Source organism: Monodelphis domestica, chromosome 2 (assembly GCF_027887165.1).
Source record: "Monodelphis domestica isolate mMonDom1 chromosome 2, mMonDom1.pri, whole genome shotgun sequence".
In the NCBI taxonomy this organism is placed as follows: domain Eukaryota; kingdom Metazoa; phylum Chordata; class Mammalia; order Didelphimorphia; family Didelphidae; genus Monodelphis; species Monodelphis domestica.
The window spans coordinates 481,600,629-481,711,296 of NC_077228.1; the positions used below are offsets into that span (position 1 = coordinate 481,600,629).

General features: G+C 36.5%; 1 protein-coding gene across 1 annotated transcript; it reads left to right on the forward strand.

The window, feature by feature from the left end:
• The first annotated feature begins 3,268 nt into the window (after positions 1-3,268).
• RAP1A (RAP1A, member of RAS oncogene family) lies at positions 3,269-100,957 on the forward strand. Its single transcript, XM_056819207.1, has 8 exons — positions 3,269-3,494; positions 59,556-59,639; positions 84,604-84,672; positions 86,183-86,239; positions 89,679-89,819; positions 91,830-91,973; positions 96,280-96,394; positions 100,241-100,957. The coding sequence occupies exons 2-7, from the start codon at positions 59,583-59,585 to the stop codon at positions 96,364-96,366; spliced, it is 555 nt and encodes a 184-aa protein (XP_056675185.1). The 5' UTR covers positions 3,269-3,494; positions 59,556-59,582; the 3' UTR covers positions 96,367-96,394; positions 100,241-100,957.
• The last annotated feature ends 9,711 nt before the right edge of the window (positions 100,958-110,668 follow it).

The window sequence follows — 110,668 nt, forward strand, 5'->3', positions numbered from 1 at the left end:
ATTATTTTTCTCCCCTAATCCATCTCTTTTCCTTATATCCCTTCTTCTCTTGGGATCATTCTAATCACTCAGATTCACATCCTTAGGAATATTGTTAACTCTTTTTACTCTTACTCCTAATACCCAGTCATTTACTGAATACCGTCAATTGCATTTTTAGAACATATCTCATCTCTCCATTTCTCTCCACTCACATGGTCACCATCCTAGGCAAGCTGTCCAAACCATTCATCTGGATTAACATAGTAGCTTCCTAATTGGTCGCTCCCAGTTTCTCTTTCCCTTCCAGGTCATCCTCTACTCACGTACCAATATTATAGTCCTAGAGCATAGGTCTGATCATGATATTTCCTTCCTTTATGGTGTGTGGCATTTAAAGCCTGTCACAGTCAACCTCCACCCTTCTTCCTGTCAGATTTCCCATTATTCTTTTGGGGAAGTGTAGAAAGAGCTCCAATAACTTACTATTCCGTGTTTCGTCCAAACTTTTTATACATGAAAGCCAACAACTTCACTGTCCAAGGGTCATGTCCATGGAAGGAAGAGTCACATGAGCTTTATCACTGCCTTACACAAGGATTATGGCTCATGAGTATTATAGGTCACGAGGTCTAACTGGTATATTTTCCCACCTTCCTGTGTACTAATTGTTATCATAAGCTCATAGATTTGGGGTTAGAAAAATTGCCAGGACCTTGTTGCTATTGTGAGAGAAGTTTCTGAATTCATCTATGGCATGGGAAGTCTTTTATACCATCTCCAGGGCATACTGGTTCACTTTTACCTTCGATTGCACACACAGGTGACTTTTCTGTGAAGCACTCAAAAGCCAGATGCAGTTGTACTGAGGATAGGGGAAGCCTGTTGCCTGAGAGAGTCTGGCTGCACTTGTTTAGCCCAGCTAATGACTTCTGATTCACTCCAAAGACCCCACAACACCCAGGAGGAGGTGGAAGCCACAAGGCTGGTGGAAGAAGGTAGAGTGGCTTCCTCTTCAATTCTGGGATGCAATCGAGAATGATGCAGTATTCTGAAACAGAGGACTGGGAAAAGACTTTGAGGCATTGAAATGGTGGGTGAGCCAGAAGACCACCAAAGGAGGAAGTATGCCCTTTAAAATTTCAGCATCCTGGATAAAACTCCATCACTCTACACACTAGCTCTGCCAGACACTTATAGTCTAGTGTACTAAGGACTGTGGGTTCCAGCTTGGCACTGAAAAGTAATTTTACTCTTGTTGTACAGCAGAAAATTGAGCTACTATACTAACTTTGAAAATATTTTTTAAACTCTCATTATGGCCTCAGGCAAGTCACTTACCCCTGTTTGCCTCAGTCTTTTCATCTGTAAAATGAGTCTCAGAAGGAAATGGCAAACCATTCCAGGATCTTTGCCCCAAAAAAACCCAAAAGAGGTCATAAAGACTCAGACATGACTGGAAAACAACTAAACAGCAACAACAAAACAAAATAACACAGAACTCTTTAAAAAAAATATTGATTTGTATCACAACCTTAATGCTTTAAAAATGACGTCCATAAATTGACGCCAGGGGCCCTGCCAGTTTTACTCTAGTCAGCTTCATCTAAGATTAAAAAAAAAAATACCAGGTTAGACAAGTCTTCTAAGAATATGGGAAACATTTGGTAGAAATTCTCAAAAAAACTGCCAGAAGTAAAGTAATAATACTAAATGTCTGTTCTCTCTAGTAGCTCAAGTTTTATGGCAAAGGAAAATTTCTCCAAAGTCAGGTAGAGACTTCCTCAGAATCATGGAATATGAGAATTGGAAGGGTCCTTTAAGGAGTTATCTAGTTCAATAGATAAAAGGAATTCCCACTAAATTATAGCCAACTAATGGCAGTCCAGCCAACCAGTTGGTTGGCAGACTTTGGAGGAAAAGAACCTATCATTTCTCAAGGCAAGCCATTCTACTTTTTGGGTCAGTTCTAAGTTTTCCAACATTGTTCCTGAGGTCAAGACTAAATTTGTCACTGCTGGTTTTTTCTCTTTTTGCTTCTCAATGCTATTGGAGTCAGTGTTAAGACAGTAAAAATTGGGACCTCCTCAGTCCTTGGGAAGAAACTATGGTTGTTTGCAGATGTGCCAGACACCACAGTGGGAATAAGGATGGAGTCCCTCATATTTAGGGTAGCTGGGAGAGGCATGAGGGGGTCCTAGTGTGAAAGGAACCAAGGGCACAAGGCTCTGGGAAGGATCATGAAGGTTCTCCCCAAACTTCAAGGGAGCATTCTAGTTTGCTCTTTGGATGAATTCTTTCACTGAGGGAGTCAAGGAAGGTTTTAAAGAGAAGATGGCATCTGAATTGGACCTTGAAAGAAGAGAAGGACTGGGTGCAGTCAGGTGGCTCATTGGATTGAGAGCCAGGCTTAGAGACTGGAGATCCTAGGTTCAAATGCTTGGCACATAGATGTTCTGCTGAGCCCTACTCTTTAGGAGCTGTGGACCACATTGGCCACAAGAGGTTGGAGTGGTTTTCCATTTCCTTTTCCAGTGGATTGACAGAGGTTAAGTGACTTGCCTAGGGCTATACGGCTTTTGCCTGAATCAGGATTTGAACCCAGGTCTTCCAGAGTCCAAGCTAAGGGCTTTATCCACTTAGCCACCTAGATGCCTCTTTGGCACATAGTGGGTGCCATATAAACATTAGCGATATAGAATGAGCCTGGGGAGGTATACTGGCTCCAGATTATGGAGAGCCTTGAATTCCAGGGTCAGTGGTTTGTAATTATTTCAGTAGGCACTGTGGATGTAACTGAAGGTTGTTCAAGGCTGATCTAACAGTGCTTTTATCAGGAAGGCTATCCAGGGCTGTATGTGGAGGAAGTCTTGGGGCGGATCCGAACTGGCAGGGGAGGAGAGTCAGGAGATTTTATGAACAATTACGATGCAAGAAGAACCGAGGTCCCGGATTAGTTTATGTGTAGTCAGGAGACCTACACAAGGGTCCCTACAGGGGCAGAACTGACTAATTGCATGTGGGGCGAGAGGAGGAGGAAGACACTGAGACTCAGCCTTGGGATGACTGGAACGGCGGCACTGTCATGCCCCAAAATGGGGAAGTCAGGGGAGGGGTGGGTTTGGGGTGGGGAAGTAGAGTTCAATTCGGGGCACTCCAGCTGTCAGCCTGCAGTTCTCACGCCTCTCCTGGTGCCCCAACGCGGCTCTTTTAAAGGAGGCCTCCAGAACGAGGCTCGGAGGCGGGGCAAAGCGCGGGCTCTCGCAGGTGGGGCGGGGCTAGGCGAAGTAAAGCGAAGGAAGGAGGAGGGGCGTGCGTCTGGGCGTGCGTGCGCAGTCCCGAGGGCGCCGCCGCCGCTGCCGTCGCCGCTCCCGAGGCCGCCGCTGCCGCTGCTGCCGCCGCCGTCGTCGTCGCCGCGCAGAACTAGAGCCGGACCCGCGGCCGAGGGGGAGGAGGAGGAGGAGGAGGAGGAGGAGGAGGCGGAGGCGGAGGAGGAGGAGGCTCCCGACCTGGGGGTGAGTGAGGGACAGGGGTCGCGGGGTCGGCTGCGGCTGATGCTGTCTGTCCCTCTGTCTTTCCGTCCGTCCCCTGTTCCCTCCCCATCCCCCCATTACTCTTTTCCTTCAGCGTCCGGGGCGGTGTTGGCGGCGGCGGGGCCCAGGCGGGAGGGAGAGGCCACGGCTCGGGGAGGCCCCACCGCCACCGCCAACGCCGCGGCCACAGGCAGCCACGCCCGGGACGAGCCGGCGGGGTGGCCCGGGCTGGCGGGAGGGGCCCGGAAAGGGGGGACATTGCTCCCCCCCAAGGTGGCAGTCTCCCATTCCTGTTCACACTCACACCTGGCCTGGCAGAGTCCCCCCGCCCCAGGGCTCCAGCCCTCTTGGGGTGGGGGCCCGAGGATGGCCCACCGTAGAGAAGCACACCTTTCCCAGAAAGAGGAGGGGACGGCGAAGGGCTCCTGCCTCTGCCATCTCTCCCTGCTCTGAGCCTCCGCATCTGTAAGGATCCCACTCCCTTCCTAGTCCCCCCTACCTAGGAGGCAAAGCTGGGGGCTTAATGCATCCCTTTCTATGGCTCCTGTTTTCTTACAGTCACACACTTCATTGCGTTCTGTCCCCCATTACGCCTTCTTTTAGGCACTACCTTTTGGAAGAGGGGAAAAAAAAACCTCCTTGGGTATATAGTTAGGAAAGAGGGTGCATTGAAATCCCTGTCTTGCCTCAAAACTGAGGAGGGTATAACTGTTGAATACCATTAACCTCTCTTAGGCAATATTGTTTAAAAAAAAGCCAAATTTCTTGGCTTTATAGCTAGGAAAGAAGCTGCAAGGAGATCATACCTGTCTTTCCTAAAACCCGAGGAGGGTATCACTGTCAAATACTATTATCCTCTTTTTAGACACTACTCTTCCCCTCCCTCCCCCAACTCTTCCGGTATATAGTTCAGAAAGAGGGTGAAATGAGATCCCTGTCTTGCCTCCAAACTGAGGAGAGTGTAACTGTTGAACACTATTAGCTTTTCTCTTAGGCATTACCTTTAAAATCAAACAAACAAAACTCCCTGGGTGATACTTAGGCGGGAAGATGCAGTGGGATTCCTGGCCTGAAAACTTAGGATTGGAGGATGGAATACCCTCTTCTTTCTAGAAATTTGTGATTGAGGACACCATACTGGCCTTGAAATTATATAATATACTGCTATTAGAAAGGTTATTTTTTGTTGGGGTATTGGGGTCTGCACACCTGTGGGAAACTATTTCGGAACATTTTACTCTCCTATGGGAAGGAGTTGCTGTTGAAGTGACACGGAAGAAGACCTTTTCAGGTTTGATCTACAGAGGTTAGAAAGTAAGGCCATTTCTTGGGAGGGAGAGAAGATAATAAAGGGGAAGAAATCAACAAGGTACAACTCTATAGAAAGTTTTGCCTTCCTAGATAATGTATGACTATAATTTTTCCTTTTATTTGTTGTTCTGATAATACTCTAAATATGTAGTACAAGCCTGTAGTTCTAAATGTAAGGCCTGTGATTTCATAGTGTTGAGAAGTTGTACTCTAGAGAGGAGTTGTTGGAAACAGGATTTGGAAACTTTCCTTGAGTTTCCTGTTCAGAAATTATGAGGGTGGGTATATGTATGTAGGTCTTCTTTTTATGTAATTGCTACTTGAGTTATCTTCATAGAATAACTACCAAGTTAGGCCTCAAGCTCCTTTTTATCTATATCATGTCTTCCTTATTTTTCAAATATCTTAATGCATTAATTTAATTTAATTATTAAAAAAAAACCTTACCTTCCACCTTAGAATCAATACTGTGTAATGGTTCTAAGGCAGAAGAATGGTAAGGATTAGGCAATGGGGGTTAATTGACTTGCCCAGGGTCACACAGATAGGAAGTGTCTGATGCTAGATTTGAATTTAGGACCTTCTGTCTCTAGACCTGGCTCAATCCACTAAGCCAAGCAGCTGCCCTGATACATTTATTTTAACTTGGCTATTGTTATGGGAGGGTTTGGTGTGTATCAAATTGTTGATTCAGAATTTTGATCCATGTTCTAATTTAAAATATGATTAGAATCATAGTATTTTGGAGATGGCCATGACTGTAACAGTGATATAGTTCACCCTCCTCATTTTACAGATAAGGAGACTGAAGCTCAGAATTTGCTACTTTCCCAGGGTCACCCCAGCTCTGAGGACCAAGAAGGGAATGGCCATTACTATTTGGGGATCTCTGGGAAGATCTAAAAGAGGTAGCAGTTGAGTTAGGCATAAAGGAATGTATTGAGGCTGTGTGACCCTGGGCAACTCACTTAACCCCAATTGCCTACCCCTTGCCATTCTTCTATTTTAAAACTGATATTAAGACAGAAGCTGAGTTTTAAAAAAATGTATGGTGGGTAGCTGGATGACCAGTAGATAGAAAACCAAGCTCTTGAGGTCCTGAATTCAAATTTAGCTTCTGATACTTCCTTAGCTGTGTGACCTTGGACAAGTTACTTAGTCCCCCATTGGGTTGCCATTACTAATCTTCTGCCTTGGAACTGTTATTTAATATTTATTTTAAGACAAGACATGGGTATAAAAGAGAAAGAATGTATAGGAATTCTACCAAGAGAAAAAGGTGAATTGGACATTCTAGGCCTAAGGAGCAATTAAAGCAAAATCTGGAGGGGAGAAGTGCAGATCATATAGAATTAATAGTAAGTAGTCATGCATAGAGTAGGCAGAGGGGAGTACTATAAGAGGAAGGTTGAAAAGAGAAGATAGTTCCAGGTCATGAATGGCTTGGAGTGCTAATCTTGAAGTTTGAACTGAATTCAAGAGTTAATTGGGAGCCATTGCAACATAATTTCTGTTCTGTTGTGGACAGTACTAACTATAGGAAATTTAAAATTCTAAGCAAGACCTCTGTATGAGAAAATTATGTACTTAGTTTTTCCTGTTTGTAGTATTTTCTTTGAATAAGGAAAATTTTAATGTCATTTGTATTTTGTATAATTTCTTATTTCTTGTATTGTATCTTTATAGTCTTATGATTATGACAAGTCTTATATTAATTATATAGCTATTGAGGAAGCACATTGAATTGTAAGTTTTTGTAATTCCCTTCAGTTTTTCAAACACTTAAGAGGCACCCTGGTAATAGTAAATAAATAGGGCCAGCTTTGGGAATCTTGTTTATAGACCTGCCTCTGACACTTAGTATCTGTTAGGAAATTGGCTAAGTCACTTCACTTCTCAGTACCCCAGGCAACTCAAAAGATTAAAGGCACCAATTGCTGCCTAATTTGTATTTAGTGGAGAGAATTTTCACACAAGATATTTTTTCCATACGGGTGGTGTCAAACTCAAATAGAAAGTGGGAATAGTAGAAAACTATACCTAAGGATCCCTATTGGCTGCTGATTGACTTAGTTTTAAAATGTAATATTACATCTGTTTTATTGTATTTTTATTTACTTTGATAAATATTTCCGAATTATATTTTAATCTGTTTGGGCTCAGTGGGGAGTGTAGCAGCAGCATGTTTGACACCTGCTCTATGCCAGCAAAATCTCAGAATGGATGAAAAAAAAAATCAAAGTTATCGTTCATATTATCAAATATAACTGCTTCTTTGAAATTTTAGTTTATAAGAGTCTTATAGGTTTTATCTAAAAAGTCATATTGTTATAGTTCTGAAAACTTGAGTTAAGAATCAAAAATCACAGAAGTATAGTATTCCAAAGTTCTAAGGGACCTCAGAGTCACATAGTCTAAACTCTCTCCTAAAGTACCCTTTACAACATTCCCAATAAACAGTCATCCAGATTCCCACTTGTTAAGAGAAACATGTAATCATAATCAGAAATGTATCTAAATGTGCTATAGTGCATTTAAATTGAAATTTAACAGGCATTGCTTTAACAAACCTTTTAAAATCCAATTCTTAAAAAAGTTTCATCTTTTTTTTTAAGTTAATGTGACATTTCTAGGAATTGAATACTTCTATAATAATTCTTATGTCATCTTGCTTTATTGATAACTACATTGAGAATGCCAAATTTCACAACCTGTTATAAACAAAAATTTCATGTTATAAACCATATATTTCTATGTATATACATCTGTATTGTAATGCTTTGTGAGTTTTTACAAAGATAGGATTTTAAAAATTTTGTTGTGATGGATTTGCACTGAATCATCTCTACATTCTCATTTTGGCATACAATTTTGAGATACTAGGTCAGGGGTAGAAATTCACTTTGTGCCTGAGGAATGTTTTTTTCCCTTTTTATGTAGGTCTAACTGGCCCAAATGTTGAATTTGAGTTTATCAGTAACCATGCCCTAATCAGCCCAAAATTATGCTTTTATTCTGATCCATTCCACTTGAAAACGGAGTAGAAGCTAAGAAAATCAAAATAAAAAAATGTGTTGTTAAGGTGCAGTTAAAACAGGAAATATTTTGCTTTTTATAAGCATTCTAAAAATAATCCATTTTCATATAATTTTCAGAGGTATGTGTCATGCACACATGGGATTGAAGATGTTCTGTGATACTAAGATTTCCCAACAGTAAATTAATGTTTTAGAGTCTTTCTTTTTGTTTCACTATATGGTCAGGTAGTGGAGACCTAAAAAGTTAAATAAATAGTTAAAATCACTCCAGCTTTCCAACACTAGTCACCAACAAAGTATTAGCTTAGTATAAAACTTAATATGGATGCGTGGTGGTAATATATTGGTAAGGTAAGCCATAAATTTAACATGTAATTTTATATTTATTTTCTTGTACTTGTAATATTTTATATGACCCATATGAGGCCTTATAAATGTATCTAATTTAATTTATATAATAAGATTGTTACAGGTTGTACAGTTTTGTCATTATCAAAGACACTTTGAATACATAAATGTGACTGGTATGTACTCACACAATCTAGTGGTTTTTCAGGTGGAGCTAAAACAGGAAATGTTATGCTGTACATGCTGGTCGTAAAAATAATCTATTACTTATGATAGAACTCAACTTTAATTTAAACAGGCAAGACTTTATAAAATGAATAGGTTCAAAAAATTGGGCACAACTATTAAGGCTTTCAACAAAACCCAAAATACAGTTTGTAAGACTGTAGCTTAGTAGTAGCAATTACTACTTTTGAAAAAGAATGTTTTTTCAGATTTTTTTGAAAGTGTAATCTGGAAAGTAAGTCCATTCATTGTAATTTCTGTAATATTTAAAATGTCATCTGAAAATTGAACTGCTATTTTCCAGACAAGTTTCCTTGATATAGAACATTAAACAATCAAACACTAATTATTTTAACAGTTGAAATTTAAAAATACTGTTTCAATTCTCTCTAGCATGCGTTGTTAATATTGAACCTTTTTGCTATGAATTACGCTTTTTAAGTTTTAAGATGTGCTTATTAGAGGCAGCCAGAAATATTATAGATAAGATAATATATTGGTTATGATAATTAGTTAACTGGAAAGATAGTGATGACCTTGACAAAAGTGCTAGCTTGGAGTCAGTAAGTTTAAATCCTGCCTCCCATGTTAAATTTCAATTTAAATGCACTATAGCACATGTCATTAGCTTTATCATCCTGAATTAAGCTTTGTATTTCAAATTCTTAGGAATTAGATCAGCAACCTGAGTTGGTGGAGAGACTTGCCACACTAGGAGTCCCCCAGGCTGGAGAAATAACAGAGGCTTTGTTTATCCCATGATATCCTTTCTAAAGGCTTCATATTCATTTGTTCAACAGATAGACTGCCGCTGATTGGAGAGAAGCGATACAAAGATATGTCTGCACTAACAGAGCTTACAAGTTAATAATTTGTTATAGTAGTATCAGAGCCTGAATTTGCTTTTGGTAAATGATCCATTTTCAACTTAAAATAATCATCTTAGTGGTAATTGAATTTTTCTAGAACTATTTACAAAGTGCTTATATGTATTCGAGATGCAATATGGTCACATAGCTAGTTATGTGTCTAAGACCATATAATATATATTGGCTCTTCCTCTACTCATGTGTTCCCTATCAAATCCTCTTCACTCTTCATTCAGCAAGCATGTTAAGTGTTCATATTATGTGTAAGGCACTGTGCTTAAATCCAAGAGATAAAGGAAAGGCAGAAACATGGTCCTTTCTTTCACATCCTACTAAGCACAAACAGGAGACGAACAACCATTTACATATAAAATAGGCTTTATAGGCTTCTTTCGGGGGTTGGAGCTGAAGGAAGCCAAAAGGCTGAGGTTTGGGGACCACAAGTTGCACAGGCCCAGAGTAGAGAAATGGAATGTTGTGGGGGAGAAATGGCAGGCCAGCATGGCTTCATGGGAGGGCAGAATGAGGAAAGGAAGGGTGAGAACTGGAAAGGTAGAAAGGCACCAAGTTTGAAAGGGTTTAAAAGCCTCAGGATTTCATATTTGATCCTAGAGGTGATGGGGAAACAGTGGAAATTTATTGAGCAGAGGTCTAATATGGTCAGACCTGTGCTACAGAAAATCACTTTGCATTTGAGTAGAGGATATCCAGGAAGTGCAGAGGGGCTTGAAGCAGAGAGATGCACTGGTGGCTACTGCTGAAGTTCTAGGATAAGATGACAAGGACCTCTACCAAGAGGTGATTGAGTTGAGAGGACTGATGATATGATATATACAAGAAATGTGTCGAAGGTAGAAATGGCAAGATATGGCAACAGATTGAATATGTGTGGTGAATATAAATTAGGTTCAAGGGATTATAGCATAGTTGTGATGCTGATTGATTATAAAGATGGTAAAGATTTTGAACATAATTGGGAAACTGGAAAAAGGGAAGAGCTTCAGAGGAAAAATAATTCTGTTTTGGACATATTGAATTTGAGATGTGCATGGGACATCAAGTTTGAGATGTTCAAAGAGGCAGTTGATAGCATGAGACCCCAGATCAGGAGAGAGGTTAGGGCTCAATAGATTTGAGAATACTCTGCATGGAGTTGACAATTGAATCCACAGGGGATGATGAGATCACCAAATATAGTATAGAATGAACAGAGAAGCAGGCCTATGACAGTGCCTTGGGGGACACCCACACTGTTTGGCAGTTATTGTGGACTCATTTTCTAATGTTTTATCTTAGAACAAACTTTTTCCAATTGTTTAGAAATACTATAAAAATTAATTTTGCTTAATCATGAATGTAAGCTTTTCTGCATATGCCACTTTTTGGAGAAGGGATTTTCTCTTTTCGATTTGTCATTGTAATCATGTTTAACATGAGTAAATTTTTGTGTGGAATTTCTCATTTCTAAACTTTTTTCTACATTGATTCAAATTCTTCCTATGTAACTATTCTTTAATAAGAGAAAAGTGTGTATGTAACGTAATGTAATAAAGGCATGCATTTTTAGTGAACATGGGTAGCTTGCCAACACTGGTTTCATACTTGGGTTTTTTACCCCCAAAGATCTGACTATGGTGTACCTATAAGGTAATAACAGAATTTACAAAATAGTTGGCTTCTGGTTTTCCCTTTATGTGGTTTCAATTTAGGTTTATATGAACTTTTATTATTCTGTAAGAACATGAAAAAACAGTGAAATAATTCTCTTGAATGTGATGCCTTCTGTTAGAGTAGTGTTGACTACATTTTGTGGTGCTTTTTTTTGTCTTAGTGGATGCTTCTGATTTTAGAACATAGCATTTTTTTCTTGACAACTTGAAGGTAAATAACAGACATTAAAATCTAGGCCTGATTTTTGCTTTCTTTAGTCTTTCTACAAAGGATGGTCTCACACCTTGAAAGCAGAGGCTACGTATAGTATGCTGGAGTGGAAAGTAAATTGACTTGGAGTCAGAAAATATGGTCTTCAGCAATTAATCATTTTTGTATCATTTTGTATTAGTCAATCTGATCCAAATTTTCCCTTGTGAAATGAACATAACAGTACTTAGGTTATCCATTCAAAAGGTTGTTATGGGGAGGCAATTTATGAAATGCAAATTGCTATGTAAATGTGAACTATCCTTAGGGATAGTCAGAATTCAGAAGTAACAATGATTGAACTTTTATATTAATGAGTTATCACCAGATCTGCTTTATTAATAATTGTAAAACTATCATGTGAATGTGTTGGTGTCTTGAAAAACAGCTTTAATTGAAATGGACTTCTTGGCAAATATTTTTAGTAAAAATCTGTTTACTTACGATTATAAATTAGTGAACTTTTTTGTTATTAGAGATGATTGGAAATTTAATGTGTTGACTTGTAGTAAATATACTGCAATTAATATTCTAGTAAGTAAAAAAGATTAACATTAGCTAATATGGAAAATAATTTTTAAGATCTGAAAAGTTCCTTTAAGACTTTTAATACCATCTTCAATTGTTAAGACTTTACTGATCCCTTTACTTGTTAGAACTTAATGCTTTCTCTACAAACCATTTCACATATGCTTATCTGGAGACATGATGTATCCCTCTCCTACAATGTATGTTTTTTGAGGGTAGAACTTTGTTGGTTTTGCCTTTGTATCCTTCCTAGAATATATGTGTGTGTGTGTATATATATTTATATATTTTTTTATGACCCACCATTTCCTTTATTTGTACAAAAAAGTGAATAATCATAGCCTGGCTGAGAAAAAGTGGTGGTTTAGGGTTTAAACAAGTCCTTATGACCTGAAACATCTATTTTGAAGGCTTGGGACAAGAAACTTTAGTCCCAGCATCTTTTGGTTTGGTGCCCTTAGGATTGGTGGACCGAGTAGGCTTAGCAACCTTGCCATCACTGGGTATTGTAACCTTAGAATCAGATTTGATGGCCTTGGCTGCTTTGGGATTGGACTTGGTGACCTTGGTGTTGGACTTGGTGATCTTAGTGACCTTGATATCAGATTTGGTGACATTGATATGCTGGATTTGGTGGCCTTCTGGTCAGATTTGGTGATCTTGGAGTTAGACTTGGTGACCTTGGGGGCAGTGGGCTTGGCAGCCTTGGGGTCAGTGGTTCTGGTAACCTTGAAGTTAAGCTTTGTGATCCTGGAGCTTGGATGCTTGGCAGCCATCTTATGGCCAGCATTGGCCTTAGATCTTGGTCCTGAGGAGCTTGGTCTTGGAGGCTTTGGTGCTCAGAACCTTAATTTAATGGCCTTTGCTTGGGTCTTGATGGCTTTGGTGTTGTTGACCTGTATCTTCTTCAGCCTCTTCTTGTTGTGTTTCTTGGCAAAGCACATGTTTCTCAGAAACTTGAGGTCAACTCCTTTCAGAGACTCATCTCTGTGATCTTGTTTTCTTTTTCTTTTTTTTCTTTTGTTTTTTTGTTTTTCTTTTTTTTTTAATATTTTTTAATTTTTATTTGGTCATTTCCAAACATTATTCATTGGAAACAAAGATCATTTTCTTTTCTCCCCCTCCCACCACCTCTCCCATAGCCCACGCGCAATTCCACTGGGTATCACATGTGTTCTTGATTCAAACCCATTTCCATGTTGTTGGTATTTGCATTAGAGTGTTCATTTAGAGTCTATCCTCAATCATATCCCCTTCCCCCCTGTAGTCAAGCAGTTGCTTTTCGTGATCTTGTTTTCTTGATGCCATTTCTGTACCATTTTCGTGATTGGTTGTGATCATGTGGTTCTTAAACTTAGCCATCTTTACACTGAAGCCTGTGCTAACAGGCACTCCACAGACCAGAAGAGAGAGAGGGAGAGAAAGAGCCACATAGTAGGTATTTAATAAATAATAATATATTAAATTAGAAATGCCCTAAACATAATATTTATGGATTTCTGCAAGATAATTGACAGTCTTTTATAAAACTTTGAATGATACTCAAATGGCCCTATGATCTCAGTGGTTTGGATGTTCCTTTATGCAGTTAAGATTGCAAACCACTCAATTCTGCCCATCCTGTGCAATTCTTATTCATGCATCTCCATAACCTCTTATAGGAAGCCTTCACCAGTTTCTCCAGAAATTGCAAAGAATATCACTTAAACATTGCCCATTATTCCTTACCAAGCAACCAGTTCATCTTTTTTGATCATATCTTCACATCATTTGCTTCTTTCTATTCTTTGACATTCCTTTTGTTGCCATTGTTAAATATTGTGTGCTTGTACTAGTTACATGCTATTTCTTCCCTATTTCTCTGAGAGCAATACTTATTTTCAGTTAGTAAGAGAAGTTTCATGGCAATATTAAGGAACAACACCAATAGAAAATTTGTATTTTTTTTAAACCCTTACCTTCCATCTTAGAATCAATATTGTGTATTGGTTCCAAGGCAGAAGAGCAGAAAGGGCTAGGCAATGGGGGTTAAGTGACCTGCCCAGGGTCACATAGCTCAGAAGGCTCAGATGTCATATTTGAACCTAGGACCTCCTGTCTCTAGGCCTGGCTCTCAATCCACTGAGCTACCCACCTGCCCCCAGAAAATTACTATTAAAAAGATGTGCCTTTACCCCTAAGAGGTTTGTGGTCATTAAAATAGATTTGCAGTTTCCAAAAGACAATCCATCCCATTCTCCTTTTGTTAGGTCCAGGCCCAACTAATTGTCCTCTTGTATTATCTCACACATGCATGCACACACATGGTTGGTATATATTAATGGGCAGCCTCTATATCTTCATGTTGTAATCTGGGCAATAGACATATTTCATCCATCATTTTTTTCCGTATAAATGGTTAAGCCAAATCTGTTCAGTAGGCACGGATCTTTTCCAAGAAGCTCTGCAATATTCCAAGTGTACCTAGCAAGATAATAAGCTAGTAGGAACATCTGGAAGGTCTCACTACCCATAGAGAAGAAATGTCTTTTAACTTGGATTCTTCTGGCACAATGGTGAATACTTTTGGCAAGCATACATATCCTTGCCTCTTGCCTCACCTGATGTTTATGATCAGCTGCTTTTTAAACAAGATTCTCTTATATCCTTCAAAGAATAAGAAATGATTTTGATGTGTAATTGGGAAAGACATTGTTGGAAGACAGTCTTGAAGACAATATTATGTTCTATTAAATCTTATAGTTTAAAAAAGTTAATCAACTGACAAGTCCAGCGAAAGTTTATATTTGCTGTTTTTCATCATCTTTTACAGAATAGCACTTATAAAGGAATGCCTGTTTGGTACTAATATGTAAATGAGTTATAAAAATTTTATATTGATAGCAAAGAAAGCATATATATTCACAAGTTAATGTTTTTACAATCTTATCTTCTCTTTTTTATATCAATAAATAAGGATTCTTCTGTGCCTTTGATATCTTCCCTCTTTCAGATGTTTTCCAAATTGTTTAGCCTCTAGTATAGATCTCTATAATGTGTATTTGATCAAGTTTGGTTGCTTTTTCCATCTTTATTATCTTTAGTGCCATTTCTCTCTGCTTCCAGGTTGTTTCACTGACCTTTGTTTATAAAAATCTTTACCATTTTTTTTCCTGTTTGTTGCCCTTTAAGTTTCATCCATTAATACTTACAGGATGACTTTGCTTATCTGGGCCTTTTGCATTGTTTTCTTCAAACAGATTTTTTACTCTGCTTTGATGTAGTACTACCCACAATCTCTTCCACTCAATGGGGTATAAGTTTCTTGAGGTCAAGCAATGTTTTGATTTTTTTTACTAATACCTGCTGAACTGAATTTAATTCCAGTACCATCTTTGTTATATTTTATAAATGTAATATGGTACCTTTGATTGCCATCTCTCATTGATTGTCAAGTAATTCAGGAATTTGTTGATTAAGGTGCTTTAGGTTATTTTGGTCTTCTTGTGGCAGTTTATAGAAATCAAACTCATGAAATTATTATGATGGTGTCAATATTCTTTCTACTTTTGTCACATAGTTATTATTATTATTAATAATTATAGTAACTTCTCTTTTTGGGTCAAGGTTGAGTTATTTTAATTGCATAGATGTCCTTTTTTCCTGCTAATTTTTATTATCTAATAAGTCAGTGGTCAAACTGTAAACAGCTGATTTAGAAATGACACCTACATTAGTAATATTATTTCCTGTCCATTAAAATATAATCAATTTCATTTTTTGTCATGTTATTTGGTATTCACTATATTTAGTGCCTGACAATCTTTTCTTAGTGAAAATGTTCATATTGTAAAAGGAGACATATGCAGTTTATAAAACCTTGTTTTCTCTCATTCTTTATTCTTGATCATGTTTTCCAATATATTCTTTGATATTCCATCTATTTCCACTTGGGCATTGAATTAAAAGCATATGTTGTATAAATTTGGAGGGTCTTACAAGTTATGGAATTTTTTATCTTATTTTTTATTAATAGATATTGGTGGTCTTTCTGCAAAAAAAACCCATAAGAATTGCAATACAAAATGACCAAACATCCCTTGAAATGCTTCTTATTTCCCACGAACCTTCAATAAAACCAGTATTTCCAATTACTGTTCCATCCTCTTATTTATATGCTTTCATTTAGATGTAACTGCATTCTTCTGGTTTTAGAGTAAGGATATCAGAATTTATATGATTGAGATCCTCCAGTCATATATCCATCTGTTAAAAGCTCTAGGCAGGTACCTCAGATGGAATACAAATACCAAGTTAAAAGTTTTTAAATGGGTTAAAAACTTCTACTTCTCTAAAAACTACTACCCTATACTTCCATTTCTGCCACCCTGCTATCATTACTGTGGAAGTCTAAGGGATCTGTACAGGACTTATTTCATAAGTTGCAATGGCTAAAACATTCTTTGCCAGGGATCTAGATCGTTGGTGATAAAGCTTTTTTATTCTTAGCTAGACTGGTCTCAAAAACAGGAACTTTGGAGAAGCCTTTTTTTCCAGCATGGTTAAATACCAGAACTTCATTGGTATAATCTTTGAGAATCTAGAGCCACTTCCACATGATGAGGCATTCTATTAATATCTTGCATTTATTTAGTGCTCTATAGTTAACAAGATGCTTTCTGTATGTTTTTAATTCTTTTTTTAAAACTCACCTGTTTTATTGATGCTTTATGCTTTTCACCAGCCCTTTCTTGATAACTACTCTTTTTTTAAAACTCTTACTTTCACTCTCAGAATCAATACTAAGAATTGGTTTTAAGGCAAAAAATAGTAAAGTGTCAGACCAGATTTGTCTGCTTTCCCTTTTAACAAAAGTAACAAATAACCCAGGTAAAATCAATTGACACAGTAAAACAGGTTTTATAGAGCAATGGTGCCAAACTGAAATAGAAACAAGGGCCATTAAACCATATGTAAAGATACTTGTAGACCATTATTGACTTAGTTTTAAAGTGTAGTGTTATCTTTGTCTTAATCTTTTTAGTAATTTTGTTAACTGTTTAACTGTTTAATCAGTTTTACCTGATTCTGCCTCACCTGGGAGTGTTGTGGGCCCCATGCAATGGGCTCTTGTATTTGACCTTTCAGAGTAAAGCATTCTACACCTTTCATCTTGCACTTCTGTACTTAGAGGAGTGAAGTATTTTTTTATGATTTGTTCTGTTTGGAGGGGGAAATGATAGAAATCTTCAAGTACTTAAAAGGTTATAGTATAGAAGTGAGTTTAGACTTGTTTTGATGAGCCTCAGAAGTCAGAGCTAGGAGTAGTGGGTGGAAATTACAAAAAGGCAAATTTAGTCTTGATGTCAGGAAAAAATTATCAATTAGAGCTATCCCAAAGTGGAAGGGGCTGTCCTCAGAGGTAATGGATCTTCCCTTAAATTCAATAGGGATTGGATGACCAGATGGATTGTCAAAGAAGGGATTCTTTTTGCGGTTTAGGTTGGACTGAATGGCTGCTGAGGCCCCTTCTAACTCAGGTATTCTATAACTATTAAAGGCCAAGATTGGTCATTATAGTTAATCAAAGTTAAGATGCCTTTTTTAAAAAAAAAATTATAAGCTCCTTTAATTAATTAGTTTAGAAATTTTTTCTATGGTTACATGATTCATGTTCTTTCCCAACCCTCCTCCCATCTCCCTCCTGTAGCCAATTCCACTGGGTTTTATATGTGTAAGATGCTTTTTAGTGTTTTCATTTATAGAATCATAGTTACTGTGTATATTATTCTCTTGGTCCTATTCTGCATCAATTCATATATATCTTCTCATCCTTCTGCAAAGCCTCATATTTCCATTTTCTTGTGCCATTGCAACATTCTGTTTATATACCATGAATTTGATTAGCCTTTCCTTAATCTATGGGCAATTACTTTGTTTCTTTTTTTTTTTGCTACTACAAAAATTACTGCTATGAATATTTTTGTATGTCAAGTCTGTGCTCTCAAGAAGCTTATATTCATTTAATCATCAGTGAATCAACAAGTATTTACCAAGTGACTACTATTCCATCTCTTTCTCTGCAGACACAAAATGCTACCTGGTATATAGCTTGGACTATTGTAATAGTATTCTAATTAGACTCTGTACCTGAAGTCTCTCCTGAAGTTAAGGTGCTTCCTTATGCTTAAATTAGAAAAGATGATTTGCTCTCCACAGAAATTTAGTCAATTTCTACATCTCAATAGCCCCAACTCCATTGTGGATTTATTAAATATGCCTCTAATCAGTGTGTCTTAAAAACCTATTTCCCAATTTGTAAATATGACATTTAGTTGTTCATCTACTTATTTTTAGTGATATGTATTTCTAGTGTAAAACATTTGAAATCCACACCTGGTTAATTGAATGCTGTGGGTTTTTTCTTTCTGAAAGAACCTAAGATATTCTAAGTATATAAGATTTAATGTTAGAGAAATTATGATGACTTTTGAATTTCTTTATTAGTATTAGCCTAGAGAGGCCAGAATAAAAGTCAATTCATATTTTTAAAAATTCAATGAGGCTATGTTAATAGATAGACATTGGCATAGATAGCTACCATTTTGAGACTATAGTTACCTAGTCCAACTGGTATTTAAACTGGAATCTCTAAACATCCAATCCCTGCTTGAAAAGTTCTGTTACAAAGGAAAAGAACCATTTTCTTGTCTTTGTAGCTAGCTGGTGCAGAGGATAGAGGACTGTGCCCGAAGTTCTTCAGGAAGAGTTCAAATCCAGACTCAGACATTTACTAATCTATGTAACCTTATATGTCACAGTCCACTTCAGTTGAAAAATGGAAATAATAGCATCTACCTCCTAGGGTTGTTGGGAGGATCAAATGAGATCATATTTGTAAAGTGCTTAACACAGTGCCTGGCATGTAATAGTTACTTATTCCCTTCAATTTTCCTTTCCTCTCACTTGGGTCCAAGCACAAGTCTAATTCTTTATATATCAGCTCTTCAAATGCTTTAAAACAGTTATTGTGGCAACTGCCATGCTCTTCCCAAATGAAGTTGTTTCTTTATGCTCAACTTCTCTATCCTTCATCTTATCATTGTTTGACATGATTTTGCATCCTCATATATATGACATTCCATGTTTTGCCTCATTTTGTGCACAGCTTGTCCTCTATGTCTGAAATGTATTCCTCCTTATTACCACCACTTCATAAAATCTCTAGTTTCCCCTAGAATTTGGCAAAGTGCTACCTCCTACTCAAGATTCTAGCCTTTCTCCCCTCCTGTAATTACAGGAAATTACTTTATATATATTTTGTACTTATATATGAATGTATTGTTCTTCCCAACAGAATGGGTAAGCTTCTTGGTAGTCTGGATTTATTTGTTAATCTTTCTATCTTTAGTGCCCTAGCACAGTGTTGCCTTATAGGTGTTTTGTAAATACTTGTCTGGTCAGGGCAGAGTACAATGGGACGGACCATCATGTTTTATAAATCTGACATAGCTTTCTTAATGAAACCTAAGATTTCATTAGCTTTGAAAATTGTCATCTTAAACTTCTGGTTCACATCATATATATATATATATTTTTTTTTTTCCCATACAGACTTATGTAGCTCTGTATCCTCTTAACCCATTTTGAAGCTGATTTTTAAAAAAAATCCATGTAAAGGACTTAAGCATACGGTCCATCTCTATCCATATCATTGGAATGTCAAACAGCATAATGCCAAGACAAAATAACTAGAGCACTCCGCTAGAGTATACTAGAACTAGAGTTCACTATACTAGTGAACTAGAGTTCACTATAAGCTGATATCAAGCTGTTAATGACAATTCTTTAGGTCCAGTCAATCAGCTCATTCAAAATTCCTTTAATTGTATTATGACCTAACAAATATCTCTCCATCTTGTCTACAGTATTTTGGTGGCATTCTTCTAATTATAGGCCCAAAGATTTTGAGCTGTATGGGACCTTATTGGATACCCCATGAAAACCCGACCTTTAACAGGCAATGGAACTGAGGTCCAGAGAGGTTAATTGACTTACACATGGTTACAAATGTGGTAATAAATGACAGGAGGAATTTAAACTCATTTTTTCTTGCTCTAGAATTATAAGGGGGTAAATTTAGGGGTTATTGACTGAATATATTATATTAGTGGTTGCCAGGGATTAATTCAAATCCCAATAAAAATACTCAAGTCAGTTTGGGAATTTTATGGTGGTTTAATTAATATAGAGGGAAGGAATTAAGAAGAAGAAGAGAGAGAATGGGGTAAGATTTCTCTGGCGTAGCCTAAGCCAAGGGAAGTTCAGAAAACTCAGCCACGAGGCCTCCTCAGAAGATTAGTGGCGTCCTAAGAGGATAGTGTTTTGGAAGGTAAAGGAAAAAGGAATCAGCCTAAACTCATTCACCTAGCATGCTCACGCCAAGACTCAAGACGCCAAATGCCGTCCAGCACTCCCCATGTTGCTGACAGAGATCAATGTCTTCACGAGCGAGAGACAGAGTGAGAGCCAAGTCTCCATGAGAGAGCCAGAGCCACCTCTCTGCGAAAAGAGGCCGGAGAGAGGAAGAGGTGCAAAATACATACTCTTTTTTTTTTTTACATCACTTCCTGCGTCTCACATGTACCAATGGTAGTTTAAGCTTGACTTAGGACAGCCCAGGGGGGCCTGTCAGTTGTTTATTTGTCACTTGCTAGCACATGTCAGTCATAGGCCATCCTCCTCAACACTTAATCCTTAAGTAGGGGTGTATACATTCCTGTTTGTTAGGATTTTAAAGATTTAATCAGGGTGGAGAAAATCTAAAATTCACAATCCCCCTGATGATGATTGGGGAGCTAGTCTCCCCAATTGATCACTAAACATAATCATCCTGTACCTCTAAATTTTCTAACTGCAGGTGCATACAAAATTTTCCCTTCTAGGAGGAAACTACAATAGTTAGAGAGAAGAGGGGAATAAAAGAAAGACAGCAAAACCAATGTCTGCTGGGCGCATAATTGCTAATGGGCATCCCAATACTAAATCCACAGTTTTTGTCACTAGTAAGGCTGTGGCAGCTACTCCTCTTAAGATATGGTTGTGCTCCTGAAGCTACTGGGTCTAGTTGCGCTGAATAATAAGTAATTGGACGCTGAGAAGATCCCAAAGTCTGAGTTAAAACACCTGAAGCTACCCCTCTTCGCTCATGTACATACAAAGTAAATGTCTTATAATCTGGGATGCCTAGAGCAGGGGCAGACAAAATAGACTGTTTTAGATCTGACAGAGCTGACAGGTGTTCTGGCTCTAATTTGAGGGGTTCAGGTATTGAATCCCTTGTTAGTGCTATAAGGGGTTTAGTAGTTTCCCCATAGCAAGGAATCCATTGTCTACAAATCCCTGTTGCTCCTAAAATTGCTTTTAACTGTTTCTTAGTGGTAGGAGCGCTTAATTTTTGAATATTTTCAATCCGTTTGGGAGAAATAGAATGGGCACCTGCAGTCAGTATGAACCCCAAATATTCTACTTTGGGGGAGACACCACTGAATTTTATTCTTGATAATATCTTGAGATATTATGCCCTCTTTTGTGTAGTTAAAAAAGGTGTTTACTATCTTCCTGACATGCTTCTGTATCTGTTGAAGCCAAGAGTAGATCATCTATGTATTTTATTTATTGCTTTTAAATGGTATATTATCTGTGATGGCAACCACTAGTCGGAGAAGAATCTCTCAAATTTTTAAGATAGCCTAGATAAATTTTTTTAAAGCCACATTTCTTCTGCCAAGGCTTTTTGCCCACCCCACCCACAAATGTCACCAGTATTGAGATTTTCTTTAACTTTTTTGATTTTGCAGTAATATACTTTTAAAATATATTTCTGTAATGTCAATGCATGATCCAAAAGCTTGAGACTATAAAATGATGCCACTGATTGTTTAAAAAAAATTATGGGACTTTGCTTAATGATTCTGTCTGATTCCAGGAGAAGAGAATACAAAAAGAGCCATTGCACAGTGCCACAGAAGCATAAAGCTAAACTGCACATAGTGCCAATCGAGCACAAGGTCAAAGAGACCAACCAATCCCAATGGGATTGAAAATTTTGAGCCAAGACAAGAGGACTTGAACTTTTTTGGGGGTTTGAAGTTGTGGCTGTTTAACATGTGTTAAAGGCAGGTCTTCCTTGTCCCACATTCTACCAAGTATCTTAAATTTGGCTCCTACCTGGCTCCTATAATCTAGTCCCTTTTCTGTCTTTCATGGTGTGGCAAACTTTATAGTCCTGGCTGATTGGGTAAATGCATAATTGCTTAAATCATTTTAATTGGGCCCTGATTCAAGGACTTGTTATGGAATTATTTTTCCTTTTCTTAGAATTTTTACACATAAGACTTTGATAGTCTATATTTCATCCAGAACTTATTTTTTTAATTTGGATTTTTAAAAATATTTTTTATTTCTCTTGCCAATTGATTCATATATCTCATAACTCAGCCATGTATCCCTAAGTGATCCCTGTGTTTTTCAACACCCATTTTATAGTTATATATATTGTTCACCTTGTTCTGCTTGATTCATTTTGCATCACTTTATACAAATCCTCATGTTTCTCCGAGTTCCTCATCACTCTTAAGAAATAGCAAATACCATTCCATTACACATTTATGCTGTAGTTCACTTAGAAATGCCTTAGTTGATGGACACTGACTTCTATTTCCATATTTTTGGTACTACAAATTTTGTATTTTGGCATATATGAAGCTTTTCTGATTGCCCCCTTTGGTGGTATATGCCTGTAAAGGGTATGTATACTTAACTCTAACAACAAAGGTGCATTTAGAATTGGGGAATCTTTCTATAATTCCTCTGACATCAGTTATTTCTGTCTTTTGTCATCTTTGCTGCTTTGGATGTGAAGTAAAAACCTTAGTGTGACTTTACTGCATTATTTTCCATATGCTTGCTGGAAGTTTGAGATTCTTTTGCTGTCATCAGTTTTTAATCGCTAATCTACCATAAGCAGAGGTCCTATTTCTCCTTTGATCATTATCTTGTTCCCAACATTGTTTTAAAAGCTCTTTTTTATTGTTCTTGACATTCATTTCCAGTTTTAGTTCAGTGGTTGCTGGGATGTAGCCTTTCAGGGTGAAGGAGATTCTCCAAGTAAAAAAGTTTCATAATATTAAGACATTTAAATTTCTAAAACAGTAACTATAAATAGATACAATCCACATAAATAAAAAGTCTTTGATTCTGAGACCACAGATTTTGAGAATTGTTTCCTTAATTCAGGCAATTTGAGGCTTGAGCACTTCAGATATTCTTAAAACATTGTTATTCTTTTGTAATCTGCCTTTTCTACCATGCCCCATATTCTTTCCCAAAAATAATAGTAAACAAAGAGAAGGCTCCTATATGTCCTTATAGACCAGTACATCTCATGTTTTTTAATACTATCTTGTTAGTGTTAATCATAATTTTAAAGTTAACTGAAAAAGCAATAACTTGATAACCAACAGTTTCTCTAAGGGTTGATAATGCATTAAAGTTTGGTTGTACCATCATCCCTTAGCATACTCACAGTTGTAAAACTTGAAAGATAATAAAGATGGCCCAAGACTAATGATAGGTGTCTTCATTCGGGTGGTTGTATCATTAGTTAATAATGATTTGGATTTGATTAGTGATAGTCTTTCCTGACATTGACAAAAGAGCTGATTATGTGGCATTTAAATTTTTTTCCAAGCCCTTACCTTCCTTTCTGAAATCAATATTAAGTATTGGTTCCAAGACAAAAGAGCTGTAAGGAACCAGACAATTGGGGTTAAGTGACTTGCCCAGAGTCATCACATAACTAGGAAGTTTCTGAGGCTACATTTGAACCCAGGACTTCTCATCTCTAGGCCTTACTTGCAAACTGCTGAACCACCTAGCTGTCCCACCTAGCTGTCCCAAGTGGCATTTAATTTAACATATGATAGAGGACCTGTTTGACATCTTCAAATGACATCACACACAAGGACAGAATGACAGTTATCAGATGCTGATATGGGTAAATTCAGTGGCTTGTTATTAAGTATGTAGGTAAGCCTGTGAATTATAAGTTCAGGATTCTGCTAAGTGAATTTCTGTTAAGCAGAGGATATGTTATCTCAGCAAGTTCAGTACTCCCCTAAATTATGTAGATCAAATCCAGGTTTTTTTAGTCTTTTGATTTTTATCTTTCTAAAATCCTCCACAAAGGATCCATTCAGCATTCTTAGGACCTTCCTCAGGATCACTTGGATTTCAGGGGATCATACAGGTTGTTCTTTGCTCTTACAAGACCAGGCCACCTACTTTTCCTGATATATTTCTCTGATAGTATCCTTTAAGCAAGTTTTCTTCCTTAATTACAGCTTATGCATACCCACTCTATATTTCTGTTACCATTTGAATAGTATTTCAATTTGGTGATAGTGTACTATGACATGTAGCCATAGAGTATTAGCAGAAGTTTTTTTTTTTTAAATGAGATTGTTTCACAAGGAATTTGGGGATTATAAAAATATTGATTTCAATCCTTGCCCATCTCCTTTTTATTTCTGAGCTAGTTCAGTTTTGCATTTGCAGGGATCACCCAAGATACATATACCAATGGACCAGTTTTTGGGTGAGTTGCCTACCTAACTATATTAAAGTTTGAAAAATACGGATTCTCCCCCCCCCCCCCCCCCCCCCATTTGCTTTTTTTCTGTATGGGTAATAGGACCAGATTCTTAAGGGATTTGTAATATCATTGTTAGAAGTATTCTTTCCAGTTCTGAAGATCATAATCCAGTATTCTTGTCCATCTTGTGTTATTCCTGTTCATGCCCTTATATAAATTTACCTCTGAGGGGAGTGGAGTGAGGTTCCTTCCCTTTTAAAGAATATTTTTTTAAATTTATTTTGTTAAACATTTCCCCATGATGTGTGGAATATTTAAAATCATTTTTAAAAATTCTCTCCCTCCCATTCCTTGAGAAGGCAAGCAATATATCACTTATACATGTGAAGTAATACAAAACAGATTTCCATGTTAGCCATGTTGCAAAACACACCAAGAAGAACCCCCCCACCCCCCAAAAAAAGTTCTAAAAAATGTGCTTCATTTTGCATTCAGAGTTCATCAGTTCTCTGGAAGTGGATAGCATTTTTTAGTAGGGAAGCCTTTTACAGTTGTTCATCATTACAATAATGCTGATACTGTGTTCAGTATTCTGGAAGTTCCTTACTTTGTCTTGGAATAATGAAGATACCAGTGGAAATATGTAAAGTTATATCTTGTTTATTACCAAGTGGCCAACCCAGCTTCTTTTTTGACTATACTTGGCTTTGACATCCTTTACTCTGCTTCTCTTTCATAATTCCTCGTTTGAAATGTATTGCATCCTGTGCATACCCATCATACTCTTCTCCATTGCCCTTTGTAGGGTATTCCTTTTAAATTCTTCAGACATAGTAATTTCATGACACAAGCAGTAGAATTTTTTTTTTTAATTGGGAACATGGTGAAGGCAGAGTGTTTTCATTGGCACAAGGAAAAATCATTGTAAGGTAAAACCTCTCAATTATTAGACTTTGAAAATTGCCTCCTGTTACCAAGAGTTTAGTACCCTCTTCCAGGGACACAGTCAGTATTTGTCAAAAATAGAACTTGAACTCACTTCTTCCTGATCTCAAAGCTCGCTTTTTCCTCTCTGCTCTGCCAGATTGCTTTGTTGCCCAAAAAAAAAAATTGATATTTCTTAAATGGGCCTTTACTTTGGATAAAAGTCATTAAAAGAAATTTACGTTTCCCAAAGACTCAGTCTCTTGTTTAGTTCTGCCTGAGTTCATTTCCATTTTCTTTTTTTTTAAACCCATACCTTCTGTCTTGGAGTCAATACTGTGTATTGTTTCCAAGGCAGAAGAATGGTAAGGGCTAGGCAATGGGGGTCAAGTGACTTGCCCAGGGTCACACAGCTGGGAAGTGTCTGAGGCCAGATTTGAACCTAGGACCTCCCATCTGTAGGCCTGGCTCTCAATCCACTGAGCTACCCAGCTGCCCCCTTCATTTCCATTTTCAAGAAGAAGCAGAGCTGACTAGAATGGCATGGGATCCTTCTAGCTAGAGCTGAAGCCTGATCCTAACTGGCCTAGATCCCATTAGAATCTCCCCTTGATTCCCTGTCTCTAGGACACACCTAGCCACTGTTCTGTAGTTTATATATCTAGCTGCTTATTGTGATTGCAATAGGCATTTTTCATCCTCTGCCTAGACCATTGAGTGATGACATCTCTCATCAAGTTAGCTCTGCAGGCTTTTGTAGAGATTGATACAAACAGCACAATGTCATCTACCAGCACTATAAAGAATCTTTCTTCAACTGAGACCTTGTGCTAGATTTCCTACTACTACTCTCCTCCCTCCTCCTTCCCTCAATCCCTTTTTATTCTTTTTGTTTTTTTGAATTTTTTCTCTTTTTAAATATCATTTAATAGCATTACATAATAATTAAAGAACAGATCTTTTTCTCCCTCAAATTATGTCAGTACAATTTTTAATAATTGTTTACTGACATTTTGAAATCTATGATCTCCCACCCCCTGAAGGCAGATACTATGAAACATAGTTTTCATACAATGCATATTTCCATGTTTGCATTTTGTAAAATAAGATACATAGTGTTTACACTAGAGAAAAATTCATGGAAGAAATAAAGTGAAGAATAGTTTCTTCTATGGTGGTAGGTAGCCTTTTTTTCCCCTTATTGAGTCCCTTGAAGTTATCTTGAATCCTTGCCTTATTGATAATAATTAAGTCATTCACAGTTGATCATCACACACAATATTCTCTTGGTTCTGCTCACTTCACTTTGCATCACTTCATATGTCTTCAGGTTTTTTTGGTGTGTGATCATCTTGTTTGCCATTTCTTATGGCATAGTAATATTCCATTACAATCATATACTTCAGTTTGTTTTAACTATTCCCCAATTGATGATCATCCTTTCAGTTTCCTGTTCTTTGCCACCACAAAAAAAACAGCTGCTATAAATATTTTGGTACATTCATTTTATTTCTCTTTTGGATTCAGACCTAATACAGGTGTTGCTGGGTCAAAGTATTGCTGGGTGCATATACATGTTATATGTACAGTTTGATAGCCCTTTGAGCATGATTCCACATTACACTCCAGGATGGTTTTATCAGTTCACAGTTCAACAGTGTATTAGTGTCCCAATTTTTCCACATCTCCTCCAACATTATCATTTTCCGTTTTTGTTGTTACCCGGTCTGATAGTTATGAGATCATATCTGAGAGTTATTTTAAATTGCATTTCTTTTTTTTTTTAAACCCTTACCTTCCGTCTTGGAGTTAATACTGTGTATTGGCTCCAAGGCAGAAGAGTGGTAAGGGCTAGGCAAAGTGACTTGCCCAGGGTCACACAGCTAGGAAGTGTCTGAGGCCAGATTTGAACCTAGGACCTCCCATCCGTAGGCCTGGTTCTCAATCTACTGAGCTACCCAGCTGCCCCCTAATTTGCATTTCTCTAATTGGGATTGGAGCATTTTTTCATATGATTAAAGATAGTTTTAATTTTAAAGAATAGTTCTTGATATATGATATTCTTTTCACTTGATAGTTTTATCTCTGATATAATACTAGTTAATGATTGTGTGACCCTGGGCAAATCAAGTAATAACTCAGTTTTGTAGTCAGTTCTCTGAAACATTGCATATAGAATCAGCATAATGATAAAGGATCACTGATCCAACCTAAAAGAATGGTTCTGTGTACCTTTTATACTATTATGTCATTTTTGAATACTTGCTCTTCCCTCCTTCCCATCTTTTCTTATAGCAAAACCAATACTTTCTTTTTTCAATCATAGCATTCACATATTAACATTCTATTTTTACCTAAAGAAGTGTTTTCACCAGATACCCTCTGAACCAAAGGTAGTCATCACATTTAATATGAATTCTGATACTTCCATGTTATTATTATTATATTATTATTTTTAATTAATTTATTATTTTTATAATTTTATATTATTATTATATTATATTATTGATTATATTATTATTATTATTATTATATTGTAACCATATGTATAATTATCTTGGTTCTGTTCATTCATTACAAGTCTTCCCATGGTTTTCTGAAGAGTGTATTTTATTTATGTCTTTTGATTTTATATTATATTCAGTTATGAATATATTCTTTCCATCTCTCCTACTCAGTGAACCATCCCTTTAACAAAGGTTAAAAATGAGTCAGAAAAAACAGTTCAGAAAAACTATTATAAATACATTAACCATGTCTAACACTATCAGCTATGTTCCACTTCTATAGTGCCTTTCCCCAAACCTGTCTTCCAGTGTCATTATAATTACATAATGAACTATTTTTGTGGGTATGTGTTTCCTTTGTATTTATTGTGCTTGTTGTTTTCCTTGTTCTGCTTACTTCATTCTGCAACAGTACATTTGTCTTCCCTTATTTTTCAGAATTCTTCATTTTCATAATTTCTGATGGCACAGCATTCATGTACCAGTTTTAACAATTCCCCAGTCTGTGGGCACCTACTTTACTACTACAAATAAATGCTGCTATAAATATTTGTATAAGTATGTAACCTTGCTATTTTTGACCTAGGAGGATAGGGGTTGGGTAGAAAAGCCCTACCAATGAGACTTCTAGGTTAAAGGGTATGAACTGTTTGTTCATATCCTCTGACCTCCCATTGAGGTACAGCTCTTCTTGATTTTATATATTTGTGTTAATTTCCTATCTATTTTGCATATCATAACCTTGCCCAAGATTAGTTTTTCTTTCAAAAGTTTTTCTCTTAATTTTGGTCCTGCAAACAGTTTTCCATATCATGTAATAAAAATGATCTGTTTTGGTTTTTTATATCTCTTGTTTGATTAAGAAATCTCTCCTTTGGTCAGATGATTATTTTATTTTATTTTTATTTTTATTTTTTTTTAAACCCTTACCTTCTGTCTTGGAGTCAATACTGTGTAGGCAGTATTGTGGTAAGGGCTAGGCAATGGGGGTCAAGTGACTTGCCCAGGGTCACACAGCTAGGAAGTGGCTGAGGCCGGATTTGAACCTAGGACCTCCCATCTTAGGCCTGGTTCTCAATCCACTGAGCTACCCAGCTGCCCCCAGATGATTGTTTTATAATCAACAAGCAGTAAGGACAAAGGGATCTTTTGTATTCTCTGTTATGGTAGAGATGTGGTCCATTATGGGATATTGCTTGTGTTTTCCTCTTCCCAGCTAATATATTATTTAAAGATGTTCTTGGTGCATGTAAAATTTTGTACAGATGTGAAAAAAGATAGGTATTTGTTAGCCTCTTCCTCTTCTTCAGATATTTTGAGAACCAAACCCTTAATACCATTACTTTTGCCACTTGCCTGCTTTATTCCCCCCCCCCCCCCCCATATCTTTTGTCTTATCAGTTTTAAGAGAGAAGAGCAATAAGGGCTAGGTAATGGGGGTTAAGTGACTTGCCCAGGGTCACACAGGTAAGCAATGTCAGAGGTCAAATTTGAACCCAAGGCCATCCATCTCTATGCCTGATTCTTAATCTACTGAGCAACCTAACAGCCCCCTACCATCTTTTTTTATGTAAGATTTTATAATTTTTAAATCCCAAACTGGAATTTCCTTCCTTGTCATCTCTCTCTGCTTGACAAGTAGGTCAAGGATTTCTTAAGGTGCTTTTTAAGCTTTTTTGTCTTCTTATTATGGCAAATGATTGGCTAAACTTGTATATAGGATTAAATGTAATCATTGTCTATGTCTTTTCATATCCTACTTGTTGCTATTATTAAAATAAGGTTAGAGGTAATACATAATATAGATTTGGTTGTTATCTGCAGAGAGATAATTGAACCCATGAGATTAAAGAAAAGTTATATAGAGAAAATAACTCCCAGGACAGAGCTTTGGGGAACTCCCATGTTAGGAGACATCCAGTTTCTGAAGATTTCCAGTGATTACTACCTCTCAAGGAAACACATTGCACTTTTGGACAACCCTTGCTCACATTCATGTTAGGAAATTTTTCTTTATTCAGCTAATATCTGCCTCCCTAAGTTCTACCCATGGCTTCTAATTTTGCCAACAAGGGTTAAATAAAGCAAATTGAATTTCTTTTCTGTGTTACACTTGAAATACTTGACTAAAACCCGATCTAAACAGCCTTCCTTTGATATTTAAATATTTGATATTTTGGAATTGAGTACCCTAAGTTTCTTGGTTGCCTTCCTCTGTACTTGCTTTTGTCAGATTTCCAAAGCAAGGTGCCCCATTTTTATAATTACAGGTATCCCTTTCACATCTTTGGGGTTAGGGGCATGTAAAATTTTTTGGCCCTCTCTTTGTACCAGAGAAGTCTGAATTTTTTCTTTTTCTTTCAAGGGATGTTTATAGTACTTTATAACATTTGGGCTAATTATTTGGTCACAGACTATATAGTTCATAAACTTTTTCTGTGTCTTCTGATGGCCATGGTATGTTGTCTGCAACTTCCACAGAGCACCCAAAAAATTCCATATGATTTCTTATGCCAACCCATTTATTATACATTGAAACCAAAATGGGAAAGTTGTGAAGCAGAAAAGATTTATTGTTATTACTGTAGAGCATTTATATGCTATTTAAGGTTTTCAAAACATTTCACAAATATTAATCCTCACAATCACCTTGGGAGGTAGGTACTATTATCTCCATGTTATAGATAAGAAAAAAGGTAGATAAGAGTTTGTGACTTGGCCAGTTACATTGCTAGTAAATATCTAATACAGATGTTGAATTCTTGTTGTTCTGACAACCCTGTGAAGTAAATGCTGTTTTTATCCCCATTTTACAGATAAGGAAACTGAGGCAAAGAGAAGTTAAGTGACTTACTTGCTCAAGCTGGTTACACAGTTAGTATATTTCTGAAGCTGCATTTGACTTCCGAGAGGAAAGTTGTTTTGACAGTTGAACACATTTTCAGATGTGTTATTTTTCTGATAATTTTTCAAATATAACTGTATACACAGGGTTTTGTTTTTTATTATGTGTAACTTTCAAATTGTCTCTCCCTCAAGGTTTGTATTTAAAACCAGTTTCATTGTGCCTCTACCATTATGTCCTGATAGCTTCCATTCTGATCACACGATCAATTGAATAATGACAGATATGACTGACTGAGGAATTTGTATGCTTTAAGACCCATGTACAGGTGTTGTTTTACCCAAGAGATGTGTACCAAATAAATGAGAACTTTTGTAAATTGAATCATTTAAATCTTTTGGGAGAGCTGATCCCTTTAGAGACCTTTTTTCTAATGCGGATAATCAGTCCCTAATTAGTTGATGCTTTTTTGGCCATTTGTGGTTTGTGCCTCTTTTACTAGATATGTTAGTCTTATAATCACCACTTCCTACTCTAATCTCATCCCTATGCTACATCTTTAAATTCTAACCATGTGCTTTCTGAATTCTGGAGTATTGGGTTAACAGTTGTGAATAAACTGTAGTTATAAAACATAATTTTGCATACATAATAATTGTGCAGTTTTCTTTTGCTGTTTTAGTTTTCTGAGCTAGTGTGAAGTTGAAACTGGGAGAGAGGTTTTTAGTTAAATAATATGATCATCATTCCTTCTAGTTATTTCCTTGTCCTTTATCTGTGGACTATTGCCTTCAGTAGAACAAGCTTTAGACTGTTAACACTGCAGCCAGTTGCTTGAATGTATAAGAATGTATAAACTTGAATATGTAAGTGTGGAGATACTGGGTATGGAGAAGCTGTCTCTGCTTAGATTCAAGTCCTTGCTCCTAGGTTCACTGTTTATTAATCACAGTTTTGTCCTTTTAAAACTGGAGTATTTCCATAACCATGTTTCTAAAGTCTTCTGGGATTTGACCTATTAAAAAGGAGACTTTTAGGTCCGTGATACCTAGAAATTTTAATAATGAAAAATTATGGAATTTATTCATGATATTTAAGAAAAGCCTTCTAATGATTCAAGTTTTAAAAAATCTTATCCTACTCCTTTGCTTGTTCCTCTAAACTAAAGCAAGCTATAAACTACACAGACATTCACAAAGAAAACAAAAGTTCAGTTATAAATCTCTTTCAGGTCTTAAGTTCTCCTTAAGACCTCAAATTTCATTTCATCTATTATAGTAGTACAGTTTCATCACTTTAAAAAAACAATTAGACATGATATATGCAGTATCAAAAGTGAATTTCATTTTTAATTGCAATTGCTGTTTCTGGATAATTACTTTTAGTATGCTCTTAAACTCAATTTTGATGTCCTATATGAGCCTTTTCAAAAAAATTTATATTTAATTTTTTTAAAAAGCCAGACACTGTTTAGCCAGAGATATAGTGATAGGCAAAAAGATAGTCCTTTGCCCTATTATATTCTGATGGAAAGACTATATTTTTCACTAGGTGGTTATAAAATATACACAGTGATGGAAGTCATTCTGAGAGGCAAAAGCCTTAGTAGCTGAGGTGACTGGGCAGCATTCCTGGAGTAATTGAGATGTGAGTTGTCATCAGAGATGTTAGGGAAACTAAAAGGCACAAGTGAAGGGGAGGATCATTTTAGGAATGAGGGACACCATGTTCAAATCAAATTACAAGCAGGCCAGTGCTGTTGGAATGAGGACTGTGTCTAAGCATTAGGTGTGAGCACCTAAACTAGGGTTGTGAGTTGAGAGAAAAGAACAGAGGAGAGATATGGTGATGATAGAAATGACAAGAACTGGCCACTGATTGGACATGTAGACTGAATGAGAGTGAGCACTTGAGGATAATATGAAACTTGCCAGTTTGGGTAGTTGGGAACATAGTAGCACTACTTCTGGCTCCTGTGGAACTTAAGAGCTAATTGCTAATTACACTTGATGTGCTATTTTAAAGACAAACATCTGGTAAAGAATATAGAATTGCTTTTGCAAAGCCTCACCAACAGTGCTAAATTTGTTTCAAGAAGCCCTTCCTGAACTGCATTTCACATTTTATGACTTTTATGAGAATAATACCTGTTCTATCTACTTAGTAAGGTTTCTATGACAATCAGATGAGATATTTATAAAGCATTTGGTAAACTTCAAAATGTTATATTAAAGTTAATTATTAACTACAATAAATCCCAACTTCTTTAGGAAGCCATCCCTGACCCCTTTTAATTTTAGTGTCTCCCCCCTCCCCTCATTAATTATCTCCAATTTATATGTCTGTAGCTTAATATATGTGTTTGCATTTTGTGCCCTCCACTAGATTATAAACTTCTTGAGAGCAGGGACTATCTTTTGTCTCTTTTGTATTCCTCAGCATTTAGCACAATGTGTGTAGCATATGGTAGGTGCTTTGTAAATTTTGCTTGATTGAAATAACTGTAACATAGATTGGGTTATGATAACAAACAGAAGAACAAAGTGCTCTGAAAGTTCAAAGAAGTAGATTAAAAGGTGGATAGATGGAGAGTCAGTCACTTCAGCTGGGTCTTGAAGAATTGTTAGAATTTCAATTTTGAGAGGGCCATTTCATTTATAGCTTGAACAAAAGCTAAATGGGAAAAGGAAACACAGAGTAGTCCAGTTTATCATGAGATAAAATTGTAAAAGTTGAGCCATAGAGATAAGTGAGACCTAGATTATGGAAGACTTCAACTGGGGAGCTAAGAATTATGGGCTTTATTCAGTGGTAATAGGGAGCCACTGACAACTGAGTTGAGGAAGAAGGATGTTCAGAGTTGCACCTTTGAGAATATTGATCTGGCAACAATATATACAATGGATTGGAAAATAGATCCATAACATTTACTTGTTACTTTAAAATTCCCAGGTATCTCCCACCCTCCCTCTCTTCACTAAAGAAGGTATCATTTAACAAAAAGATAAATGAATATATAAAACTTCTATCATACTTGTCTCTAACAATTCTTTTTTTTTTTAAATCCCTTACCTTCTGTCTTGGACTCAATACTGTGTATTATAGTTCCTAGGCAGAAGAGTGATAAGGGTTATTAAGTAGGCAATGGGGGTCAAGTGACTTGCCCAGGGTCACACAGCTGGGAAGTGTCTGAGGCTACATTTGAAATGGGACCTTCTGTCTCTAGGCCTGGCCCTCAATCCACTGAGCCACCCAGCTGCCCCCTAACAATTTTTATTAAGTATATAACAGTAAACCTACATGTATGTATTAAAATGCTAAATACAATTTGAATGGAACCTTTATTTCTAAGAATCTTAGATAATGTTTTGGCATATTTTAACAGTACTTTTTTCAAGTTCCACATTATGCCAACATTATAATTAGATTGGAAAGAGCTTTCTTTATCTTTTACAAGAATCTTCCTGGCTTTTTTGAGGGAATAGTACACTATCCCTAGAAAGTCACTTTTTAGTTACCCATCGTCACTCATGTCTTTTTCTTGCCCAAAATACATTTCTTAGTTCTATACCTCCCTCTCCCTCTCTCTCTCTCTTCCAAATTCTTCTTACTTTAAGGGATACTACCATTCCCCCAGTTATCCAAGCTTACAACCTTGCTACTGTCCTTGACTCTTCACTTGCTCTCTCACCAAATGTTGTCAGATATTGTCACAGCACTTCTCCTACCTTTACTCACATAGTTACTGCTCTATGATGGCAGTGTTCTCATCTCCTCTTATCTGGACAGTGATAGTAGCTTTCTGTTGACCTCCCTCAAGTCTCTTTACCCAAATTCATCTAGCACTCAGCTGTGGAAATGACTTTACTAAAGTTCCAGTCTGATCATGTTACCCTACTGTAGTAAACTCTAGTAGTTCCTGACTACCTCCTGTATCAAATTGAAAGCCCATTACAACCTATACCTCTTTCCTACTTTTCTGCTTTTCTTAATATGTTACCTCCCTTTACATGCCCTGCAATTTAGAAAGTTGATCTTATTTCTTCCTCTCACACAACACTTTTTCCTGAACTTTGTGCCTTTTCACTGCTTTCCAGCTGGAATTCTTTCCCTCTTCATCTATCCCTCCTGGCTTCCCTGACTTCTTTCAAAGTTCAGGGCAAATCTCATCTATTCCCTGTAACTCTCTGAGATTAATATTCCATTTATTTTTACGTGTGTATATATATGTGTATATATGTGTATATGTGTGTGTGTGTGTGTGTATATATATATATATATATATATAATTTTTCAAAGTTTCTTTCCCTATCAGAATACAAGTTCTATGAAGGCAGGAACCATGTTTTTGTCTTTTTATATATCCCCAGTGATTAGCATAGTAGCCATCATACTGCCTCCTGGTATATAGTAAATGTTCACTAAAAGTTTGTTGATTGAGTCAGGCATATATATGTGCAGACAAATAAATACAAAGGGAAGGTGCCCTCCACAAAAAAGGGAGCTAGGAGTTGTTATATCTGAAATGTTTATATAATGTCTATCTGAATAAGTCTAGTAAGCACCTGGTAATGTGGGTCTTGAATCTAAGATGTAAGATAAAGGTTTAAAGGACAAGAGTCAAAGCAAGACAAGTGAGAGGCAGCTGGGTAGCTCAGTGGATTGATAGCCAGGCCTAGAGATATGGGAGGTTCTAGGTTTAAATCTGGCCTCTGACAATTCCCAGCTGTGTGACTCTGGGTAAGTCACTTTACCCCCACTACCTAGCCCTTACCACTCTTCTGTCTTAGAACCAATACTCATTATTGATTCTAAGGTAGAAGGTAAGGTTTTGTTTTTTTTTTTTAAAGCAAGACAAATGAGAAGGTTCTCTCACTGAACACAATGTGAAAGGTAGAGAGTTGGTTTTCACAAAATAAGGGGGATCTGGAAACAACTACTGGGCCAAACAACAATGTGGCTAACCATCCTCCTCCCCTCCCCCACCTATTGCACCAGAGTCAGAACCAGGATGTAAGCAACTCTGGGGTCCCAGGTTGTGGCCTACACCAACACCTCAGACCCACCCCTGGAAACCCCAGGCCTTGGCAGTTAAGTCTGGAGGTCCATAGCACTGGGAACCAGCAAACCCTGTGAGCCAGAAGCTAAGACAGAATTAGCCAACAGCTTGCAGATTTCCCAGGTGGGAAATTAAGTAAACAGTAGCAAAAAATCTCTTGAATTCAAAAATTGCTGCATGGAAAAAGAGCAGAACCAATAGGAGATGATGAGATCCAAGGAAATACATGCAAAATTTCCCCCCAAAATGAGAATTGGTCATAAGCTCTGGAAGAACTCAAAAAGGAATTTAAAAATCAAATAAGATAGGTTGAAGAAAAATGGGAAAAAAAGAAATGAAAGTAGTACAAACAGAAAATAACAGCTTAAAAAGCAAAATTGGTTAACTGGAAAAAGAGTTACAAAAATCCAATGAAAACAGAATTGATCTATTGGGAAAAGAGGCACAAAAATCCAATGAAGAAAAGAGTGCCATGAAAAGGAGGATCAAAACATCATAGAAGAAATTAATTAAATCTTTAAACATTTTATTTGGGCAAATAGAAGCTAATGATTTCAAAATACATCAAGGATCAATAAAGTAAAAATCAAAAGAATGAAAAAATATATAATATGGAATATCTTGTTGGAAAAAAAAAAGACTGACCTGGAAAATAGACCCAGGAAAGACAATTTAAGAATTATTGGACTATCTGAAAGTCATGACAAAAAAAAAAGCCCAGACATCATATGACAAGAAATTATCCTAGAAAACTGCCCTGATATTCTTGAACAAAAGGGTAAAATAGAGATCTAAAGAATCCACAGATCACCTCCTGAAATAAATAAATCACTCAATGACACCTTCCAGGAATGGTATAGCCAAGTTCAAGAACACCCAGGCCAAGGAGCAAAAGCTGCAAGCAGCCATAAAGGAATAATTCAGATATCATGGAATCCTAGTCAGTATTACACAGGATCTGGCAACTTCCACAGTGAAGGACCAATAGACTTGGAATATGATATTCTGGAAGGCAAGAGAACTGGGTTTACAACCAAGAATCACGTACCCATTCTGACTATATTCTTTTAGAGGAAGGTATGGTCATTTAATAAAATAGAAGATTTTCAAGCATTCCTGAAGAAAAGGCCAGATAATAGAAAATTTAATGTCTAAATGAAAAATTTAAGAGAAGTATAAAAAGGTAAATAAGAAAGAGGAAAACATTTAAGGGCTTCAATAAGGTCAGATTGTTTATATTCCTATATGAAAAGATGATATCTATAACTCTTAAAAATTGTTATCATTATCATAGTAGTTAGAAGTTACAGAAGTAAACTGTTTAGGATGATATGTTTACAAAACTAGGGGTGAAAAAGATTGTACTAAGAAATGGGAAGAGGGAAGTAAAATGGGGTAAATTATATCCTTTAAAGAGGTGGTAGGGGGATACTATTACAGTGGAGAGGAAAGGGTGGTGATGGTTAATACTGAAACCTTGCTTTCATTGGAATTGGTTCAGAGAGGGAAGAACATCCAGGTTCTTTGGGGGTATAGACTATTATCTTACCCTAGAGAGAAGTAGAAGGAGGTAATAAGGTTGGTAGGGAGAAAGTAATATAATGGATATAGCAGTTGAAAGCATTGGTAAATGTCAAAAGAATACTTTCTTTTGAGTAATAGAGTCAGAAATTAGACTGCAATTGACTGAGATATGGGTGGGAGATGCAGAAATAGAGGCAGAAATAGAACAAAGATATGAGAGGATTGTTTAGGAAAAGGGGAGTGTTAAACTTTAGATTTTTAAAGATAGAGAAGACCTGAATATGTTGGTTAATAGTAAGGAAAATGTTTAGAGGTGAGTTTAGAGGTGAGACAAAGGAAATAAAGGACTACTCATGGAAGAATGTTTCCAAAATGTGGAACTTCAAGTTATACATTGAGAATATTCAGCTCTTGTTCTGGTGAGAAGGGCTAACTGGAGAAAAGGAAAAGAAGAGATAACAAAAAGCACGTAGAGATTTTCCCCAAAGAGGTGAAGAATAAAAGGTGAGGCCATGGAAACTCTCTTAACAAAACTTTGTTCTTGGCACAAAACTTTTCATTCACAGCCCTGTTAGGTAGCCACTAACAGGTAGCAAGTCTTTTTTCAAGTAGGCTAATGTGCAGTTAGTAAAGATACCAAATAGTAGATTATTAATTCAGTCCTCCTGCAGGTCTCTTAATCTTTCTGAGTTCAGGCAACTCTTTATGACTTTTAAGTTGCAGAAGTTTCAATAGTATAATAGAGGGAAATGTTTAACTCATCCCCAAATTAAAGCATAGATCTGGGCCAAAATAAAGAAACCCAGTTCTTGGTCTATTGAATACTCTAACCTTCCTTTCCCAGAAAGGACATTACTCCCTCAAGTTTCTAGAGGTACACCTGAGAGGTTGTTGGTTTTCTCTAATGCTCTTAACTTGAGCCCAATTTTCTGTACTTTGCCACTAATAACTCCTAGCCTCTCAGTATTTTTTTTTTACATCAGTAATATAGCAAGAAGAGAAGTACAAATATTCCCTCCTCAACATTTTGGGAGCACACTCTTCTTTTTCTCCTCAAGGCTTTGAGAAGAGACTGGGTTCAAACTTAATGCAATTTCTACATAGCATTAGTCTTAACCAACTTCATATCCAAATTGTGACATGATTGCTGGATGAACCCATTCTCATCTACTGATAGACTTGCTTCAAGCTTTAAACATTGTCATGGACTCTACTTTGAGACCTCATGGTATCTCTTCACTTTTTGAAACTCACAAATTGTAGCCTTCATTCTCTTATGCCTAAACTGAACAAACAACTAAGGCAAAGACCCAAAAAGCCCATGTTCTTCAGGAGCAATATGTCAGTCTTGGATGGAGAGAGTCCAAGACCTCTCCTCTTACATCATTTCTCTTCTCTGACCAGAATACCACTAGACAGGAAGGAGTTACACCAAGAGAAGGGTGAAGTTCTACGACTTTCAAATGTACTTTTATTTTTAATACTTTAAAATATAGAGAACTTGTCAAAAGATCATAAGATTATAGACCTTGCCATTTTAATTTTGCAAATAAAGAAACTGAGACAGGTACACTAGATAAAGTACTGGGCCTAGAATCAGAAAGACCTGAATTCAAATGTGGTCTCAAGACATTTACTAGATGTACAAACCCAGGCAAGTTACTTAATTGCTTTTTTTTTTTGTCTCAGTTTCCTAAACTGTCAAGTGGATAATGCAACAAGATTGTTGTGAAGATCAAATGAGATAATATTTGTATAGTGCTTAGAACAGTGTCTGATACACATGAACCTAATAAAGCATGCTTCCTTTCTTTTAAATTCACCTAATAACAGACACATAAGTGGATAAAGGAGAAAGGATTTGAACTCAGGTTCTCTTACTCCAAATGGCATATTTTTTCCTCTGTGCCATTCTTTTAGCAATTTTCTCATCTCTGAGCTTGATTTGTGTGTCAAGGAAGTAAAGTAAATTTTCTGTTGACCTTTAAGAAAGCAGGACCTTTTAAAAAATTAAACTAATGTAACATTTAATTTATTCTAATCATAATGACTTCTATTTTTTTACTGGTAAGTTTTCTTCACAATTTCTTGCAACAAATTTTGCAGCCTAGTTCAGGGCCACTAGGTGGCACAGTGAATAGAGCATTGGGCTTGGGGTCAGACCTGAGTTCGAATTCAGTTGTACATGTTTATTAGCTGTGTGACCCTGAGTAAGTCACTTAACTCTGCCTCAATTTCCTTATGTATGAAATGAGTTGGAGAAGGAAATGGCAAACTATGTTAGTATCTTTGCCAAGAAAACCCCAAATGGGATCATGAAGAGTCAAATACAAACAAACAGTTGAACAAGTGTATACTATAGACAGTTCTGCAATATAGCTAAAAGGTGTTCATATTTTAAAGTTGTTAATAAATCTCTCACATATTCTAAAAATACCTTTTGAGTCAAAATACACAATATTCCATATTCTTCAGGACAATAAGTTTTTCCTTTAATGATTTTCAAAATTAAAGTCAGTGAACTGTCAGGAAATAGTAATGGTGATACCATTGATAACTTGTTATTAATACAGAAAATGAAGAGGCAAGTTTAAATAGCTGATGGAGATTTGGAAATTGTTAAAACTTGGTTTTGAAAAGTTTAGAAATTAAAAAGTAAAAAATGGATACTTTTAGTAAAAAGTAGATACTTACTGAAGGGAACCTAACCTATGTGATGTTTGAGGACCTTTCCTTCTGTTTCCCAACCCCCCCCCCCCCCCAATTTGTTTTTGTTCCCTAGCAAAGATTGCAACTTCACTTGATATAGCTTTACTTTTCACATATTTTCAAACTATCTAATCATAGATACAGAGTTGTCATCTTTTGTCCCAGAGAATAATCATTTACAATGTAAATCTTAGCACCCAACTAAAAAAAGATTCAAGTATCATGAAAAACGTGGCCTTTCTCTTTCTCTGTGTTTCTCTAAACTCTCTTAAAACCATGTAATTTCAAATGGTAGTTTCATGTTTAGTTCCATATTCAAACGAGAACTTAGGCTCCCAGGACCTTGGAGAAACCTATTGGAAACTGTAGGGGAAACAAACTTAATGTTCAACATGGCCTTTTTCTAGTAAAATTTTTAATGTAGCAGTACTCCAATTTTGTTATGTTTCTAACAACAAAAAGTATAGATATATGATGCTCATTTTTCATGATTATCATTATATTTTTGTTACCTTTTGCTGTTATACATTTTTTTCTATAATACCCTTTACTTCTATTTCTTCTATATTCTTTTTCATAACCCTTACTTTATGTCTTAGAATATAATACTAAATAGGCAGAAAAGTGGGAAGGACTAGGTAGAGATTAAATGACTTGCCTAGGATTACACAGCTCGGAAGTATCTGAGTCTAGATTTGAACCCAGGATCTCCTGTCTCCAGGACTGACTTTTTCTACTGAGCTATCTAGCTTCCCCCAACAGATTTTTATTTTTTGAACTTCTACCTTCTGATTTAGAGTCAACACTGAGTTTCAATTACAAGGCAGAAAAGTGGGTAAGAGCTGGGCAATTGAGGTTAATTGACTTGGCCAGGGTCACAAATATAGGAAATGTCTGTGGTCTTCTTTGAACCCAGGACCTTTTATCTTTAGGTCTGACTCTCTCCTCTGAGCTACATAGCCATTCTTAAGTCATATATATGTTCTTTTGAAAGCAAAATAAAACCCAGCATTGGTTAACTGTTCCTTTTTTATTTTTTCCAGCAGCTGGATATTATGTATTTTATAGTGTTACTAGCAGTTACAGTAATTTGTCTTTTGCTACATGTATGTGTCATCCAGGTTTCCTGATCTTGGTTTTGAAATACTTATTACTCTATTTGTGTTATAAATGGTTATGCTATTAATTTTTTTTTCAGTTATTTGCTGCTTGCTAGCAGCTTTTCTCTGAATCAGTATAAATACAGTTTTAATGTGTCAAGATTGTAAGTCTGCTCTAACAATGCAGTTAGGTGTAGTATATCTTCTTGCACTCTGCACTTGATGAGCATTTTCATTCTCCAATTTGGATGAGGTTTTGGCTAGGCTATACATTTTTTTTTTTAGGAGTTAAAACATTTCTGCCTCAGTTTTTTAAAATACTTTTTTGAAAGTAGTTAAGAATTTTAATGAAGTAAGTTGAATTGGAAAATGACTTATGCAGTGAAAGAATGTTGAAAATCTGCTAAAAGTTTATTTTGAAGAAGGTATGGCATTAAATTAAGGATTTTAAAACATTATATTAGAATTGGATTGGGCAAATCTTGGTCTTTTGGTTGCCATAGTGCCTAGCAAGTCAATTGGTTAACAAGCATTATTAAATGATTACTATGTGCCAAGTACTGCACTAAGCTTGGATGTACCAAGAATGGCAAAAACCTGGGCCTTGCCCTTAACTCTATTTTGTTTTTAAACCCTTACCTTCCATCTTGGAGTCAATACTGTGTATTGGCTCCAAGGCAGAAGAGTGGTAAGGGCTAGGCAACGGGGGTCAAGTGACTTGCCCAGGGTCACACAGCTAGGAAGTGTCTGAGGTGAGATTTGAACCTAGGACCTCCTGTCTCTAGGCCTGGCTCTCAATCCAGTGAGCCACCCAGCTGCCCCCTTAACTCATACTCTAAAGAAGAAACAACTCATAATTTCATTAGCTACTTTTAATGTTTTCTAAGCAGTCTATAACTGAAAGTACAGAAGTGTATTTTTTTGTATTTTTTTTCTCAACTCATATCCATGCTTATTTTAAAGATACTCCTATTTATATAGATGGCACAGCTTACAAAGCACTTTCCTTACAATGACGCTGGGAGATAGGTAATAACCCTATTTAATTGATGAAAAAACGGAAAGCCAAAAGACCAGTTTATATGCCAGATAGTGGACTCAGGAAGTGAGATCTCCAGATATGCCCAGCTCCTTCCTGAAGCCTTTTCAGAACATCTTTCTAGGTCTTCCTTGTACACATTAATTTGGATCTTGAGCTAAAGTGAAAACTATAGGAACAGTAGTAATAATAATGTTATTTATATAGTGCATTATAATCATCAAGTAGAATAAAGGACCACTTCTAATGGACAAATCATACTTCTGGTAGTAGCTTTATTATATAACTACTCAATTCTCTTCCTATTCTAAGATTCTTTTATTAATATATGCTCTCATTTCATAATGATAACTCACATTTATTTAATATTAATATTTGGGTTTAGAACATAATATGTGAAACTTTTATTTTTTGTTTCCCATTATAGTACCTTGAATGTAGTAGTTACTTAAGTACTTGTTGCATCGAATTGAACAAACCTATTAAGTTAGGTAGTGCCCTTTAGTTTATTTTCTTTCCTTGAAAACTGCTAACTTATCCGGTATCTAAATTTTTAGACTTGTTCCTAGATTCTTGGTAGTTAAGAGATTTGTCACTGAATTACAGCATTGGCAGATACTTTCAACTTGTTGCATTCCAAAGGGAGGTTCTGAATCTTCAGAATATGATAAAGGGTTAAGGTAACTTTTTAAAGGATGAGAGTCATCTCATTACTTGTATATTAGACAGTTTTTTGGTAATATCTGTACAGTTGTACTCTTTTTTATGAGCACTAATCTATTGTTATGAAAAGTACTGAACGGGGAAAAGCATACTCTGTTCCAGCCACAGTTCTCAGAAATTTTATCATTGTTAACCTGAACCCATGATCCAGAGAAATTTCGAAAATCTATGTCTACTTGGCATCCATTGTAGATAGATAGATAAAGCATTTAAGTGTTTAGTATGTGACAGAACTGTGCTAAAAAGGTGATTAGGACAAAGACACATGAAAGTAAGATAGTACCTGCAGTCAAGTAGTTTACATTCTGTTGAGAGAAAACAAAATGAAGGGAGGTTATAAATTTGGGGTGGGAGGCAGTTACTAAATGGCAGGGAGAACCGGTTCTGGGTAAGATCAGACAAAAACTTACTTATCATGGCCCTCTTTGGATGGGGTCTGGTGAAACTAATGTATCACTTCTCAGAATCTTGTATTTTTTTAAATTTATATAGTAAAATGCATAGGATTTCAAATGAGTCAAAACATAGTTTTCAGAATACTTTTTAAAATTCACCTATCTCTCTGAAACCTATCATCTAGCTAGTCTGTGGACCCCCAGATTAAGAACTCTTGATCTAGAACTAAGAGGAAACACAGGCTCTCAAGTACTTTACAGGTGATGAAACTGAGACTTAGGATTTTGAGTTTAGTCCAGTTACCTGATTCCAATGCTTTTTCATTATTCTCCCCTTAAAAAAAAATAACAAACAACCCTAACATTTTTGAAATTTGCTTACATTAGCAAATATTCCTGGGTGATCTTGCCATAGAATCATAAGACTACCCTTATGGTTTATTGGTAAATCTTCCTGAAATAAATCAGTGTCACATATGAAATTATTCTCCTATAGTATGTTCTTATGTGGGTAAGAAAGGTCTTTTGAAATCGCTTTTATAAAAATAGAAACTGAGAAATTTTATAAAGCAAAGTTCTCTGAGTAAATGTTCTTTCTAGTCAAATATTTTCCCTGTAGAATGTAGTTTTGTGTAGTTAATACTACTTTTTAAAGCTCTAATTAACATTTTTCTTCCAAGAATATTTTGTTACATTTTTTTCCTGCAAAACTATGTAAGGAAATATTTATGGAGGGAGGCAGGAAAAATAAGGAACTGGAAATTATAGGTGTCTCATGAGAAAAGCAGCATTAAGGAAAAAATCAACCAGCAAGTGTTTGCTCACTGTGTATCTAGACACTCAAACTCTTGTTTGTGTGTGTGTGTGCTAGTTTCATTTAGTCCTGATGAAACTAGACATTTTTCTTAGAACTCTTTCCTTTGTAAACATAGTGTGAATAGAAAAATTCTCCATAGGTTATGTTATCTGAATTTTTCATCATCTTTTTGTTTAATATATGTCCATTTTCATAAAAAGCTCAATTAGTTTTACAATTAGTTTTAGATCATTTAGAAATTGATTTAGTGTTTTGTCTGTCATCCTCCAGTTGCTAGATAAGTGATTTTACCATATGTCTTAGGTTCCATACTTGTTATAACTCCTTAACCAGAACTGTATTCTTATTAATTTTCTACCTAGTTTTTGTCTATGTATTTATAATAGATTATATAATATAATATATAAAATAATATAAAAATAATATAAGATATAATAGATTTAAAAATCTGTCTTATAAATACAGTTGGGCAGCTAGGTGGTCCAGTGGATAGAGTGCCAGGCCTGGAGTCAAGAAGACTCATCTTCCGAAGTTTAAATCTGGCCTTAGACACTAGCTTTTTGGTCCTAGACAAGTCACTTCACCCTATTTGTCTCCTTTTCCTTGTTTGTAAAATAATCTGGTCAAGGAAATGGCAAACCATTCCAATATCTTTGCCAAGCAAATCCCAAATGGAATCACAGTCAGACATTAACTGAAAAAACAATGAACAAATGGCAAATACAGAAGCTAGGTGGCACAGCAAATGGATGCTAGACTGGGAGTCGGAGAGATCTGAATTCAAACACAAGTTCAGATATTTACTAGCTGTGTTACTAGCTTGGATAAGTCACTTAACCTCTTTTTGCCTCAGTTTCTTCTACAAAATGGGAATAACAATGGCATCTACCTCACAGAATCAAATAAAAGAATGAACAGTATTTGTTAAAGTGCTTAGTACAGTGCCTGACAAACAGTAAACACAAAATAAATGGTGTTATTATTAGCCTTATCATCACTTTCATTTATCTGCAAAACAATCAAACCTGTATTTCTTTTTGATAGCATTTTAGGATTGTTTGTCCATTTAAAAAATAGTGTTGGAGCAGTACAGAAGCATATTTTTATGTAAATCATAACAAATATTTCACCATCTTTTGCAAATTGTTCATTTTAACAAGAACTTATTGAGCCAACAATATATTCATTCATCAACAGCCTATTAAGTTGCTATTTTACAACAAAAGAATTAAATAATTAAAGCCTTGTCCCTCCCCTTATGAAACTTGTACTTGTCAGGAAGGAATTCAGTTTAATTCAATGAAAAAAATATTTATTAAGTACTTTATACAAGGTGCTATGCTAGGGAATATGACATCCAAATATGAAGATATGATGACTATAGATCATAATATGTTGTCAGAAGTCACAAATGTTATGAGAGTTTTGAGGATAGAAAGATCATTTCTAGGTGGGGTTTCATGAGAAGTTTTCCAAAAGAAGGGACATTTGAAGAGGTCCTTGAAGTAATAGTAAAATTTCAAAAGGCAAAGTTAGGGCATGCAAAGAGAAGAATTCCAGGCAGACTTCCATCCAAGAAGATCTGAATTTAAAGTCTTCCCTCAGACACTTGTGTATGGGCAAATCAGTTAACCTGTTTCCTTAGTTGTAAAACAGGAATAAAAATAGCACCAAATTGTCAGGGTGATTGTGAAGGTTCAGTGAGAAAATATATGTAAAGTACTTTGTAAAACTATGTAACTTAGCAAAAGTATTTATATTCATATTATCACTAACATTGAAGAAATGGTTGCTAGATTGGGAACTTTGAGGAGAAAGCAGTACATTCCTCCTAGAGTTTTGTTTTGTTTTTTAACATATTTAGATTTTTTTAAAAAAACATCTTAGAATCACTGCTCTGTATTGGTTCTAACACAGAAGAGCAGTAGGGGCTAGGCAGTGGGGGGTTAAGTGACTTGTCTAGGGAAACACAGTTAAGAAGTGTCTGAGGCTAGATTTGAACCTAGGACCTGCATCTCTAGGCCTGGCTCTCAATCCACCGAGCTACCTTGCTGCCCCCTCCTCCTAGTGTTGATAGAAAAGAGGAAATCCAGATCTAGTCTAAATGAACTCTAGATTTGGGGAGATTGGGTTTCAAAAGTTTCCGAGGAAAGAGAGAGAGGATTCTGTAGACTAAAATCCTACCCAGGAATTTGGCTCATGAAAGAATAGAAACTCTGGAATAAATTTTTGAACAAAGGGATTCTGATTATGAAGAAAAAGGAGAGTTTTCTGAAGAAACCAGTGTGGGTACCCAGAGAACAGTCAAATTAGATTTCTAAAAATTCATTTTTATTTTTATATAACCTATAGATTCAAAAAAGTATATATATAGAAGACAGATATAAGAATAAGTAAACAAAGCTGAATACTGAAATGTAGCATATTACTGTAAATATAATTTCTGGACTACTAATACCCAGAAAAGAGCTTGTGCTGGCAAGAAAAACAGAGGAAAACAGGAAGGGTTTGGGGTGTTTTTGTTTTTTGTTTTTAGCTACTAGGAGACAATTGACAAATGTTCAAAGGATATGAATGAGCAATTTTCAGATGAGGAAATAAAGTAATCAATAAACATATGAAAAAATATTCTAACTCACTCTTGAGTAGAGAAATGCAGATTAAAACAATGCTCAGGGTGACTCTCACACCTGTCATATTGACCAATATGGCAGTAAAGGAAAGTGGTAACTATTGGAGGGTTTGGCAAAACAGGGACACTTGATGCATTGTTGGTGGAGTTGGGAACGTTCTGGAGGACAATATGGAACTATATTCAAAGGGCTATAAAATTGTGATCCAGTAATGCCTGGAGCTGAATTCCAAAGAGATAATTTAAAAAAGGTGAAAGGACCTACTTGTACAAAAATCTTTATTTCTGCTCTTTTTGTGGTGGCAAATAATTGGAAATTGAGGGATAGCCATCATGGGCTGAACAAATTGTGGCATATGTCAGTAATGTAATACTATTGTGTTGTTAAGAAATGATGAACAAGGTGATTTCAGAAATAGCTGGAAAAGTCTATGGGAACTGATGCAGAGTGAAATAAACAGAACTGGGAGAACATTGTACACAATAACAGCAATATTGGATGATGATTATCTTTGAAAACTTGAATACTCTTAGCAATGATCTGGAACAATCCTGACTTACCACAGAGAATACTATCCACCTCCTGAGAAAGGACTAAGCCATTTTTCACACCAGTCTATCTCTGGCTTTATTTTAGGACTTTGGTTATATCTGAGTGTGCTTTTTTTTTTTTAGCCCTTACCTTCCATCTTGGAGTCAATACTTTGTATGGGCTAGGCAATGGGGGTCAAGTGACTTGCCCAGGGTCACACAGCTGGAAAGTGTCTGAGGCTAGATTTGAACCTAGGACCTCCCATCTGTAGGCCTAGCTCTCAATCCACTGAGCTACTCAGCTGCCCCTTTGAGTGTGCTTTTATAACAATGATCCATATGGAAGTATGTTTTGCATGACAATAAAGAGAAAGAGGATCCAAGAAGGGTTAGGAACCCTATTTCAGTCAGGCTGACAAACTAATAACAGAGAAGGAAGAGCTGTTCAGTTCTTAATTTTAGGTAGCAGCCTAAGAAGAATGACCTTTGAATTAGAAAAGAATGAAAAAAAAATAGCTAATTAAGGAACCAATATCCTATATAAATGAAGAGATGATAAGATAGTATGTAGCTCTCCATAGTGCTTTTCAGATCACCTGGCCCAAAAGAAACACACCGTTTGGTATGGCAGAACTTAAACATTTGATATTTGCAATTGCGGAAAATACAAGTTCAGATATTGTCCAGTTTTCAGAAAAAAGAACAGAATCTTCATTCTGTAAGCTAGTTAGTGAGCTTTTCTTTAATTCTAGAATGTATTATGAAGGAGATGATTAGTGACCCTTAAGTAAAAGAAACAGTGGTCATAAAAAGCCAGCTAGCATGGCTTTATCAAAAATAGGTCATACTAGACTAACCATATTATTTTCTTTTAATTGATAAATTTATTAAATTAATAGATTAGGATAATGTAGATTTGAGCTAAAATTTTTTTTAAACTTCTCATTCTTTTGTGCAAAAGATAGCAAAATGTGAGCTAGCTAGTAGTTATACAGATTCCAAGTATTGAACTTGTTGGTTTCATTGAGTCAAATAGTGACTAGGCTAGTAGTTTGCAGTAGCATCTCCAGAGGTCAATGACTTGAATGAAAACTATATGACCTACTTGTCACATTTATAGATGATACAAAGGATGGTTAAAACACAGTACTACTGAATTAGGATCCAAAAGTGACTTCACAGGCGAGAATGTTGATCCAAATCTATTAAGCTTTAATAGAGAATATGTAAATTCTTACACTTGTAAAGTCTATTTTTTTTTAACCCAAGGTAAAGTTGGGGGAGACTTGATTAAATAGGAGTTTGAAAGCTTTTAGGGGACTTCAAGTTGAATTTGAGACCAGAGTGTGATATGACATTCAAAAAAGTCACTTAACTTCCCCGATCAGATAATACTTGGAATATTGTGTTAAGTTCTGGGCAGGAGAATTTAAGAAGGACATATTAATAAGCTAAGGATATCCTATAGAAGGCAACTGAAATATTGAAGGCCTTCAAGGCCTTGCTGTATGAGGATCACTTGAAGCAATGTTAGGAGAAAAGAAAACTGAGGAGTTAATGATAGCTGTATCTGAAGGGCTGTCATTTGGAAAAAAGATTGGATCAGTTCTCTTTAGCTCTAGAGTTGTGTCTGTCAGAAGACAGAACAAGGAATAAATGGGTAAAGATGATAAAGAGACAAATAATAGGTTTGATGTCAAGAAACAGTTCTTAACAATTAGAGTTGTCTAAAAGTGGAATGGACTAATTAAAGAAGTAGTTGCTTCCCAAAACTTGGAACTGTCAGAGGCCAGATGACATTTCTGATTTGTAGTAGTGTAACAATTCTCATTTGGGTATCAATCATTTGGACAAAATGGCCCCTGAGGTACTTTCCTAATCTGGAATTTTGTGATTATTTCATTTTTCCCTACTACAGATCCTTACATTTTCATTTAAAGCTCTGCACTGCCTTGATGACACCTTTAATACTATTATTTAGGTCTTTAACTTTTCAAATTGTCTTTGATAAAGGAATCTAAAATCATATAACTGAAACTGCTTTCTCCAATGTTACCATTAAGTGGTAACATTTTCTTAGTTCTCATCCATCCATTGACTCTGCAACCTTTGGCATTGTTTGCCACATACTTCCCCCTATATACAGTCTTCTTTCTAGGTTTTCCTGACATTGTTCTCTCTTCTTTTACTTCCTATCTGTGTGATTGTTACTTCTCAGTGCCTTTTATATGGTTAATCTTACCCCCAAAGCTCTGTCCTGCATTCTCTTCTCTTTCTCATTATTTCACTTGGTGATCTCATTATCTCCTATGGTTTCAATTATTATCTCTATCCAGATGATTCCTAGATCTTTATATCCAACTTTAATTTTATTCCTGTGCTCCAGGAATCTCTGAGTGCCACATAGACACTTGTCCAAAACAGAACTTATTATCTTTCCTCTAAAATCTTCCCCCTCTTAATTTCGTTATTACTTTTTTTAACTCTTTTTTTAATTCTTTTTGTCTTAGAATTGACTTAAGTATTCATTTTGAGATAGAACAACAGTAAGGGCTAGGCGCAACTGTGGTTAAGTGAGTTTTCCAGGATTACATAGCTAGGATTGCTCTTTCAATCATCTCCTCTAATCTTAAAGCCTCTCCCTATGTGCCAGTTCCTTTTCTAGGTCCATACTATCCCCTATATTTCATTATTTCTTAGCCTAATTCCTAGATAAAGTGATGTATGCATATTGCTTCTATTTCCCCTCTTCTCACTCATTCAGAAAAGCTTTAAAGTCTGGCTTCTTACCTCATCACTCAGTTGAAACTGTTTCTTCCAAACTACCAATGCTGTTTTTTTTAGGATTTTCTTTTTCTTTTTTTTCTTTTTTTAATTTAAACATTTTATTGGGTCATTTCCAAACATTATTCACTGGAAACAAAGATCATTTTCTTTTCCTTTCCCTCTCCCATAGCCGACACACGATTTCACTGGTTATCACATGTGTTCTTGACTTGAACCCATTTCCCTGTTGTTGGTATTTACATTCTTTTTCTTTTTTTTAAAGTTCATTTATTTAATTAGTTAATTTAGAATACTTTTCCATAGTTAAATGAATCACGTTCTTTTCCTCCCTTCTTTCCACTCTGCTACTGTAGCCAATGAGCGATTCCACTGGATTTTACATGTGTCCCAATGATGTTTTAATGGCCAAATCTGATCATCTTTTCTGTCTTCAACCTGCCTGACCTCTCTGCCACATTAACACTGACCTGTGTTATTCCTCCTCTCTGGTCCAGATTCTCCTTCCCTTCTTGAATCATCATCCATATCTCATTTCCCCAAGCTCTGTGTCCTGGTTGTTTTCTGAACTCTTTCTTGGCGATGTCATCAACACCCATTAATTTAATTATCATCTCTATGCAGATGACTCACTCTAGATGTCCTAGAGCTAGCCTTGGGTGTCTAAATGATAATTTCAAAACATGTCCAAAACACATTAATTCATTGCTGGTGGAGCTGTGAACTGATCCAACCATTCTGGAGGGCAATTTGGAACTATGCCCAAAGGGCAACAAAAGAATATCTACCCTTTGACCCAGCCATAGCACTGCTGGGTCTATACCCCAAAGAGATAATGGACACAAAGACTTGTACAAAAATATTCATAGCTGCGCTCTTTGTGGTGGCCCAAAACTGGAAAACGAGGGGATGCCCATCAATTGGGGAATGGCTGAACAAACTGTGGTATATGTTGGTGATGGAATACTATTGTGCTAAAAGGAATAATAAAGTGGAGAAGTTCCATGGAGACTGGAACAACCTCCAGGAAGTGATGCAGAGCGAGAGGAGGAAAACTAGGAGAACATTGTACACAGAGACTAATACACTGTGGTATAATCGAACGTAATGGACTTCTCCATTAGTGGCGGTGTAATGTCCCTGAACAACTTGCAGGGATCCAGGAGAAAAAAACACCATTCATAAGCAAAGGATAAACTATGGGAGTGGAAACACCGAGAAAAAGCAACTGCCTGAATACAGAGGTTGAGGGGACATGACAGAGGATAGACTCTAAATGAACACTCTAATGCAAATACTATCAACAAAGCAATGGGTTCAAATCAAGAAAACATCTAATGCCCAGTGGACTTACGCCTCGGCTATGAGGGGTGGGGGGGGAGGAAAAGAAAATGATCTATGTCTTTAACGAATAATGCTTGGAAATGATCAAATAAAATATATTAAAATTTAAAAAAAAAACATGTCCAAAACAAAACCCAGTATCTTTCCCCTAGCCCCATCCATATCCCACCTTTCTTTGTTTCTGTAAATGACAGTGCCATACAACTACCCCCCTTTTCATACCCTCATCACCTAGATTTTCAGCAACCTTCTAATTGTATCTTTGCCTTAGTTCTTTCCATTCCTGCTCCTTTTACATACAACCTACTTTTTAACAAGTATGTAATCAACTCATCATGTTATTTTCAAAGCTGTCTTGCTTATATGTTTCATTCTTTTAGCAATATTTTTTATAACAGTACTGTAGTCATTGATGATTTTAGGCTGTTTGCCTAATAGGTAAGGACTAGACCTGTACTTTCATTTATATAGAGGGCTCATGGATTAGGAAACTCCCTCTATAAGGTGCAGTTATACTCTTAGAGAGTTGGTTTTAGAGCACTGAGGGCTTAGGTGACTTATCCAGGAACATATAGCCAATGTATATCATGGCATGACTTGAACTTATTGTGGCTGTCCCTATTTGCCCAATATGAAGTGAAGTAGGATTTAAAAAATGCATCAGGTTCAGATGACTAAAATGTTGGCTTTATGGTCTTATTCAAAGTTCTTCACATGATTGGAATAGATAGATTTGGGGGGGGGGAGAAGCAAAATTATATGAATCCTGGGAAATTGTATTCTAAAGTGTTAACATATCTGAATGTTCCTTGAAGTGTTAACTTCACCTCTTAGCACCTAAATGTTCTTTTTTTTACCATGCTAATAAATTATATCTTGTGTTTTCATTTTTTGTTAATTACATGTAAAAAAATTAATACTTCAAGTTCCCCATTTTCTCTTTTCTGTTTCTAAAATCTTCATGAGAAGTCAAACAATTTGCTTTAGATAATACATATGCAATTATGCAAAACATTTCCCTATTAGCCATGTTAAAGAAAATAAACTCCAAAAAAACAAATAAGAAAAATAAAGGAATACAAATGTATGCTTTGATCCATATTCAGACTCCTTCAGTTCTTTCTCTGGAGACTTGACAATATTTTTCATCCATTGTATTACTAAAAATGGCTAAGTAATTCTCAGTAGCTAAGTTGATCATCATATAGTATTGCTGTTACCCGTATTGCTGTTACTGTGTGCTGTATTCTCCAGGTTCCATTCATTTATTTCACTTTGAATCAGTTCATATAAGTCTTCCTAGGTTTTCCTGAAATCATGTTTGCCATTTTATATAGCACAATAATCTATCACAATCCTATACCCACAGCTTCTTCAGCCATTCCCCCACTTGATAGTCTCCTCATTTTCCAATTCACTGCCACCACAAAAAAAGCTGCTATAAACATTTTTGTATATATATATATATATAAGCCCTTTTCCTTTTCCTTTGATTGCTTTGAAATATAGGCCTAGTAAGTGGTATTTCTGGATCAAAAGGTATGCACAGTTTTATAGCCCTGTGGGCATAGTTCCAAATTGTTCTCCAAAATAATTGAACAAGTTTACAACTCTGTCAACAATGTATTAGTGCCTCATTTTTTTACACTTTTCCCAACATTTTTCATTTTCCTTTTCTGTCATATTAGCAATCTGATAGGTGTGAAGTGGTACCTGAGTAATTATTTAAAATTTTACATTTCTCTAATTAGTCACGATTTAGAGATGGCTCAGTGGATAGTGCTCTAGGCCTGGGTTCAGGTCTGGTCCCAGATACTTCCTAGCTATATAACCTTGATCAAGTCTCTTAACCCTATTTGTTCTCCTTTTGCCCTTCTGTCTTAGTTGTCAAAAGGACAGAAAATAACGTTTGTTTGTTTTTTTAATAGAGACTTAGAACATTTTTTCATTTTCATTTTTTCAGATTTGTTTCAATATGAAGAGAAACTGAATATGTCTTATGTCAGGCCCTAATAAATTTTATATTCCTAAGGTGGGACTGCTGGACAATGAAAGAAGACACAAAGAAGACACACAAAATAATACATTCTGATGATGTCATTTTGACAGAAATTCCTTTGGCATCACCAACAGTTTTAGTGCCTGATTTCAGCTGATTTCAGTTTTTGGGTAGTTTGAGTGACAGTGGGGAAGGGGGCACTGCAGTTCAAGAGTTTACATATGTATTTTTATATTAAATAGATTATGACAAAAATTTTTAGAAGGAGGTGGGTACTAAAGTGCAGCTCTAAAGTTATGAAATGGTTTTTACTATGGAATTTGTGTTCTGAAAGAAAACCATAATTTCAGAAACTTCATTAATTAGTGTTTAAAGGAGCCTTAGGAAACATAGTTTATTTTTTTTTAATATTTGAAGCATCTAAGAGATGTTTGCTTTTATTATATATAGCAAAGATAGTTTTGCCCTGTAGTTTATCCACATTTTAGTCTTTAAATTACAGTTTACTTTAACTTTTTTAGGATCGTACATTTAGACATGGAAGGGATTATCCATATACTGCATTTTACAAATTAAAGGAACCTCTCTGAGTCCAGAGAGGTCATGTGACTTTCTTAGGTAAACGTCATAGTGAGGATTTAAAACCATTTTCTTTCACTCCAATTCCTGACCTCTTTCTAGACAAAGGACAAATTTAATTTTTTCTTATCTTTATATATTATGTTTGGTATGGGAGGAAAATTGAGTATATTGTTTTAAAAGTGGAATTGAAGAGTAGTCCTCAGTTTTTCAGATTCAGTTTTTACTTTAGTTGTATGAATATTTATATTTAACAGATTTTGCTGTAGGCAGTGGGCTTTAAATGAACTTGAGAATGAGAATGTTATTTACTTGGTCTATATTGGTAAGGGGAACCAAGTCTGACTCAAAATGTAAACTCTGTAAAATGTTTATTGCTGGGTTTGTAGTTCTCCTTATTTGTAGCTAAATCTTAAACAGAAAGAGAAGTTTTCTGGTCCTGTACCGTGAGTACAAAAATCATCAGAGATTTCCATAAAAAGGCATAGGATTATTTACTTGGAAGAACATAATGGTTTCTAACTCGGCAGTAATGAGTTAGTAGTAACCCCTTTAGAAAGAAAACATGATAGGATGATAGATTTTAGCCCTAGACGGGAGCCTAGAAATTTAGTTTCTCCCTCAATTTTTATAAAACAAACTTAAGGACTAGTCACCCAGGAACAGCCAGAATTCAGAAGATAGATTTAGAGGTGAAAAGGATTTTAGTAACGTTCTTCTAATCTTCCTAGCCCTTTTTGGTCTGCTCCATAGGGAACAAATTTACTTTCATCATAAATATTTTCCTTTACTGCTACTTCCATCTTCTGGATGACTTTCTCTCTCCCTTCTGATGATACAGCTGCCATTTCTACCATTAGCTGCACTTATTTTAAAAATAAATATAATGTATATCTCCCTGTTTCCCTGTTTGTCATGTTGTGAAATGAGACATGTTGATTACACCAAAGAATGGAGGAAATAAAGTGAAGAATTGTATGTTTCAATTTGCATTTGGACTCTGCCTATTCCTTTTATGGTGGTAGATATCTGTTTTCATCATGAGTCTCTTGGAGTTAATTGTCTTGGATTGAGTCATTCACAGTTGATCATCATACATTATTATTGTTATCTTCTACAACATTCTCCTGGTTCAGCTTCATGTTACTTTTTATCACTTCATATAAATCTTTATAGATTTTTTGTGATCATCCTGTCATTTCCTTTGGCATAATAATATTCCATTTTAATCATGCCACAGCTTGTTCAGCCATTCCCCAATTGATAATTGATTTTCAGTCTCCACTTCTTTACCACCACAAAAAGAACTGCTATAAATGGTTTAGACCAGTGATGGCAAACCTATGGCATGCAGAATGTTCTTTGTGGGCACTTGCGCCCCCCCCCCCCCCCCCTTCTCCTCCAGAGTTTGCTACTAGAAAGGCAAAGGGGCTGCTCCCCTCTCTGTCTTCACAGTGCCTGATAACATTTTTTTCACATTCCCTTCCCCTCTGCCCAGCAGCCCAATGAGAGTGCCAAGAGGGTAAAGTGGGTGGCTGACAGTGTAATAATTAAAAGAGGTTTGGTGCCAATTGTAAGAGTGGGAGAGTCTCAGCCTCCAGGTTCTAATCTCCAGGTGGAAGTCCACAAAAGTCTCTACAACCCAAGTGAGTCACCAAAGCCAAAAACTCCTCTTTCAGCAAGAGCCACCAACACAGAAATGCCCAATGCAGAATTCTCAACGAAGAGTGAATGTTCAGCTCTCCAGTCTCATCTTTTATAAGCCAGTTTCCTGTCTTCTTGGTTTCTATTTCCTTTTACTGTGGGCTGGTCTATGCACATTGCAATGGTAAAAAGACCTCCAAGTCCCTGATTAAGTTAAAAAGAACAAAGGGGGTTTAAATTCTCTTTCACAACAGGCAGTAGAGCTGGAGGGGATCAGAGAGGAAAGCTCTGGCTATCTCCTTTCCCTCTTCACCTGTGCAGAGGACATTCCTCACTTTACCAACCCCTCTGCACAGCAGCCCAACAGCAGTGCTTCCTCCCCCGTGTGGGGGTTGGGGGATATATCCAACATGTGGTGGTGAGGTGGGGGTGGGGCCCAACACTCCATCTCTAAAAGGTTCACCATCTATGTTTTAGACTATATTGTTTCTTTTCTTTTTTCCTTGATCATCTTAGGAAATAAACCTATATGACTGGGTCAAATGGTATATACAATTTTATTTATAATTCTTTGAGTATTATATTACTCTCTAAAATGGCTAAATCAGTTCACAGTTCTCCCAACAATGAATGTGTCCCTTTTTTTCCCTATATACCCTCCCGCATTTGTCATTTTGCTCTTATCATTATCATTTTAGCTAATCTGATGTTCTGAGTTCTAATTTGTTTATACGGTCTCCCTTTATTAATAGGTCATGTATCCATATTGATCCTATGTTGGTAAATGGTATGAGATTTCTGCTAAACCTCCTTCCAATTTTCCTAAAAGTATACCAAAGTGATTCTTATTCCAAAAACATAGAACTTTTTGTCAATTACTAGGTTACTATTGTGTTTTATGACTGCCTGTTATATGTCCACTCTGTTCCACTGATCTACTTTTCTATTTCTTAGCCAGTACCAGGTTGTTTTGAGAATTATAGCTTTATAATCCTACAGCCTAGAAGCATACCTGTCTCCCCATCCTCAAAAAACCCTACTTGATGATTCATCCATCCCTATTAACTATCTTATATCAATTATAGCTACCTCCACTTCCTTTCCTCTGACTTTCTTCTTAACTCTGTATCCTCTTTCCAAAGTTGTCTAATATAGTAATATTTTCTTAATTCTCATCTTTCCTGACACTGTTGATCCATCCTGATCCTACTTTTTCTTTTTCTAGGTTTTCATGATACTACTACTCTTTCTCCTTTGCTGGATCAAGTAACAGTGTCCTCTTTCCTTTTTTCAAACAAGACACTCTTATCTCTGAACTCTAGACAGTTTCATTAGTTCTTCCTCATATTTGGAATTCTCTCTCTACATTTTTTTCCTCCTGCCTTCTTTCAGGTCTCAGCTAAAATCTTCTATCTATGGAAAGCCTTTTCATATAAAGCCCTCTTCACATAAGTGCCTTGCTTCTCTTGATTTATTCCCAGTTTATCCTATAGGTAGCTTGTTTTTACAAAATGTATTTACATGTTGTCTCAAGATTAGGACTGCTCTTTTACATTTCTTTGGACCCCTAATGCTTAGCATGGTGCCTGGCACATAGTAGGTGTTTAATAAATGCTTATTGGTTGACTTTTCATAAGTGACGAATTAAGCCTAGATAGGTTGTGACTTATCATGGTCTTAATACCCAAGGTGTTAAATGGCAAAGTAGAGATTCCAACTCAAGTCCTCTAGCTCCTAAACTCTACTGTGCTGCCTTGCTTATATCATTTTCTACTCCATTCTCTGGATATTTGGGGTTGGGTTTTTAAAAAAAAATTAGATTCTTGTGGTTTATTTCCATCATTAGGCTTTTATTAAATAAAAGAATATTGAGCCTGCAGTCAGGAAAACTCATCTTCCCAAGTTCAAAGGTGACCTCAGACACTTAATAGTTGTGTGACTCTGGGCAAGTCAAATAACCCTTTCTGCTTCATTTTCCTCATCTGTCAAATGAGCCGGAGAGGGAAATGGCAAACCATTGCAGTATTTTTGCTAAGAATACCCCAAATAGGGTCACAGAGAGTCAGACATGACTGAAAGATGACTGAATAACAAGTAAATGTTTGTTGAATTAATGCTATTTCATCATTCAAATAATAGCTCACTGGATAGAGAACTGAGTCTGGAGTTGTCACTCATCCTTTGTATGTCATTTAAGCTCTTAGCCACTATTTCCTCTTCTGTCAAATGAAGGAATCTGACTATACTACATGTATAACTTCCAATACTACATGTATAACTAGGAAAAACTACTTTGGCATACTTCAAAAGTGACTCAGGGATCATCTGGAGCCCAGAGTCTACACAATGTTGGTGAATTTATTAGTTCAACTAATACTTAATGCTGATAATTCCCAGATATCCAGCCCCAGTCAGTTGCCTGAACTCCAATACTGCCTCCTCATCAGTTACAACAGAATGTCTCAAAAGCCATATGCATTTATGAACAAAACTCATAAAATGGTAATAATCAGTTAAACCTCACTGTTTAAACATATACCTATTATTCATGTAATAAAAGCTGGCATTTATAAAACTCTTAAAGAGTTGCAAAGGGATTTCTGACATCGTCTAATTTGATCCTCACAATTACCCTAAAAGATTGGTGCCATTTACTATTACATTATACTTTTACTTATAGATGAGATAACTGAGGCTCAGAGAGTTTAAGCGACTTATCCAGGATTATATAACTAGTAAGCTTCTGAGGAAGAATTCCAACTCAGATCTTCTAACATTTTACTCTTTATGTCATATAATGTCGGTATTTGGGAGAAGTTTAGAAGCTATATCAAAATAACATGACTTTTAATGAACACTTATCAGTTAATGTTTCAGCCTTATTCATGGTATTGTCTAGATTCTGAGATGGTTAATAAGGGATGCCATTTGTAATACTCTGTTCACATACCAAATAAACTGTTCTGTCTTACTTCTATCTATGCAATTTACATTATGATAGATTTTCTTATAATTTTCCCCTTCATAGTTTTCCTTTAAAATATCTAAACATTTTAATTATATTAACGTCATTTTCTATACTAGAGGATTTTTTCCTCTTCAAGTTTTGAACAGATCTAATGTATTAAATATTTAATTTACAAATAACTGCCAGTGAGTGATTTCCCATAATCTCACAAAATTACAGAAATAGGTTCAGTGTTCCAACTATACACAAAAGGAATACCTCTGATAATAGCCTTGATAAGTTATATTTATCAAGTTATATTGCTAAATCTTAGTTCAACTATATTTGTCTTTAACTTTATTTTTAGTTGACATTTTGCTTTAGTTTTTGCTGTTATGAAGGTTAACAACCAATTTATAGTGAAGACTTGTTTCAAGGAATCCCAAATAAATTGGAAGGTTATATTTTGAGCAAATACTATGCTTATCAAGTTTATGTGAATAAACTTTTTAAAAGAATTTGTATGATATATAAATGTATATAGATCTTTGTTTAATAATGAAACCACATGTTGATTTTTATAATCCTGCTTGATAGAAAACTTGCAGGTGCCACAAGCTAAATTGATTAATGATCTTTTGTTAGATGGATGATCTTTTAGAATAATTAATTGTAGGCCTTTTATGAATTTAACTAATGTATTAATAACAATAATTGTTATCATTTATATGTCTCCTACTATGTGCCAGGCACTGCACTTAGCACATTACAAAGATTATTTAATTTGGTCCTCACAACAACCCTGGAGGTAGGTGGTGTTATGTAAAAAGGGTTCCATGACTTGCCCAAAGTCACACATCTAGTAAGAATCTGAAACTGTAATTTGAACTTGGAGTTTCTTGACTCCAACCCTGACACTCTTAACTAGTACTCTGCCACCAGGCTGTCTAGATAGTGTTTCCTATAATACTTTCTTTCTTCCTAAGAGAAAGCACCATTACTTAATGTGATAGTAATACATTTGTAATTTATTTACTTTTCATCCTAGATATTCCTCCTGTTTTTCAGATTATCAGCATTTGAACAGACCACATCATGCGTGAGTACAAGCTAGTGGTCCTTGGTTCAGGAGGCGTGGGGAAGTCTGCTTTGGTGAGTTAATCATCTAACTAGTAAACATAGTCCTGGTGGCAAATAGGTTTTAAAATATTCAATGATACATGATAGCTTTATAATTATGGTCACCATAAAGCTAAAGGGAATGTTTTTCTTTTTTTTTTTAACTCACAAGGAATAAAGCATTTAATTACTATAGCAGTTAAAAAAATTAATTTTAATTATGTGCCAAAAACTCTGCTAAGAACAAAAGCAAAAACAAACCTTGCCTTCAGGGGCCATATATTTGAAAAATGGCAGCATCTAATGGAATGGCAGCTAGCTTGGGACTTGGAGCCCAGAAGATTTGAGTTTGAATCCCACCTCAAGCACTCTCTCTCTCTCTCTCTCTCTCTCTCTCTCTCTCTCTCTCTCTCTCTCTCTCACCCCCCTCCCTTCTAAGATCCCAGAGCTAGGCCCCCACCCCCACCCCCCTTTCACACACTCCCCTTCTGTCTTTCCCCCTCCTCTACACCAGGGTCACACTACTTGGTCAGATTTGAACCCAGGACCTCTCTATATTTATTTACTCTCAACCTGAGCCACCTTTCTTCTCCTCACCCTGAGAAGTCTTTTGCCTTCTCTGAGCCTCAGTTCCTTCATCTGTAAAATGAGGATAATAATAACACCTAATATTTGTGAGGAGCAAAGCTTAAAATGCTATATAAATGCTAGCTATTATTACTATAGGGAGATTACCGATATAGAGAAGCAGTTACCAGAGAGGTGAGGTACATATTGGTTTCAGAAGTTAACATGCATTGGTGAAGGGAATCTCATGAGGTAAATTGACACAATGGCAATATTGATTTGAGTGTTCTAAAACTTGAATGGGCAGGGCAATGTGACTACATAGCTAAATTAGAAGATGGCAATGGGAGAGAAATTGAGAGTGCCAGAATAAAGCCTTCCTGGAGTTGCCACAATGTATTTGAGCCAAGCAAGGCACTCACCATCAGAGCAGTAGGGCTCTCTAAGGGAAGAACTTTGAACCTTCTGTAAGGATTGAGTCTTCCAAGGCAATATCTTTTCTTCAGAGCAAGACAGTGAGATATCCTACTTAGTAAGAATAAGAAGATAACAAATATACTAATTCTATACAGTAATGCCACATTTATCTAGTATCATTAGAGAATCATTGGTGCTTATCACTTTAAATACTGAAACTGTTTTAAAACCCAAAAAATCTTTTTGTTTTTTCTAAATAGTCTTTTCCTGTCCTGTGTCTTCTTTGTCAACTGTCACTTCTTGGTGCCATTAGGGTATCTTTCCTTCATCATCTTGCTCATTTGCTCTTCCAGACTGACACCCACCCCCTTTTAATTTTTTGTAGGCTGGAAAATTAGGTAGCTAAGCACATTCGAAATATGTTTTAATCAATAGATCCTGGGGTTGGGGAGCTTTCTTGTGAGTAAAATACATGCTACTTAGTTCATAGACTTTGTAACATAACAATATTGATTGACCATTATATATTGTTGTAGGGTTATAAAATACACAGGAAACTGTGAGGCAATATTTTGCTCATCTTTCAGAGAAGAAAACTGAGCAGAGATGTGGCATGACCTGCCAGGTTATACCCCATGTTAATGTTTATGCCTGAATTTGAAATCTGGCCTCCCTTACCCAGCACTTCCAATATATCTTGCTATCTCTTAATCTATTTTAGTTGCCTAGAGGCCTTTTTGACTTTTTTCTTCGTTCTTGGCTATATTCTAGGTTGTGACTTTGGAGGAGAAGATATATTTTACTATATTATTGGGGGTAGAAGAGGAGCAAAGGATCAGAGTCAAACGGGGAAGACAAAACAATGAGGCTAGAGTTGAGGTTTAGTGTTTTTATGGAGCAGCATACTTATTTTATTCCTATTTAGTATGGCCTGATAAGGCTAATGAAAGCTAGTTTGCATTTTCACAACTATATGCATAAATGATTACCTCATGATACTTGCCAAGTAGACCTAGATAAATTAAGCTGAATAACAGATCAAGTTTTTGAGTAGGAAGTTCCCTATGCCCAGTAGGCACAAGATAGTCATTCATGGAACATGAGGAACAGTATAGTTTTGAAATGAGATTGTAATTGCATCTTCATAAGATAAATTAGTTTTTCTGTAGCCATTTCTGACAGCACAGTAAATGATAAAAACAAACCAAGCCCACACTGTTTGTGCATCTGACAGTGGGAATGCCTGAGAGAGTATTGGGCATGTTAATGTGCTTGCACCTCCTATGTCAAGGCAGAGGCAAAATCTAAATAAAATGAAGGGACTGGGAATTGAAGACCTTAGAAGCTTCCTTTTATTTTGTCTGCTTTCTTCTTTGTGGCATGATTTTGAGAACGACGTGTGTCTTAGAAAGGAGATTTCTTCATTTGTACCTTTATTTCCCAAAGGTTAAAATCTGATATTGATGTGGTTTCCTTAAAAAAAAAAGTTATCTTTAGGTAACAGGGCAGGATGAAAAAAATTGTCTGCATATTAAAATATTTTCAATAACTTGGCGTAGGGCAGAGAGAACTTCTTTTATGGAAAAGAGTCAATATCCAAACATCCAGAGAAACAAAGCAGAACCCCCAGAAGCAAGTTAGATACCTCAATGCAGTGTCATTGGTCATTTTGTCACATGGAAATAAAGAAGTTTCTGATTCTTTGGTACTGTCTACTATAAGACTATCTGTCCTTAAATTGAAGTATACACATATAGAGGAAACTGCAGGAAAGTGAATAGAATACAACAATGAAGAGTAGGTGAGATAGAATAGTAAATTGTTCATGAAGAATAGACTAACAATGGAGAAGAAAGCCCTGTGAGAAGGACTAAAGAATGTGAGGCCAAGGACAGGGAATATTTCATTTTTGTCTTTGTGTATACACAAAGCACCAAGTCTTAGCACCATGTCTTAACATGTAGTAGACACTCAATAAATGTTTGACTGGAAGATAGAAAAGCTTGGCAGTCAGGAATGATAAGTAGCTACCTATACTTCAATTCTGGTATATTTCAAAGCACAGGACAACTTCTATGGCATGTTGTGTCCCCTGTCTCATTCTAGAGTCATTTCACTGAGAAAGTTTTGCATTCATTTATAATCTTCAGCTTAAAATGGGTTGTGTTCTAAAAATATTGTCTGAAGTCTTTCTTGGAATTCAAAAACATTTCTTTGTAGAAGCAAGTTATGGCTAGTAGTTAGGTTCTTAGACTAACTCACAAATATCCTATTTAACTCATAAAGTATTTAAAGGATCTTATTTTTGAGCAAAATATATGTTTTAATTATCTGATTCTAAAATCTGGTCACTAAGAACAGATAGCTCTTGTTTTATACAAATCACATTATGTGGTCAACTTTATAAAGAATTCTGAGAGAAATCTTTATATTTAAAAAAAAATCTGTTACCATTATGTTTAATACTATTCTCTCTTTTTACCCCTCCTACTCCATGACAGGTACTTTGTGGCCTCCCATTCCCACCTCTCAAAAAAGAAAACCTAAAAAAAACCAAGTCAAACTAGAAAAGAAATGCAGAGACCACCACCAATAAATCTTTCCCAATTAATATGGTGAAAGGATATGAATAGGCAGTTCTCAGATGAATTAAAACTATCAATAATCACATGAGTGTTCCAAATCCCTCTTAATTAGAGAAATGCAAATCAAAACAACTCTGAGGCACCACCTCACACCTAGCAGATGGGCCAATATACAAGTAAAGGAAAATAAGTGTTGGAGGGAATGTGGCAAAATTGGAACACTAATACATTGCTGGCGTAGTTGTGAATTGATCATGCCCAAAGGGATTTAAAAGAATGCATACCCATTGATCCAGCAATATCACTACTTTGTACCCCAAAGAGATAATAATGAAAAATATGTATACAAGAAAATGGAAAATGAGGGTTGTCCCTCGATTTCAATATGAACTGGAAAGGCCTCCATGAACTGACGTGAAATAAAATGAGCAGAATCAGGAACGTGTATTGTACACAGAAACTGAAACATTGTGGGATGATCAAATGCTAGCAATGCAATGATCCAGGACAATCCTGAGGGACTTATAAAAATGTTATCCACATCAAGAGAAAGAACGGTGGGAGTAGAAACACAGAAGAAAGATATTTGATTTTTCACTTGTTTATATGAGTATTGAATGCGGTTTTGGTTTTTAAAAAATTATTACAAAAATGAATAATATCAAAGTAGGTTTTGGGTGATAATAATACATGATTCACCCAGTGGAACTGCTTGTTAGCTCAGGGAGGGAAAAAGGGGAGGGAAAGACCATGAATCATGTAACTGTGGAAAAATACCTAAAATTAAAAAAAATACTAATAAAATTAAAATAAAAAGAAGTTGGGGGCTTAGCCATTTCATTAAGGTTAGAAGGAAAAGACAGATGGAAGTGAGAGGAGTTTTGTGTTATAGAATGGGGAAGAAAGGGACACAATCAATCAATAAATTATTAAGTGCTCATAACATTCCAGGTACTATGTTAAGTGCTCGGGCTAAAAAAATCCCAAAACAACAAAAACAAAAAGCAGGCTCTATCCTCAAGAAGAACATATTCTAATGGGGAAGACAATATGCAAACATACATATAAGATTATATTTATTTATATATATAATATGATAAATGGGAAATAATAAAGGGAAAATCCTAGAATTAAGAGAGATTGGGGAAAGCTTCCAGTAAAAAAAAGGAATTTGAATTAGGATTAAAAGGAAGCCAGAGTGGTTACTAGTTGGAGCTGAGCATTTCAAGTAGAGGATAGCCAGAGATGATATCCAGAGAAATTCTTTGTAGAATAGCTAGGAGAACGGTGTCACTGGATCAAAGAGTATGTGTTGGGGAGTAAGGTGTAAGAAGACAGGAAAGGTAGGTATGGGCAATATTTTGAAGAAAATTATAATTTTCTTTGAATGCTATACAATTTTGTATCTGATCCTGGAGGCAAGTAACTGCAGAATGGATTGGAGTTGAGAAAAACTTGAGGCAAGCAGACCCACTGGCAATAACCAAATGAGAAGCGAGGAGGGCTTGCACCAGAGTGATGAAAATTGAGATGAAAGAGAAGGCATTGTATTTGGGGATATTACAGAAGTGAGACGAGAAGTCTTGGCAATAGGTCAAATATGGAGGCTGAGAGAAACTGAGGAATCATGGTTACCAACTTGAAGGATGGGAGTGTGGTGTTGCCTTTTGCAACATCTTCTTTCATCTTTGTTGGATCTTCTAGGAGGCAGAAGAACAAGCAGATAGGGAGGAACCAAACTAGGAGAGAGGGATGTCACCTGGAGAGAAGAGAGAATCAAGGAGGAGAGTGATCAGCATTATTTATGAGTGCAGAGAGGTTGAGGAGAAGGAAGATTGAGTAAAGGCCATTGAGTTTGGCAACTAAGGTATAAGGGGTTAAGAAGAACTTAAGGAGGAGAGAAAGTGGAGAGGTAGTAGGAAAAGAGCTGGGTAAGAGGGATAGATTGAAAAGAAAAAAGGTACCACTAGGTAGCTCTGTTCAATTATTACCTTCTGTCTTAGAATCAATATTGTGTATTGGTTCCAAGGCAGAAGAGTGGTAAGGGCTAGGCAATGGGGATTAAGTGACTTGCCCAGGGTCACAAAGCTGGGAAGTGTCTGAGGCCAGATTTGAACCTAGGACCTCCCATCTCTAGGACGGGCTCTCAATACACTGAGTTACCCAGTGGTCCCCTAAAGGTTTTTTAAAAGAAAGAAAGGAAATAAAGGGAGGTAGGCCTTGTATTGGAGGAGATAGGTTCAAATGAGATCACTTGAAAAAGTAGAGAAATTAGCCTTGGTAAGGAGTAAGGGCATTTCATCATGATGGAAGGCACCTGAGTGATAAGAGTGAGCCCATGACAAATGTGCTCAATTTTTTCCTATAGAATATGAGGTAAGGTTCTCAGCTGAGTGAGTGGGAAGTTTGAAAAGGAATGAAAAGGTTTATAAGAGTTGCTTTGAAAATGAGATAATAAATTGAAATGGGAGGGATGGAAAGATTGCCTGGCTGAAGAGAGGCTCCAGTTGAGGTTGTTTAATATAAATTTGTAGTGGACTTGATCAAAATGGTTGAGTGATTTTCTCCATTATTTAGCAGTATTGAATGTGTGTGGAGGAGTGGAGGCAACAAATGTGGAAGTGATGAGTGATCCAAGATTGAGGCTTGTTTGGTTATAATCAGCAATATCATAGAGGGCTAGGCATTCAAGAGAGGAGGAGAGTGAAGAATTGAATTATTTTACCAAGGAATCAAGATTAAAAAAAGAAAGTGGTTAAGTGCCTGGGAGAAAACTGAGAAAAAGGACAGAAGGTAATGATGCAAGTGAAGATTTGGGTTTTGTAGAGGAAGAAGAGTAAATGAAAAGTCAGTAGATTATGGTTCAGTAGAGGTAATTTAGAATTCTTGAACAAAGGAGTGGAACATTCCTGACTGATAGCAAGATCAAAGGATATGACTTCTCTGTATGCATGCATGGCTGAAAGGTAATAGGAAATTCAGTTGAGGAACTAGGAATTTAGAATGTTTGAGGGAGAGTTAATATATCTCTCAGTAAATTAGATTAAAAATAATCTTCCAAATGTAGTAGAGAAAGTATGGGAGCTTGAGAAGACTTGAAACAGCTACTAAGATTAGTTGGGATAGAAAATTTTAAAATAACAGTAATACTGTATGAAGTATCAATATTAAATAACAAAATTTGTATTGGACCTAGTCAACACTGTGGTATAGCAGACTACCACAATTGACATTCAGTAGCTGAATGTCTGAGCAGCAAGAGTAGATGATGTGGGTATGTTGTAGAGGGGATTCTTACTCAGTTTTGTGTTTTGTTTTTTGTTTTTAAACTAAACCCCTACCTTCTGTCTTAGAATGATTAGTTCCAAGGCAAATCTGTATGGCCTAGGCAATTGGGATTAATTGACTTCCCTAGGGTCACACAGCTAGGGAGTATGTTACCTAACAGTTGCTAATTGTTTTTTCAGTTATGTTTTGGACTCCAAGGTCCATTCAAAGTCTGAAATTTAGGAATGATAGTAGTGAGGAGCTGTGATAGGATAGATTGGGACATCATAGAATAAGAAAAATAGGTATGCTTCAGTCAGAATTCATTCAGGATTCATCTGTTCTTTTTCTGGAATTGGATAGTAATTTTTGTCATGGTTCCTTTGGAATTGTCTTGGATCATTTGGTCTTGATCAGAGTGGTAAGTCATTGTTACAATATTGCTGCTACTTTGTACTTTGTGATGCTGCTTATTTCATATGTCTTCCTAGGTTTTAAAAAAGCTCTCTTGTTTGTCATTTCTTATAACATACTACTATTCAAATGCCACATCTTGTTCAGTCCTTTCCCAGTTGATGGGCATCCCCTCAATTTGCTGTTCTTTGCTGCCACAAAAAAGGACTGACAAATATTTTTGTACAATTAGGTCTTTTTTCTCTCTTTCTTTTTTAATGTCTTTGGGATTTATACCTAGTACTGATATTGTTGGCAAAGGGTATATACAGTTTTATAGCCCTTTGGGCATAGTTCCAAATTTTTCCCCAGAATGTTTGGGTCAGTTCAAAACTCTGTCAAGGTTTCCCAAATTTTCTACCTCCAGCATTAGTCATTTTCCTTTTTGGTCATAGTAGCCAATCTGGTCGGTGTGAGGTGGTACTTCAGAGTTGTTTTAACTTAATACCTCTCATTTCTTGATCTAAGAAGGCTCCTTGGGCATATTCTTTCTTCTCTGAGGTGATATCTATACGAGTACAGCTAGGTGGCACAGTGGATAGAACCCTAGACCTGGAGTCAAGATGATGTATTTTCCTAAGATCAAATCTGACCTCAGACATGTGCTATCTGTGTGAGTCTGGGCAAGTCATTTACTCCTGTTTACCTCATTTTCCTCATCTATAAAGTGAGCTAGAAAAGGAATTGGTAAACCACTTCAGTATCTCTGCCAAGAAAACCCAATATTGGGTAAGTCAAACACGACTGGAAAAAAAAAATTAGTGCTCTGTTGAGTTAGTACTTGGCACATAGTTGTTTGGCATTTGTACTCAGAGGCCCCAAAGAATATCACTATTGAAGATAATAATAGTATGCCAGACTTTGGCTGATCAGACCAGTACAAGTCATATAAACACTTGGGATGGAGATGTCTCTAAATTTGCACATTTCATGTTTCTTTTGAGCTTCAGCAATTCTGCTTTGCTCATAGAGCATAGTACCTTCCTTGCAGCTCGCCATGCTAGATGATCCTGTGCTAGTTTCTCCAATGTCTCACGATTGATACGTTCTTCAGAGAGATGACTTCTAGAGTGTCCTTTTATTACTTCTGACCTCCATGTGAGCTTTTACCTTGTATGAGTTTTCTATAAAATAATGGTCTTTTAGGCAAATGTATGTTTGACATTCACACATTGTAGCTAGCCCATCAGTAGTTTGAGTGTTTTGATAGTTCAGCTTAAGAAAGGATCTCAATGTCTTGTACCTTATCTTCCTAGGTGATCTTCAGAATTGTCCTAAGACAATTCAAATGGAAGTGATTCATTTTCCTGGTGTGGCACTGGTAGACTGTCCAGGTTTCATAGGCATATAGCAATGAGGTCATCACAATGATTCTATGGACCTTCAGTTTGGGAAGCAGTCTACTCTTCACTCCCACACTTTCCTTTGGAACCTCCCAAACTCTGAGCTCTGGCAATTTGTGCATCAAACCCATTCATGTGACCATCTCTGGAAAGTATACTGCCAAGATAAGGGAACTCATCCACAAAGTTCATAACGTCTTCATTTACTGTAACCATTCCACATATGGATGATGTTGTTCTGATTGAACATCTGTTTTCTTGATGTTTGTTAATTGTCAGGCCAACATTAGCACAAATGAGAGAATTGATCCATACTCTATTCTATTTCAGCCTCAGAAGGTGCATTAGTGCACAGTTATCTGCAAAAAAGAAAGTCATGTACCAACTCTCCCTCCACTTTAGACTTGGTTTGTAGCCTTTTCAAGTTAAATAATTTACTGTCAGTTTGGTCTGACCTTGGTGCTGTTTTTGTCCTCCTTAAAAACTGTCTGACCAAACCTCTGAAAGAATCATGCAAAAAAAAACATGGGAGCAAGCACATAGCCCTGCTTCACTCTTGTTGACTAAGAAAGCATGAGAGCATTCTCCATTGTCCATTATCTAGAGTCCATGCAAGCATGCTATCATGGAGCTGGCATATACTGATAAACTTCTCTGGGCAACAGAATGCTATGATCCTTTACAACTGATACTATCAAAGACCTTGATCAGAAACAACTTGGTAGCACAGTGGACAGAGCCTGGAGTCAGGAGGACCTGAGTTCAAATCTAGCATCAGACACTTCCTAGCTTGTGACCCTAGACAAATCACTTAACCCTAATTGCCTAGCCCTTACTACTCTTCTGCCTTAGAAATGATTTTTTTTTTTAAAAGGAAAAGCCATGATCAGATACAAAAATATTTGGGAGGTGTATTTAGAACAGAACTCTCTTATTTTGCTTCTGACATTTCTCTTGGAGTTGTGAGGCAGCAAACACCGTATCAGACGTTCCTTGACCCTTTTGGTGGCCACACTGACTTTAGGTAGATGACTCTCTTCCTAGTGAAGGATCAGCCTATTAAAGAGAATTCTGGCATTAAAGAGAACTTTGTAGCATTACAAATACCAGTATTGACTAAGAGAGCACCCCAGCCTCCACCTCCCAGTGACTGTCACAGGATAGTCTCATTCCTTTTTCTTTATAGAGATAGACAATGAAGGCATCCTTGATCTCCTGGGGGATAACCTCCTCTTGCCATATAACTTGGAAAATTATAGTCAGCTTTTATATGAGTAGTGGACCTCTTGCCTTGAAAATGTCTGCTGCAATGTAATCAGTACCAGGAGCTTTGCCACAAGAGGAAACCAATGGCATTCAAAACCTCTTCTTGGAAGTTGGGTTAAAATGGAATTGATTACAACTTGTGTTGTACTGTCTGTGGCTTCAGCAGTGATTAATGATGGTCTGGTGAGAACACTATAGAAGTGTTTATCCCTTCTTCCAGGGTGTGTCCTTATCTCTGATCAGTATGGCTCCATCATCACTAAGTAGTTGAGATGCAAGGATAGGTCTTTGGCCCATAAATAGCCATCATAGAAGTGTGTTGAGTTTTTACAATTATCATAAAACTAAATTCCAACTCCCTTCTTACTGAGTTAAGAATTTTGGATCTCTCAATGCTTCATTTGCACTTTTGCTAAAGCTAAATGCTGTCTTTTTAGACACAGATGAACGATCTTACTGGTAAACCCTTTTTCAATTATTTAGTAGCTTCTGAAATTCCCCAACAATTTCATCAAACCAATCCTGATGTTTGCAAGTATTCCCAAAAGGAGTAAATGCAATGCTGTACACCATATTTTTGAAAGGAGAGGCCCTTTTCTGCTCCACTGTTGCCAGCCATATGTTGGTTTAGCTTTCCCTCCAAATCTGAGCCACAAACTGTCTCTACAAGAAGAGCTCTAAATCTGATGACATTAAGTCTTCTGGTAGTCATCTTGTCTTGGGGCTGTTGCTTTGTTGAATGCCAATATTGAAGTTGGAGAGGATAAGTCTGATTAGGCCAGCACTTTAAACTACACATTTCCTTAGTCACCCTCATATCCTGTCTGTCTCTTCTTATAGTAATAGAGTCTTATTATATGCCAATGTGCTGCAATGGTGCATCCACAAAGTTTTATTGCATTTAGGTAAACAGGAGGCACTGGTGATGCCAAAAAGTCATGAGATTCATAAGTTTTCCAGCCTTTGCTGTTGCTATTTCCAAGGACTCCCTATCATGTCTGATAGTCTGTGTCTGCTATGGTATTAAATTTACCCAGAATTAAAAACTTGTCCTTTTTTGTCACCTGGTTGATAAGAGTCTCCAGGTCTTCATAAAATTTTTCTTGGACTTCATCAGAGTTCCTCATGGCATGAGAATAAATGCATTGATTATAGTGGCATAGCACTTTCCTGCAAGTGGCAATCTCATTGTCTCATCATCACATGCTGGCACATAGTAGGTATATAAAAGATGTTTATTTCCCTTGTTCCCCATTGTTACTGAGGGCCTAAGAATTAGTCTAATTTCATCTTTTTCTACTACTACCATCAATTACTTTTGGCCAGATTTTATTTCCTTCTTGGGACTGCCATGGACTAGAATAGTAGCGTTCAACTCAAATGGAAATGTGGCCACTAAACTCTATAGAAAGACTCATAGATCACATAATGATTTAGAAAATCACATTAACATTATTTTAATATCATATTTTTATTTTGTTAAATATTTCCCAACTACATTTTAATGTGGTTCAGCAGAATTCATATTTGATACCTCTGGATTAGAACATGTTCTCATGCCTTATCCCATAGTTTCCTGTCCATAAAGTATACACGCAAGTATTCTCAGATTTTCTAAGGAATATTATGATTAAGTACTAGGAAGGAACATTTAAACAACAAACAAAAGAGAAAATCACAAAACTTAAAATCCTCAAAACAATTTTACTAAAAGTTATTCCTTGTATTTATTAGATCTGAAATGGATTCAGACCTGGATATTTCTCCTTTATTGGAGCCCTCATCTTTCATATTTTTTCTATAATTAACTCTTCTTTCCTGGAGCCTCAGCTAACTCATTCACATCTTTTTTCATTATAGTGTTTGGTCCTCTCATTTTTTATTCAGACTCCATAAGAACAACAAAAGGTCTTTGTAACAGAAAAGAACCTTTGATAGAAAGGCAGGGACCTGGGCTCATTATCCAGTCTTGATATCGTAGTACTTTGGGCATGTCATTTTCTGTTTTCTCAATTTTAAAACGAAGAGATTGGACTAGAATCAGTGTTGGTGAACATTTTTGAGATTTGAGCTTGAAGTGCAACTTCAAGCTGCCTGTGAGGTGTCCCATGTCCCCCCCTTCCCCCCTCATCCCCCCACCCCTCACCCCAGACAGTGGAGGGAGGACATACTCACATGGGTGGCTGGGCAGAGGGGTGTGGCATGTAAAAAAAAAGTTATCAAACAGTGAGATTCAGTTATATTTCACAGGAAACACAGACTCGCTTGCCTTTTCCTAAAGGAAGATAGTACCAAGAATTTTATCATAAGAGCCCTGGAGTAGAGAAGTAGTTTGAAAAGGTTTGAAGGATCACATGACTTAGTGGATAGAATACTAGATTTGGAGTCAGAAAGATCTTAGTTCAAATCTTATCAGAGACAGTGAATCACTGTGTGACCATGGGCAATTCATTTAACTCTTCTCCTCTTGAGTACTGATCTATAAAATCTGTTACTTATCTCAGAAGGTTGTTATGAGAATCAAATTATACAAATAAGCCCATTAAACTTTAAAGAACTATATAAATGAGAGTTATTACTCATTAGAACATGAGGTCCTTGGTATAAGGGCTTTGATTTTTGCCATTATATCTCCAGCATGGTACCCAGCATGTATAAATACTTAATATATGTGGGTTGAATTGAACTGAGATGAAATGAGGGTAGAGACACTGCTACTAGGACCATGACTGCAGGGGGTGGGGTGGGGAGATGGGGAAAGAGATGCCAAGAAGGAGAAGGGGATAGTAATGAGTTAGCAAGTTATTAGAATTTGCCCTCCTCTCTTCTTTCCTTTTCATTACTACTTGTACTACCTCTGTAGATCTTACACTTTATTACTAAGGTGAAGAAGTGGAAAATAAGACTGAATGAGGTGTTCTGGGCAGCAGTGATATCAGTAAAGGGAAAGAGTGAATTAAAAAAAGATAATCCTGAACATTGTCTTTGAGAACGAGGGGCAATTCCTATGACCATTTAGCAATAGAGATTTTTGGAAGATGTGTTTGACAGTTGTGGCCTGAAATTTCTTCTTCTTTTTTTTTTTTAAGTTTTTAAAACATTATTTTATTTGGTCATTTTCATACATTATTCATTGGAAACAAGAGATCATTTTCTTTTCCTCCCTCCCACCCCTCCCCTAGCCGACACATGAGTATCACATGTGTCCTTGCTCTGAACCCATTTCCTTGTTGTTGGTATTTGCATTAGGGTGCTCATTTAGAGTCTCTCCTCAATCATGTCCCCTCAACCTCTGTAGTCAAGCACTTGCTTTTCCTTGGTGTTTTTACTCCCTTAGTTTGTCCTCTGCTTGAGGATAGTTTTTTTTTTTCTCATAGGTCCCTGCAGATTGTTCAGAGACATTGTAAAGCCATTAATGGAGAAGTCCATTACGTTTGATTGTACCACAGTGTATCACTCTCTGTGTACAATGTTCTCCTGGTTCTGCTTCTCTCACTCTGCATCACTTCCTGGAGGTTGTTCCAGTCCCCATGGAATTCCTCCATTTTATTATTCCTTTGAGCACAATAGTATTCCATCACCAACATATACCACAATTTGTTCAGCTGTTCCCCAATTGAAGAGCATCCCCTCATTTTCCAATTTTTGGCCACCACAAAGAGTGCAGCTATGAATATTGTTGTACAAGTCTTTTTCCTTATTATCTCTTTGGGGTACAAACCCAGCAGTGGTATGGCTGTATCAAAGGGCAGACAGTCTTTTGTAGTTCCAAATTGCCCTCCAGAAGGCTTATATTAATTCACAACTCCACCAGAAATGCATTAATTCCCAACTTTGCCACATCCCCTCCAGCATTCATTACTTTCCTTTGCTGTCACATTGGCCAATCTGCTAGGTGTGAGGTGATACCTCAGAGTTGTTTTGATTTGCATCTCTCTCATTATAAGAGATTTAGAACACTTTTTTCATGTGCTTATTAATAGTTTTGATTTCTTTAACTGAAAATTGCCTATTCATGTCCCTTGCCCATTTTTCAATTGGAGAATGGCTTGATTTTTTTTTTTGTACAACTGGTTTAGCTTTTTATAAATTTGAGTAATTAGACCTTTGTCAGAGGTTTTTGTTATGAAGATTGTTTCCCAATTTGTTGTTTCCCTTCTAATTTTAGTTACATTGGTTTTGTTTGTACAAAAACTTTTTTAATTTGATGTAATCATAATTATTTTACATTTTGTGACTCTAAGTCTTGCTTGGTTTTAAAATCATTCCCTTCCCAAAGGTCTGACATGTATACTATTCTGTGTTCACCTAATTTACTTATAGTTTCCTTCTTTATATTCAAGTCATTCACCCATTCTGAGTTTATCTTGGTGTAGGGTGTGAGGTGTTGATCCAAACCTAATCTCTCCCACACTGTCTTCCAATTTTCCCAGCAGTTTTTATCAAATAATGGATTTTTGTCCCAAAAGCTGGGGTCTTTGGGTTTGCCATATGATTACTAGCTGTGTATTTTCCCGCAGTATTTTGATTTCTGCTTCTGTTCCTGCCTTTTCTTCTTTCACTCTTTCCTTCTACACCAATGTTTGCTTTGTAATTTGTAGTTTGAGATCTGGGACTGCAAGACCACCTTCCTTTGTAATTTTTTTTCATTATTTCCCTGGATATCCTTGATCCTTTGTTCTTCCAAATGAACTTTTTTATGGGTTTTTCTAATTCAGTAAAAAAAGTGTCTTGGTAGTTCAATGGGTATGGCACTAAATAGATAGATAAGTTTGGGTAGGATGGTCATTTTTATTATGTTAGCTCGTCCCACCCATGAGCAATCAATGTTTTCCCTATTGTGTAGATCTAGTTTTAATTGTGTGGAGAGTGTTTTGTAGTTGTGTTCATATAGTTCCTGTGTTTGTCTCGGCAGATAGATTCCTAAATATTTTATATTGTCTTAAATGGAATTTCTCTTTCTAATTCTTGCTGCTGAACTGGGTTGGAGATATATAGAAATGCTGATGACTTATGTGGGTTTATTTTGTATCCTGCAACTTTGCTAAAGTTGTTGATTATTTCGATTAGCTTTTTGGTTGATTTCCTAGGATTCTTTAAGTAAATCATCATATCATCCGCAAAGAGTGACAGATTGGTCTCCTCATTGCCAATTTTAATACCTTCAGTTTATTTTTCTTCTCTAATTGCTACTGCTAGTGTTTCTAGTACAAAGTTAAATAATAGAGGTGATAATGGGAATCCTTGTTTGACTCCTGATCTTATTGGAAAGGCTTTGAGAATACCCCAATTGCAGATTATGTTGGCTGATGGTTTTAGATATATACTGTTTATTATTTTTAGGAAAGGCCCTTCTATTCCTATACTTTCTATTGTTTTCTATAGGAATGGGTGTTGTATTTAATCAAAGGCTTTTTCTGCATCTATTGAGATAATCATGTGATTTTTGTCGGTTTGCTTGTTTATATGGTCATGTGGGTGGTTTTCCTAATATTGAACCATCCTTGCATTCCTGGTATGAATCCTATCTGATCATAGTGGATAACCTTTGTGGATGACTTGCTGGAGTCTTTTTGCTAGTATCCTATTTAAGATTTTTGAATCTATATTCATTAGGGAGATTGGCCTATAGTTTTCTTTCTCTGTTTTTAACATACCTGGCTTTGGGATCACTACTATGTTTGTGTCGGAAAATGAATTTGTTAGAACCCCTTCTTGGCTTATTCTGTCAAATAGTTTGTATAATATTGGGATTAGCTGTTCTTTGAATGTTTGATAGAATTCATTTGTGAATCCGTCTGGACCTGGGGATTTTTTCTTAGGGAGTTTTTTGATGGCTTGTTCAATTTCTTTTTCTGATATGGGGTTGTTTAAGTAATTTATTTCTTTTAGTCTAGGCAACTTATATTTTTGTAAGTATTCATCCATATCACTTAGATTGCCATATAATTGGGCATAGTAGTTTTTAATGATTGCCTTGATTTCCTCTTCATTAGAGGTGAGGTCTCCCTTTTCATCTTGGATACTGTCAATTTGGTTTTTTTCTTTCCTTTTTTTAATTAGACTGACTAGTACTTTGTCTTTTATTTTTTTTCCCAAAGTACCAGCTTCTAGTCTTATTTATTAAATCAATAGTTCTTTGACTTTCAATTTTATTAATTTCTCCTTTGATTTTTAGGATTTCTAATTTAGTCTTCATCTGAGGATTTTTAATTTGTTTGCTTTCTAATTTTTTAATTTGCATGCCCAATTCATTGATCTCTGCCCTTCTTAATTTGTTTATATATGAACTCAAGGATATACATTTCCCACCGAGTACTGCTTTGGCTGCATCCCATAGGTTTTGAAAGAATGTCTCACCATTGTCATTTTCTTCAGTGAAGTTATTAATTGTTTCTACGATTCGGTTTTGGAGAATCATATTGTTTAATTTTTAATTAATTTTTGATTTATCTCTCCATGTACCCTTACTAATTATTATTTTTATTGCATTGTGGTCTGAGAGGCTTACATTTATTATTTATGCCCTTTTGCACTCGTTTGCAATGATTTTGTGCCCTAATACATGGTCAATTTTTGTGAATGTACCATGTACTGCTGAAAAGAAAGTGTATTCCTTTTTGTCCCTATTTATTTTTCTCCATATGTGTACTAACTCTAATTTTTCTAAGATTTCATTTGCTTCTCTCACCTCTTTCTTATTCATTTTTTGGTTTGATTTATCTAGTTCGGATAGAGGAAGGTTCAGATCTCCCACTAGTATACTTTTTCTATCTATGTCATCCTTGAGCTCCTCTAGTTTCTCCTTTATAAATTTGGATGCTCTGCCATTTGGTGTATACATATTGAGTACAGATATTTCCTCCTTGTCTATACTGACTTTTATCAGGATGTAATTACCTTCCCTATCTCTTTTAACTAGATTGATTTTTACTTTGGCTTTGTCAGATATCATGATTGCTACTCCTGCTTTCTTTTTATCAGTTGATGCCCAATAGATTTGGCTCCATCCTCTTACTTTCACCCCATGTGTATCTACCTTCCTCATGTGTTTCTTGCAGACAGCATATGGTAGGGTTTTGGATTCTAATCCACTCTGCTATTCGCTTGCGTTTTATGGGCGAGTTCATTCCATTCACATTCAGAGTTATGATTATTAGCTGTGTATTTCCCAGCATTTTGATTTCTAGTCCTGGTCTTGCCTTTTCTTCTTTTGCTATTTCCTTCTACACCAATGTTTGTTAATGGTCAGTCCCCCTAGTCGTCCCCCCCCCCCCTTATTTTACTTCCCTTTCTACCCCCCTCCCTTCTTATTCACTCCCTTATTTTCCCCTATAGTCTTTTTAAAATCCCCCCCCCCACACTGTCTCCCTCCCTTGTACTGCTTCCCTCCCCACCAGTCCATTTTTTATCCTTCTACTCCCCTATAGGGTGCAAATCTATTCTTCCAGAATGGATTGGATTGTTCTTCCCTCTTTGGGTCAGTTTCAAGGCACGTAAGAGTTGAGTATTTCCTATCTCCAACCTCTTTACCCTTCCAGCGTATTGATGTTCTCCCCCCTCCCGCCATGAGCTTCTTTGTGACATATAAATTTACCCCCATTTGTTTCTTTTCCCATTTCTTTTAGTCATAACCTCTTTTCTTTTTTAGCTTTAGTCATATATATATATACATACACATGTATATGTATTTATGCATGCATATATCTATATACCTATTTATGTCTTGTCCTTTCATCCTATACAGTTTGTCACTGTTCCCTCTAAGTGTAATTCTTCTAGCTGCCCAGGTGATAGCAACAGTTTTTAAGAGTTACCAATGACTTATTTTCTTATAGGGATACATATCATTTTAACTTATTGAGTCTCTTAAAAATTTTTTGTTGTTGTTTTTTCCCACTCTTTTTTAATTACCTTTTGATGATTATATTGAGTTCTGTGCTTGGACATCAAAATTTCTGTTCAGGTCTGGTCTTTTCTTTACGAATCCTTGGAATTCTTCTATTGTGTTGAATGACCATACTTTCCCCTGTAAGAATATAGTCAGTTTTGATGGGTATTTTATTCTTGGTTGTAGACCTAGTTCCCTTGGTTTCCGGAATATCATATTCCATGCCTTTTGGTCCTTCAGTGTGGATGCAGCCAGATCCTGTGTTATCCTCACCATGTTTCCATGGTATCTGAATGGCTTCTTCTTGGCAGCTTGTAATATCTTTTCTTTGGTCTGATAGTTTTTGAATTTGGCTATAACATTTCTTGGTGTTTTCAGTTGGGGATTAAATACATGGGGTGATCTGTGGATTCTTTCAATTTCCACTTTCCCCTCTTGTTCTAGGATATCGGGATAGTATTCTTGAATAATTTCCTCTAGTATTATGTCCAGGCTTTTTCTTTTGTCGTGGTCTTCTGGTAGTCCAATTATTCTTAAATTGTCTCTTCTTGAACGATTTTCTAAATTGTCTGTTGTGAATGAGATGCTTCACATTTTCCTCAATTTTCCTATTCTTTTTGTTTTGTTTTATAGTGTCCTACTGCCTTGTGAGGTCACTTAATTCCAGTGTTGTATTCTGGTTCTTAAAGATTGGATTTCATCTCTGGCTTTTTGGTCATCCTTTTCCTTCTGATCTGATTTTCTTTGAAGATCGTCTTTCATCATCTTTACCTCGTCTTTCATCTCCTTTGCCTCATTTTCCAGCTGGTTGATTTTGGCTTTCAAGACACTATTTTCTTCTTTTAGTTCAAGTGCCTCTGTTTCCAGATGACTTATCTTAATTTTTAAGTGTTTTTCCCCAATTGTCTTCAGCCTCTCTTAGTTGTGTTTTGAGTTCTTCCACAGCATGTATCCAGTTTGCTGGGATTTCTGATTTATTGTTTGCTGATCTCTCCCCCTCTGTTCCATTTGCTGAGTAGAAGCTGCCTATTGTAGTTTCTTCTTCTGTTGTTTGCTCAAATTCACCCCTTCTTTACTCCCCGTATTTGTTCTCTTGTTCCTCTCACTTTTTTGTTTTTTGGGGGCTTCTATCAGTCTCCCCTCTTGGAGCTTTAACAGAAGTTCTCTTGGTATAGTCTTTGGGGAAGGTTTGTGGGGGATTTGAGCTTCCCTGTCCTCTGGAGGCTTTTGATTGGATTAAAGTCCAGCAGTCAATGAGGATGGGTGGGGGGCCTGGGCTTCCCTGAGTTCTGGAGACTTGATGGGATTAAGTTCAGCTTAGTTGGGCTGGGTGTGCTCTGAGTCCTAAACTTCCTGGAAGGCTGGAGGAAATATGGGGGATCTCCAAAGCTCTGGCCAGTCTGCCAGGTCTATGCTCTCTCTCTAACTTCTTCCCCGTCAACTGTATTGGAAGCTCTGAACTTGGCCAGCCCTGCTCTCAAGCTTTGACCTTCAGACCAGCACCTTTGCCCGCCCAGAAGTTCCCGCTGCTACTGGAATCTCAGCACTCTGGGTGGGGGGGGGGGTGGGTTCTGGGACCTTCCTTCTGTCTTTCCCTTAAACCAACACGAGTGTTCTTGGATTCCAGCTTTTCGGGGGGTGTACCTTTTGAATTAAGTCCAGCAGGAGGGTTCCTTGGCTCTGTCTTGTTGTTAAGTTTAGTTTTCAGTCCCCTAGGAGCATTTAGTTTGTTATTGGTAAGGAAGGGTTTTCAGAGGTCTGAACTTCTGTTCTTCTAGGCCACCATCTTGACTCCGCCTCATGGCCTGAAATTTCTAAGGGACCTCTAGGCAAAGATTTAGGAATTATTCTCATTAGAGAAATTCTTGGAATCTTTGGTGTAAAGTTCATCATTGAAAATATAGGAATGGGGTTTTTAGAGGAAATTAGGTGGCTCAATAGACTTAGAGCCAGGCTTTGAGATGAGAACTGCTGGGTTCAGATCAGCCTCAGATAATTAACCCTGACTCACTGCTCTTCTGCCTTGGAACTAATAACCAGTATTGATTCTAAAATGGAAGGTAAGAGTTTTTTGTTTGTTTGTTTGTTTAAATAAAGGAAATATAGGAATGGGAGGCTAAGTGGCTCAGTGGATAGAGAGCCAGGCCTAGAGACAAGGCCTGGGTTTATATCTGACCTTAGACAAAACTTCCTGTGTAATAACCCTGGGCAAGTCACTTAACCTGCAATGCCTAGGCCTTACCTCTCTTCTGCCATGGAACCAATACAGGGTATTGAATCTTAGATAGAAGATAAGGGTTAAAAACAAAGAAAGAAAATATGAGAATAGATGAAATCATCAACCAGCAAACATATACACACATCTTTTGTTGTAACGGGTAAAGGTTGAAATGAAACAAAGATTTTATCTTCTAGTATTCCATTTTATCAATGAGTAGTGCATTCCAGTTAGTTGCCTAACAAATTGGACCCAGCTTATGCTGAACCTCAATTACAGAGGGAGACAGACTTTTATACATTAGAAACAATCAAATAAGGCCAATTAAGTAAAAGGAAACAATACAATATTAGGTAATCTGATTTCCAGTTGGATAAAAAAATAGGGATTTTCCAAATTGGGAGGAGAGAATTAATAGGTACAATTCCCCCCAATTCACGAAAAGTAGTATCTTAGTGCTCTCCAAATATTTTTAAACAATCAAAGGAACATGGAAACAATAACTGATCAGTATGAGATTTTTTTCAGAAAACTCGGGTTGCTTGAGATATATAATTATTAGAAAACTAATTTATTAGAAAACTGGATCTGACTGCATTTCTGGTCAATATACCTTAGATCATTGGTTAAGGGTCTCTAAACAGCAAGTACAGTAATCCAGCTTCCCAGCCACGAGGGGTAGGTTCAAACAATGCAATAAGGTTTTCTCCCAATTCCTACAATTGGGTAAAGTTTTCTCATAAGATAGAATTTGGACTAGGCCCATAATTGAATAGAAAGGGAACTACGCAGCTCCAGAATTGAATCACAAGATGTCAGTGTGGTTCTCTCAATTAACTACTTGCTGTTCTAATCTTAATTTCTTCAGTGCTAAATGAGGTTAAGCATTAAGCATAGAAAACCAAAAGTGAAAGTCTTTTCAAGGAGCTTTTGTAATACTAGAGACTGTACATCTAAATATATAAATACAAGGTGAGTTGGAGGGGGCACTAACACATAGGGTGTTGTAGAAAATGAGGCACTTGAGCATAGTTCTAGAAGAAATGAATTCCAGTAGGCAGAAGTGAGAAAGGAATATATTCTAGGTGAGGGATTTTCAGCAAACTGGTATGGAGGTCAGAGATGAGAATAATAGGCATATTCATGTCTGGAGTATAGTGCAGAAACTAGAATAATCCATAATGAAGTTTGCAAGGGAAGTTGGAGCTAGTTTATGAAGTACATTAAACACCAAAGAATATTTTATTCTAGAGACACTAGGGAGCTATTAGAGTTTATTAAGGAGAATAGTAAGATGTTGATACTTTAGAAAATATACTTTGGCATTTATGTGGAGGATTTGAAATGGGAGAGATTTGAGGCAAGCACACCAAATAGGTTTTTGTGTTCGGAGGTGAGAGGTGATGAAGTTTTGAACTACTGCGGAACAGAAACTAAAGTGTGAGTGGAGGGAAAGGGACCAGTGAGAGATACTGTGGAATTTAAACAAAAGGATTTTGCAATTGATTGGCTTTGTTGGATGAGGTAGAATGAAGAGTTGAGGATAATGATAAGATTCCAATTCTGAGTGACTGGAAGGATGATGTTGCTTAATACAAATAGGGAAGGAGGTAGCTAGAAGGCTTAGTGGATAAAGAGCTAGAGACAGAACATCCCATGTTCAGATGTGGCCTCAGATACTTCCTAGCTGTGTAATCCTGGGCAAGTCACTTAACCCTCATTGCCTAGGCCTTACCAGTCTTCTGCCTTGGAACCAACATGTAGTATTGATTCTAAGACAAATGGTAAGTGTTTTTAAAAAATAGAAACAGGAAGTTTAGAATAGGAATGAGTTTAAAAAGAAAGAATAATGAATTGTTTTTATTATGTTGACATGAAAATGTCTGTAGAAAAGTCAACTCCTTACCAGAAACTGAAATAAAGAAGATAATGAATGATTTTTGTCAAGAGGTTTTCATATGAAGAGAAAAGGGACCCCCCCCCCCCCCCCATAGAGAATTTTCTGTTTTCTCAGTAATGGATGGGGCTCAGAAGATTGGAGAACAGAATTATTGGAGAAGGTTTTAAAAAAAAGTTAGGATGATCTCCGGGGAGTGGGATAAATTTAGTCAAAGAAGAATTTAAAATTGTCTTTCTTTAGTGAGGTCCCAGTTGAGATAACCAAATTATAGTGATCTTATTCTACTTGATTTTGGGATTTCTTCTATCTCTACTCTTCAACACATGAGTAAGAATGAAGGCGGGTAGTGGAAATAATCCATGGTTGGATTCAAGCAAAATGGGAGTAGGTATGGGGGGATGGCATAACAGTCCCAGGAATTGGGAATACTTGATCCAACCTGAACTACCACTTAAAACTACCACTTTCTTACCAAGTCCACTTGTGGTAAGATTCAGTAGAACAGTAGAGCAAGGAAATAGGATTAGGAGGCTGCAGAATTGAACTGGTTAACTCTAGGGTCAAGACTAGAATGGGAAGGTAGAGAAGGGTTTATGGCCTAGGAGAATATTTGAGGGAGAAAAACAAGTTTAGAGAGAGAGAGAGAGGAAAGGCAGAAGGAGAGAAAAAATGATAGAAGATTGGGATTTCATATAGAAATTTGAATTTTTCATCTTGTGACTGATTGCTAGGCCAAGAATATACCACCTTTGTGTGTGACTGAGATGTAGTATAGAGGAGTAAATTACAGGAGTTAATATTTAAGTTAAGAGTTAAGAGATTTAGGGTCTTTGAAGAGATATCCCCTTATGGAGTTTGGCTATAAAGATGTTAAAGTCAAATACCCAATTCCTTGATAAGGAAAGGAGCATTAAAAAAAATTAATTTATTTAGTCAATTTAGAACATTATTCCTTGGTTACAATAATCACATTATTTCCCTCCCTCCCCTCCACCCACCCTTCAGCCAATGCCCAATCTCATTGGGTATTACTTGTGTCCTTGATCAGAACCTATTTCCATGTTGTTGGTGTTTGCATTAGGATGTTCATTTAGAGTCTACCTCCCCAATCATATCCCCTTGACCCATGTATTTAAGCAGTTGTTTTTCTTCTGTGTTTCTACTCCCACAGTTTTTCCTCTGAATGTGAATAGTGGTTTTTCTCCTAGATCCTTGCAGATTGTTCAGGGACATTGCATTGCCACTAACGGAGAAGTCCATTACGTTCGATTATACCACAGTGTATTAGTCTCTGTACAATGTTCTCCTGGTTCTGCTCCTTTCGCTCTGCATCACTTCCTGGAGGTCATTCCAGTCTCCATGGAATTCCTCCACTTTATTATTCCTTTTAGCACAATAGTATTCCATCACCAACATATACCACAATTTGTTCAGCCATTCTCCAATCGAAGGGCATCCCCTTATTTTCCAATATTTTGCCACCACAAAGAGTGCAGCTATGAATATTTTTGTACATGTCTTTTTCCTTATTATCTCTTTGGGGTACAAACCCAGCAGTGCTATGGCTAGATCAGAGGGCAGATAGTCTTTTAGTGCCCTTTGGGCATTGTAAGGAGAATATTTTTAGGACCCAGTAGATACTTTCTACTAAAATTGGATTTTGTGCTATATTTGAATGAAGTAAACCTCAGAAGAGAAATTGTTGAAAAGAATGCGAAGTGGTATTGGGGGATCAAGAAGTATGTTGACTCACCTTCCAGCACCTAGGAGAGAAAGCTAGAGAGGATGAGTATTAATGTTATTTTGAGAGGTGCCATATATGCTTAACAGGTGAATATGAAAAGAGCCTGAACAAATGGAAGTTTGTTCCAGGAGTTCCAGAAGGCATAGTGACTCCAAAGGGACATGGGAGGAGTACATCTAAGTATCTGAGGGTGAATGAATGCAAGGAGGACTGACTTACAGATCTCACAATTCAGCATCACAAGGATTGGAAGTGAAAGAAGTGGTGAAAATTTGTTTACTCAGCAAGGCCCAAAGAATATAGAGAAAATAGGACCCAGGATTGAGCCTTGAGGGATATCTATGCTAAGAATATGGGAGATAAATAATGATCCCTGAAAAGAGTGTAAGAAAGAATGAACAGATAGCTATAAAGAAAACTAGAAGATTTACAGTTTTGCATGTGATAAAATTCTTTGGAAAAGTAATGATTGCTCAAGAGAAAGTTAATGTTCTTCTGGATAAGGTGGGATATGTGTATCTAACCTATTCAAAAAAGGAAAATTTCTAGTCTTAAAGCTATCTAAGGAAAATTTTATAATTATTTTTATAATTTATAATTTTATAAGGGGAGTTAAATGACTTGCCCAGGGTCACACAGCTAGGAAGTGTCTGAGGCCAGATTTGAACCTAGGACCTCCCATCTCTAGGCTTGGCTCAATCCACTGAGCCACCCAGCTGCCCCCTAACAATTCTTTCTTATTAAATATATAACAGTAAACCTACATGTATGTATTTTCTTAAAGGATATAAGCTACCATGTTTCCAGCCTAGACAATTTTTATAGAGGAAAAGTTGAGCAAAATCTCAGTGAAGTAATATTTATTTTTTGTAGTCACAGTTAAATCAAGTGAAATTTACTATAGTGTGTGGATGTAACTTGAAGGTGACTATCATACCATGTTTTCTGATTTTCAGAGGTGCCTCATGGTCATTCAGAGTTTGCAGAGAGGGGCACGTATTTAAGTATTCTATAGATGTTTAGTTTGGTACACAAACTAATGTCCAGAGAGTCTCTCAGAAGAAATAGACTTGGTCAGAGCCCTGATTAAAATATATTGACTTAAACATATATATGACTGACCCTCTTTGAAATATGCTACATTTTGAAGTTTTACATAAATTTATCTTGCTCTAATATTATGTGTAGTTTATAACACAGTATAGAAGCTTAAGAAATTAAGCTTAAGAAGTTCTGCAAAAACTTTTAAAATTATGATTTGAGTTGGTGGCCTTTTTTAAAGCTGTTAACTTTTGACAAGAGGTTTGATTCCTAGACACAGCTTTTCTCCACTTTTATTTTTCCAGACTGTACAGTTTGTCCAAGGAATCTTTGTTGAAAAATATGATCCTACAATAGAAGACTCCTACAGAAAGGTAAACCATAGAACTTGTCTCTTGACATTTTCACTAGTGTTTCTTATAACTTGAAATCTTGGTATACAAAATTACGGCTTAAAGGCAAGTTATTTTAAATTGGATACACATTCTCTGTCATAAATATATTTTTAAATACTTAAATTTTTCTGAAATCATAAATCTATGCTCTCTTAACTAATTTCTTAAGTATTCCATTGCTGTTCTAAAAGATTTGTGTTGAGGACACTTTAACATCTTCACAATAGATCTACTTTTGTTTTTCACTTATCCATGGTTTAAAATTTCTATGACTGTCATGCTTGAAAGCATTAAGTAGTTATAAAATACCTTTTATTTATTTTGTTATTTGACTATAAAGTTTGGCTTTCCCCCTTTAAAACATAAAGAACTATGAGTTTGGTCTTGGCAAATGGCCATACGGTGTAACTGTAAAGTACTATGGCAGTCTTTACTGATTTTTTTTTTCCTATTTTCATGTTAATGTGAGGGAGGAGAAAGAGAATATTTCAAAATCATTGGAGAGAGTGGTGTTTAAATTGGAAACAATTATTCTACAAATGGAAAGATAAGTTGTTAGGAAATTCTCATGGTATTTTTATTGAATGGAATTGGAAATGATATATAAATTTCTAATGAAAAATAAAATATGTGAAATCCAACTCCTCCATATAGAGTTTATTAATAAAATTATTTTTGCATTTTTGAAATTAGCATTAACAAGTACACATTAACATGAGAGCGAGAAAATGAGAATATTATGGAATAACTCCACTCTGTCATAAATTAATTATATGTTACTTGAACCTTTATTGGGTCACTTTTGGTGCTATGTTTCCTCTGTCATCAGCACCACAAGAGTAGATTCTAAAATGAAGAATAGGGCTCATATACTAGTAATGTTTGTTTCTGTCAGTCACTATCCTGCTGTGATTCAAAACCAACTATAAAAATAGTAGCCAAGCTGTTGGAATTCCCCACCAAAATAATTATTTGAAGTAGTTCAGTTTCTAGAGCATTGCAGTGCCCATTCCCATATTAACCAGATTTTAAGAGCATAAATTAGAACTGAGAAAAGACCTTTCATGTCTCCTAATCCAGCTCCTTGTTTTTATAGAGAAGGGAATTGAAACCAGAAAGATTAATATGTGAACTTGCTCACATCAGTGGTAAATAGCAGACCTATGCCTTGAATCTAGATTCTGTGATTCCAAATGTAGAGATCTTTGCAGAACACTTCTTTGAGAATACTTTTTGTACCAGTATTTTAAAAAAAATTATTCTAGTCATTAGCATGATAGGATATGCTATGCATGACATTTTAAACACAGTTTTAGTTGGAGCCAGGCAGCTAGATGAACAGGGTGTTCATCCTATAGGGCTCTTCAGCCCTATATTAATTATAATATGTTATAATTAAATCAGATACTTTGTAAAGGTGGGAGGAAAATGGGGTGAAAAGTTGGATGTTGCTACTTCTCATCCATCCTTTTTTTTTCTCTCTCTCTAGCAAGTTGAAGTTGATTGCCAACAGTGTATGCTTGAAATCCTTGATACAGCAGGAACAGTAAGAATGTTTCATTTTTTTATGAAAGTTTTGAGTTGATAACTTGGATGTTGAATAAAAGTTGTCATTATTAGAATGCCACTATAAAAATTTTGTTATAATTTTATGATGTTCTCAAATCTATGTATTATTTCCTTTCCTGTTAATTGAGGTGTTTAAGAGTAATTGTAGAGTAATTAAGAGTAATGATTATGTCAAAAACTTCTGTTTAGGTAAAAGACGTTTACTATGAGTTTAGAAGAATATCTAACTTGGAACCATAATCCTCTTTAAGAGATGATCATTTTGGTTTTTTAATATCAGCAACTCATTTCTGAAAGTTTTCTAATGAAATATTTATAAATAAAGAAAAACATTTAGATTTGAATGAAATATTCTTTTATTTCAGTATTCACCAGTTTTTTAGTTGTATTGCCTACATTAGCAAACCTCTCTCTCTCTCTCTCTCTCTCTCTCTCTCTCTCTCTCTCTCTCTCTCTCTCTCTCTCTCTCTCTCTCTCTCCCTCCCTCCCTCCCTCCTAGCTTAGTTTGTGTTGCATTGCTTTGTCTGTTAATTGCTTAGCGTTTACAATGTATTTTCCCATAAAAATGTTTTAGGTAGTGAGAAAATGTCTATTAGTGATATGATTCAATAAATAATATCTTAGTCAGATAGTTGACATGATTCAGTTATACCATTGAAAGTATGTTGCATTTGTAGTTAAATAAATTAATTATTGCCACGAAATTATTTAATGTTAGCCAGCTGATAAGTAAATAAGGAGCTGACCTACTTTGACATCACAAGAACTTACAGTATAACTATCCTATTTTTCTTATTCCTTCAAGTTTTTCTTGGTGCCATCTTCTATTCCCCCCCTTTCTTTTTTTATATATTATCTTAAGCCACTTAGTATCCCAACCACTACCTATGAATAATTCTTGTAATTACTATGATAATTAATGCAGTTTTTGAAAGTTAAGAATACCATTTTCCCATATAGGAGTATAAACAACTTGACCTTACTGAAGTCCTTAAAAGGAAAAATTTTCCTCTTTCTTTTTTACCTTTTCATGTTTCTCTTGAGTTTTGTATTTGGACATCAAATTTTCTGTTTAGTTCTGGTCTTTTCTTTACAAATACTTGGAAATCTTCTCTTTTGTTAAATGCCCATACTTTTCCCTGGAAGTATATAGTCAGTTTTGATGGGTAGGTGATCCTTGGTTGTAGACCCATTTCTCTTGCCTTTCTGAATATCACATTCCAAGCCCTGAGGTCCTTTAGTGTGGAGGCTGCCAGATCCTTTGTCATCCTGATTGGTGTTCCTTGATATCTGAATTTTTTTCTTTCTGGCTTCTTTCAATATTTTCTCCTTAGTTTGGAAGCTCTTGAATTTGGCAATTACATTCTTGTGGGTTGTTTTTTGAGGATTTAATGTAGAGGGCAATTTATAGACTCTTTCAATGTCTATTTTGCCCTTTTGTTCAAGAATATCAGGGCAGTTTTCTTGGACAATTTCTTGTAGTATGATGTTAAGGTTTCTGTTCCAGATTTTCAGGTAGTCCTATGATTCTCAAATTGTCTTTCCTGTATTTGCTTGTTTGTCAGCCTCTGCTGTCTCCTGTAGTCTGGAGTTTTTCTCTGTAGAGATTATCAAGGGCCAAGGTTCATTTCTTGAGTTTTTTTTTGGTAGTTGCATATTGTAATTCCTGGGTGTTGGTGGCCATTTCTGTGTTAGTTCTTTCTTCCCTTCCCAATGAGAAGTGAGTGAGAAGGGCAGGTTCGAACTATGGAGCAGTTTTTGCCTGTACAGTACTTTGTGTACTGTGCGCAGCCCCTCTCAATCTCTGCGTTCCTCAGCCTCCTGGGGTCCCAAGTGTTGAAGCTCTCTGGGGTAAGTCCATGGTGTCTCAGCTCTGGGAACCTAGTAATTGCCCCACGGTTGCTCTGACTCCTTGCTCTGACCATAGGTGGAGTGTGGGAGAGGTGATCAGCTCACATTTTGGTAGGAGTAACCTACCTTCAAGGCTGTGCTCTATTGATGAGCCTCGTCACTTGTATGATTTTGGTTCTTGTCCTTTTGAGGTCTTTTAGACTGTTAAGTGGTGAGGAGAGGAAGTCCCTTGCATCTACTTTGTGACCATTTTAGCCTGGAAGTCACAAGAGCTTATAAAATATACTTTTTAAAAATCCATAACCCCAAAAATCTGAAGATACAAAATCTATGCTTCTTACCTGCTGATGAAACTGAACACTGAGAATATTGAAGATTGAGTATGAGCAGAGATGAATGCCTGAGTTAGGAGAAAAGAAGACTGAGGTGGGGCAGTAGGGGGCTAGGAGGAAGAGAAGGAATAAACAGCCAGCTATCAAGTTTCTCCATTTCTCACATTGAGGATTCTTCAATAAAATTCAATCTATCTTTTAAAAAAAAAAAGTACCTAGGAATCAAGGGCATAGGAGAGCCAAGGGAGAATGATGGCTCAGGAAAGCTTGAGAGTGAAGGAGCTGTGCAGAAAAAATAAAGGGATATAATAGCTGAGAAACAGGCACCAAGATAGATGCTCCATGCTGATAAAGCAGTATTTCTACACCACTTTTTCTCAGTGTGTGGATTGTTTATCCTGTGTACAGATCTCATTCTATTTTTTAATAATTATATTATTTCTTTGCCTATCTCAGATTGTAATTTCTGGCATTATTGCATTACCCTTTCCTAAACAAAACCAAATAGGTGTCAAGTGAAGTAAAAGCTATATTTTCCTTGGCTTTAAGAGGCTCTTGACTGTCAGTGATGAAACACTGGTACAAGCCACCAAAGGAGATTGTCAATTCATGGAGATTTATAGAAAAGGAATAGATAGCTTTCTTTCTTGAATGATTTAGACTGATCATAGGATTATAGCTCTGGAATTGAAAGGGGGATCTCAGAAGGCCATTTAGTACAACCCCCCCCCCCCCCTCCCCATTTTACAGCTGAGGAAATTGAGACCCAGTCCTATTTTGTGGCACTTTTCAACTATTTCAAGAGATGTAGTGGCTTTCTCAAAAAATATTTCTAATCCATTTTTTTCCATGTAAATCATGGGCTAAGTTTATAGCATGGAGTGGAAAGTGTGGATGAGGAGATGCACTTTTTTAAAAAACATATCATCCCTGGTTGACATTTCTTCATTTCCTATCTGAGAACAAGGAGACTGAAGTTGGTGATCTTACAGAATTCTTCTAGCTCTAGAATCATGTGATTTGTTCCAATGGTGAGAAACAGAAGCATATTTTTCACATGAATAAAGATTTGTTTCTAAAATCTATATATTCTTATTTTCTTTGCCATGAAATGGTGTAAAAAGTAAGTCTTAGTTCTAACTGAATGATTCTTACATTTTAATTTAAAAAAATTCTAGTTTATTAACATAAATCAAAATTTGTAATTATTTTCATTTTTATTTTGTATTATAGGAGCAATTTACAGCAATGAGAGATCTGTATATGAAGAATGGCCAAGGGTTTGCACTAGTATATTCTATTACAGCTCAGTCCACGTTTAATGACTTACAGGACTTGAGGGAACAGATTTTACGGGTTAAAGATACCGAAGATGTAAGTAATACCTTTTTCACCTCCTGAGCACTAAAATCCTCCCACAGTCAGATAAGCAAGTTTTTGTTTTTCAGTCACTTGTGTAAAGTGTTTAGGTGCTCTGTAGAATATAAAGCATAAGATTCAATCCCTTAACAAAAGTGAAGGATGAGATCATACATAATAAGGATCACGACGAATCAAACAAGACTAAAATAACTGAACAAAATTAAATCTTTAGGTATATATTTAAGCATATTGCTATATAAATTGTTTAAATCTTAGAAGTGAAATTATGCCAGGTTAACTCTGTTTGAGCTACAAAGACTTTCTCTTTTGTATAAATAAGAAAATAAAAATCTGCACCATTGCCTTTTATATTGCATGATTTTGTGTTCTATGTATTTAATAGAAAAAATTTATATGACTAATAACCAACCATAACCTAATAACCTAAGTTATCTTCTTATGGTTAATTCACATAAGAGGTTTAAAGTCTCTGCTTTTATACTGATATAAGGTGATGGTATGCAAAATGCTACTCTTAGCATTGCTAATGGTAAAGGCTAGAAGTATTGTTCTTCTAGTCTACCACAGAGTAAAAATCTCTTCTTTAATGGGAGATGAATTGTAGGCTCCTAAAAATGGGTTTATTTTTTGATGAAACCTTTTCAAATGAGCTCCCATCATCTTATACCATTCTTATCTCTTTAACTACTTATAATAATTACTGTTATTATTGTAGTGCTTAGTATGTGCCAAACATTGTGCTAAAACACTTTACCACTATAATCTCATTTGATCCTTATAACAACACTGAGGTAGGTGCTATTACTTTCCTCATTTTGCAGATAATGAAACTGAGACAAACATTAAATGATTTATCTGAGATCATATAGCTGGTGTCTAGGGAAGTCATATTATCACTTGACTACATCAGTTTCCTCAACTGTACATAATGAGTTAGGGAGAAAAGTGGGGTATGGAATTAGCATTTATTAAGTACTTAATATGTGACAACCACTGTGTTAAGCTCTTCACAAATATTTCATTTGATCCTTACAAAAACCCTGTAAGATAAGTGCTGTTATCCCCATTTTTTATTTATTTATTTTTTTAAAGGCCCTTACCTTCCGTATTGGAGTCAATACTGTGTATTGGCTCCAAGGCAGAAGAGTGGTAAGGGCTAGGCAATGGGGGTCAAATGACTTGCCCAGGGTCACACAGCTAGGAAGTGGCTGAGCCTGGATTTGAACCTAGGACCTCCCGTCTCTAGGCCTGGTTCTCAATCCACTGAGCTCCCCAGCTGCCCCCTGTTATCCCCATTTTACAGTTGAGGAAACTGATGTAGGCAGTGATAATATGACTTGCCTAGAGTGACTAGTAAATGTGAGGCCAGATTCAACCTTGCGTCTTTCCTATTATAGGCCCAGAACTCTGTCCCCTGTACCACTTTATGTAATATATCTTTTGCATCTACAGTAAAAGCCAAATTTATGTTTGGCTTGATGGTTTTTATACTATAGACTTTGTAACTTTGTTTTGCTTTGGATTCCCTTAATATGCATAAAATGCAGTGGGCCTGGTTAATATGCCATTCGTTTGTGTGGTCATCATCTAATGTGTAACATTAGAGCTAATTACAAGAGTAATAAACTGCACTGGAATTTGCTCTGTTATATTTGAAAGCTTGTTTTTAAAAAGCTATTGTTAAAGTTGGATTTTTGAATTATAAAACATTGTGGAGGTTGGGTGGTAGAATTTGGATCCTAAGAAACCAAATTCTAAAAAGCTTCTGTCTCCTGTGACTTTCTACTTAGAATCTAATTATCAATGATTCATACATTTTTACTCATAAGGAGAATTTTAGTATTGCCTTGTGTAGAATTAGTAGGTGTAAATCTCTTCCACTTTTTTACTTATGTTTATTAAAAGGCAAGCACAGAAGTGTGATTGAATTCTATTTAAATTTCTGGCATTGGGATAAACCGCCAGAATGTTGATTTTTATTTTCATGTTTTCTTCCTTCAGGTTCCGATGATTTTGGTTGGCAATAAATGTGACCTGGAAGATGAACGAGTAGTTGGCAAAGAACAGGGTCAGAATTTAGCAAGACAGTGGTGTAACTGTGCCTTTTTAGAGTCTTCTGCAAAGTCAAAGATCAATGTTAATGAGGTAACCGTTACCCTCTAAAATCTACAAACACTTGACTCTCTTCTCCTTTGCCTTAACTGCCAAAATATAAAAATTGCTTTTTAAAATCTTTTCTCATTCTACCTAAATTTGAACATTTTTTAAAAATCTAGGTAATTTCTAGAATCTATATATTTACAAATAAAGTTATCTACAACCTAAAAATGAACATGTAAATTTATGGTTCAGTTTAAGTTGAATAAATATTAAAATTTATTTACTCTTGTTCTAAATATCTAAGAAAATATGCCTTATATAAAAAACCATCCAACAAGATTTATATTGAAATACATTCCTATCCTAACACAATGTATAAATTCTTTGATTATGAAGTCAGGGAGAGAGTTAAAAAGAAAGCAGTCCTGTAAATCAGATCATTACATTTTTTCCAGTGGAGTCAAGTCCCTGTCACAAGGAGATGCTATCTGGGAGACTATATAGTCTGGCTTAAAGTGCTCCTGACCAATGCCGCCACAATTCCAGAGAAGAAATGTGTATAAATGTGAATGTACCAAATCATCTTGTAGGTATCATTCACCCAAAACATTCAGGCATGACCCAAGAGGTAAATAACCACTTTTTCTGGCCCCTGATGCAGCTCTTGTCAGGAATGCTGAATTGGGGCCAAATTCTGCCAAGTCCATAATCTACTGCCTGGATTGAGTTAGGAGTTTCTAGAACAGGTGCTTTAGACAGCCTAATGCTTTAGAAGAAGGTTACTAAGGTCCCTCATGTAGGGATTAAATTTATGGTTAGACTAAATATAAGAGAATGTGGTCACCGATTTAAAAAATAATTAATACAGCTCAAGTCCAAATGACTCTTTAGCATCTTTATTTACAAAAAGAAAGGAAGAGTGAAAGTAGAGAAATGTGAAATAGGATAGAGTAAAATATCTAACCTGTCACACTAAATATTTGCCCTGGCTCAACCCAGGCAGGGCTAATTAGCCCTCAGCCTGAGATCCTGGTGGTGAATTCAGTACAGCCTCCTCCAAGACAAGGAGGCCTCTCCCAAAACTTAATCTCTTCAGAGCCAGGAAAGGAGGAGTCAGCCTCTTTTAAAGACCTTTCTGTCCCTTTCTTCACTTTACAGGGACTAAAATTTGCTTGGTCCTTAAATTTGCTTGGGGGTGTGGGGGGGCAGTCAGTGACTTCTGGAGGTGTAAACCACTTTAGTGGGTGGTTTGTGAACCTTCCCTACTTAAGTATAGGGGTCTTGTCTTCTCTTTTGGTTGATTAATCTTCACACTCAAAAATGAGTGTGGTTGCAAGTGTCTCCATGATGTCCTAAATTTAAATTCTGGGCCATCAAGGCAAAAACCTGAGAGAGAGAGTCTCTTCATCTTTTTTTTTTTTAATTTCAAAATAAATAGACCTGTAACAGAGAAGGCTTCTTTGACAGTTTTACAGAGCCTGGTTTGAGTGGTGCTCACGAGTTCTAGCCTAATGTGATATATGAGATGTCTGGTCTGCTTATGATATTGCCATTTAAAGGAGTGTTATGCTTATATGGTTAGGCTCCAGTGTTAAGGTTACTGTTTCATACTGCTTTTGATTTTCTCTTTACTCTGGAGGATTTACTAATTTATAACTATTACTCAAGCTTCTCTTGCCAGAATTTCCTGGACCTCTTCAAGCACTTGGCCAAAGAAGTTAGCTTTCTATTAAAAGTCTATTTCCTCCCCTTCCAATCAAGAATACCAAAACTTATCTTTTGTAAAAACCAACAAAAAAACCCTACTATTAACAAAAGATAAAAACAAGAAAATAATAGATCACATGCCCTTCTTTAAGCTGTTCCCACTGTGCTATTTACTGTTGCATATTTACTCATTTGACTCTGAATTTCCCAGTTGTGAGATCATAATTTGAGTTTGGGGATCTTGAGCATTATTAATAGTCTTCAGAAAGAAATATAGTCATAGGTTATCACCAAACACATGTGATACTGGGCAAATAACTGAATATCTCTGGGTCAGAATTCCCTCATCTGTAAAGTGATGGAGGACTACACTTGTCTCTTCCATTTGAGACTTGTGCTTCTATAATATAATGACTATTCAAAAGTTCTTGAGGACAAATAGCCAACGTGTTTATACTCATTTTTTTTTTTACCTTCAGGGTCCAATGATTTTTCATTGTCAGTAAATGTGACTTGTTACAAACTACATTAAACACACTAAGAGACATTGTAACTTAATTGAAAACATGAATTTCATGCTAATGTTTTTTTCCGAATTTAATCATTTGAACCATTTATGATTCTTTCATAACTTAAGAATCCTATGTAGGGGTCCTTGCCTTGAGTATGTTACTTTGATGCTGGAGTTTTCTGCTCATATTATGAGGGAAGATACTCATGTAATCATTTCCTATGCTGTCTGCACAGATGGATTGGCAGCAAATTGAAGTTATCTTGAAGAACACCCTTAAACCGTTTCAGTTTGTGTCTAATGCCATATACTCCAGAGAGCAATGCTGTCAGTTTTCACAAATGGAGGCACTCTTAACTTTATAGGAGAGCTGACGGCTTCATCTCAAGGTGGATGTAATAAATGGAGTGTAGATATCCCAACTTAGGAATAAAGGAAAAAATGCAAAACTTAATTGTCTTCTTTTATCCTTTCACTTCTTTGGAGAACAGTAAGAAAGAATTTTAAAGTGATTTCATACTTCAAAAATACTCATTTTAAACTTGACTTTTCCACCACCACCACCATCCCTCACCCCGCCCCACCCCTACCCCCCACCCCCCACCCCTCCCACCCCGTAATGCTTCTTGGATTTTCTTAACCATCAGTTACACTGAAGTAGAAAGGAATTTTTTAAAGAAAAAACTTTGAGTGATCTTTAAAACTTGTTACTTTCCTCTCTGGACATAATCCACTTCATAATCCACTTTGTTATAAGAATCAAATTACTGTCACTTGTCCAGGCCATTCTCCACATTGATACCAAAATTATCTTCCTCAGCATTTCATTTTTCTGTTCAAGAGCTTCTAAGAAAAAGGGGGTAAGTGTTTGAAGGAGGAATGTGACTAAAAGTCACCTAAGACAAAATCTTATCAGTCAGTACATATATAACACACATTCTCTCACACATGATACTGTTTAGAGTTTGTTTTTTAGAGATATTGATAGACAAGTTTTTTTATATATCAAAGTGATCTAGGACTTTTATCTTTTTTTTTTTATTGTATCCTCCACCAGTGCTGATGCCCACCTTTCTGTGTTGTAGTAGTTAATCTCCTTGAATTACCATGGCTGAAAATATCCCTCTCCTGGTCTTGAGCATGCTGAAAGATCTCTGTGCTGCCTTTAGTTGGGATGGCAAGCATACAAGTCATTGCCATGCTCAAACTTGAAGCTTGTGCTCCTCCAAGAACTTCACAGAAACTCCCTTAAGATCCTTTCTATGGCACACTGCGGCTTTTTCGTTTTACTAGGTCTATGATTTCATTGATTTAGGAAACAATGAAAATGCCATCATCTAATACAATGCTGCACCTGTTCTGCAAGTTATCTTAAAGAGATGCCAAGGACACTGGAAGGTTAAACTAGTTGTGTGAGGTCACACAGATTGTATGTGTCAGAGGCTTGTCCCTTATACTATATATACTACCCTTCCTCTCAAAGCATCGAGACGTTGTAGAATTAAAATCTGTGCTTCTGTGAAATTAAGGGGGAGAGAAGTATTATCATTTTGTCCTGATTTTTAAAATTCTACATATGGAAAAAGAAACCAGGATTTCTAAGTTCATTTAACTCAGTCCAATTGATTAAATCTGGTAGTTTCCCATCACCCCTTTATTTTTGCTAATTAAAATCAAACAATAGGGTCCTATGTTCCAAACTAGACATACCTGAAAACTAGGAATTTTTTGGACAGAATCCAAATTGTGAATAGTGTTTGATCATACCAGTTCAAGTTGTCCTTCTGTGCCTCTTCCTTGTTTCCCACCAGAAATTTAAAAAATTAACAGATTCCAGATAGCATAAATTTTCTTAATTGTTAAATTTTCAGGTAAGTCCATTTAGCTAAATTTTCTAACATCTTATCTTCCCTTAATTTTTTTTCAGTTGAGAACAAAATATTCTTTGTTCTGACATAAGCTTTGCTATGTATGCACTGTCTCCAGAAAGATGTTGCATTTGCTGAGACAACTTCCTTCATAACAAGGGATACCAAAGTGCAGGCTTGAAAGAAGGCATGGTGGAATTATGTATCTTATAGAATGAATTCCCAAATATTGACTAATTGCCTATTTTCTTCTTTTTTTCTTTAGATATTTTATGACCTGGTCAGACAAATAAATAGAAAAACACCAGTGGAAAAGAAGAAACCTAAAAAGAAATCATGCCTGCTGCTTTAGACCCCACCATGCAGCAGCTCTGAGCCAGGTAAGATGGATAATTGGTCATAGCTGAATGGCATCATGTTTCTCCTTGTGCTGTAAACATCAGATTTTCTCACCCAGGCCCAGGGAAGTTCATGGTATTCTTGAGTCTTGGAAGACTTAGAATTTAGTAGCTTTGGAGTGAGATAGTAGCAGTTCCCTGAGGTGGGGGTGGGGTGGGGTGGGGCACAAAGACTGATACACAGTACCAGTAATCATTCTTTGTATGTTATATCCAGCTCAGTAACATAGCCAGCTTTGATAAGCTTCAAAACTGGCTCATTTACCAATGGTGTTGGACTGTTAGGAAAGGGACCCGAGTGTGAGATCCTTTATCATCAGACATAATTTTGGTAGGGAGCACCACTGACAGTATTTGCCTGAGTATTGAAAGTCTTTCCCATTCTTTCATCACAGTGTCAACTATCAGACACTTTAAATTAAAATTAAAATTTTAAATTGCCTCCTGTTAGTGCTATTTTGTAACAAATCCACTACCTAGGACATTTTTATGATAATATTTTACTGAGAGTTAACACCTAAATCTCATCTTGGTGAAAAGGAATTAAAATGATACTTCTGGAGAATCTTAACTCTTTGAGGTCACTTATATCCATTTAGCAAATTATCTCTTCAGCTGCACTAAATTAAATTTTTAATAACACAATTCCCTAGTGGCCTGCATCAATCAATAAATATGTATCAAACCCCTACTCTGTGCCAGCCACTGTGCTAAGCACTTGAGCTTCCTTCTAAATCCTTCTAAAACAGATTCTCAACTTGGGATACATGAACTTGGCTGAGAAGGTGGAATTATATTTTTATTTTGGAATAATTAGTTTCCATTATAATTCCATATTTTTTTTTAATTTTAAAACATTCTTCTGAGAAGGGATCTGTAGATTGTCAAAATGGTCCGTGGCACAAAAAGGATTAAGAACCCTGTTTAAAAGTAGACAATTCCTGGAGTTCTGTTTTTTAAAGGAGGTAGATAAGAGAGGGAGAGCATTATCACCCGGTTATCTAGGGATTGTTGAGTCTTGAGCTACAAGAAGTCTCAAAAAAAATGTTTTCTAAGTTGTTGAAGGTTTTTATCTGATGTCAATTGAGTATCCACTCTGGGGGAAAAGCAATCACAAATCATTGAAATAACAAAGTATTAGAAAGGGAAAAGTGCCAATAAAAATGATCTTTGAGTGGTAACCTCTTCTCTTTAGCCATCTGTATTAGAAAAGTAATTAGCATTTAGCCATACAGGCTTTCAGTGGATTCCTGCTTCAAGCTCCAAATAGCAGCTCTCAGAGTTAATATTACATGAAAAAAAATTTTTTTTGACAGACTTATAATTAAAATGGTTTTGGAAACTTCCTCTGCCATTCAGATTGTCCTCTGGTAGTCTTTAAAGAGCTTTCTGGGATACTGAGAAGCAAAGGGACTTGCTTAGGGGTGGGGGTGGGATGGTACACAGAGTGGTCTTCTGTCCCCTATACCCAACAATCTTTTTTATATGAATTAAAGATGATTAAGTTATTTTAATTAGTGTTGGGCACTGGTGACACAAGAATTAAAAACAAAAAAAGTCACTTCTCTTGAGGAGTTTGCGTTCTACTAAGAGACACAACATGTAAACATATGTGTAAACATCATGTATGTACGTATGTATGTGTGTATACATACATTGTAAGAAGAGAGAAAGCTATAACTGATGGAATGAGCAAAGCCCTATGGTTATATGCTTGAATGGACCCATCTAGCTGGATGATTCCAGACCTCCCTCTACACTACTGCCTACCTCAGTTTTCTCACCTATAAAATGGGGAGATCATGGCATCTCTCTCCCAAGGGTGAGATGAAGACCACATGAGATAATGTTTATAAAATGCTTAGCACAGTGCCTGACACATAGTAAGTACTGTATAAATGTTAGTTAATTGTCGTTGTTATATGAGGGGGGAAAAACAGGAAAGTGGACTCCAGCCAGCTAAGGAAGGACTGGAATATAAGCTTATTTTCAATAGAAATTGTTTTATCTTTTTCATCTGTAATATCCTCAGTGTCTAGCAGAGTGTCTAGTATGTTTAACAGATACTTGTTGATTGATTAAATGCCAAGCTGTGAAGTTTGAATTCTATTCTAAAGGATGCCATTGACAGTTTTTGAATGACAGGAAGAAGTGGAAGGGGCGTACATTTTAGACAAGCCTGGCATCCATAAAGAACCTTGATTAGGGAAGGAGAGATGAGAAACTTAGGGACTATGTGTTAGCAAAGAGGCTGTTGCAGAGTGGTCTAGGCAAGAAATGATAAATGGGTGAGTGAAGAGGCGCTGTGGAAATAGGAAATAGAGGGTAAAAGGGTGGATCCTTAATTCTTAAATATATTTTTCTTTGGCTGTAGATTTCAAGTTGATTAGCCAAATCCATTTAAGTCTATTTCCTGCTCATATAATTTCCTTTTCTGTTTAGTGGGAGAGGAGCCATCTGCTGGCCTCTTAGGATCCCAGAGATTAGTTTTTTAGTAAAGGGAAGATCTGAGCACAAAGTAGATACCCATCTTTTGGCACCCATTCTTTAGTTCAGTAAAATATTGTCAATGCACTTTGACTTCACTGGGGATGTGCAGTACACACACCTGCTTTGATTGTGCCTTGTGCTTACTGATCTGTGTGCATATTGTCTTCTTCATTAGAATGTCAGCCCCTTGAGGGCAACAGTCACTTTTTTATCTTTATACCCGAAGCACTGAGTACACGACTGTGCCTGGCACAGGTGCTTGTTGGTTAATGAACGTACCCAAATCATAGACGGATAGCCCTTTGTTGCGTATTTAGCTGTTACTGATTATTCATATGTGCAGAGTGTCATGCTGTCGCCCAAAGACACAAAGTAATATGAATGAATAGTTTGACTGCTCGGGGTGTGTTGTGGTGTATGGTGGTTGTTTTTTTGTTTGTTTGTTTGTTTGTTTTGTTTGTTTGTTTTTGCCAGTTGGTTGTGGGAACCCTAGGTCAGAAGGGATGGCACAAAGGCAGCTGTATGTGCTCTTGCCATGGGATGCCCATCTTATGTGTACCAGTCATGGGGGAGGACTCTCTCCTGTGACTCTTCTCTTTGGCGTCTAACCCAAGTCTAACCTGTTCCCTTTGTGATGGGTTGATGGGGTTATAAGAACTCACATTCCATCAAGAGTAGGTTGACCTCAGAATGCAGGAGAACACATCAGAATCTTTAAAGTTTTAATGAAAAGTCTGGCAAGTTAGTTAGTCAGGATTTCCTTATTGGGAAAATTCCTGTTAAAAGATATGATAAAAATGAAATTTGTATAAAGTAGCATGTCCCGTTTTTCTTTTCCCCCAAATGATGCTATCAGACAAAATAAAGAAAAAATGAAATAGTAAACATAAGGACAGAGCTGGAGAGCTCCATGTTCAAATTCTGCCTCTCACATAGGCACATGTGACCCTGCTCAGGCTCCTTACTATGTTCTCGGGCTTCTAGGCAACTCCCAAAGATTCTTAAGCTTAAGCCCTCAGAGGGAGTGCCAAGCTGCAGTATAGAGGGAGCGAGCTCCAGCCTGCCCTTAAACCACAGCTGGAGGACTGCCTATGTTGGCCATTTGTAGACTCTGGGAATAAATGTGGGCATGTATGTGTTTGCTTTACCTAGAAAAGAGCTATAGAGGAGAGAACTTCTTTGCCCTTTACTGTTCTCTTGCTTCCAACATGTCATAGATGTTCCAAGCACTTACAGCCCTCTAGCGGTAGTCAGCCCAAATTGCATTTTCTCGTCTTTGAGTGTTGGGCTCTTTTCTCTGGATCAAGAAATTAACTTTTTCTTTTGTTCCTCTTCAAGATTACAGGAATGAAGAACTGTTGCCTAATTGGAAAGTGCCAGCATTCCAGACTTCAAAAAATACATTAATTAATTAACAACATACCTGAAGAGACTTCTCCTGTTTTATATATTATGTGAAGAATCTAGATCTTATAATGGTTTGCACAAGTTCCCTGGAGAAAAAATTGCTCTGTGTATATCTCTTGGAAAAATAAGACAATAGTATTTCTCCTTTGCAATAGCAGTTATAACAGATGTGAAAATAAATATACTTGACTCTAATATGATTATACAAAAGAGCATGGATGCATTTCAAATGTTAGGTATTGCTACTCTAATTAAATGATTTCATATTGACCTTTTTATCATAATTCCTCCCCATCAAGCACTAAAAAGTTGAACCATTATACTTTATATCTATAATGATATAGATATAGAATATGAAATTTTCCCCACAAACTCACTGCAGCAAATAACTTTTTTGAGTCATTGACTTCATTTTATATTTAAAAGTTATGGAATATCATTCTGCCATTATATTCTAATTAAAATTGTGCATAATGCTTTGGAAAAAAAATGGGTCTTTTATAGGAAAAAACTGGGATAACTGATTTCTATGGCTTTCAAAGCTAAAATATATAATATACTAAACCAACTCTAATATTGCTTCTTGTGTTTTACTGTCACAGATTAAATTACAGCTTTTATGAATGATTAAATTTTAGTACATTTTCATTTGGTTTGTGTGTTTTTGTTACTGTTCCACAGATAATGGGATTTAAAAAAAAATATGGACTGATTTGTTTGAAATGTAGCAATAATAGCCCCTCTTTGCCCAGGACCAGACTCACATGATAACTTGGTTTTATATCATAATAGTAATGGTTTCTCAAGGAACAGACTCAGTCTTGCTATTCCAATATATTTAATCCTAATATATAGGAAAATACATTGGGCTACACGGAACCATTTCATATAGTTTCATGGATCTTAAATATTGTATTCTACTGAACAATCCTTGTGTTCATTATTCTATGTTAAAAAAGTTTTAATACTGTATCAGGGTGTGATTTTTACTATGATCTTTAATTTCATGTGGTTTGTAATTTCATTGAGGGAATCTTTGCTTTATCACATTATTATGTGGGGCACAACCCCAGGAATTAAGTTATGGGAAATTTTTCAGAATTGCTTTGTAATCAGTTTGAGATTATTCAGGAGAAAGGAAGAGTGAATGGGCAGAGTCAGAAGATAGAGTATGGATACTGCCAATTGCTCTTGTTTTTTAGGGTGAAAAAGGAATCATTTGGGGGTTTGCTGATTTTGAAATTTAGTGTGTTATAGAGCAAGGTACTTTTTTTCCCCTTTTCCCCATCCTAATACTTTCCAGATTTGCAAGATTCAGAGAGTAGGTACAACAAGAATTTGTGTCAGTATTACCTGTGTTCTCCATAAAGCAACAACGGGCTCAGAGCTTATTGGAGTTGGAACTGTATATGCCATTTTGGGGGCAAGCCTTTCCCTCAAAACATTAAGTAGGAGACCAGTCCTAGCAAATCTAAACCATTGCTCAGGGATCTAGTTATAATTTTATTGAAAGCTGTTATGAGAAATTTTACTAGAAAATAAATTTTATTTTCCAGGAATGTAGTCAGCTCACTGGTTGCTGAATCGATGTAAGAATCGGGTCTAAAATGTGAGTTCTTATCAGCCTGAGAAAATGTGATTAAACTCATTTTCTAGTGATTTCATTCTTAAATCTACAAATATGAACAACCTCCCTGTAAATGAGTAAAGCTTTTAAGAGATGACCTTGGTTTTATGCCTTTTTGTAGTTTGTATCAGTTTCCAAATTAGATGGAAGTAACTAAATAAAAAGATTATAACTTGAAGTCATAGCCTGCTTTACTGCCAATGTCACTGCAGGCCCCTTTAGGGGACAACTGGGTATCATGGGTGGAAAGAGCCCCTTATCTCAGAGGCAGGAGGTTTGGCTTTACCACCTGGCTTCCACCAGTGATCCAAAGAACATCCCAGCCACCTTGTTTTACTTGCCCAAATCAAAACTGGGGAATGATAATATTTGTACTGCCCACCTCCCCAAAGTGTGAATTAATGCATTTAAAGCACTCAATGGACTACACAGTTTCCAATGATTTGTATTAATTGGGTCCCTGAGTTACATCTTTTGTGATCCTATTAGGTGCAAGTTGGAACTTAACAGGGCTGAGAGCACATCCTGAGAACTAAACACACAATGCATGTCAGAGACATCCATTGCCATCTTTGAAAAAATCTATTGTGGATACAATGGGACAAAGATGTAATCAGATTTCTGTAGAGTAAAACTAGTTACATCTTGTTAATGTTGTGAACTCCTAGACTTGTAGGAGAGAGGGAGGCAGGGAGGAAGAGAAAGAGAACTAAGGGAGCAGAGAGAGAGAAGCTGCTGCTCGATTCTACAAGAATGTCAGTATGACAGCATCCAGAGAAGGGCAAGCCAGATGGTGCAAGGAGGCAGATTTGAATTTGATAAAAGGGGAAATTTCCAAACAAAGATAGAGAATGGACAATGCCACTGCTTAGTTGGTTTTCTAGTAAAGGACTTGAAGCAAAAGCTGAACTGTCCAAAGTGTTCCTGTTCAGATATGGATTCAACTCTGAATGGCCTCTTAAGCAACTCTGCTGATCATTCCGAGATACCAAGCTTGATGGTGAAAAGGCGAAAAGTAGGAGTTTATTGTTTGTGTATATTTTATGCAATGTATATACAGTGCAGTTGGGCTTTTGATCGCATGTGTGAGAGTCTGCACTGAAGAAGGGGAGAGGTGCCCCATTTGTAGGAACATATGTCAAATGCTGGACTTGGCAAGAAGATCTATAGTCAGATCTTGCCTCTGATATTTTCAAATTGGGTGACTTAGTCCTTTAATCTCAACTTTGGTTTTCTTGTCTGTAAAATTAGGAGTTTGGACCACATGGCCTCTGAGGTCCCTTCCAACTCCCATAACTTGGACTAGACCTAGATGGTCCCTTTCAATTGTGTGATTTTTACTAGGTAAGCATAGGAGGCTCCACTCCATATCCCTAATATGTGAAATTACTTTTGTTTTATTATTTCAACACACTAAAGTCTTACATATAAGTCTCGTTTTCAATCTGTCCTCTTCTTATATAAGCAAATTTACAAAGTTCAAAGTCTTAGCTGTCCATTTCAGCTTTTCCTCTTTGTTTCTTGTCTCTAGCATCTTTTCTTGATGCTTTTTCCTCTGGGCTGGTTTAAAATCTTTTCCTCTGGGCTGGTCTCAAACATTATGTGTCACTATTATTTCTTTGTGTTGTACTTTTTATGTTAATTAGTTTTTGTTTCCATTTCTCAGCCCTATCTGTTGTCTAATTATCTTAGATGTTTGTTACAGTGGTGTTGAACTTTTTCTGGTTTCACGTGGGAACAGTGAAACCATGAGTCTTTCCCTGCAACTTTTATAGCTGTTGGGGTAGTAAGCAATACTTCATGTGGTCCAGTCCATTTTATGTCTGTAGCTAATTTCCTATTGAAAATTTTTAAGTATACCATATCTCCTGGTTTGATGTTGTGCAAATTGTAATCCAGGGGTACTGTTTGTTGTATCAAGCCCATTTCATGCAATTCTGCTATTCTTGTCGAAGCTTGAATATATTTTGTTAATTGACAGTCTAGTTTGTGAGAAGTTCTACGTTAGAGAAAGGAAGATGTGATAGGAGCATTACATTGTTTTCTTCTTCCTTTTGTTTTGGATCATGTATATGATTTTCTTGTACTGCATATTTAGTGTCTCTATCCACTTTATCCACTTCCACATACTTTTCACAAAATTCTTCGTAATTCTTGACTCCCAATGCTGCCAGCATTTCTTCTATTGTGATTGTGTAGTTTATTTACTTAACTAACTCTTCTGACTGGATCGTTTGTTCTTGATTTGAGTTGTGTTAATATAATTATCTGTCTTTCCCTCTTGTAAAGCTTTGTGATCTTGATATTAAGGTTTGATATAAATATATTTGATATAAATAAGGTTTGATATATTCATAAGGTTCTTGGTCTTCTTCATTTTCTGAATCAAACATTGTTGAATATAGTGATTCTGTGTGATTCGTGTCTTGCATTGACTCTTGCTTGGTGATCTATATTCCCCCAAGTCTTTTGCAAGCTTTTTAACTTGGACGTAACTTGTGATTTGACTGTCTTCAGGAGATGTTTTTAAAACAGATTTAGTTGCTCCTGTATCAATAAGAGCTGGGTAGATCTCATTACCCACTTTTATCATGACCCTTGGTTCTGTGTTCTCATTTTGTTGGCACACTTGGACCATAGGTGCCTCTATTTCTATTTTGTTCAAATCCCAGTTTTGTTCTTCTGCTACAGACTTTTCTTGTTGCTCTGAACATTCATTTTGCAATCCATCATCAGTTTGCAAGGGATTTGCATTATCATGGAGACTTAAGGATGGCAAAACAATGTTTGTGTTTGCTTTTTCTTGTGAATTTACTATTGGTTGAAATTCTTCTGCATAAGGATTTAAAGTTGACTTTTCTATTATGTCATTGGCATTTTCTTTTGTAATAGCATTCTTGCTTTCAGAGTCATTGTCTCCAGGAGGTCTGCTAATTTGAATGTTTCCTGTTACTGCATTGTCCTCCCCATTGGACCCTTCTATTGTTAGCTCATGTGCTTCAATTAATTCATTTGCAGTTTGTGTATTACAGACTGTTGCCAGTTTTGTTTCTTCCTCTTTCTTTGTAACTTGTTCCACTGTTCCAAAATTTTTCTCTTTAATCTGTTACATCATTATCTAATTGGATTTCTTCTTCTATCTGTTCTTTAGCTTTATTTTGTGCTTTTGGCACCCCACATTCTATCTGCATGGAGTCTCCTTCCTTTTCATTTTTCCTTTTTCCTTTCCCATTTTTCCATTTTGATGTTACCCCATGTACCTGGCTTCATAACTGACTTTGTTTGGCAGCACCTGAGGCTACTTGCAAATAACGTGGTTTCGCTCCTTGTTGGATGTATCTCTCCATGGTTTCTAAATTTGGTGCTTGCAATGAATTCTTGCAATTACAATCACAACATTTTGCATTTGTTTGTGTATTATTGCTGCTATACTTTACATTGCTTTTCCAAGACCTCGGTTTGTTATTAGCTTGGAATAATTGTGCCTTTAAATAACAGTCTCGAACCATGTGACCCATTTTTCCACAGAGGAAACATCTGGGTAAATTTCTCCTTTGATTACTTTGTGTGTAATTTCTTGTGGGTTTGTATGATTGCAGAGTGGCTAGATTTTTATATCTTCAATTTCTTTACATTTACTTGAGCTATTTGCCTCCTTGAGCTTGGCTTTAAGGTCTTTTATTATTTCATCCTTTTCCTCTAGCATTTCTTTATGACCTGAAAATATGTAGGTTGCAGTTTTTCTTAAATCTTCCAGACTTAGTGTTTCCCAATCTGGGCATTGAAGTTTAAAATATGATCTAATAGGTGTGTTACTGCCTTTCACAAATTGTCTCCTTATGTGTGGGAGATTTTGTTCAGTTAAATTTTCAAATCCAAGCACATCCTCTGCTACTTCAATCACTCTATCGAGGAACTTAGATGGATGTTCCCCACTTTCCTGTCTCAATCTCAAATTTTCCCCAAGTATCTGGTCTTTTTGAAAAACTTTTCATTGCCTCTAATAGATCTTCTCTGGCCTTTCTTAGGTAATGTAGATTTTCGTTATTAGATAACTCTAAGTCTGTTCCTTCCTCTGGCCATGATGTTAAATTTGGATTGTTTCTTGTTTTATCAATGAATTGTTGTTTTTCCCTTTTTGAAAATAATTCTGAGAGAAGAATTTCAGTGTCTTGGAAATCTGGATCATAAAGCCTAATTGCTCTTTTAAATTCTTTTTAAACATCTCATCAGTTCTGAAAACTAGGAAGACATCTGTTTTTTCAAACTTTCAAGGTCATCTGTTGTAAATGGTTTATGTGTTTTAACATGAATTATGCCGCTATCTGGTTGTAGGCTTGTTTGATCTCTTAGTGGCAATATTGGTATTCCACCTACAGCCCCATCTGTATTTACTTGCTGAACTACATTGTTATTTTTAGGTATGTCTTGTTGTGTGTTAATACCTTTGCCACATTGTTTCTCTTCACTCAGTTGCTTCATCATTTCCTCTATTTGCATTATCTCCTCCTTCATGGCTAAAATAGTCACAGCCATTTCATTATCTTTTGCTTTTTTTTCCCAAAAATTAGATGCATACCTATTTTTAGAGCATAGTATAATTTGTTTACGAAGAATAATGTTCCAGCATATGTGGGAATGAATGAAATCAAGCGATACATACTTATATTCAGCCATTGCAAAGTTTCATAGATGCTAAGCAGAAAATAAATATCCGGAATCGTGACAAAAAATAAGTCGTAAAACATATACAAGAAATATGCAATCCAGGCTAGATAACCCATGGCAAGTAATAGTTCCGTTGTCCTCTTGTATCTTGAAAAGCTTTTTGCAACAGAAAAAATGTTTTTAAGTCTGGCCCTTTAAGAGTCCTCTCCTCAGGAGGAGAGGTTTCTTTTGGGCGTGGTATCACTAGGCAGATTAGTTGCACTCAGCAATGCTCTCAAAACGATTACTTTTCTCAGTCACACAGGCTTTTGAAATGTATGCAGGCCTGATTTTTTCAAATTCTTGACAAAATAGGTTGGAAAACCTAGCTGGCTCTGCCAAAAACTGTAATATTTATTGGGAAAGGAAATAGGATTGGGGATAAATGGGAGTTTTCTTTGGGGTATGGAGGAGAGAGAGGGGAGAGAGGGTATATTGCTTGGTGAGGCAAGGGAGGGAGATGCCCCCTGCTGAGAGGAAACAGCAGGGGTCCAAAGAGGTCTGCTAATCTTTGTCTTTGAATGACTGAAACTGACATTCAGCTCCCTCTATGACCAGAAAAGATAGTCCACTTATCTGACTGCAAATTCAAATAATATAAAGTTTAATAATCCAGTTGGAATTGGAGTTTTTACTTAGTTTCAGAGTATAGGGCCAGGCCCTAGAGGCTGACAGAGTTTGTCCCACTCCCGTCTACTCTGGTTGTTCTAATTCAGAATCTTAGCAATAGACAGAAAGCAAACAAGAACAAATGACCTTCAGAAGCCTGTGTCTTCGGGCTGAACCAAGAAGAGCATGCCACTCCAGACTGGGCCGAACAAGCTCCTCCCTCCTCCAACACCAGGACCCCAAGACCAAACCCCGCAGGACGGAAGTGCTAGTCACAAGACCCAACTGCCACTCCCAGCAGGAAGGAAGTGCTAGTCACAAGACCCATCTGCCACTCCCAGCTGGCCCTTTCCCCACACAAACTGTTAGTCTAGTTTCCTTTCCACACTTCCAACTCCCATAACTTGGGCTAGACCTAGATGGTCCCTTTCAATTGTGTGATTTTTACCTAGTAGGCTCCACTAGAGGGAGCTTCAATATTAGTTAATATACATGAAAGGGAAGACAAATGAAATGACAGGGATGCTAGAAAATGCCAAGAAATACATGGTCTTCCTCTGTAGAACTTTACAATCTGATTTGCACACCAAAAGTTATCCATGTAGGTTAAGTACAGCTGTTTGGAGAGCCAGGAGTATGTCTCCCATTTATAAAGAAATGAATGCTCAGCACCATACTGACTAAAAGTAGGACCATGGAAGTTTGTGAGAAAGCATGTTTCAGGTGTGCCATCTATAGACTAAGCTCAGGACACAAGACACTTGCATTCCAATATCTGCTCTGCCACCATAGTCACATAGAATTGTAGAATTCCACAGTTAGAAAGAACCTCAGGTCCTCAAGTGCTTACTGGATCTCATTACAATATACCCAACAAGTGGTAATCCAGCTTGTTTGAAGACACTAAAAAACTCAAAGAAGGAGCTGCCTGCTTCCTCATGGCAGCCTGTCTTCCTAAGGGAAAGCTCTAATTGTTTGGAAGTTTTTTCCTGATCAAGCCTAGATCTTCCTTTTGGAATCTTCCACCCATTGTTCCTACTTCTGCCTTCTGAGCCAGCTAGAACAAGTCCAGTCCCTCTTCTCCATCATGACCCTTCCAATACTTGAAGACAACTATCATGTCCCTTCTAAGTCTTTTCTATTTAAAATCCCTGTTTACTTCAATCAGTGCTTAGACAATAGGAATTCATGGTCAATTTTAGTTGTGCCCTAGATATGACTTGAAACTCTCCTAACCCTATTAACTCATTGACCTTACAGCCCATAAAACCTCCAGATCTTTTTCAGATAAATTATTTATCTCCCTTGACTTCATAATAGTGAAATTAATTTTCAGAACCTAAATGTAACGAGGTATCCTGAGTCTATAGACGGCTCATTTCAAACATGCTTTCTTACAGATTCCCAAGGTCCTGTGTTTAGTATGGTTCTAAGGACTGATGGGAGACTTATTCATGGCTTTTGGTCACAGAACATTTGCTGTTAACTTACACTGCTAATATTGCATTTATCCCTGTTGGATTTCATCTTTTATCCAAATGTTCTATTGTGTAATGACAATTTATTAATTCATTTTCAGTCATGTCCTGCTCTTCATGTCCCCATTTGAGGTTTTTTTGAAAGAGATAATGGAGTAGTTTGCCATTTCCTTCTCAAGCTCATTTCACAAATGAGGAAATTGAGGCAGAATTAAATGACGGGCCCAATGTTACACAGTAAGTGTCTAAGGCTAGATTTGAACTTAGAAAGATGAGTCTTCCTAACTCCAGGCCTGGTACCTTCTGCCACCTAGCTGCCATAATAATAATAATAATAATAATTAATATAGAGTGCTTAATATTTGCCAGGTGATTATTTCACTTGATCCTCAGAAAAACCCTGGAAGGTTAGGTGTTATTATCCCCCTTTTACAGATGGCAAAACTGAAGCAGACAGGTTAATTAACCTACTTGCCCAGTATCACATACCTAGTAAACAAAGCCAGATTTGAATTTCAAAATCTTTGGATCCTAACCTATCCAAAGAAGTTATTGATCACTACCAGGTTTTTGTCAGCCACAGACTTTATAAGCATTCAATATATGCCTTTATCCAAGTCATTGATAAAATTATTAAAAAGCAACAAGGCAACCATAGAGATCCCTGAAGCACTCCATGATGATGAGCTTTTGAGCTGATATCAAGTCCCTAGTGATTATTCTTTGAGTCTGACTTTTTCACCTAATTAAAAAAAAAAACAACTTATTTGTTTTTCATTGCCTCAAGTTTACCCCTATATCCTTTTCCCTCCCTCCCAGAAATTCATCCTACATAATGGAATTGTTTTTTCAAACAGAGGCCTAAAAAAAAGCAAAACCAAATTTAATAACTTAAAAAAAAGAAAAAGTTAAGCTGGTATGAGCTGCCCCTGGCAAAGCCATCCTCATTCTCCGAGATTGCCACTTCCTCTTCTATTTATTAACCACATTTACCTACTATACGCTCTAGACTTTCCAAGGATTCAAAGTAAAGCCCACTGGTCTACATGAACTGCTCTCACTCTTACTTATTTTTTAAAATTGCAACATTGCTCCTTTCTTCAGCACCCTCCTCCAGTTCCTGTGCTTGCTGTGTGCTGGATACTGGGCTAAACAAGCAAAGAAGCAAACTACAGTCCCTTTGAGTAAAGCATTTTGGGAGATTGGACCTTTGGTGATATTGATTCTTCAAGGTTTGCTGTTTTCCCCCTCCTTTTGATATATCCTGTTCAAACAGTGATACCTGCCATAGGCTGACATCTGAGAGAGATAACCATGATGCTTTCTTTTGTAACCTAACCTAATATTACAGAATCATAGAATCATATACTTTCAGAAATGGAATGGACTTTAGAATACCATTTCTCCCCCCCCCTGCCCCCCAAGAGATTGTATGACTTGCCCAAGGTCACCCAGCTAGTCTGTGTCAGAGGCAAGGTCTCTGGGTGCTTTCCATTCCTGGGTGCTCTTTCCACGGCTTCACGATACCTCCTCTGTATTTAAAAGAACACGAGAAAGCAGGTCAGATTGAATGCTCTGATATGCTAAGATCTATGACAAAACTAGAGTTACAGGGGCAAAAATTGGCAAGTCCTTAGTGGAGTAGAATTTACATTAATTAGGGTTGTAAGTTCTCCTTGTTGTACTCCTCCCAAGGTGTTTTTCATGTCAGAACAACCCCTCTCTCACTAATGGCCCCAGTCTTAAAGATCTGGGTGGCTAGAGTGTTTGGCCAGGGTCTAGTTAGGTCCCCACTTGCACGGAGGGGAATGAATGTGGTCTTTGTGAGGTGGCCTAACCATCCAAGCTTTTTAACAGGTATCCTCCCTAAATGTAAAGAAAGCAAGTTATTCCTGGAAGCTGAATACAGAACCACATTGATGTTGGAACCTTCCCCCG

Bases quoted from the DNA above. Each gene is read 5' to 3' on its own strand.
- RAP1A (XM_056819207.1), top strand. From the start codon at position 59,583: ATGCGTGAGTACAAGCTAGTGGTCCTTGGTTCAGGAGGCGTGGGGAAG. The intron at 59,640-84,603 runs GTGAGTTAATCA...TTATTTTTCCAG, and splicing joins GCGTGGGGAAGTCTGCTTTG to ACTGTACAGTTTGTCCAAGG. The intron at 84,673-86,182 runs GTAAACCATAGA...CTCTCTCTCTAG, and splicing joins TAGAAGACTCCTACAGAAAG to CAAGTTGAAGTTGATTGCCA.